Below are 130,275 nucleotides of genomic sequence, written 5' to 3'. Positions count from 1 at the left end.
TTCCCATTACATTGTTCATACTCTAATAAAGGACTTAGTGCAGGTGCTCAGTGCAGCATAATCATAAAGTCAATGATGTACCCTTCCCAAATCTTACTGTCAAAGATTCCCAGTCCTTTCATGGCCCATGACCACTCTGAACCTCTAGAAAATGGGGTAGGGTTCTGTGCTGAAGTAGCAGACCGTTCCAGCATCATGGCTTGCAGGGTTTATAAGCTAAAAATTCTGGGGCTTACACCTGTAAAGCTTATGCTTTAACAATATAAGTTAATGAAATCCAGCTTGGAAGAAACACCATTTCAGTACTTGCCAGTCAATTTTTTTTCTGCTGTCTTCAAGGGGTTTTATTATTTACAGTGCCCTCAAATACACCTTTCCAGCTAAAGACACAATCATGTGGACAGCTCTTTGTTTTGTTTTTCCTTCCAACCAATGCTTTTGTGTATTTCTGAAACTTAAGACACCTCCTCTGCTACTACAGTACTTATCTGTAACACCATCGCTTTGAGGGATTAAAGCAGGTTACTTGTTACACACTTAGATCAAGAGTTATCTGAGTAGAAAGTCTATCCTGTTAGGGTTGGCGGAATCTGTTTTTGATCTTGAGCTGTTTTGATTTTCTCTGAGAGCAAGTAACATGTTATTTTAACTTCTGAATAAGGTGTGCTACCTGACTGTGTCTCTTCTGTTTGGCAGAAAGGATTAGAAACCTCCACGGAACTTGCACTCTATTAAAGCAGAGTGCTCACCATTGAGAACCAAGGAGCTGAATTGTTTTCAGATTATATGTGTGTGTGTGTCTTTCCCACATCAAAGACTTTGATGGAAGCTGTTCACGCTATTGTCAGGAATGCAGGGATTGGCACAAAGGTGATTAGCAAAATTGCTTTTCTGCGGGAGAAGCACAAAAATTATCAAAGGATTAAAGAGGATAAAATTAAAAGGTTATGCTGAATTTGGGTGTAAATTTTCTCCTTTTTATCCCAAATTATACATACTGATTTGGTGTTACCTATAAAAGGTCTGCCAGAAGAAATCAGGATTAGAAGCTATTTGGTATGGGTTCTGTTAAAGGGCAAGGGAAAAACTTCCCTTAAAAATAATCCCAACAGACCCTGTTCTGCATGGTTCCGAACCACATCTACAAGGAGCTTTTAATGAGTACTAAGGGCACCCAGCCAGCAAGGTTCTCAGCAGCCACAGGATCGGGACCTTTAGTCATAATTATACTGAAAATTATTAAAACAAACAATTCCGTAAATCAGTTTGTCATCAGTGATGCTGTTTGTTTACTTTTCTCACTATGCTGACAAAGATACTAAACTGAGGGGATCGCTTTCATTATCCACTTGCTGGGCACATGCAATGCTTTTGTATTTTGATCAGCAACTGAGCTGCTTGAATGGTTTGGAAAAAAAAGCAATAAAAATAGATTCTCAAATATTTTAGTGTATCAAAACAAATAGCCGAGCCTTCCAGAAGCTCTCTTGCTTGGCAAAACTGCAGTGCAATAAAAAAAATGTATCACCTCCCATAGCCAGCAGAATTGTCTCATCTTGCTGGTTCAGGCTCTGTTTATTGTTCATTTTATTTTGAACAGTCCTCTATTATTTGCTAAGTACCAGCCATATACCTATTTCTTGTCTTTGCATTTTGAGTTTTGTTTGTTTTACTAATCTGTTATTTTCTGGAAGTCACACAGAATATTTTATTTGTTTTTAACCTCATTTATCAAAGTATTATCTAAAGCATCTGTTCAGAAAATGTTCATTTTAACTGTTTTCCCAACAATGACCTTCTTCCTCCCCCCCAGGCCACATCAAGTTGTCACTCACCAGACAGCTGTGGAATTTGGAATCATTCCTTTTAAATGCTTTACAATTCCAAATGGTAGATTTCTAATGGCACAATATGATTGCCACAAAGATCTTTAAATTTCCCAATCCTCCGGGCTTCAAAGGCTGGACCGTCCTTGATCTCCTGAAGGAATGCTTTTGAATCTTGTTCTTTTATAGGGGCTACCTATGAAGATATTTTAGGGGCTTTTTCCTTTCATACTTAGAGCCTGAGGAACTAAACATTCAAATACCCACTGGCTTCTTTGAGAGTAAGATCAAGACTTACAAAGTTGTTTCTAGAGATTTTCAGCTCAGTTTTCATAAATTCCATAGGTGGTTCCAAAACTTTTTGGAGTGTTTGTAAAGCAATGTAAGAGTATCCTCAGTGTAGCAGTGACTATGGTACTGTTTTATCCTGCATCTGCCTTCCACCTACATGGCTACTTCAGACAGTTCCCAGCCTGCCATGAGCAAGTCTGACAGTGTCCTGACTCATCATGTGCCCGTGGGTACAGAGGGGTCCCTTGCTCTTGGAGGATGCTCCACTGTCATAATCCTTACAAGGTAATAATTTGTTCAAGGAAAGTGAGCAAACCTAATCCTACAGGCAGTTTTAGGTCTGCCTTGACCAGGCAACCAAGACAGAGCCTAATTACCTGCAACAATTACAGATTTACAGAACTATTAGAGTTCTAGGCTTCCTTCTCTCTTCCCTACAGCCAGAGGCAACATTTCACTAGCAGTCCTTTCTTGCACAGTAGAATTTCTCAACCAGGAGGCTAACATTTTTCATTTCTTACTGGTTAGTTCTGTTTTATCTCACCACTGAAACATGGAATTCATCAGTCTGAAGTGAAGAGATTTATAGTGCAGCAACAGGAATCCAGTTGATGCTAGAAACAGCCATAAGGCAAATATTACCCTCTATTCTCTAATTAAAAAAATAGAGAGTAAGATATCCCTCTGTCCATATACTGTAGGTCCTAGTCCTGCAACAGAGCACCACGTGAGTGCAGGGTCCCACCTAGCAGATTCATCTGTAGGTTTGGGGCCTTTGGTCATAAACCTCTTGGGGAAAGCACTGCACTTTCTATGCTGCTACAGTACCTGATGTGGCATGACCTCTGCTGTGACTGCAGGCTCTCAGGTATTATTATGAGGAGCCACTAATGCTCTGTCACTGCAGTAACTGTATGTTTAGGTATCCTGTATTGCTAATACATTTGATTCTTAAATAGTCCTCAGCACAACCTCAGGTTTTGTGATGAGAACAACAAACTGAAGGAACAACTAATTACTAACCCAGTTTATGGGTCAGGGAACAGGCCTTAGATCCTCATTTACACAGGTTTCTTATGATCATGTAAGCCCTACCTCTCCAAGACTATTTTTGTTTGTTTGTTTAGATCAGTTTAAAAAAAAAAATCGCACGTCCCAAAATAGAGAATGTTTTCCTTTGGAACTGGAAGCAAACACACTTGATAGCTTTAACATCTGCTAGACAATGCATGGATGGGTGGTGGGCACCTCACACAGTTTTGTGACAAACACATGTGCGTACAGCGTGTCAGATTATAAATCCAAGAATAAAGAGTCATTAAAACCTCCCTTCTCTAGCTCACCTGCCGTGAAAATAGGCCTTTCACACTATCTATTTAAACTGAAAATGAGTATTGGAAAGGTAAATGCCAACATTCCAGGGATTCAAGTCAAAATGTCCCCCTCCAGTAAAGAAGGTCTGTCAATTGAACATAAATTGATCCATTGTCTGTCTCCCATCAGGACCCACAAGCCACCCCATGCACATATGCTTCTATTCTTGCTAGAAACCAAGACCTCACAGTCCAAGACCATCACAGTAACATTTACATCTGTCATTGGCATGATCTGAAACTCTGCGTTATTCTCAAATACCTTTTCTACTTTTGCAGCCTCTTAGTGCCTGGTGCAATTTTTGGGTGCAAATTCCAGTGAGATTAGCTTGCTACCCAGCAGAGCACGGGCCCTCTCGGCTCCACCATGAGTGCAAAGCTTTCTGCTCTTGGGAGGGAGGAAAGGAGAAAGAGCCACTTGCACTCTGGATCAGCTCTTACCAGAATTCACTTGAGTGCTGCAAGTGATAAATTTGGTCCTATTCTTTCTCTTTTCCTCCAGACTTGCGGTGGTCTTATCATTGTTAGTGTGTCTGAATTATTAGTAGTGTTATTTTGAAATGCATCTCAAAGGACAAAACAGCCAGGCTGTGCAAGATGCCCATGACCCTGCAAAGGAGAAAGGGCTTCCGACTTACAGACATCAGTTGTGACTCGAAACTAAATTTACTACTGTGTGATGACTGACAAATCACAATGCTTTTCACAGATTGTTCTCCTTACCTGTAACTGTGATTCTTGTTTAGATGTTGTGAGCCTTGTAACACACTCTGAGCCTTATAACTGCATTAGTAATGCCAGGAGGAGAATAGCTTTTTAAAAGGGGTAAAGCCCACCGCACTTTTTCCTGTTGCTTATCTCTCTTTCCATGCACACAAACATACAAATGTGCTTTTTTTTTTTTAGCACAAATCTCTGTACAAGGAATCAGTGAAGCCATCTACTTGCTTATTTCTGTTGCCCGCTCTGAAGTGCAAGGCCCATTTGCTGCGTGGGTGCCCGAGCAGGTGTTTGGATGTGCAGGTGTGTGCACAGGCAAAGTCCCGAGCGCAAGCACAGACAAAGATTCAAATACCAGGGCCTTTCAGCCTGAACCTGACACTGCCACTTTAAAACCAGAGACACGGACATCAAAGTTTTCCACTCCCCAGAAGGAATGGACTATTTTGCACCCTTCCAAATGATGTCTCTCATCTCTCTGCCTTTCCTACAGCCTTCTCTCTCTCTCACACACACGTTTTCTAATACCATCCCTCCCTCTCCACTTCAAACCATGGGAAAAACCTAGGAAAAGAAGCTTGCTGACTAAGGGACCGTTTCTCTGCATTGTGTTTTCCAGCTAGACCTGAACAGACTGAAATCAATTCAGCTCTCTCTCACTCGCTCTTTCCCTCCCTCTCCTATGTCTTTTTTTGTTTCTCTTAGGCTCTCTGCCTTAAGAAAGCCCAGTTTAGTTATATCCATCCCCATAGCAATCAAGTGACCAGTGGTTTTTTATTGCTTGTAAAAACACAGTATCTTTTTCATGGGAGTCAGGTTCTTCTTTGGTTTGAAATGCCCAGTGAGCAGTGGCAACAACCTGCAGAATCTTTGATCGATTCTCACATATCCATTTGAAGTATCTTTAGTGGACCCATCAAAAGAAAGGGGCTTGGTAATTAATATTTTAATACAGTGTACCAGGCTCTCACTGTGTTATTTGCACGGGGCCTGATTTAACAGAAGCATGCAGAAATCCTGTATCTGATCTGAATTGCTATGTGTCCTAAAAAATATACATTATTAAAGCTGAAGTCCAGCTGTTGCTATATTAATATCCTCTGTTTTTTATTTGCTCCTACCTTTTGGAAGGTTTCAGTTTTCATTCTGAAATTTTCCAGGCTTGCTCCCAATACTGAGGTTATAACTGCAGGGTAAGAACCAGAGGAGAATGCAAGAAGCTTCACTGGAAATTTGAACAGGCGAGATTCAGCACAGCAGAGCCAGCAGCCCAAAGAAGGCAAAAGTGTCACTTAAATTTTGATCGTACCACCTGTTGACAAAAGGACAGAATTAAGATGTGTGTGCAACCTGACTTTTATGCCTTCCAACCTTTGGAATAGTTAATTACACAGTTAGTGTTCCCTTAACATATTTTTTTCTTTCCCTGAGTTGTCCAGGGTCTCAGGTCCAGATGTGAGGTTGCTGTAAACAACAGTTTCACTGCATTTAACAGAATTATGCTGCTTTACATCGAAACTATCGCCCAAGGACAACACAAAAATTATCCACTTGGCCTATCCAGAACTTCCATAATAAAGGAAACCCAGCAAACAAGACTAACCACAAAACAGAAATATCCAGAGAAAGCCAACCACTGCCATTGCAAAACAGTTTAAGTAAGAAAAATAAAGGTGTTGCAAAGTTGCGGGTTATCACCGCCACCCAGCAGGCCTGAGCACCAGGGAGGATTTTATAGCTTGCCCTAAAAAACATCACCCCTCTCCCAGCAAACTGGACTTGCAAAGTCCAGCCAGTAGATAATGGCATGCCAAGAGCTTCCTTCTCATGTAGCTGCAGTTGACCACAAAATGGTGAGGTCTTGATGTACTTTAACAATAGCTAGATCAAAACCAGTACTGCAGAAACCCACTCACCACTTACAAGACGTTCAGTTCAGGTCACGTCATCCATCACCCAGTCCCAGGGGGGTACATCCCATTTAAGAACCGAATTGTCACCTTCTGTGCTACCTGCCGTTTCCAGCTGGAGGCTGGAGCAATCCTAAATAGAAGCCGTTGCACTAAAACCTGCCTTCCAGATTGACAGACTCTAAGCCAGTTGTCTGTCTGTCTGTCACTGCCTGCTGAGTATCTGTGAAAGTCAAGCAGATCTGTTGGGTGCTCGACACTACTGGAAATGTCATTTTATTTAGCTGCCTAAATACTCTTTTTCAGTGTCTAGCTTCTGACTCTTAACACTACATGTGCTGCAACTCACCTGCCTTTTGCATGTGGTACGAGCTTTAATACTACAATTCCAGATTATTTCCCAAACAGCACAAAACTGTGGGCTGTTTTTCCTCTACCACCTCAAATACGCTGGTAGTATCAAGTAATTGCCTTGCAACTTAAACTACCTGACATTTGTAACCAGTATCTCCTAAGTATCTTTATTTTGGCAGCACCCAGAATGTGGCCTAATTATTTTCAGCCAGCTGCACAGCTTTTCAGAGCTATGTTTCAGGAGGAGAGGTGATTAATTATGATCCTAATTTTGTGCAATACAGACCTTTAGGTAAAGGAATTGAAGAGCTCAGCCGTTCAGGTCAGCAACAATTTCATTTGGTTTATATGTGTCAGTATTGTGTGTTTATAAATATTCTCTGTATTTAATAAACAGTGTATTGCGTAAATACAGTTTACCAAGTATTTTTCCTGTAACTGAGTAACCTGCAGTATAACAGGTTCTATACAAAACTACAGAAAAGGGCAAATAAAATATTGTACAATGAGAAAATCTTAGATGATAATAGATGTTTGTCTTAGAGCATAAATAAAGGTGGCTAGAGTTATCTCTACTGCAAGGTACCTCCTGATTAGTGTGCTTAATCCTACAAACATAATGGTCCCCTGGAAGCATTAGCACTGGTTTTTGGTTTGGGGGTTTTTTTTGAGAAAAGCAACACTGTGATAAAAAGAGAAAAAAAAGTAAAAAAAGAACTTAAACATGGGGCAAAGCATCAGTGTATTGTCATTGCGCGTGTATTTTCAGGATCAGTTTCCTAAGAGCTCAGTCTCTTACATGCTATAATTTCTTCTGACTATTCTGACTCCCTATTTTATATAATACAAGATTAAAATCTGAATATAAGCTTTTTCAAACACTTGTAGGTGCTGAAACCGCCTGGCAGCTATGGTTGCCTGCTTCCAGGACTGCTGAACTTTTCTAGCTTGCAAATAATTGTCATGATTGTGTGTAAATGCCATCTCTTCGGACTCCTGCGATAGATACTGTAGGAATGCAGTTCCCCTGTAAGTAGCCAAAAGGGATCCACTTCTCTGCACATCCTAAAACATTCTTTGGGGAAAAACTCTTTTTCTCAATCCAGACTCTCAATTAAGTCCCTGAAAATCCTGGGAAGAGGGTTGAAAACAGAGTACACACTCCAAGAAACAAAATATATGGAAGCTAACAAGGGAATGGGGGAGAATAAAGACATTTTCCCACTCATATGGACAGATGGACAAGAATCTGAATTCTGAGCAACCTGAACTTTGTACAGGAGCATAATGGCAGCTGACAAACGTTGTATCAGAAAGGCAGAGGAGAGAACTACAGTGAGAAAGCGGAGAGATGGTGTTGAGACACTTTCGGGGCGGGGGGGGGAGATGATTCGTTGGGCCAAGTGACCTTTTCCCATCCAGCAATTTCTTCTGTCCCAGTGCAGAATGACAATGGGAACCCAATGGCAGTGCAATCTGACATCCACGTCCGTACCGAAAGAGATTCAACTCGACCGTGCTGCACTGCTGCAGCCATGGGATGCTGTGAAACAAGCCAGACCCAAGTTTCCAACTTGCCCTCTTTTCTGTTGTTGTTGTTATTGCTGTTTGTTTCCATTCACCTCCTTTTATTCTCCATTTTTTTTCTGTCTTGACTCTGATGGGGGCTCTTTTTGTGCAAAACAAGCCCTTCTGATCTCTTTGAAAGGCCAGCCCTTGTCATTCTTCCAGATCATCATTGTATGACATGTTTTTATATCAGACTGACAAAGGAGCTATTTGATCAGGGGGTATGGTGTGTGATTGTAAGAAATTCAGCTAGCCGGTGGCAACCATTGTTCCCCAAAGCGGCTCCCTGACCCCATTCTATTCAAGGAAAAACTCCCTTGGAGTGGCCTCTATTCATTGAGTAACACCAGTCCGCAGTCTCACTCCAGGAGTATGCTCAATTCAGAGGTGTGTCACCGATATTGCCCATCAACTAGCCTTTAACTCTTTCATCAGCATTAGGTTTCCAACACAACAGCTGTTATCATAGGATGAGCAGGGGAGGGGGGGGTCATGATGCATTCCAGCTCACTGGAGTTCTCCTTATCTTGGAGAAATTTAACCTTCCTTTCAAAAGTTGCCTTGGAAAATATCCGTCTGCTGCTTTCTGCAGAGTGCAGCCCGAGTTGTTTGCCTTCCCATCCCTGTGCCCTGAAACATCCCAGTTTGTTACTCAGCTTCTAAAACAAGTGTCTCTGTGGTTGCTCAGGCTAGTGAGGGGCTTTGCATTTATTTAAATGGTCCTTGGATTTGGCCTAAAATTAGCTGTGATCTTCCTGTATCCGAATCCCACAACTTTCCCTCTCAAATAATCTTGTGCCTATGTGTGCGTCCATGGCATCAGTGTGACTACTGGCTGTAAGAAAGAACGTACACTGTCTCCCTAGGAGACATTTCATCTCATGTTCTCAGCAGAGAAAACTTAAGGCATTCCAACAAGCTCCAAGAAGGCTGTTCACTAAAACTGCTCCTGCTTCTTTGAATGGACCCCTCTGTGCACTAATGCAGAGCCTCCAAAATCCAGAGAAACCAATGCAAAAGCTCCCACTAGGTTTAAGAAGCTGTGTATCAGCCCCACAGTCCTGTGCATGCAATGGTTATAGAGCATTGCTGTGCAGCCAGAATAGGATCACACTCAGGTGTGAGATGGATTTGGCTCGGCAATCCATCGATGGTTTTGAACGTTAATGGGAGAACTGTCTGGATGACAGGATTAAAACTGGCCAGCCCAGTACAATTGTAGGTACACAAGTCTCTGACCGTGCTTTGGGGAAGACTCCAAAGCAAAACCCAGTTGATCCACTTTAGCATGGCTCTAATGCATCTTTCAGTGCAAAATTTTTTCCCCATGCAATGAGCACATCCACTGGTTCTTGCAAGCCACCCATCTCTTGACATGGTTGCAGTGTCCCAGGAGTAGAGTTACTTGTCGGGCCTCCTGGCGAACCATTAGCTGGCTTCCCTGGTTGGAAACACAGCCCTGCTTTCAGCATCACCGCAAGACCCCCTCCACCTTCTGCAGCCTTCCTCCACCGGCAAGTATCCTGCCCGGGCTTTGGGACCACCTTGATAGCGGCTATCTCCGGGATCGGGGTTTGTTAATAAACTCGGGCTCCCTCTGCTGGGACAGAGCTCAAAATACGGGGGGGGGTTCTGTCTGCAGGACAGAGTTACTTCACTACTGGGCTTCTGGCTTTTTTTCCCATGACATTTCAGTAGATGTCATGATGAACCCTGCATTTTTCTCCCCTGGGTGATAACGGTGGAATAAACAGCAATGCTTTGCACTGCAGCATCCTTCACTGCATGCTCCAAAACCTCTGGGAAACTTGCATTAAACTTTCAGTGACCTGCGAAGTGATTTGGCACCATCTCCCTCTTACACAGGGGACAGGAGGAGCTCAGGTGGTCAACCAGTTGTTCCATGTCACAAGCTGAAATGTGTGGCTCTCTCCCCTGTCCACAGAGACACATGTATTCCCACACCACAGTGCTGGATTTAACCCCTCAGAGAACAGTCCTTTAAAATGTTCTGCCACAGACCTGCTCTCCACCACAGGAGACTTTTTGCATCAACCTCAGATGACCACAGAAGTTGCAGCAGATTGAGGAAACCCTCTCCTCCCCTCGCCCAGGAGTGTGCTCTGCAGCAAGACCCAGCTGCTTGCGCAGAAAACTGCTTCTTGGGGGGCTGTGTCTGCACAGCCATCTCTGCATCACAAGAAGGCGGCACTTCGCGGCTCCACCTGCACCGTGCTAAGCTGCCACCCCATGATTTAAAGCATGAGGGAAAGATTCAGGTGCAGACCTGCTAGCCAAGCATTCCCAGTGTATAGAGGTGTAACATCCCTGAGCAAAATCAGTTAGCATGGCAAAGAACCGCATTAACTGGGGCTGCTAGGATAAAGCAAGAGAAGGGGAATGTGGGTTTAATCTCAGGGAAAAGGTCCATGCAAGAGTGAAACGTGATAAGAGAAGCAAACCCAGTCCTTGAGGAGAATGGACAAAGTTGCAGAGAAGACACTTCAGGGAGACTTTCCCAGTGGGTCTAGGACTCTTCCCATCTGCTGCTTATGAATTCAGCACGCTACGTTATCTCCACGACCTTTAATCCACCCCTAGTTACTGTGCAGAATGTTACTGCATCAACGTTTTTTCCAACAAAAACTGCAGTGTAGATTGAATTAAATGCATTTCCTCAGCAAAGCTGCTGCCTTCATCGCTCACGTCTGTGCTTCCTGCTCAGAGATCACTGCTGAGAGTAAGCAGGCTGGCCTGGATGCTCTAGTTTCAAGGAAGGTCAGACATTTCTCTAGCAGCACAATACAGTCCAGATCACTCAAGGAGACCTGTTGCCTTCCATGACAGCAATGACAGCTCTCACCAGTGATTTGGGCACCCAGCTTGCAGCTAAGTCCACTGTACTGTCCTGCAGCATCCTGACATTCACCTTGCTGCCTCCAGTCTTCTCTAGGGCTGAGCCTTCTCTGTGTAGGATGTTGGCAGAGGTATAGATTCACTGTTGATGGGGAAAGATTCGCTTCCCCACAATGTGTGTCCCGGAAACAATATAGCAGCAAACAGCTTCAGAGTTCCTACCTCTATAGAGACCAGCTATAGGTTGAAATCAGAGCAAGCAGCCACACAGGAAGGCTTCTGGGATGAGGGCTTCATACTATGTTGACGACTCTTCGCTTCCCTGTCCCAAGCTCTTCTTGCCCCACCAGCACCCACCCTACCTTTTCCTGGCTGACTGCTCTTCGGGCTGCTTGTGGCTTTTTCTATCGTTGCCACTTACCAGGTGGCCTGCTTCAAACAACAGCTCCAAACCTGCTTCAGATAACGGCAATGGCAGTGTATCCCATGCATAAAAAACTGCAAGGGAGAGCACTTCAGAATAAGTCAGCACACTCAGAGCTTTCCTGCATGGACAACAACTGGGAAGGCCAGACCCATAAGTACTGATGGTTTCGGTGCACAGTACCTGTGATGCTGCCCAGACAGCGGAGCAGAGTCTGACCTTGACTTCTGACATCTCCCCTGAGAAGTCAGTGGAGCTCCTCTGGACCATGCATCAGGACAGCCTGGTCAGCTCAGCTTGCCATGCCATGGGGTGCATCCAGCTCTGGGGAGGAGCAAGCAGCAGAGGAGCAGCGAACAGTGGGTGCTACCCAGCAAACTAGCCATGAAATAGCTGCCCAAGTTACTGGGGTTTTGCCTCACTGGTATTTGTCTAAGTGAGGGTCCCCTGAAGCAGCTCATTAGGGGTTCATTTGGTCTCAGTAGCAGAGGCTGCACATTTGTCACCTCTGGATGCCCTCAAGGTGACAGTAGGACTAGAAACACATGTGCTTCACTGACTGCCTCTAGCTTCCCTCTCCTCCCCACAGACATTCATCCCCAGGGAATGTACTTTAGGGAGCACAGAGGTGGGACCCACAACTCCTCCTTCCCTCTCTACTGGTGAGCCTGGCTGCCTGGCAGAGAGGGCTCCTCTGCCTTCTTCTGCCTTTCCAGCAGGGATTTACCCACGCCCCTGTCCACTTTGTCCCCACTGATTTTATCCCTTTGTTCACACCACCAAGAGAGCCTTCCACGCCATAGGTAGCAAATACAAAAGAAATGCCACATCCTCACCGCATGTAAGGTGATCCCCACGTCCCAGCCCTGAGGGTTTGTCCAAAATCCCAGCTCACGGAGCCTCGCCATCAGGACAAAAATCTCAGCTGTGATTTTCTCTTCCCTGTAGACAAGTTTCTCATCCTCATTGATGCTTAAGGCAAGTTGGTTCCACCAGTGAGCCCCAGACTTGATTTGGGTAGCCTTGGCTGGTGACTGGAGTGCCTGGGACCATAGTGGCCTAGGGGCTGCCACACACCACCACACCAGCTAGCAGCATGGCCCGTGGGGCGGCCACCTCCACGTCACACTGCACCACCCTGGTGTTCAGCCTTGTGCCAGGAACAGTACGTCTCCTTCTAGTGAGGCGGTTGGAGGGGAGTGTCAGTGAAAGACAGGTGGCTGCTGTGGTTGAGACAGTTGTCAAGCACAAGTCATCCCCCTGCGCCGATGTCAAGTGCACAGCGAACCCACAGGTCTGTGGAGGGAGGTGGTGAAACCCTCAACTCTTCGCAGTGATCGCTCTGAGAGGGAGTAAAGTGCGGACACTTCTCTGGGCCCCACAATGGAGCTGAGAGAGCTCAGCATGTATCAGAAACCACTGCTCTCTCCTCTTGGTCCCCCCAGTCCTTTAGAGGCTGCAGATGCCCCTTTCCCATCCAGCAGCAACTAGTAGGAAAGAGCTTTTCTTATAATTAACCAGGTTGTGATAGCAGTGGGATTTGGGTCAGTGTGGCAGGTGCTGCATGTACAGCCACAAGCCATAACCATAGCCTTGGGAATTTGCAGTTTCCACAGCACCTTTCCTCTTCCTGCCCAGTCATGCCCCCTCCATCTTTCGGTCACGCCGCAGCAAGAGCTGTGGGACCGCGACCAGCTCTTGAAACAGATTCTGCCAAAACCTTTGGGTGTATGAAAGCCTCCACACTCACTGTTGTTGTTGTGCTGGCTTAGTGTAGGAGAATTGGATATATGGTCATTGAGGATAATTAGGTCAAACCAACCTCTACTCACCTGAACTTATCCAGATGATTCAAGTGAAGTCAGAGGAACAACTGTGGCTTTACCCATCACAACTGAGAGCAAAAATAGCTCAGACTTCACCAACCAAATGTTTGAATGACCAGAGATGGAGCCCTCCTGGGCCAGCATGAGACTCAGGATTTCAGGATTCATTATAAAATAAATGCTACCTTTGCTTTAGAGATGTGCTGTAGCCTTTGCAGCAGGAAACAAGGGACAGGAGACTGTAATCGTGCAGTAGCAGCACCTCCTGCGGGGACCATCCATGCCTCTCTTCTTCAAAACAGGTTGAAGTTACAGTAGACCAAATGAGGGTTACAGCTCCACAGTCAGCTTCAACTGCTCTGCAAGTCCCTGCAAGAACCTCTTGGAAAACACCATCCCTGAGCAGAGACACATCACTCCAGTGGGTGGTCACTGCATCATTTCTCCCTCCAAGATCCTGGACACAAGCAAGATAACACCAGACTCCATTGCCAGATGCTGTGGCCAAAACACTTGGCTGTGCTTCACAAGAGATAAAGACAGATGGGAATCATCTTAAAAACACCCCTGCAAGGGCTTGGAGAGACCTTGAAAACCCACTTGCAGTGTCTGCAGAAGCTTGGTCAGGTTGGATGGTACTGTAAGCTGGAAGAGTGCAAGATCAAGTGCCATAAGTTGAAATTAGACAATTTTAAACTAAAAATACCAAACAATACTGAAATGGGGAGTCTCTGCAGGATACTCTTTCTTCCTTTTCCTTAAACAAGGACTATGGCTTTCACTCAGAAGGCACTAAGCAGTATCCTTTCATCTGAGTATCGCAGAAGACTGGGACAGACATTCAGAGTAATCCCCATGACCTTGAAATCTGCTCATGTACAAAAGCAGGTTCCTTCCAGTCGGGATATGGGACAGAGTCCAACCTTCAGTCAAAGCTGGGGAATCGGACGTGAGGTTTAGAAAAAGATCAGTTTTGTGGTTTTGTACTTCATTTATATCTTGGGTTATTGCATATTTACATTGCTTCCCCCATTGGACCTCTTCCATACCTTTTCTTGGCCTCTTTCAGATTGATTCAGCTGATTCACAGCTCTGCCAGGATTTCTTTCAAATCTTAATCTTTCTGTGCAGTGATTCTCCCCCCATCCTCCTTTAAAATGGGGCTATGCCACTTGTTTTCAGCTCCAGCTGGGAGCTGCTCAGGGCTCACCCTGTGTCTGCACAGAACAGCATCGGCTGCTGTGGCACAAAGTATACGGAGGAATGAAGATGCGAGGCTTTGGCAAAATAGCCCTGGAAAGTCTGTGCTGCTTCTTTTGCTGAATTCTCTGCTGAGGGTTTGGCTCCATTTACGTTGGCTGCTGAAAGCTAAACCAGCCTGATGATGATGGAGCATTTTTGATGTCTAAAAAAAGCCCCCAACAAAACCAACCGTTTCTGTTTATAACTGACCTTCTCTGTTATACAGAAAAAGTCTGAGCAGCCAGTGCTCACCCGGCTCCAGCAGGTGAGAGGCATCACCACCTCCTGGAAGGATGCATTTAGCAACAGCTGAGGGGGAATGAGACACTCAGAAGATGCACAGAACAGGATTGCTGTATTCAGCCCAGTTAAATACACAAGCTGCAAATAAAACATCTTTTCACAGACCCGAGGAGTGGCAAAACTGGGTTGTCAGGTCTCCTGCTTACCCCAGACTTCTCATTTTTCCCTCTGTGAGAATCAGTTTCTCCTTGTATGGACCAGAAGGAGAAACCCTGACTGAACCCTGGGGCGCAGGACTCACTGCACATACACTGCCCAGCACAGGGGGACTCCCAGCTGCGACCTAGCCTCCCCAGGCTCCTCAAGAAGGATGGCAAGGTAACCCCAACATGGGAGAGAGCAGAGCTACTTTTAGTAGGTATTTGATGAAACGAGCAACTTTGTCCTGTTTGCATGGGGAATATGTAATACAGCTAATTACAGAAAACCTGTGCTGTGCTGGGGCATGTACTCATAGGAATCTGGGGCATGTACTTGTAGGAATCTGGGATGACCACACCTCCTGTGAAAGGATGGCAAAAGCATGGAACCAGGGGGGAACCAGATCTGCATTTGGAGGAACCTTGCAGGAAGATCTCTGAAACATCTACATGGGTCTTAGGTGCCCGTGTCCTGCTGAAAGGCACTGGGACCTAGCTTCAGAAACAGAGCTAAGACTGCAGTGCCAAGGGCCTGGCAGGGTCACAGGTGCCCTCAAAAGTACAAGGACCATAGTGTCGTACGCTGAGATGCTCACTCCTTTCCCTGCACCACTCTGCTACCCGACGCTGTTGGAGTTTACATTTCACAAGGTCAACCTCTGCAGCGTGTCCTCTACATTTTCAAAGTCTTTCCCTAACAGGTGGCTGTCTCCCTCCTCCCTGTACATGCTACAGCTTGAATCGGCCACTTTGATCAGGGGGAAAATATGCCAGGGGAAAAAGCCCTTGATGTAGCACCAGCAATGTGTTCGAATCAACCTAGTGCACAGCAGAGAACCAGGGCCTGAAACAGCAGACGGAAATGGATGAAATCCTGACCAGCAATCTTAAACAAAACCCTGCCTGAACCCTGGAGCTCAAAGAGTATTTTAGAGCTTTCATAGAAATACTTACATCTGTAGATGAGTTTGCACTGCCCATCAATAGACATAGGTCAGTGTCCCAGGCTGTTCTTGAGGCATCCCCCGGCTTGCATATGCTGACGGGAACTGCTCTCCCCGTACAAGTTCCCGGCTGGTTGTACAGATGAAAATAGCCCAGGTGATTTGTGGAAACATCTGAACATCCAAACTAGACAAACTAATCATTGCAGGCTTGCTGGCTGGAACAGTAACTGTGGAAGAAAGCTGGACACTGAGCAGTTCCCATGCATGGGAGCTTTGAATGCCATGATGCTCCATGAGTATGAGTGGTTTCCCTACAAACAGTGGTGGTTGCCTCCCTGGAGCATGATGTGGCAGCTGCCTACCTAGAGCATGGTGCAGTGGCAGCACTGGCCTGCTGGCTGCCAGTTCATCCTAACACACCCCAACAACCCATGCTTTAATCAAAATTGATAGAAATCCTGGTCATCACCTTGCCTGATCTACTGGTATGGGACAGCTCAAATGTTTGAGCCAGATGCGTTCACAAAGTCTTGGCTTTAATGGTGTTTTGTGAAGCAGGTTGGCTCCTCCACTGCAGCTCCAACTGCTGAGAAATCAATCATTACCAACAGTTAGCTGTTTGATGGTTAACAGCCTGAACCGAAGCCAAACTGGTTGTTAATTGGGCTAACAACTGATTTCAAGGGGTTGTTTTGCAGGGCCCAACACTCCCGGCAATTGACTTGGAGTTGTAACTAGCAGCCAAGCAGCAATTAACAGAGCCCAGGGAAATTCACAGGCCATTACCAAAGGGCCAGCTCCCAGCTGGGCATCTGCTTCTCACGGGAGATGGGGAGCACACCCACATCCCGGGGCCTGAGCAGGCAAGTACAGCCAGCACTCAAGGTCCCATTTCACATCTCAGCAGCCAAAATTTTCCTATCAATGTACAGCCTGGGTCTTGTCATCCTGCACTTCAGCTACTCCAGCAGCTTTTTTTTTTGGTTTTGGATGTTGTAATTGGAGTTTTTCTCATGTTTGCTATGAACTTCTACATGGACACCTTCCATCCCTCCTTCAAGTCCCTTCCCAGGACTCTGTTTTGCTGGGGTAGCAGCTAGACCTGTGGTTAGGTCTGTCTTGTCAGCTTATGCCACCTGCTACAGCTGACCATACAAAACAACACGACTCTGGGACAAGGGCTGCTATTTACTCTGTGAGCGGCTCATAAATGAGGAGACTGCAGCTACCAAGATGTGCTACTACAGCATAAAGAGTTGGCAAAATAATCACAGCAAGAGCAAGGCTGAATTGTTTCTTCTCCTTCTGCTATAAAAGTTTTAAGAGGAAAAAAATTTAAAATACTATTGGCCATACTGGCAGGAGAAACCAGCCAAGGAAGCAAAGACCCTATTTATAGTGCCATGATCATGGCTGAAAGGGGTTACTGCATGGCTGAACAGAGGACTTAAATGGGACCTGGGGCTCAGATCAGGCACCCACCGAACTGGGGAGGCTCTGGCAGCCCTCATCATCTTGTTTCCAGTCCACAACTATCAACAGCACAAGCTTAGCAAAGTGGTAATGGCTGGAGTGGTTCTTCCCAACACAGCCAAGTCTTCCCCAGACTCTGAGGTAGGATTTTGCAACCACAGATTATATCTTGGTCATCACATCTGTCCTGGAGGGACATTCTGGTGCTACAGCCACTATGAACATAGAAGAGATGTTACAAATCACATGAAGCCCAAGAGCATCCCCTCTGCTCCCAGTACAGCAAATCTACAGCGTGTTTCATTGCTAAGTGGCCTGGGCCATTAATCAGGTAATCTGGAGTAATAGCTGTAATCTTCAACCCATCTACACATGAGCCCTCTCTCATCCTCTAGCTGATATGGCACAGGGCCAGTGGGTGGACGAGCAGCTTTGCTAGAGCCCAGCACCAGTTTCATGCTGACTTTGACTTGGAAAGGCTGCAGGTTCCCATTAACTGAGTCCCAGATATCCCTCCAACCTCTCCCAAGAGCTCCTCTGGTGCAGCAAGCCACAGACACCACGTCTCCGCAGGCCCATGGGTTGTCAACACCAGAGGACACAGACTGCACATCCTCACTCCAAGAAGGTGGCAAACAGCAAACCTGGTCATCAAAGGTCTTCTGCAGCAAAGCCACAGCAGTCACCCTAAACTGCTTACCCCAGTCCTGGAGGGCAGCCCCCAGCCCCAAAGCAGAATGTGGCTGCAGCTCCCTGCGACCCCGCCCTGAAGGAGATTTCCAGGAGAAATGTTCGAGGTGGCCCCATTTCTAGGGGAGAGCTGTTACTGATGTAAGTGTGCATGGGGAGGGGGCAGAGATGCTGCAGATGGGAAGCGGGGTGGTAATGAGGAGCAGATGTGTAGGTGCTTGGAACATCCCAGGTGCTACAGAAGTGCTAAGTGTTATTACGGTGGCCAGGAAACCAGCTGTGAAAACCCACCATACTCCACATCCCCTTGCTCTGTGCCTTCTCCCCATTAGCCCCAGGAGAATGGAAGCCAACCCTGGAGGTGTCTTCAGCTGCAGCTGTGACAGGGACACCATGGTCAGAGGGGCTGTGAAGAAAGGAGAGGAACACAGAGAGACCAAGGCTCAAAAGGGGAGTTGGGTCTGGTCCACATGTGGCCAAGAAGACTTTGCTCCCTGTCACAGTGTGATGCAGTCCCCCAACACAGGCAATTCAGTAGCATTGTGGAAAGATGTTTCCCTACGTGAAACACCCTTTTGGTCCACCCTGCCCAAAGTTCATCTCATGAGCTCCTGGCCCTGGAGAGTCATTCCCTTGGGACGACACTGAGCTCATTTCTGCTCCACCCAGCGCTTCCCTCCAGGATGCTCCTGTAGCACTTGGGCCCACAGCCAGGACTTGCTGGCACCGAGCAGGGTGTGGGGCAGTGCTGAGCCCTCCCCGCTGGCAAGATGCAGCCCACCAGCAAGCCAGTTTGATTTGGAGTGACTGTGTGAGAGCAGAAATATGGGATCCCCCACTGAGACCCTGAGCATCCCCAGTTCTGGCTATAAACCCCCTTCCAAGGAGGGGTCTTTAGAGAGTGGGACTGAGATGATCCACAAGCCACGGCTGTCCCCCGCCCCCTCCCCGAGAGGAATTGCTCTCACACAAATGAAATGTGTGTAATTAATGGGCAGGGGGCTGGACAGGTCCGAGATGAAAGCGTTTCCTGGACTTGTCCTTCATTTGCATGGTATCAGAAGCTGTTCAGAAGGTGTGACTTTTCCCACAGGGAGCCCTCAGCTCGGTGGCACAATAAAGCCAGGACTTCTTACCCAGAATTAATTAAAGGAGGGGGAGGGGGATTGCAGGGAGATGTTTGAAAGCTGAGCCTGATGCAATAAACAAACAACCCAGTCCTCCCTCCTAAGCTGGGGCGTGCCCAAAGGGGCCCGGGTGAGCCCCAACCCTGCCACAGCATCGCACAGCCCACCCCTCTCAGTGGGCACCCTTCCCCGAGCAGACCTCACGGAAAAGTTGTAAAGTGAGAGAAAGGGTGGGAGTGGGGACAGCATGTGCCAAAAGGCTTGGAGCTTGGTGGATCAAGCCCTGGTGCAGCCCCTGCTCGGACAGCACGGACCCCTTTTCTTGCCACTTCAATTTAGTCCTGCCCATTTACTGTTTCTCTGCCATAACCACATTTAACCTGAAAACAGCTCTTCTCCCTGCCTGGTGTTGCCCTGGTGTGTTCACCCCACCCAACATTTACTTCTTATCCCGCGTGTGCTGGCTGGACTAGCCAGGCTTCCTGCGCTTGTCTTATGAGGCAGACTCTCCCAAATGTCGCTCAGCTCCAGCCTTGTTGCTGTGTCCAGATGGCACTGCGTGGCAAAGTCCTGTATGGGCAGGGACACACATGCACCACTGCCTGGAGCTCAGGACAGGGAATCATCCCTGCACCAACAGCCGGAGCAGTACAGTTCCTCTCCTGCTTCATCTGCCACCTCCCTCCGGCCACCCGGTGGCAGTGAGGGAGGGGACTGCAGGGTGACACTGGGAGCAGTGGTGCTAGGGACAGGCACATCCCTTTCACAAGGACTTTGCTACCTTGGAGCAAGGGTTTCTGCCAAGATGCCCATGCTCACAGCATGAGTTGATGGAAGCAAACACCCACCTCCAAAGCCTCCTGCCTCCAGCGCTCTCCTGGGTCCAGCCCCAGCTCAGTGTCCCACAGTCCCCAGGGCCTTTGGGTGGCTGTGATTCTCAAGCTTGGTCCATACACCTGATGATGATGAAAGAGAAGGGAAAAGTCCCAGATTCTTGGGCCCTGCACGTTCAACCAGCAGCCAGGGTTTCTGCATCCCTGGAGAAACAGCAAGTACCACCAGGGACTGTCCCCACCTCCACGCATGGGTGGTGGGAGCTACCAGCCCTGGAGAACCACACACCCAGGACCCTGCAGGGCCCAGTCATCGGGAAGAGTGTGAGCTGCTCCAGCCATGCCAGGGACTAAGTGGTATCAGTGCAGAGAGAGGGTATGAGGAACCATTAATTAATTCACTTACTCATTAACTAACTAGTGGGCTAAAGTGGGCTCTTTAATCTTCCAATCAAAGGCTAAACATTTGCTGGCTGGAAGCTGAAGTTGGACAGATTCAAGCAATAAACAAAGACCCAGGTTGCAGTGCTCCTAGGCAACATGGCCACCCAAAAATCATTTCATGAAAAGGGGCTAACTAACGACAGACAAAGCGAGCTGGGAAAGCAGAGGGTCCCTTCCCAGAAGGCAGGCCTGGGTGCTTTTCGCAAAGGCAGGCTGCAGCAGAGCAGATGGCAGGAGTTGCGGGTGGTGTGTGGTACAGAACTGTGCAAGGACACAGGGGTGTCCCTCACCGGCTCAAGCCCCCAGGGTGCTGGATGCCCCCTGCCCCAGCCCTCAGCTGCAGCCCAGGATGGCAGGGATGGGGGAACAGCCTGACTGGATGCTGAGCACCCGTGGCATGCCCTTCCCTGCCATCACTGTCCCTGGGGGACAGATAGCAAGGGAAGAGACTTCTGCTGACCTGCATGGAGCCGGTCCTGCCCCCCAGCTACCCTTACCCGGAGCAGCAACCTGGCACCAATTCACCTAGGTTCACAAAGCCATTAGGAAAAGCAATTAGACAAATTAATGAAAGAAAAGCACCCATTAAGGACTATCAAACACCATCTCTGCCTGGGGAAAGGCCAGAAGCCATTCACTTCTAGTTCCTGTAGTCTGGAAAACACAACATGGGCTTGCCCTGGCGCTGTCTGCTCCAGGCTTCTGCAGTCCTTGAGTCCCTCTTGGGACAGCCAGGCAAACACTGTCCATGCCATCCTGCAGCCCAACCATCACCCATGACCTCCGTGATGCAGCAGCAACACTCAGACATATAGTGTGGCCGAGCACTCAGCCCCTGGGTTTCCCTCCTTGAAATCAGTGATGTATATTGACAGCTCAGCCTGGCCCACTGCATCAGCCAAGGGATGACTTATCCTCACACCCCACAGACAAGGGACACCCTGAGCACTAAGCAGTGTCACAGGCACCCCATGAGGATGGCAGCACCAGCAGGGCTGACACCAGCAATGGCAAGACTCTCACCTTGCAAGGCTGCTCCATTTCTGCAATTTTTTTTTTTTTACACCTATTTAACAATTTAATTCCAGCATCTTTCTATATCTGAGACCACTCCATATCTGAATGCTCCCATCAGCTCCTGTGAGCAAGACCCAGCACCTCAGCAGGGTTGAGTATCCACCAAAGGAGGGGACCTGACAGCCCGTTTTGCAGACACCAAGCTCATCCAGACCAGAGGAACAAATACTCTCTTTTCTGTCTTGGAAAGCCTCATCCCATGCTTAAAAACAGTGGTCAAGGCTCTATTGTGCTATGTCCCCATTCAGCCTGCAATGGGCCTGCCCCCACAGGGTAAGGAGATGGCATCTGCCCATTAAACCTACAATTTGCTGCAAGGAAAACCACGATTTCCACAAGACTCATCTAGGTCCAAGATCTTGGGGCCTCCTCCCACTTCCCATGTCTGTTCCCTTGGGAAGTGTCTCATGCCAAGTGGCAGCCTCAGCCCCATCCTGCACCTCGACATCTTGCTCTGCCCCTTCCAACCTGCCTCTCCAGCCCCAGCCCCTCCCTGGAAAGCATCAGGCTCAGTTAGACTAATACAAATTTTTAATGCACATATTAAATAAATATTTCAATCATTTCATATTCAATTTGTACACAACCAAAACAAAACAAAAATCCTCAAGGAAACAGAAAAAACAAACAATCAAAAAAGATTGGATGAAAAGTCACCCCTGGTTCTGGCTCCTATCCAGTGTCTTTGTTTGCCCTCCCCGTGAAGAATAATTGCTTTAACCCTTTGGAGAGAGTTGCAGTCCCAGAGCAGCATGTGCAGAGCGGGGCTGGCTGGGGATGTTCACTCAAGAGATTTAATGTTTCCTTCGGGTTTCTTTTTCTAAATAGAAAATTGGGCTTCTGTCAACACTGAAATTTTGAAAGAAAACCTCTCCTTTCCTAGGAGGGCAAGGACAGTGGTATTTCTCATCAAAGAGCAAACCTGGAAGAGACAGTTGACAATGGAAGTGCCAACCACAATCTGAATATTATGACAAAACCAGCCCAAAATGGCTCCACAGTAATTTGTAAACTTTTTTAATTTCATGGATGAAAACTTCCATCTGATAAAAAAATAGACAGAAAAAAATATCATTTTTTGGTGAGTTCACATTTTCCACATGGAAAAAAAAAAAATACCAGTTACCAGCCCGCTCCATGGCAGCCATCGCCCACTGCCTCACCTTAGTAGTTTAAAACAAACCAAATGCCAAAGATGCTCTCATGGGTAAGAGGTACCAAGTCAGTTCAGGACTTTCTCTGGGGCATCCATCACCCCCGTCCCCTCCTGAGAAAAAATAAGTTGGGCATTGTGAAGCCAGCAGCATTTTCATAAGGATGCAAGCGGCTTCCAGCAACCCCTCACTCAGCCGAAGAAATAGGTGCATCTGAGGAAGAAAAGCATCCAGCGGTCCTCACCCCGGGCATTGCAACCAGCCCCCACAGGCAGCGCCCACACTCACCCAGGCTGCAAAACCACCTTGGAAGGCCTCCAACCACCTCTGAAATAAATCCCCTCCTCCCCTTAATTTTGTTCCAACCTCTCCATCTTCTCCGGTAAGCATTAATTCAGTTCATTTAAGTAGCACATCGTTCCCAGATTCGGATTTCCTTTTTTTTTTTTTTTTTTTGCTTGTTTGTTTTAAACAGTGATTTTTTTTTCCTCCTTTCCCCCTAGAGCTACAAAAAAAAAAAATACAAAATAATGCATGACCCCAAACAAACTAGAACATTTCTAAGTGAAGGGCTCTTCCCCCTTCACCAGTCTTTGAACGTTTCATTTCTTTTAAAGTTGGAGTACAAAAATAGAGCCTCTCTCTTCTTTTTTTCTCTTTTTGTTTCTTTTTTGTAAAAACCAAACCAACCCCCCAAAATTATCAACATCTAGAGCAGGTAACTTTTTTTTTAACCTCCCTCCCTTTTTTTTTTTTTTTTTTTTTTTTGCTTAATACCCATATGGGGAAGTCTCTACATATAGTCCACCAAACTCAGAGGAGAGTCCTCCAGGAGAGGTGCAGGCAGGGTGGGCAGAGGTAGGCCCATCAAGGGCCCACCCTGGAGCTGGAGTTTCTAGTCCTTTTACTTCTCCGGTTGAAGGGGTAGTTGAGGAACTCAAAGCGTCTGTGGGGCTCAGTGGTCTGATGTCCCTTGGGAAGCCTCTTCATGAAATGTACCTCCCGTTGGTGCTGCCGGGTCTTGGAACCCTTGCGCGGGCGGCCCTTGCGGGTGAAGGCCATGTACCAGCCCTCGTACTTGGCGTTCTGCAGCGCTGTGTAGTTGTTCTCCAGGACGATCTCCGTGAAGACACAGTCCTTGCCTTTGCCATTGCTCTGAGGAGGGGACAGAGTGGGAGATTTTAAGCAACGGGCGCTCAGTCAGAGGGCGGCCTCTCACTACCCCAAGCTGGGCTGGCTAGTGTGGCAGCAGGGTTGCAGTGCTTGTGGGCAGCCAAGGGCTCACTTTTGCCACTTCTCCTACAGGTCAGAATGGTCAAAAATCTGCTTTTCCTCAGAAAGTTGCAGAGAGCAGGCACTGTGGCATGGGCAAACACTGCTCACTGCAGCTCGTGTCCTCAGTGTGATGCCAGCACCAGGCTGCAAGCCCCAATGCAGCTTGTCCCAGCATTTCCACCACACCCATAAGGGGATTTTTGCCCGCTCCTATCCTGCCCCCATCCATGCCAGGGGCTGGATTCCCTCACTGGCATGACCATAAGCAAACTCCATCTCAGTGGCAATTCACCCATCCATCCTATCCCCCCTGAGGTCTTTAATATAAGGAGGGCCATCAAGGTGCAGGAGAGGCGATGGGGGGGGGGTCCATGGGGATGATGCCCACAGATACAGGTGGCAGGGAGCACAGGGGTAGCAGGAGGCTGACCTCCTCCCCATTATAGGCAGCAGCGGGACCAAGGAGGGGACACCCACATCAGCCAGCCCCAGGGAAGGAGCCACCATGGAAAACCCTCCCAGACAATCGCTGTTGCAGTGGGATTTTGCACATCCAGCCCCCTCCACCCCCGGGGAGGGAGCATTGAGGCTTGGAGGGAGCAACCGTGACTAACTGGCACACAGCGGGGCCTGGCCTTGGGGCCAGCCCCATGGAGCATCTTAACATTCCTGGCACTTGTACCATGTAATCGGGGAGAATAGCCCAGCAATTTGCCTATTTGTTTGGGGAGATACAATTTGCCCCACAAGGCACCCGCCCGCCTCCCTTGCTCCCCGCCTTCCTTCCCGCTGCCCGAGGCCACAGGATGGCTCATCCTCCTGCCCTCCAAAGGGGTGCCCTGGCTGAACGCCTGGGACCCCCATCCCACCTCCCCATCCCCATGGGTGGGCTCTGTATCGGGTAAGAGCTCCTCTCCCAGCAAGCCCCACTCAGCACCCACAGCGCATCCCTGGCTCTCCCATGCTCTTGACCCCAGCGTCCTACCTTGCCAATCAGCTTCCCCTTCTTGTTCATGCAGATGTAGAAACCTGTGGCTGCCCCCTTGATGCGCACACGGCTCCCGAAGGTGTCTGTCTCCACAATGAGCTTGGCTGGAGAGAGCAACGGGAGGAAATAGAGAGGGAGGTCAGAGGGGCTCTGGGATGGGCCAGACACAGGGATGGAGACTTGAGCAATGCCTGACACTGGGCACTGTGGGCACACACTGGGGAGGCAGGCGGCTGGGCCAGAGAGAGCCCTAAAATCAAGGCACAAGATTGGCTACCCTGCCACTGTGTCTCTGCGTGACCTTGGTCACATCCTTTTGCAACCCTGAGTTGTGCTGGAGGGGGAGCAGCTCTGCCTTTCCCAGCTCCATGGGACTCAGTGGTTCAGGTGCCACAGAGATGTCCCAGTAAGGAGGCAGGGCAGTGAGCAGGGCATGCACTGGCCGGTGGAGAACATGCCAGCTGCCCTACAAGCCGAGGCAGATCTGGGTGAGCCTGCAGGAAGAAACCAGGCAGGGAGCAGGCAGGCACCCTCTGGAAGTACAGGGCATGCTGCCAGCTGTCCCCAGCCCAGGGGACACTGGTCCATATCTCTCTTCCGGGCCAGGGCTGCAGGAGGAGCGGTGACTTTGCAGCTGGCAGGGGAGGCGTGAAGGGTATGGCCATCCTTTTAATGCCTTTCACCTTTGCACGAGTCGAGAGGGCGTATTGATTTGGTCTCAGTTTTTTAATGGAGGCATCGATCGACTTCCAAAGGAGCTATGCAAATCGCCAGGTCGATGGGCCGCCTATAAATAGACCTGTCACCTTCCTCCCTTGCCTCCGCCTTGGGAACCCAAGCCCCAAAGCCCATCCATCCCCAGAGAAGGGGGAGGATGGGGACAGGACATCCTTCTCCCTGGCCCTGCAGTTGCTGTCCCCAGAGCCAGCTCCCCTCCCCAGGCCAAGACCCATCAGGGATGGTGGCTACCTGTTGACACCTCAAAAAGGCTGTGCCAAGAACCAAAGATTTCCCCATGACACCGAATAGCAGCTGGGACTGTCTCATCTCACCACCATCACCTCTTGCCCAGCATCAGCCCCTGTGCCATAAGCACAATTTGGTAAGGTAAATTAGAGCGCAGCTCACAGAGCTTCCAAGTCTATAGCCTTGTTATGGGACTAAGCCCACCGATGCTTTACTTCTCTCTGATCTCTGCACAAGAGCTACTCGGTTCCTCAGGAGCGTCATGCACCCCAGCTTGCACATCTCTACCCCAGGATGTTCAGCCACTGGCAAGCCCCAGCGAGGGCAGCAATGCGGTTCTGGAGCAGGTGGCTTTGCAGGAGGATGCTTTGAATGGCAGAAGGAGGCTGTGGGCACACGCACAAAGTGAAGTGAGCCTAAATCACACTCTGGGCTGGGAGAAAACTGCTGCTTCTCTGTCTCTGCGATGCCCTGATCCAGCATCCCTCGCATGACAGGCACTACTAAGGTAAATGGCACCAAGGGTGGTAACAGCGAGTAGGCAGTGCGGGCAGCGGCTGAGTTGAACAATGGAAGGGGCATCCTAAAATTTGCTGGGGCTGACTGATTCAGTACTGCCGGGCAAGCCAGGCTTGATGCATGTGCAGGCACCCTCTCCTTGCACTCCCTCCTGACAACATCACCCTGCAGCATCTCTCATCCCCAAACTGCCCTGTGCCCACAGCCCCCTGTGATGGATGCACTCGACCCCCCGACCCCCACCTTAACCAAACTAGCAGTAGTTTGCTACAGGCTCCAAAGTAGTCTGACCGGACTCAGAGCTGAGAAATTTGGGAAGAGCCAACTCCAGGGTGTGCCACACCGGCACCAATGCCCAGAGCCTGGCACCCACGCAGCGTCCCCAAACCCAACCCACGGGAGCCACAGCACTCTGCAAATGAAGCGCTGAGACAGTGACCCCCTAGTTATCTATATTGGGGAAAGGGGGGGGGAAATTGATCTCAGAGGCAGTAAAAGGTTTGAGGAGAATTGATTTTTTCTCTGTGAGAGATAGAAAGATCGGAGAGGGAGGGAGGGACAGAGGAGGGAGGGAGGGAGGGAGGCCTCGGCCCCAGAGAGCACAAAACCCCACTTTAAAGATGCACATCACTTCTCTTGCAGCCTTTTTTTTTTTTTCTTCCAGAGGGCAGCTGTGATTTACAGCTGCCGGCCGGGTTTGTCACCCCGCACGAGCCCAGCGAGAGCGCTGCTCCAGCCATGGAGGATGACTACCACCTGTCCCTGGGGACCTGCACACCTGCACGTGACCCGTGCACCCCGCAAACTCCAGCCCCAACCAGTGGAAAACCCTGGGTACAGATGAAACCAGCAAGTCAGCAGGGAGCTGTGCCAGCATCCCCGGCCACTCGCAGGGTTTAGTCCAGGCTGCAGCCAGTGGCAGTTTGGTCGGTGGCAGGCACAGCCCAGAAGGGACGAGCCAGGCTGCACCGGCCACCCGCCTTCCCTTAGAATTAAAAAAAGTCAATCAAATATTGACAATTAAGACAGATAACTGAAAACGCCAGACTCAATGTTAAGTCGGCTGTAAAAATGTCAGCGTGGGGAAAGGGGTCATCTGCAAAAATAAATCAACCCCTTTTACACGCCCACCCCCAAAAATGAGATAAAAAAAGCGCAGAAGGGCAGGCTCGGGGAAGGAGGCTCTTTGCTGCAAAAGTGGATTTCTAAATAACATTTTGGGGGAGCCTTTTTTTTTTCCCCTTTTTTGAGGGGGGGGGGGGGAGCTTAACATTTTCAACTCTATTCTTTCACTTAAGTGACAGATTTATCCCAGTAAAATTATGTTTCATGCTCAAACTTTGAAGGGAAAGTGGCTACGTAAATGCTGAAAAAATGCAGCGAGACACACTTGATCCCCCAACTGGACTGCGAAGAGGAGAAAGTATTCAGGAAATGTTAAAAAAGGTGAAAGTAAGAAGCGTTTTAATAGTTCTTCCAGACATGGGGGCCTCCCTAGAGATTCATATAGAACAATCCTGAACCTCTATTTTAACATTTACAGACTTGCAACTCTTTTAAAACTTTACATCTGAAAAACTGCTTGTTCTCTTTCTGGTTTAGATCAGTCTTCATTTTCCTCCTTAGCTCTTCAAATGCTTAACCTTTTTTTATTACGTTTTAATAGAGTTTTTCAAGCCACCACGAGTCCCCTCCTTCTGGCCTTATTTAAACCTGGTCGTTATTTAAATATGCACTAACTGCCTTTTAAATCCAGGCATTATAGGTCTAAAACAAGACAGGTTTTTTTGCTTGGGAAATTAGCTAATGCCCTTTCAAGCCGGAGCTGCTTTAGGATGGGAATAGTTCATCTGGAAGATTAATGCTGCATGTATGGGATACCATATATACGGAATCTGTGCTTTGCTTGAATTGCTAAAGTCCAGCATGAAATTTTCAGTCAAAGCAAAAGGAATGAAAAAAAAAAAGGGGGGGAAGAAAGAAAAGTGTTTCTACTAATCTCCCCAAGCAAGAAAGGGAAATTTCATCTAATACCAAAGAAAAACACTTGTGATTCCTACCTACAACACACACAAATACAGGCACTTCCCCGATCTGGGTGCAGGATCAGGCCTTGCAGCGTCAGGGCTCACTGGCCCCGCTGACCCCTGAGCGGTGTTTGACTGCCCCGATGTGTCATTAGCGCAGGCGATCAAAGTATTTCGGCTTTGGGTGTCCCCAGCAGAGGGATCGTGCCCCAGGGCGGGGGCAGAGGTTTTGAGGAGGGGGTGCCAGGGCAATGGCAGAGGGGCTGCGGTGTAGTGCAGGCTCTCATGCATGCTGAGTCCCCCTGCTTTGTCTCCGGAGACACAGCAGCATCTTTGCCCGTGGCCAACTGTCTCGCTGACCCTCCGCTCGGGATTTGTTTTGAAAAGGGAGGGACGGGGAGTACATGGGGAAAATGCCACTTCAGACAGTTCTAGTTTAGGCAAGGTTTGTAAAGCAGCCGTTCCCCCTTCACCCCTCCCCCCGCCACCTTTTCTTTTCCAACTTTCTATTTCTTTTCCAACTTTCTATTTCTTTTCCAAAAGGAAGTCTCAGAGATTCCCAGCCCTGCAAAGAGCTGGGCTGAAATGACCGCTGCTGCTCAGCACACCACAGTCCCGAGTCCTCCGAGTCAGGTGCAAACCAAGAATGAAAAAGAAAGGAGCAGAGCCCATCCTGCAAACACCGGTCCCCTCCCTCGGCACGGGGAACCTGCCCTCACCTTGAATCACACAGCCGCTGATCGCTGACCCCTATGTTCTCCCTTTACAAGCCCCCGCAAGCCGAACGATTTTAATGATTTCTGGCTAACAAACAGGACGGAAATCATCAATCGCTGTGCTGGGCTGCAAACACCTCCCTGGCTCCCCCCCACCCGCCCCCATCGCACGTCCTTACCGTGCACATCCCCATCCTCTGCCATCGCATTGATTTTCTTGTTGTCCAAGATCTGCACATGTTTCCCGCTGGTCCGGCTGTACAGCTGGTAGGTACGGACGAGCCGTCGGCTGAGCTGATCCGTCACCAGGCTCTGCTCCCTCACATGCTGTGTAAAATTAGGTGGGGACTGAACAGTTACCTTTAGGAAATTAAAAAATATACGACACACCATTATAATCTCTACTCCTCAGCGGCGCAAATGGGCTGAGCCGAAATCGCTGGCCTCCAGCCGGGCTTTACAGGGAGGCACAGAGCCGGGACCGCAGTGGTACCTCCTGCACCAGCAAAGCCCCCCCGGGAGAAGGAGCATTAAGCTCTGGGACGCAGTGACCAGAGCCCTTTACAGAGCTGTGCCTGCTCCAGACATGCCCTAAGCAGAGGGGTGCAGGTGACTCGGGAGCACAACAGGGCTCGGTGACCCCAGAGGCCTCCCTGGGACTTGGTGGGTCTCAGCTGGCACTGGGCTACCCGAGATGAGCATCAAGGCTGGGAGCAGGAGGGAGTCTGGGGGGGTGTGCAGGATGGCACTGGGCTGCACCCCCCCAAGGGGCTGACACATTCGTCCCACACCTTTCTTGCCTCTGCAGAAACATACTGCTGCTCCGGCCACCCCGGACATGTACCCCAACCACTGCCCCATCAGTTTCCACAGCTGCCTTTCTGCTGAGTCCCAGGCTCTTTATTTGTTCCCAAACACTCCTCTTTTTGAGCTCTTTAAATACAAATTCCCCAAAGAAGGTAGAGTTATGAGGTATAAGAATTATAAGAAAACTGTGCCTCAGCCCAGGTATTTTGCGGCATAATAACCCAAGGATACTAACGTGCTACCCGTGCAAACGCATCCCTCATCCGCAGCCAGCTGTTCAGTGCCAGCAGCGGGGTTGTCCCCAGCCCCGGCACCAAACCCGTTAGCCCCAAAGCCGCAGCTGAGCCCATCCTTGCCAGACCCGACGCTGCTGCTCCTGGGTTTTAAATGATTTTCATGAGCAGTCAAACCTGCTCCCCCCTCAGCCTCGGCTCACGAGCTTGCACAGAAGTCTTTTTCCCCCCTCGTCTCAAATCCCTCTTTTAAGTCTGGAAAGTTTCGCTGCTCCCTGACATTTATAAAGATGTATTCTGAGCAAATGTTAGGAGATAGCTCCTTTCAACATCAGAAGGCTGGGACTACCCCCCGCCACCCCCACGTCAAATGGGAAGATTTCCTCCCATCTTAAACAACAACAACAGAAAAACCCAATAAAAGCAAAAGCCGCTGCTCTCCCAAAGCTGGCTTTATAGAGATATCTCCCCTTGACAATGTCATCTCTCTCCCTCTGCTTCTGCCTGTGCATGTGTGTTTCCTATAGACGGGTTTTGGATAATGCAGCAGGATTCTCTCCCCAGCTCTGATGAGGGTACCATGTGGAGGAGAGGTCATTAGCCATGCTGCTATTTGGTCTCCATCTCATACTCCAAAATATTACAGCTATGCTTTTATACAACTGCACACTCCCAGCACTCCTTTCCCTTTGCTTTTCAGCTGGAAACTAGATTTTTTTTTTTTTCCCAAGGTTCCAGGAAAATAAGTTAAAAAAAAAAAAAAGAAAAAAAGAAGTAGCTTAAAGGGCATTTTAAACAAAGCTTCTGCACCTGTGATCTCAGGGGGAAGGGGGGCTTCACCCCAGTTTGAAGGTGCAGGGCTCCCAGCGACGCGTGCCTGCTGGTATGCGGGTGTTGTACAAGCTTTGCCCAGGCTGTTTAATCTATCCATGACACTTCTGTCTCTGGCGATACAAACCAGCGATGCTGAAGTCTGACAATTTTAAGCTGAATCAAAACCTGCGCTTTTTAGTAAGGTTTGAGGTGGGGGAGAGGTTTCTCCTTTTAATTCCTGTTTACTTTTTGGATGAAGCAACGTAATCAAAAAAAAAACCCGGACAAGAGGAACGGGGGTATCCGCAGTGCCATTTAGAGGTGGGGGAACGGGACCTAAAGCTACTTAAACACAATCCTGCGCAATTCCTTGAAACCCCGTGTACTCCCCGCCTCGCAGCCCGAGTCTTCCGCACCTTATTTTGCAGCCCGGGGGGGGTCCTCCCTCGGCCGCAGCTTTTTACAGCCGGGCGACTTTTGTCTCCTGGGTTTTAAACTGTTTCTCCTCCCTCCCTCCTTCCCGAGCCCGGGGCGCTCGGCAGCGGCTGCGGGGCACCCCCCCATCCCCGAGGGGCGAACAAAGCCGGGTGGCCAAGCGGGCACTTACCTGGGCTTGCAGGCAGAGGACGAACAAGTGCATTAACCTGGGAGGGGGGAGAGAGAAAGCAGGAGAGAGGTGTGAACCGGGGCGGGGGGGTGGCTGCGGGCGCGGGGCGGGGGGGCTGGGGCTGCCGGTACTCACACGTAGCTGAAGAGCGAGGAGCAGGGGTCCATCGCGGCGCCGGTGCGGGGCCGGGAGCCCGGGACCCGGCGGCGGCGAGGGGGGAGCGCCCGGGGAGGGGGGGGGCGCGGCGCGGCGCTGCCTTCGGCTCCTCTCCTCCTCTCGCCCTGCCGACGCGTCCTCGCCCCGAGGAAAGGAGGGCACAAGCGGCTACAGAGGGGAAAGGCCCCCGCCGGCCCGCCCGCCCGCCCGCCCAGCCCCCGGGGCGCACGGCCGGCGGCCCCCCGCCGCGGGGCACCCCCCGCCCCGCTCCGCGGCCCCGCTGCTGCCCCGGGAGGCGGCGAGGCCGGCCCGCAGCCCCGACAGCGGGGGCGGGCGCGGGGAGCGGGGGGGTGGTGGCCGCCGCCGCCCCCCGGGGAAGCCCGGCCGGACCGCAGCCCCCCGCGCCCCTCCCCAGCCCGGGGGTACCTGCCGAGGCGGAGGGGGGCGGCGGCGGGCCAGGTGTCGCCGAGCTCGGGACTGGCACTAAGGACCGGGCTCCGCGGCCAGCCGCCAGCGGGACGCCTTCCCCGCCCCGTGCCTCAGTTTCCCCATCTGTAAAAGGGGGTTTAAGGGCTGGGAGGAAGGGGAGGGGGGCGTCGGGGCCGCGGTTCCCCCGCTGGGGGCTCGCCGCTCCGCGGGCGCGTTGTGGATTGGGAGCGGGCGGGCGAGCCCTCCCGGGACGTGCCAGACATTAAAAGGATTACCGGGGGGATGGAGGGGGCCGGAGTTTCGAGAAGGAGCGAGGCTGAGCAAATACCGCAGCCGGGCTGGGGAGGCAGCGGCGGGGACACCCCCCGCCCCCCCTCCTCGAGCATCCCCGCCGGGCGCTTACCTGGTGGGGCGGGCGGGCGCCCTCAGGGCCGGCGGTGCGGGGCCATGGGGCCGGGCGGCGGCAGCGGGACGGGGCTCAGCCCCGCAGCCCGGGCAGGGCCGCCGAGGGCTGCATTGTTCCGGCGAGCCCCGGCGTTCCCGGCCCCGCCACCTGTTGCGTACCGGGGCGGGGGCTGCGGCGGGCGGGCGGCCCCCGGGGCCGGTACCTGGCCGGGGCCGGGGCCGGCGCCGCCTGCTCGGCGCTGAGTGACAGCTGCTAATTTGCCGTCCGTGCCCCGCTGCCGGTCCCCGCGCTCCCCGCGCCCTCCTTTATCTTATCAGAGCCCATAATTACAATTGCTATTTTGTTTCCTCGAATCAGCAATCAGCGCTATCTGCCGCCGCTGGAGAGGCAGCTCCTGTCAGCCGGCCTCTGAGTGACAGAGCGGCGGGCCGCACCGCCGCACCCGCACACACCCTGCACCCGCACACAGCCCCGCACACGCCTGGGCAGCCCCCCTGCACACACGCGTGTGCGATCGCAGCCCACACACCCGCGCCCGTGCATGCCCTTGCGCTCCCGCACGGCTTGCACACGCGTGCGGCCTTCCTCACGCAGCCCCCCTCCTTCCCACTCATGCCCCGCACACGCAACCCTGTACACACACACGCCGCGCACCCCCCAGCACAGACACACACAGCCCTTTGCGCGCTCCTCCTGGCTTGCACCTACCTCAAAAATACACCCTCGTGCCTCACACACAGCAGCTGCAGTCCCGGGACTTTTCTCTCTCTGACACACACACACTGACATCCAGCTCACGCATTTTCCCCCTTGCTCAGACACCCAGCAACCCCGGACACACGTGCCCCCCACTCCTCTTCCTATCGCACACTCAGTGTTTCACCCCAAAACGCTGCCTACAGTCACTGCCAGGGATGGATCTCCGAGGGGTGGCAGGGGTCTCACCTCGTCTTGCCCGGCATCGTCACTGCCGGGGGGTGCTGCAGGCGGGCAGGGGAGCCTGGACACTGCCCCGTCCCCGGCCTGGCCCCACAGGGATCAAGGAGAATATCTGCCCCTGCATTGGCATCATCACACCTAGCACAGCACAGGGCAGGCAACTGCCTTGTCCTGGCCAAAATTTCCCACAAAAATCAGCCCCTTGTACATTCTCCTTCCCTTCTTCTTGGTGCAAAAGGCCAGAAGGATGTTTTGGATGGATTTTCCTAATGTAGAAAGAAGTCTTGGGTCAAGCTTGTGTTTAACTGTAAGACTTTAGGAGCACCACAGGAACAGGCAGGATGGGTACTGAGGGTGCTCGGCTGGAGCAGGAGTGGGTTTCCACAGGCAGCACACACTCACACGCTCAGCTCATCGGTACAGCACAGTCTTGGGAGATAAACCCTCTGTGTGGAGCTCAGCGAACAGCTGATGTGCCACGGCACGGGTGAGGCAGCTCCCCGTATCCACCTCTCTGGGTTGCCTAAGGAAAAGAAGGCAAAACCAGAGCATGCCGAGCTCGATATTCCCAATGCTCTAAGTTCAGACCACTTTTCTATCTATAAAAAATTAAAGGGATTTAGGCCCTGTTTCCCAGATGCTGCTCTTGCTCATCAGCAGCCACCCCTGCTTTACCTCTGGGTCGGGCTGCACATCACCCCGCACACCGTGTTCAACAGCACCATGTCCAGAACAGCCTGGGCTGCCTTAAACTGGGAGATTTATGGTGTCCCGTACAGGGTCAGAGGCAGCCGCGAGCCGACAGCCCCTCGTGCCCCCTGCCCTCGGCAAACAGGCTCAAGTGCCAGTCATGGCTGTAAAATCAAGCCGGTGCGGGATCACCCAGGGATGGCCACACTTCGCCTGACAGCAGATGACAGACGATGCTCCTGCCAGCCATCCTCGAGCTCGCAGCCCAAGCCTCCACAGCCCCCGTCTTACCCCACCTTTGGGCAGCAGAGAGATACGAGCGGGTTGGTGACAGCAGCTGGGGACAGGCAACATAACGGCTGCCGGGCTCGTCCCACCTCTGCTGCTGCCTCAGCTCCTGGCCATGATCGGCTCCTTGCAGGGAAGTCAGGTGCCTGCACAGAGACATTTGCATCCTTTCTTGGTGCTTCCCAGCCCACCACGGGGTCACCCATGTTCACATCAAGAATGACACCCTCCACCCCCCCGCATTTGTTTTTTAATTAAAAAACAAACCTTTTTGGAAAGCCTCTCTCCTGTTCAAGGCGGCACAAGGGAAATCAGCCTGCCTGTCAGCTCCTTTGCAGGCCATCTGAGCTAAGCCCCCTGGTCCACGGAGTGAGGGTCCCCTCCATCCCTAGGCACTGAGGCTAAATGACTTGTCTGGCTCTCCTGCAGAGCAGAGAAACCCCAGCCTGGCACTCCTGAGACCAGCTGGGCCTCAGGACAAGCTGCTATTGAGTTGGTGGAAGAAATCCCTTCCCAGCAGAAAGACTTGGGGACCTGCTGTGTCCCCAGCACTCCAAGCAGCCATGAGGCTGCAATCCCTGGAGGAGACTACCAGCATGGTCCCATCAGGTCCTGTCCTGATGCCCCACTGCTCCAATGCCCTGATCTGCAGAACTGGGACCATGTTAAGGCTGGACAGGCAGAGGAGTGTGCTTCCCTCAGACAGTAGCTCATGTATTTTATGTTCTTTGGGGATGTTAAATGCTGCAGATGAAGCATCAAACACCAGAGATGTGAACTGCATCCCTCTCACCCCTTTTCCCACAAAGTTGAGGGTGCCCAGGTGCAGCCGCAGGGCTGCAACACCAAGAAGCAGGAGCTGAGAGAGGAACCAGGACACAGATGGCTGGCCCAGCCTGACTGGGATCCAGGCTTGCTCCCAGACCTTCCCCACCTCTGTCTCCCCTTTGCACCCCACATAGAGCCTCCTGACAGCCAGGAACAGTGGGGGCAGCTCCTGGAGCAGCCTAGACTGCAGTCTGGCAGTGAGCAGACCGGGAGAGGATTTGAGGAGGTGGAGGGTGCAGCAGGCAAGGGACTGTGAGACCTGAGGAGGGGGCTGCCTGTGCCACTGTACAGCAGAGACTGGAGAGAGCACAGGGGATGCTGTGGGGGTCTCTCCCCATTCCCCCTGCAATCCTCATTGCTGCACCCCCCACCCAGGGCTACTCCAGCACCAGCCCTGCCCTCTCCCAGGATGTCCCTTTGCACAACTGCAGGACACAGCCAGGTCCCAGCTCCAGCTTCCAGCCTACTTATTCTAGGGCATCATCCCTGTCTGGCCTAGTCCAGGTCAGAAGCGGTCCACAGACACCCCTCCTCTCCTGCAAGGTGAGGGATGGCAGAGCAAGCCCCCACTCCCCACAAGAGGTCAAAGCCAGCAAGGTGTAGCTGTTACCAGCTCCTCCCTGAGCATCAGCCTAAAACCTCCCCACAAGCATCACTTACTTCAGAAAGGCAGAGCCAAGAAAAGCAACACCAACCATGGCTTTAGGGGCAACCAGTCCAAACTGGGGTGAGTGGAGACAAGGGCTTCCAGCAAACTGGGAGTTCACATCACAAGAGGAGTCTGCGAGAATTTGTGGTGAGGAGCAGCCAGCAAAACACCCACAGGAGGTTTGACTTGAACATCTCTTTACCAGGGCAAAGTACAAGGTAGAGAAGCAACCAGGACGTTGCTGTCACTCGCAGAGAAGGACCAACAGACACAGTTCCCTGTTCCTGCCAGGCCAGGGACATAGACAGGACCACAGCGCTAATCCCGACTGATGGAGGAGAGCAGCACCTGCAACGACACGCTGCAACAGAGCCAGCCAGAGGGAGTGGAGACCTCTCTGCAGGCACAGAGGGCTCAGGGAGGCTGCAGAGCAGTTGCCTTTGAAAGGGGACAGACAGTGTAGGCAGTGGGGTGGCTGGCATGGGGCTGAGGGTTAGCCAAAGGCTGGGGCACACAAAGACGAGGTCACAGGAGTGCAGGCAGCACTGCCCTGCACCCGAGCATCTCCCGCCCCTCCAACACCATATGACAGAGAGCCAAAATGCATGAAAACCAGGATCCTGTAACACTTTACAGCCCTGCCTGGGGGATGCTTGGCTATAAATCAGATTTGCCACCCCAAAATAAACACATGGAGGCTTCCCAGCAGAGCCAGAGGGATGCTAGCCCACTCCACCCTCACTCTTCCCAGTCCCAGTCCCAGCCCCGTGGCCCAGTGGCTCCAGCCCTGCCCGCTGATCCTTCGCAAAGGGACCGCAGCATTAATGGGGCGTTTCAGAGGCAACAGCAGCTCCTCCATGGCTGAGCAGCACGGAGCAGCCTGAGGCGATCCCACCACTCGCCATTAACCTGCCCCCCTCCCCAAAGGGAAGGAACTTGGCTGAACCCCACCGGGATGTGTTACATGGGAATGACCTTGTCTTCGCTACCCACAGCGCCAAGGCAGCCCCGGGGCAAATGAGGAGTGGGGAGGGGAGACACAGCCCTCTCACAATTAATTCTCCTCTCTATTCAATTACTAGCAGCAGGGTTGAGACATGTTTCGTGGGCGGTGGGAACGCCAGGCCAGGAGACTACCCCTGTGTTCTGATCTCAGACCCCTGGGGCCGTGCCCACCCCTGTACAGGACCAACCTGGGTGACATGGTCCCTCTTCAGCAGTCTGCTCTCACAGCTTCATTTCAGGGAACTGAGCTCCCGCCTAACCTTCATAACCTCCTGTGCCTCCTGCCCAGCAGCTTTGTAGAAACGTGGTCTTTGCTTCCATAATTTCAGGCTGTGCTCCTGGAGGTGCTGGTGTCCATAGTGGCTCCGTCATCCTCTGGTGGCCACGTGCTGATCTCCAGGCAGCGATGCTCCTGCAGATCAGAGGAGTCAAAACAATGCTCTGCTTTCCATCCAGGCTGGGTGGTTTGGAGGAGAGTTCACCACCCACATCAGCAAGGCTGCCAGTGTGGCAGGGGTGGCAAAGCAGGAGTTCATCCAGGGCAGTCCATGGATGCACAGAGGGATTTTCCATTGGTGTTAGGCATCCACCTCATGGCTACATTGGGCTCTGATAAGACCGGTGTTATTTTAATCTCTGGCATCCACACCCAGTGGCTGGTGGGGCTCAGAGGTGAGCCAGGCACACAGGTAAAGATCTGGCAGAGCTGAGCAAGGCCAGGAGCCTTGTGGAGGGCACTGAAGGGGAGATGTACTCCCAGGTCACATCCATCTGCAAGGAGAGAGAACTGGGATGGCTCTGCAGCCACCCAGCTTGGGAAGGGGTCCACACAGAGTCCCACAGCTGGGCTTGAGCCAGGCAAGCCAGAAGCAAAGACTGAAGGCTCCCAATGAGGGCAGTCCACCTGGGAGCAGCTCAGGGAGAAGGTGGCATCCCCAGCCCTACGTGATTTAAACCCAAGGTTGAGCAATTTTGTGCAAACCTGCTCTGCATCTAACAGGGGTCATTAAACCATCAGTCTGACCGGGAATGGCCATGACACACATGCATGAGGAAGGGGTGACACACATGGACATGTGGCTGAAGATGTGTGTCCTCATGGCATTGAAGCAGCTTCACTTGATTCCTGACCCCACTGCACAGACCAAACAGCACCTCAAGGACCTGGTCTCAAGACATTCCCAGCTGCCACAACTTCCCCAGCATCGTAGCCCCAGTCCAAGCAGCAGCACCCTCCTTGGGGTTTCCAGCCACACACTATCAGGCAGGGCTGGGAAGGGGGGTCAAAGCCAGTCTGGGTGGGAGGGGGCTCTACTGGCCACCCAGGGAGGTGGGAGCCATCACTCAATGCTGGGGGTCACTGTCCTCTCTGTGGGACGGGCTCAGGGGCTCCATCAGGGCCACGAGGAGCTGAGACAGAGATGCAAAATGCTGGCCCTTTGCTGACCAGCTCCAGCCTCGGCTCCCAGCCAGCTGGGCAAGGCAATTTGGCTTTGGTTTGGGTCCTCTTAGGAAGAGGACTCCTGCGCCCAGCTCATGGGGGGGTTAAGCCTAAAACTAACCGCAGTAGCTGGGGGGGGGGCTGTCCGTCGGCTGTAACTCTACCTTCATTTGTTTGCTTACAGCATCCACCCGAAATGCCCATGTGTGTCTCTGGGCCCCTGTGTCAGTGGCAGCTGAACTGCTGACCCCAGGAGTTTGCAAAACACCAGGGTTATGGCCCCTTTGACATCCCAGCCCGGCAAAGCCACAGCTCGTCCTGACCCTGGCCCCGGGGAGCTAGCCCCTTGGACACCCCACACAGCCCTGCGAGGGACAGGGAGATGGGGGGAGGCGGTGGGGCCAGTGAGAATGAACCTCAAAAAGTGGTGAGGTGGGCACACTCCCCATGGCACCTGCTGCTCCCCCAGCTTGGCTGCAGCCCCTCACCTTGCTGGCCAGCCCCAAACCTGCCCCAAACCCTCCTGCTAGCCCTTACCCAAGCCCAGGCCTCCAGCTGCTGTCAGCCCTCCAGCTGCTGTCAGCCCTACAGCCACCACCCCATGCTGGCACTGGGGCTGGCACAGGCACTGTGCCTCTCTCTGGCTCCCGTGCCCAGGGCCATGTCCGGTCTCTGTGCCACTCTGCACACCTCTGTTTTGGTAAGGTGGGGAACGTGGTCCCAGGAAAAACCACAGCCAGAGTCTAGAGACAGCTTGTAAATGTTTTCTCCCAGGCACCAGCTGTGGTAGGGGACTTCACACCATCCTGGAGCGTGGCCATAGCATGTACAAGATGCCTAAGCTCCCATCACTGTGCAGACACCATCTCCAGGGTGTGCAGGGTTGGGTCAGGGCTTCAGGGAGCCAGCCTAGGCACAGGAACAAGCACCCAGGGAGTTCAGATGGGGTTTGAGAATTCTCCAATGACTCTGCTCCCACTTTTTACCCAGGAGCCCAAATCCCATCTCTCAAGGGCCCAGCCCCACCACTAGACCATGCTGACTTCCACCATGAGCTGAGCACCAGGAGGTCTAGAGGGCAGACCCACCACAGACAAGATCCCTGTCCTCTCTACTCTCTTCATCCTCTGCTCTGCCCATCAGCACAACCCTTCTTATCCATCCCCAAAAATCTCATGCGCTGCAACTCAGGGTTCTCCACCCCTGTGAGAGCCCATTGCAGGAGCAGGGACTGGAGGCACGGAGGGGATATAGGGTGTCCCACAGTCCTTATGCAGAGCTATCACCAGCAAGGACACCACGGAGGCCAAATCCTGCCCATCCAGCCTAGGGCTCTGCCACCAGTGGGGCTGGGGACAGGGGACTACAAGACGCCTGTGCTCCCTTCAACAAAGTGCCTCCTGGGAGGATCCCTCCAGCAGATCCTAAATCCCCTTGGGGCACAGCCGAGCTGCTCTGGGCAGACCCCGTCTGGTGGCAGGGATGAGTGGCCAGCAGTGATGCTTCTGCCAGTGTCAGGGACAGCCCAGCCCAGAGCGATTAGATTCACGCCTCAGAGGGGTCGAAGGCCAGGACACCTGTGACCTCTGGGTATCTCGGCTGTGGCTGTCGAGCACAGAGCTGCTAATGCTGCCCTGACACGAGGTGGGCTGCACGGGGGATGTGGGTGGGGATGGTGCAGGGTGGCTGTGATGGAGCCTTGCCCAGACTGTCTTGCATGGGGCTCTCTACCACAGCCCAACCATGTTCATTTTTAGCACCTGCTTTATGTGTTTGTGAATTTAAACCCATCTCATGGCACAACCCCTGCTCCAGTGTCACCCTGTGCTCTTCCAGCACCTTCTGCTGTGTTGTCCCCACTGCAGACCATAAAGCCATAGCTGTCACAGCAGCACCTTCATGGAAACAGCCCCATCTTGTATTCTGTGCAGCGCTGTGGAGCAGGGGCACACATCCCCACTGCAAGCAGACACACTGAGCAGCTACTGAAGCCTGCGAATGCCCGGAGCAGAGCCTGGCCATAAGCAACCTCCTGTGCCGGGATGTGCAGCCCGAAGCAGCCCTGGTGAATTAGCCTCCAGCACCCGCTGTGGAGCTGAGAGCTGGAGGAGCCTCTTCTCCTCCTGCAGAGCAGTTGGTGGGGCAAAAACCCACATGTCCAGGCTCCCAGCCAGCTCGAGGCACACTGGGGAGGACCCAGCACATGACCAAGCACCAGCAAGCAGGAGATGACCCCAGACCTGAATTTCAGCTTCTCCAGCAGACAGAGCTGTTCCCACACAGTGCACCAGGGGCATTTCCCTCTGCAAGGTGTGTTGATGGGAAGAGGATGGGAATTACGGCAAGCCTGGCCCCTCCAGATCCTGCTGCTTCATCTCTTGGTTGCAGTGTGTCCCCAGCTCAGCTCTGCCAGGGTCAGCCCTGTGTGTTAGGGTGCCGGTGGCTCTCTGAGGTGATAGCAGAGGTATCTGTGCCCACTGCTCGACAGGACAGAAGGGGGATTGCAGAGTCAGCTAATGCTGCAGAGAACGAGACACTCATCACACCCACCAAGGGTGGTCCTGGCTGGGGGTGGCTCTGCTGACCCTTTTCCTGGCTCCTGCTGCCACCGAGGTACCACCACGCCCCACGGCTCTCCTACCCACCTCACAGAGCAGCTGCACCCTGGGATAACAGGGGATGCTGCATCTCCAGTGGTGTCCCACTACATTCCTCTGTAACCCAGCAGCCAAGCTTCAGAGAAAAGCAGCATTACCCCAGTTCAGTGTGGGAACCAGCAACAGAGAGCTCATGGAGCAGGGGACCAGCCCCACCTACAGCACGGTTACAGCTGCGCCTCTCGGCCACCCTGGGGCCGAGTTCTCAGCCGTGGAGAGTTGAAACCCAGCAAGAAAACTGTTGGGGCAGGCCCAGCTGGGGCATCAGAAGGAAAACCACTGCCCGGCCACACTCAGCAAAGCAGCTCCCCATCCTGCTGCTCCATCCCTGAAAAAGCAACTTAAACCTGACCTTTGAAACCAGAGCATCCTCTGGGAGCTGCCAGGCCGGGCCAGCGACCCGACTGGAGGCAGGCAGCCGAGTTGCAGACCAGCGGGGCTGCAGCTGGGCCAGGCTCCGCAGCGAGTAGCCCGAGCCTCTCGCCAGGCATGGCAGACCGGTTCAGGAGGGCTATGGAGAGTGTGGCAGCATGGGTGCATGGCCATGGTGCTCGAGCATGGTGACCTCCACACTGAGCTACAGCCACATTTCTCTGCTGCATGGCTCAATGAGAGTCAGGGTTCCCTGGCGCTGCGGGAGCCAGAAGGGATCCATCCCCAGCGATGTCAGCGTGCAGAGCCCTGAAATGCAGCAGACAGGAGAGGTGCTCAGAGCCAACCACCTCCCAGAGCAACCCCAGAGCCATCAGCTGGGTTGAGGCATCACCTGGTTCCCTGGGTACCGGCTCCTCCACCACCCCAGGGGAGAGCAATGGGCTCCACACCATTACATGCATGTCCAGCATGGGGAGCTGTATGTACACAGGCAACTACTTAATTTTTCCCCCCACCCTACGCAAAACAAGGCAGCCCTCACACCAGGAGCCCCATGTTTCACTCCCTGTGCACAGAGAGTCTCCCGCCCCCCCCCCACCCCTGAGAACCCCCCAGCCCGGCCATGCCCGAGCTCACCTGCTCTTAGCCCTGTTTGTTTGCCCAAGGTATTTGCAGCCGGGGGCACCTGTTTTGATACCATCAGCTCGGCGAAGGAAGCTGCTCACCTAGCGTGACCCCTGTAATCCCATCCTTTCCCATTAAGCGCTGTGTGTGAGCGCATCCCCACTCCCAGCCTCCTGCCATCTCAGCATTTATCTCCCTCTCCCCGATCTGAGCACATCAAGGTTGTGACATTGCTCAGGAGGGGGGAGAAAACCTGCCCAAGTCACTTAGAAAGGAGCCTGGTGATGCCAACACCCCCATCCCCTCCATTGCCCCCTCTGGGATTGGGGTGTTCCCTCTCCCCTGGCATCATCCTGCAGCAGTGCTGGGGACCAGACAGCACTTGCAGCAAGGCCTTGGGCTGGGTCCTGCAGCAGGGTGAACAAGCTTGGTCTCCTTAAGCCTCCTGCCACCAGCACCATGTCCCCCACGGTGCCACCTTTGCCTCCTGGCAAGACTGTCTCTCCTGCCACAGCCCATTTTCCCAGCTACCTAGACACCCCCAAGGAAACCAGCACCCTGAAACCATCTCCTTCTACCCTTTGAGAGGTCAAATGCTCCTTCTCATCAGCCCGCACTGCCTCTCCCACCCCGTGTGAAGCAGCCGTATCACCCTGCCAGCACCGAGCTGCGCCCGCTGCCTCCTCTCATCATCCGAGCCAGCTGCCTCCCCCAGCCCACCCTTCCAGAAGCACCTTGTTAAAAATGATCTACTGACTCTTATCTCCCCCGAGCCAAGCTGCTCCTCCACGGAGAGCAAGCAGGATCAAGGCCTAGCAGATAAATTAGCCCTGACCCTGTCTGCATGCACACAGCCGGGGAGATCTACGAGGCCCTGTGTGTGCCAGCCCTAGCAGGAGCTGGGCACCGCACCGGCACCGCTCCCGTCACGGCCCTGAGCTCCCCTCCTGCACCACCAGCGCAGGGCAGGTGTGCTGTGCCCCGCCAGCACCTCTCAGATGCACATCCAGCCCTCGGGGAGGGTGCTCCTGCATCTCTTCACTTGGCAAGGCTGCCAGATTTCCCCAGGGCAGTGAGATTTGCTGGGGGATGTCCCAGCGCTCCTGGGTATGGGCACAGACCATCAGCCCCGGGCACCCTATTGCCCTGGGATGGCAGTGGGAGCGATACTTCCCCGGGGGACACGACCTCTCCCAGCCCGCTCCCACCCTCCCCGCAGGGCTCCGGAGCAGGAGCAAGGTGCTGGGTGCCCTTTGCACCCCAGGGGTTGCCCAGACCCGGGGACGCTCCCGGTCCAAGCCCGCAGCGGGCCTGGCAGGGACGGGCAGCCAGGCAGGGAGAGGCAAGGAGCGAGGGCAGGGGCTGGCTGGGCCCCGGTCGTCGTCCCCCGTCCCCCCCCACCCCGCCCCGTTCCCCCGGTCCCCCCCGGCGGGAGCTGGGCCGCCGCGCTGCCCGGCTGCCATCTAGCGGCCCCCGCCGCCTCTCGCCACACCGACAGGTACCGGGGTTACCCTGCGGCTTCTCCCAGCCCCTCCGGCATCCTCCCCCCGCGCTGCTGCGGGGTGCCATGCACAAGCCAGGGGGTTCATCTCCCCCAGGCCGGCTCTTCTTTGTCCTCTGGTGCCCCCCCGGCGGACACGGTCCCACGCCATGGGGGTGAGATGCCAACAGTCCTTTCCCCTTTCCTGCAAGTGGCATTAAAACCTCCCTCCATGCTGGGCAAGGGGAGCTGATCAAGGGCTGTTTGGGGCCAGAAGGAAACAGTGGGGAGGTGAAGAGGAGCTGCACAGGCCCCAGAGGAGAGAAACAGCCCCAGTCACAAGCTAGGATGGAGCCTGAGCTGAGGATCCACCCTGAAGGATTTCCTACCAGAGTCTGTGCAACCAAGAAACTCACTGTCCCAGGGCACCAACGGGGCAAGCAGTACATGGTGCTTTTCAACAGCCAATGTCACAAACAAGGAGGGCAGTGAAAAGCATCGACCCGTGGGCCAGGGATGCAAGATTGGATGCAAGGAAACCACCAGAGAAACATTTAAGGACCAGCCCCCAGAGGTGAGAAGTGCCACTGACTGAATGGTTGGACTAGATGATCTTCAAGGTCTTTTCCAACCTAGATGATTCTGTGAAGTGCAGAAAGGATCAAACCCTGGAGCAGGTACCCAGACACGGTGCAGACACGACTGCCCAGCAAAGGTTGGAGCTCAAACCTGCCCTAGACCCTTCAGGCATTGGGGTTTCACCCCTCCACAGGATGGTGCTGGGCTGAGAGCAAGACATGAGCGAGGACCTTGCTGTGACAGCGCCCAGCACCAGGGCCAATGTGGCCCAAATCAGGGGCACCTCTGCCCACTCCCTCAGTATCCTGGATGCAGCACTGAGCTGGCTTGCGGGGCACAAGTGTGCAGAGCCCACAAGGGAGAGAGAGGAGCTCCTGGGTCCCTGCTGGGAGCTCCGCAGCATCACCAAGGGAAACCAAGTGTCAGGGACTGGATGTGGAGGAGCATCTCCCACTGAGTGCACATGGGAAGAACCTGCCAGCCTGCAGTGACCCCCCTCCAGACCTGATGCCTGAGAGATCTTTATTCAGAGTGTAAAAACCGTTCTTTACAGAGATTGACCCAGAACCTACCCCCAAATCAGAGATAGGCTGTGAGGTCCCACCCCACCATAACTGCAGTTGAGGACGCAGCCTGGGCCCCAGTTTCACACTTCTAAGTGCATAAAACCCACAGAATTGTGAGTAAAGGAAAGGAAACATGCTAGAATCAGTGAAACTGCCTGTCCCACTGCAGGCTTTATGTCCATTTGCTGGGGAAGGGGACAAGACTGGGTATTTCAGAGCCAGGGAGAGCGGGTGCACAGAGCAGAGGTCCAGGACAGCAAAAAGGCACAGGGCAAGGATCACCTCCTCCATCCCTGACTCCCAGCACAGGGATGGAGGAGAGGGAATATACCAGCAGCATCCATCCAGTTTTGGGATCGACCTCCCAGGGCTGTGGGAAAGGAGACACCCCAGTGCTGGGACCAGTCCCTGCTCCCCAAAAAGTTACCAAAAAAAACCCAAACCCAACCAAAAAAACCCAAAGCAGCAAATGTTGAGGTCCTGGCAAGAGGTGTCCGAGGTAAAAGCCGTCCAGGGAGAGAAGTCCCAGTGAGTACCTGGAGGAAGAACCAGACTGAGACCAGCAGCCTCCTGCAGCAGACAGTTCCCACCCACACTTGCCACACCAGCGTCACAGCCACCCAGACCTTTCCTCCAAGGCTGACTGGCCACTCACCTTGCATGGAGATAAGTTACTTCTTCCTCCTCTACTTCTTGGCTGGCATGATAGGAGGAAGCTCCTCCTCCTCCTCAGACAAGTCATCATCCTCCTCAAAGGAAGCATCTTCCCTGTGCACTGGGACACACAAATAACTCTGTTACTCACTAACATACATCTTTGCAAATACAACTGGCCCCCGAGACATCCCAAAGAGCAGAGCAGCCCAAGGAGCACTGGGACAGTTTTAGCAGCAGCTTGTGGGCAATAAACTGTATCCCAGCCAGAGGGAGGTCTCAGAGGGGAATGGCAACAGCCAGCCATGGGAAAAGGGGACAGTGTGGGTCATCCAGACCACTTTTCCCTTGCACGGCTTTACAGCAGGGAAGGAATCCCTGCACAGAGATGGCGCCTGGGGAACCAGCACAAAGGAGCTGGACAGCACAAAGTGCATCTCCCAGGGGCTCCCTGACCGGCGTTCACACTGGAGGGAGCCCCTCCATACCCCTCACTCCTCCCAAGCCTTTCCCCCCACACAAGTCCTTACTGATCTGGTGCCAGCCAGCGAGGTGTACTGGGCCGGAGCCCGCTGCCAGGCGGAAGGTCACCGGAGGCTGCAACTTGAAGTTGTCCAGACTCAACTGCAAAGAGACAGAGATGGAGTTGAGTTAGGGTCAGAGGCAAAAAGCAGAATGTCCTGCAGTACCCGGGCATGGCACCCAGCCCAGTTAAACATGTCCTTTTGGAGGCATCTGCGGCCAGGCCAAGGCTACCCAGGGCATTTCCCTGCAAGCTGCAGACCATGGTCAGGATCCTAGGAGAAAGGTCCACAAACATCCAGAGATGTCCAGTTCCCTGAAGCCATCCCCACCCAAGTCTTCAAAACAACCTCTTACCAAGGGCTGGCATGACAACTTCAGATTTGCCACAGGCACAGCAATCTCCTGGTTCTCATGGTTTCGCCCAATGACCTCCACCACATTGCACTCGTCCTTGGCACCGTCTGTGAGGCAGACCTGGGGGGAGCAGAGATCATGAACTCCTGCTCTCCCAGGGGACACAGCAGGGACAGCCAGGACTCTCCACAGGACAAGTGACCCACAGCAATGCTACCAGCCTGGCTACCATGCAATGTGTGAGGATGCTGCTCCACAAACCAGGGAGAGCGTGGAATCCCCCCCCGCAGCAATTGCCCCCTTAGTGCCTGCAGAGAAGATTTGTGCCTTTGTGTCAGCTGGGACAGCTGTTCCTGCAGCTGCCTCAAGAGATGGCACCTGGGCTGCATTTTCTGCTGATCTGATCCGAGCTGACAGGTCCTGTGCTCCCAGGACAGGAAGTGACCCCCAGGGAGAGCCAGGAACGAAGCCTTGCATCTACCTGGGCTTGGAGAGCAACAGGCTAGAGACCCAGCTGGTGAGGAAGGCATGTTCTAGTGGGAGGCTCCAGAAAGCTCAAATACAAGGGAAAAATGCTTTCATTCACCCCATGTCTAGAGAATTTCTGCTGAGCAGCCTCCTGCCACCACTGGCTTTGCTTAAACACCTCCATACAACAGAGAAACGTGACAGCCCCCTGCCCTGCTCCGAGAGCAGCCAGTGCTGAGATCTCAGCCAAGGGGTCCCCTGGCCCAGCCTGATTGGGGAAGGGGGAATGAGCCTGGGAAGGGGGGGTGGTGCTGCAGGCCACTATGGGAGATGACAAGCACAGTTAGCTTTCATTTCTCTTACCACAGACAGGGCCAAAATGTGGTCAGAATCATCTTCCTTGTCCACCTGAAATGTGTAGGATTTGGTGCTGGCAGTCAGCTCGCAGCCTGGAAAGAGGAGATCAGAAAAGTTGCAGCAGCCATTACGCAGCCCTAGGCACCACGGGCAAAGGGTTCCCAGGGTGAGCTCCACCTGCGCACGCACACGGCATCCCTAAACCACTTTATTTTCTTATGCTCAGGAGCAGCTTCAAGTCAGGACACCCTGGGATCCAGGATAAAATGTCCCCAAGAGCTATGCATCTGGCTCAGCACCATACAGAGACAAAACCTGGTGTCCCCAAACCGGGCTGCCCTGAAACCATGCCCAGGGGCACCCAAGGCCCCCGAGCACAGGCAGGGCAAGGGTCATCCCTTCCGGACAGCAGCACAGCCAAGGCACACGGCTGTGGACAACAGGAGAGGGAGAGGACAGAAAGGCAGCTCTGCTCTCCCCAGCGTCAGCAAAATGTTAGCTCTGGTGAGAGTGTGGCGGCAAAGACACGGAGCGTGAGACCTGCGTGACAAGGAACAACGTGAATGGAGGATGATGGGCCAGGTTGCAGGGAGCTGGAGTCCCTCAAGACAAGTCTTGAGGCAGATTTTATTAGGTACTTCTCCGAACAGCTACAAAAACAAGGGAGATGCAAAATTGCGTCCTCGGCTCTTGGGATCGGGATTCAGCTGACCATGGGAAGGAAGGACAGGCAGAGTGCCCTGGGTGTGTTGGCTTATTGCAGGATGATTCACCCATGTGAAGCAGATGGGAAAAACCCAGACCTGGGCCCTGCATATGCAAGGAAGGGAGAGGAATTCGCCTCAGCAAACACGGCCCAGGGCAGGACCTCCTCCTAACCGTGCTTATGCGTTCAACTCACCAGGGCTGAGCCGCGCCGCCGGAGCCGCTCCGGACACGTGTGTCCGCGCCTGCTCCCACGCACGTTCAGGAGCAGCGCAGGGCCACGTGTTGCGGGGTTTAACAGCCCCAGCCGAAACCCCTCCCCGAGAGGAGGGGACATGGCTCTGCCGCCCCACCAAGGGCACCCCCGGCACGCTGACGTGGGAGCGCGGAGGATTAACCGGAGGAGCGGCAGAAGCCGGCGAGACCTGGGGAGGTGCCACCCCACTCGCCCCCGTTACTCCCAGCCCCTTCCGCTGCCCTGCACCCACAGGAGTCCCAAAACCCCACGCGGCTGCCCACAAACCGCCCCAGGACCACCTCAATAACGTGCCCACTCCCTCCCAAGCCCGGCCATACGCGTGTCCCTCTGCCCCGGGCCCCACTCCCCAAACTCCAGGGCCTCGCGGGTGGCCCTCACCCCACGTCTCCCCAGTGCCCCACCCCGACAAGTCTAGTACCCCCCAGGGCTCAGTAGTGCCCTCCACGTATCTCTCCAGACCCACGTGTCTCTCTTGCCCCTCCCCGCCCCGTGTGTCTCTGCTGCCCCCAGGTCTCTCTTTTGCCCTCCCCCCCCCCCCGGTCTATTCCCCACCGACGTGTCTTTCCTGCCTCCACACCGTCCCCGTTATCCCCAAAGTCTCTTCCCCCCCCCATGTCTCTCCTGCCCTCCATCTCTCTCCTACACCCCTACGTCTCTCTCTTGCCCCCCCTCGTCGCTCTCTTGCCCCCACGTGTTCCTCCTCCCCCCATCTCTCTTACACTCCTACGTGTTTTTCCTCCCCTCCATATTACCCCCCGCCTCTCCTGCCCCCCATTTATTGCCCCCACGTGTCTCTCCCGCCCCTCATCCCTCTCTTACACCCCTACGTCTCCCCCCCCCCCCCACATATTACCCCCTCGTCTCTCTCCTGCCCCCCATCTCTTACCCCCCACGTGTTGCCCCCCGGTGCCGCTCACCGAATAGGACGCTGCCGGGGCAGCCGGGCCCGCGCGGCTCCATGAGGCGGCAGCGCGGCGCTGAGAGAGAAGGGGGGGGGGGGGGGGGGGAGGAGGAGCGTGTCGGGCCGTACCGGGCTGCCCCGCCCCGGGCCCGCCCCCGCGGGGGGGGGACCCAAAGGGCCCCGCCCCATCGTCCCGCATCCTGCGGGGGTGGGGGGGGAACGGGGGACGGGACCCTGCTGGCATCAACGAGGCCGAGGGGTCGTTTCGGGGCTGGGGGGCTTGCTGGGTGCAGGGGCTGGGGGTGGTGAAAGGCCGAATTTACAGTATTTTATTTCCTTGCAATAAAAGGGGAAGGGTTATTACCCCGGCGGGATGCTAATGACTTTTCCTGGTAACTGGCCTCTTCCATCAGATCTTTCTGGGGGGAACAGTGTGAGGAGGGTGAACAGCCCAAGAGCCACCCAGGAGATGAAAGACACCACCACCTCCTTGAACCAGGGGGGCTCCTGCCCACCCTGCGCCTTCAGCCAAAGCCAGGGGAGCAGGACAAAGCATCTCCTGACCCGCTACCAGCTGTAGCAACACCACACCAGAAAAGAGGCCCTGGTGGGCAGCTGCCCACCTCCTGCCCTTCTCCAGGGCACCAGAGCCAGGAGAGGCAGAAGGACGGGGGTGTAAAGGGAGGTAGCAGAGGGGTAGGGGGGGTAACAGGGAGCAAGGCAGGGGCACAAGGGGAGGGACCTGCTCATCTCTACCCCTCTAAGTGTGGGCAAGAGCAGCATGATCTGACACAGGGGACTGCGGCACAGGAGCTTTTGAGGACAGAAGGCAAAATCCTGCTTCAAAAATCTATGGCAGGGAGGAGAGGAGCAGACTGGCCTTTCAAAGCAGAAAGGGAAGCAGCGAGGTCTGTACTGCAGGGGTGGAGCGGGGAGCAGCCAAATTAAAACCAAGCCCCGCTAACGCTGAGCTCACACGGCGTTCTCGGTCAGGAGCTGGCTCTGCTCCCGCCGCAGCCGAGACCTCCACCAGCCGGCCATTTGCTCTGCTCCAGCTGGAGTCGGTTCAAGAAAAACACGACTGGAGAGGTTTGAAAAGCCGAACCTGGCCCCGGAAAAAGGCCAGCGCTGGCTCAGCGGTGGTTATACAAGTGCAGGCGTTTGCTTCTGCGTAGCTGCTCTCGGCAGCCCTGGGCAGGCAATGCCCTACCACCGCCCTGGAGGGACAGAGGCAGGAGCCCATCGCTGCTGCCTACTCCCTTAAAGGGAAAATCCCTGGCACAACACCCGAGTCCAGCCCTGCCTCCCGGGCTGAGATGTGTCTGACAGAGGCAAGTCAGAGTGCCATTTCTGCTGTAACTTCGCGAAACGGGCTTCAAGAAAACAAAGACGCCTCTATGCAATGCGTTTTAGGATTTGGTGAAGAAAAACTATCATTTTAACATAGCACACTTTCACAGGGTTAGGAGAAAAGTTTTAACTGCCAAACTCTCTGCTTAGTTTGCATGTCATCACGTTCTCCACAATATATGCCTTTTGCACCGCACAGCCAGTGCACCTCCACAGCAGGCGGAGGAGCTCTTGGGAGCTGACCTTAGGAAAAAGCCGCTTTTCATACCCCTGACCCACTCCTTTTGCTTGGCTGTCACTCTAAGCAGAAGGTACTTGCTTTAGGTGTTTAGCTTCCTAAATTAGATTTTGTGGATATACAACTAAGGCCAGACTGTGGAGCTATGATGTTTGCCCCTTACACACAGCGTGACATCCCTCACGTTACATCATCTCTCACCTTGTTTCTGCTGGCAGGCTCTCTGGGTTTCAGCAACTCCTAAATCCAGCAGCCAGCAAGGAGGGGGGGGAAAAAAAAAAAAAAAGAAAAATGTGATAAAGGGTGAATGAGCACTGCTGCAACACAGCTCACACTGGCTTTGCCAGACACTGAAGACCACCTTTGAAAGAAATGGTTTTGACAAAACAGGTGAAGTTCAACCGGTGCTACTCATAGGAGTGCCATCCCAAAAATTTTTGGGGCAAGTACTTCTGAAGGGTCCCTGAATACCTGCCTCTGAAAAGCATCAGCACCGGCAATAACACACTGCCACCACCAAAAAACCAGACAAGTTTCTCTGCGAGCTGATCCCAAGGGCATCCAACACCAAGTGTGATGTAACATGCGCTGCTGAACCACTTCTGGTTCTGGAACCTCACACACAAAACACACATTTCTTATTTACATTCACTTCTCAATTTTTATTCTATTTCTCGCATGGTCTTCAAATACAGTTTTACAGGTCGTTTTTTTCTGCTACAGATACTGTTGATCTAAAAACAGATTAATGAAAGTGGCATTCCAACCTTAATGAAAATTCATAACCATGAAAGATATGTCAACATATCACTTTACAATCCTAGAATGATGGTATTGGCCTGACATTCCATAGGCTTATACAATTAACTTCTATAATAATAACAGAGTCACTGGGAGAGAAAATGTGGCAACTCCTTAAAAGTCAAGAAATAAGGCCACAAGCATCCTATGCTGTCATGTTATGCATCCAGATAAAATAAGTTGACTCTGGTATCCATGAAGAAATAAAACTCTCCCACCTGATAAACCAAGGTATCAGCTACTCAACATGCACTCAAAGCTGTATAAAAACTAGTGGCATTCAGCTCTGACTTACATGAAACCCCATAGCACAACCCCGTACCTCTCTCTAAAAATGAAATGAACTTGTTTCAACTTAAATACTTCGCTACCGCATTAAAAAAATTGTTCACATTCTGCAAAGGAAAAAAAAAAACCCATCCTGCATGTGACCGCACCAGAAGGCCAAACACAGCATCTCCTTACAGGTTGCAGACAACGTTACTGCTGTCTTAATGCCATTCATTATAGGTTGCCTAACTTCTATGCAGCTAGAGGCTTGTAAAAGGAACTGAACTTCCTTTGCACACCACCGAAAAAAACCCAGGAAAAGAAAAAAGGAAGATAAAGACAGCTGATGGCAGCAAGTGAAACAAGCAAGGTATTGCAAGGTGTATACCACTGGCCAATTACGTATCTGGGACACCGGGACCTCTGTGAAATACCAATTTCATAAATGATTCAACTACCTCACTACCAGATCCCATAGCACACTGGCTCCATCCCATAGCCAAACATGTCCGTCCTGGGTAAAAACATTAAACTCTTTGAACATTTAAAAGTAGGTAACCATTTAAATAATGTGTAAAAATGTGCTTATTGTGGCATTTCATATAGAAAAGTTATTTGATACAAATGTGCAGGACTTGAAGACCCTGATATATTCAAACTAGTACGAACAGGCTTTGAAACATGGTGACTATTCCAAGGACAAATCCCAGCCGTGGGCCAGCTCTCTCCCTCTCACCATCTTTTATCCACAATCCCCTGCGAATATTACCAAAATTAACGGGTTCAGCAGACCACCCTGTGAACTGCTGTTTCAGTCCCAGAGAATGATGATAACCTCAAGCAGTGACAAACTGCCGACCAAAGGATCATGTGGGACCCGCTCTCCTTACCCGAGATGGTCGGTTTCTAGCCCTGGATACGAGGCACAATAAGAAAGGTCAGTGCTGAGGACAGATTCATTCTCCATTGTGGTTTTAGGTTATTCAAAAGTGCCATCTTGGACCTATACCATTTCACTTTTCAAAAGAAAAAGTTACAAAAACTGGTAAACAAAAAGTTAGTCAGCGTACAGCTAAGTTTATATACACTGAAATTTACAAGTTTGTCATTAAGTGACTTCTGCCACAGACCACTGCACATTTGTCCCTAACAAAGCACAAAGCTTGAACCAATGGTCATTAGAAGTGACAACGGGTCATTGCTTTATCAACAAGCATAAAGATAGTCAAAAATAGAACTGTAGCTACTTATCTTTAAATTTGCTGATTGACACAAGCAATCCCTCCCATTTCTGCAACTTCCAGTTGCACACCCTGCTCTAGGACAGAGAAAGACCCTGCATCTTGATAGATACTTCTGACAGAGAGCACTTTTCTGTTGACACATGAATGCAGAGAACTGTTGTCAACCACAGCACCGATCGAGAGGGATTCCTCTGAGAAGCTATAGCCCATGCAAGATTCCTTGGCACTTCACACAGGACCAGGAGAGGATAAAGTTTCTCTTTGTTAAAACAGTGTTTTCAGCAGCATTATCCTCTTCCAACAAATTACAGTCTGAACGTGTGATGGGTGATTTTCGCATAGCCCTTTCTACCAAGCTGGCTTATTGCTGGCTTTGTGCAGCTAGACCATATGAAGATCCCCACCACTACCTGCCCAGCTGTTAAGGGACTACAGTACTGGAACAGTTCGCTGTCAAACACTTCACAGGCTTCTTCCAAGGATAACAACATCCTTTGGAAATCCTTCCATTTTAGCAATTTCAAAACAACCCAGCTTGCTGTAGAATTCCAAGATTCTTTTATCATCTGGTCTCACTTCACAAAAAGCCCCACGGGAGCCTGAAGAAGGAAGAAAGAAACAAAACATTGTAGGAGAGTTACTGTAAAAAGCATGACATCAAATATTGCTAGAGTTCACACCTATTTTAACATTTAAAACCAGTGAAATCACTGATTCAATTCCATAGGGAGCACACTGCCCAAAAAAAGACCAAATTCATGGCAACACAGCTGACTGTTCCCTAAAGGGACTGCAGATTGCAGACGTCTTGTCGGTCTGAATGAACATACCCCCTGCACACCTTGTATTTTACATAAAAGCATCCTGAAACACTGATGTTGGCTCAGAAAATAGCGCTAGAAGAGGGCACCAAATCGTGCACAGGAACTGTGAACCTCAGGTGCACAGTAAGGCAGACAGCCAAGCACTTCCCCATATTGAAGGTTTGGCAATTACCCACCAGTGCACACTGCCACAGATAAGAAAAAAAGCATCATTATCAATGCCAGCAGGGGAAATAAACACTTGTGCGTTGTTCAAGATGTAAAAATGTGTGCTCTCATTGCCAAACTGCTCCCTCAGTTCTTCCTATTTTCTAATTTGCAGGATAATGGCTAAAGTGAAAAGCTATCTTCTACAGAAGACAGCAGCAGAAGTTAGCTATCTGAAAGCTTTTTAAATTATTTACCTAAATCTGGAGTGTCAGCTATGGTAGGAATCAAGTATCTCAGGCTGACATGCAAATACGGTATGTTAATATAACCATCTCAAGTTTGCCTTGCACCCTAGAACTAACATATGATTAGGAAACAAGGAGTTTTGAGTGCAAGAAGCTTACCATTAGCCTTTAGAGAAGAGAGCAGGCAGGCCATCATACTTTTGGCCACACTTGGATCTGTCACTTTTTTGTGGATATCAATCTTTATCAATGATGGGAAGTTGGCAAGGAACGATTCTGGCAATACTTCTTGCTCTTCATGGAAGCTTAGCATTATTTTCTGAAAAGAATATGGGAAGCAGACATTTAATCATTATGCAGCTTTTAATTCATGTTTATTAAGGGAGGCTGCTTTGCTCACGGAATATACCTCCAAATCAGCATGCTTTCCAACTACACTTTTGATGGCCACTTTGTTCCTTACCTGCTGAATTGCTCTCTGTACTCCAGATAAAAGGCAGGCTAGAGAAGCTTCTCAGACCACCAAAGGAGGAACGCAAGACTCCTCGCATGGTTTGTCAGTGACCCACACTTCAAGTGGGAACACCCATAAGCCAACCCATAACCAACAGTCTGGGCACGGATACCACGTGTTCTGTGGTTCACAGCACAGAACTGGAAACATCTCCAATATCCACGCAATTATCTTAGACTACTTGCCCCCACAAAGGCAAATTCGTCTCTAGCTTGAAATAAACCTTGTCGATGATTAAAGGATTTAGTTGATCACTAAATACTATTGCCATCACCCAGGAAGATCTTTGGGAATATGACATCAGATGTTAACTTCATGCAACTCATGGGAACGGAACAAACAAGTGAGATAACATGGAAGCAGACAAAGCCAAATCTGAAATATATTCAAGTCGTTCACCCTGCTGGTTACTGAACCTTTAAGGAGCACTGGCTCAAGTAAACAAGCCACCTAACTTCATTTCATGTATAACTGAAAGGCACTGTCACAACCACCCAAACTAGGACTTCATCACACAAGGAACTGTAACATTAACAATCCCCATTTTTAAATTTTTTTTTTTTTTTCCAAGTCAGGTTTAAACACAATCCCCTAAAATCTATGAACTGCCATTTCCCAAACTCTTGCAGGGAGAGTCGCTGTTTGAAGTTACTATTTTGAACTTGTTGAGCTACTTCAGGTTCAGAACCACACCTGCTCCTCTGGGCTTTTCATTATCACAGCTGTAACAGGCACAATCCCACAGAAAGTGTTCAAAGCTAGCCACGCTGCTTTCAGGCACCAAGGCAACGGTGATACCTGTTTCTTCCAACCAAGCACTACAAGAAGTAAAGCAGGTTATCAAGGAGTAGGGTACAGGTGGAGCTAAAGAGCAGTTAGAGGCAGGATGCATTCATCTCTTGTGATCAGTAGTAACTAGTCTCAGGAAAAGCAGATACCAGAAGAACATCCCTGACAGGAATCTAGACAAAACTGCAAGACAGGCTCACGACAAGATGAAACAATAGTCAGAGGACGGGATGATTCTTTTGTGAAACAAAAGATTTTACTTGTCCTACAAAGTTTGTGGCTCAAGAGGTATTTAAGTAAACTAGAGAACAATTAAACTGTATTAGAAGTCAACAATTTGAATCAAATTATCTAAAAAGTACAGAAAGGGAGCTTTTCAAACCAAAGTGGAGACTGAGATTATCAAGAGGTAAAAAGTCTGTAAAGGAAACTGAATCAATCCTATTCTGAGAAAAAACCCCAAACTTTTCCCTACCTGATCTTCAATGACAGTGGTTTCTAAGCAGCTATTGAATATTCTCTACATTCCTTTATCATGTCAAAAGGCTAAATGGGTACAGCATCTGTCTCATAGTACCACAAGCTCTTCTGTACTCCAAGGAACATCCCTCAAGCTCCTAAGTCTTGAAAAAGACTTTTTCTAAGATATTGTACCAGCAGCAGAAACCCTGGGGTAATACACCAACAGCAAAAAATGTTCTTAAATTTCTCAATGGAAAAGCTAGTTTATCAGCACAAAATACCTTCTGCTTTCTCTCTGAAGTCTGGCTTTAAGCTTCCAGAAATCAAAGCCCCTTCTTTACCGTACCTACCACAGCTTTGCTGTGTTTAGTATCTGGTATCTTTATACATATCAGCTTTGCTTCAAAATCTGAATCTACACACACAGTTGAAAGCACAGCACTGTAAAAAAATCAAGTCATAAAACTTACAGACTGCAGAATTAGCTCCACTTCAATAGCAGTAGTGGAGCTATTAAGATACCTTCTAGTCACACCTGCCCCAGTACACTGGTGTTTGCTGCAAAGCTGGTGGTTTTTGTTTTGTTGCCCTGTCCTTACCAGCTGAGGATTCCCTTAGAAGGCCCACCAGTGTGACACCAGCATTTCTAGTCAGATGACTTGTTGGTGAATACTTTCTGGAAAGTATTCTTTCCCTCTTGAGAGGGAAGGAAAAAAGGCTATGAAGTGGTACTTCTGGCCTGCCTCTACTACAGCTTTGTCCACACCTCCTTCCACTTGCAGGTGTGGACCAGCACCTCTTAGTATTAAACACACTTCTTTCCTTGACAAGAATTCATCAGCTAAAACTTTTCACTATTTCTGACAGTTCAGTGTCATGATTTTTCTAATTTCTTACAAAAACAATTCAAGATACTGATTTTTAGCACTTGCTAAAGGTGGGATGTTGTTTTGCATCATTTACAGCTGTCACACTCCACAAATAGCTCAGATTTTAACATCAAAACGAAGTGCTCTTTAATTTGTTTTCCATACTTAAACTGATGTGACTATCAGGGGATTAAGCCTTACCTGCAGCACAGGGAAACTAATTTGTCTTTTCACAGGAGAACAAAGCAGCAGCAATCTTTATTTTCCAAATGTAATTTTCTCTAGATTAAGGTGGCTTACATTTACTGCATTGATTACTACTGAAGTATACCTCATGGGTGTATTACACCACACAGTTGTATCTGACTGGCAGTGAATAATTTTACTGTCACCTTCTAAGATGTCAGATACCGTGTTCATCAAAGAACTCAGAAAGGTACAAAAACTGAATTACATGGAAGCTCAAAATGCAAAAGAAAAACAAACACCTGCTTTGGAAAGAAAGAGTTCAGCATACAGTTCTGATCTCATGGGTTATACCAACCTCTGCCTCAGACAGCTCCTTGTCACTATTTGGTTTAGTGTATTTTTCTTGCATGAAAGGGATCCAAGACATTTTGCATTTTTTAATGAAAGGAGTCACATCAACCGTTCCCAAAGCATAGCCACATATGCCATCCTCATCTTCTAAGACGAAGCAGTAATCCAGGCTGAGGGTGAGTAGACCTCCTACTAACCTGCAGAAAGAAGTGTCCAAATTCAGTCAAAAGAAGGTCACTTTGAGCAAGCATGCTCTTCAGGTATTCTGAAGGAGACTCTACAGTCATCCAAAGAAGTGACAGAGTCCTCCAGTCACGGAATTAGTTCCTACAAAGCATTAACAGACTGATCGGCTGTCAAAACTCAGCTATGGGCAATATCTGCACCTCATGATCCCACAATTTAACTCTATACACACTGCTCTTCTGACTCACTAGAGACAACAAACTTCCTTCACCTTTTGCCCTCAGTTTCTCTGCTGACATTACCTCCTTGTTCTTCCATCTTCTCTTCTGGGTAATTTTTGATACCAGTTACAAATCCTTCCTTAACTACCTTCCTGGCACTCACAGAGCAGACTCTTTACAAAGTTCTATCTAAATTGAACATTCAAGACAAAAAAAAAATGCTCAAAGCAGCTCATTTTACAGCTCAGATTTAATGCCTTTTTTTTAAACTTTATCTCACTTGTCATTTCGTATTCTTTTTAAAAGTTGGTACAGGTAATCTATAACATGTATTTCAGAAGAAACTCAAGGCAGTTGCTGGGAGATTGGTCCTCAAAGAGATTTCAATTATCTGAAGAACTACATTAGGTTGGAAAAAAATACTAGAGACTAACTACAGACTATGAACACTCTCACAATATAGTCTCACAAAATCTGAAATAGATACTATGATGCACTGGTTTCATAATGCAGAGGTTTCAGCTAAGTCTTTTTTCTAGCAGCTCACAACAGATGACCACAGCATCAACTGAGCCACAGCTGTTAACGAACTGTATCTTTAACAAACCAAATCACCAATTTCCTGAGGCCTGCAGAGGGCAGATTTTTTTTTTTTTTAAAAAAAACCTAATGTTCTTTGCATTCTTCCTACACACACACACTTTTAAAAATTCAAATTAAATACAACGTCAGGACTTCATCCTTCAGAACCATGTCTGTAGGTCATTCATTCCCAATACATACTTGTCTCCAATTAAATCTGGTAAACTATGGAAGGGTTGATCAGCTCCATCAGCATACATTTCTCTGCAGATCTTATATACAGATGCCTAAGAGGAGGGAAGAGATGATTTCAAGTCAGTCGCATTCAAAAGCTTAAAACAAAGTTGTTGAGAGATTTCATTAACAGCTCCTCTGTAAACTAGTACAGACATGCCCTTAAGTTACACAGAACAAGAGTACCCATCTATGAGAAAGGATGTACCTTCCCCACCCACAAAGTAACTCGAAGTTGCCCATCAACATCGTGGTTAAGTTCAACGGCCGGGAAGGCAAGGCAGGAGGTCAACCTCCTGCACCTTGTAACAGCACCAGATTCATTCGGAGGGTTGGTTACCAAACACTCACTGCAGATCTTGCTACAAACTCCCTTTTCAAAATGTCTAATGTTCAAGTGCAATAATTTAACCACTGTGAAGGACAGACACACCCTGACTTTCTGCAGGTTAAAAGGCTTTCAGCTGAATCTCTTTAAAGAGTAAACTTGTATCAGTCACACTTTAAATAAGAAACTTTATGCTTTTCAATAAAAAGGCTTTGCGTTTGACATGTTTATGGCCTCCCTTTATGAAAAGGGAACTCCTGCTCAGAAGAAATATTTATGACTGCATGTTTAGCTGCATCACCAGTTGTTCAGGTGGCTCAGAAATATCAGTTCCATTGCCTGCAAAGGAACAAACCAGCTTAGGTACAGTGGTGCACTGAGGTATGGAAAAGGCTGCTTTACTGCCCACCAGAATGGCACAGGACAGACCCTAGAACTAACAGGTAAACGACATGCCCTGTCTGACTGGCTTCAAAGTCAGGATTCATTTGAGCTGCTGCAAACTCAACCTAAATAGGTATGTTTCAAAGGAAACACGTTTCATCTCAAGGTGGCTACAAATGCAAACTTCAAGCTACATTAATCCTTACATTGTTTAAAGTGCACACATAAAGAGTGTTAACTGTTGGTTGATACATTAGTTTCAAGTATTCTTCTTGCTAAGCTAATAAGAATAAGGCTACACCACAGATATTAATAAAAAAAATGAAACCCCCCTCTAATTGATAAAGATTAATACAAAATTTCTGGTTGCAAAGTATCAAACACTCCAAAACAGATTTGACAACAACCCTTTCAAAATGAGACCAAAAAGTTTACAACTGTAATTAAACCAGTAAGAATGGCTGAAATATCATCCCGTTTTACAACTACATTTTTGGACACAGTATCAACGTTCTGCCCATATAGCTCTGAGAATATCAGCAGTCACCCCAATAATTACTGAGTGAACAGGTATACGCACTCCCCCTAAGGTTAAGCCATTGCATGTGTTCCCACTGCGAAAATTCATCCTCCAGCAGCACTTGCCTTTCAGAAACAGGGAAAGCACTCATAGATTTAAAGGCCGTGGGGTGGAAGACTGGGAATCAAGATGTGGGTATGCCTGTACTGTTGCACAGCACACTGCTGAACCGTAGGCAAGTCACTTAACTTCAGTTTTCCTGGGAGACTGCATTTGTGCCTTGTGCAAGATACAGGGACATCTGTTTCATTAGGGAATGAAGGGACTCAGCAGTAACCAGTGTTGCCACAACAGGAAACGTATCACTAACAACGACAGTGACAAGTGTCAAAAGCAGTTACCTCATCTTTAGGAAAGTAGGGTCGTATGGTGTACACTTTGGAAGTGGGTGTTAACGGAGGCGGTTGAAAAAAGAGGTCATTTGCCCCATCAATAGGCAGCAAACGCTGTGAAAACAAAATACTTAATATGACTGTATGAACAACAAAACCCATCACTCTTGGGTGTGCACTGCAGACTCCCAAATTAACATTTGCTACTTGCAGGCACCCCAGAAGAAGGTGGGGTTGGTATGCTTTACAAATGCAAAGACCTTATCTGAATAGAAAATATCCAATTGGTGTTTTATAATATGCAATTGAAACAGCACATTAAGAGTCTGTTAATCTTATCTGCTTTAAAATACTTTTTACCAATCATATCTACACTGTCTCTGTATAAGAACATAGAATGTCAGGAGGAAAGGTTTGGTCTGAAGAGGGTTAACTGGCCAGAGGAGACGCTTTATCCCAAAAGCAATGCGCTGATTCAATTTGCTGCGCGCAGAGCACCTGTGAGGGGGGAAAAGTATAGCGCCTGAAAAATCCATGAACAAATCTGAACATGGTATAAACAGCGATTTAAGAATATTTGCCAATTGAAATATTTGCAACAAAGCGCATTACAGCTTTATTTAGAGAGGAACCAAAATTTGGATGACTATCTCTTTTGCTCATGGAATTCCCATCGGCAGACAAGCATGCGCGCATTGTGCAATTGCGGGCGCAGATAAAAATGCTGTGCGACCTGCAAAGAAACAATGTGAAATGTACAACTAAAGCCGCTGCGCTTCGCATGCGCGTGGGACAGGCAGCATCTCCTTGAGAAATTACTGTAGAAAGGGGAGGAAAATTATTTTAAACCAAGCTGTAAGGCTAATGGGCTTTGGACCAGAAAGCCTTCGGCAGACCAATCCTTCCAGACCTCTGATGTGCAACAAAAGGTTTCTCATAAAACAAAGAAAATGTCATTCAGTTGTGAAGTCATATTGATACCTGGAACTCTCCTGCTAGACCACCTCTAAAGGCCCAGGGTTCTTGGTCTCCACTTAAGAACTGTGCTGAAGATTGACTACGACACCCTGTTGAGATCAGATCCAAGCGGAGAATGTTACGAGAAGGGGGATTTCCTGGGTGTCTAACATGTCCAAAAAGCTAACACACACTTGTGGAAAAAGCTCTCTAACTGAGCTAGAATCCAGGGCTTGGGGGGAGGCTGTAATAATGTATGATTTATAAAGATCTTGTGCTTGTGCACCAATTGCAGTATTCCACATTTTTCATTACCTAAAACAGACCAGCCTAAGAATAGGTGAGGTGATTCAGATAACACACCTCACTCCAGACCAGAAGGCACAAGAATGGTGCCATGTGCAATTACGTAAGCTTCCCAGACATTCTGTACCTTTTTTTTTTTTGGTGTATTTGTGGCAGAAACATATATTTCATCTATGAAAAGATGACATCTTGGAAGCCACGTGGCTCAATAGCTACTATTGTAAATTTTAGATCAAACAAATGCCATTATCACAGCCCCTTGAAAAAAATGGACCTTTCTGAAGTCACATTTTAGTAATGACTGTTTCTAATCTTGTCAGAGAACTAGGACTGGCAATATATGCAAACAGTCTGGAACAGTTCAGGCAGCCAGGACAGTTGTATGAAACACTATTCTTGCAAGAGACTACACAGACTTACACAACCCAGGCCGTACCTTCACAATGCTGCTGGCACATTAAAAAGCTAAGCCGCGTTAAATGGAATTAACTCACAATTTAACTAGTACACCCTGTTGGTCAAGATAACGCTACCTTTGCTTTTTAGCATTCTGATCTTTTTCCTCCTCAAGCATATCAGGTGCACCAGGGTCCCTGCTGATAAATCAGCCCCAGCAGGCCCACTGAAGTGCTCAGCTTTAGTTTATGCCTGCTTTAGAAAAACTTCTATTAGCTGTTTGACTTTTAGTACTGTTCCGCCAGCAAGGCGCCACAGCCTTCACCAACTCACAGAAATGACAACTCTGGGGGGGGAAAAAAAAAAAAAGCATGGTATCTGGAATGGAGATTTCAATTACCCGCCTAGTTTTCTGACAAGATGAGCAGCGCAAATACTCTTTTCCTTTTGTGGACAGCAATCTACCTCCTGTTCAAGTAACAGTCTCAGATCAGTACAGACAAGTATGTTGTGCTAGTCAGAGAGTCCCAAAGTGTGCCAAGTTTGACATTCATGAGAGTTTAGGAATATATGTTAAATGCAAACTACCCTAAGTATAGTAAATTTCAGAAATGATCCAAGCATCAGAATTTGAATTTGGTTTACTCCCACATTTTAGAATTCTCATGTACAAAGATACCCTTCACAAAGAGATTTAGTCAATAACTTGGAAGACAGTATTTGTCTGTCCTTTGAGACTACAACTTAACTAGCACTTCCAATTATTACAGTAAAGAGCTGCGTGAATGAAGAGCTGTATAAATGAAAAACATAGTTAATGCCTTAGTCGCTGCGCAAATGTGACTTCAGTTCATGCCTATTGCACATCTAATCTATCTGAGCTGCCTCACAGACAAAACCTTTCCATTTTAAAAAATTAATGACGACGCGCTGCGAACATCTGGCGCTGTCCATCCAATAGCAGTAGAAACTTGTGCTGAGGATTCTCCCATCTGTACACAATGGGGAAGAAGACAATAGAAGTCATTAGTAATCCATAGTACTGTACAGCCACACTAATTTAAGGGACTGAATGCTAGCTGGACTTGGGAGGAGAGGTGAAGAAAGTGAACGTTCAGTGGACCATTGAGCACACCATTGTGAGAACTAATTTGTTTGGATTTGTAACATACTTAGCTTTATATAATGATGTATTTTATCAGAGACCTTTGCTTTATATGTATTTACACTAGTGATAAAATGCAAGCTGAAGACAAAAACATCCCCTCTCACAGAGGCACTGTTAGCCTAAGAGTATTAAACTGTATACATTAAGAACTTTTTATTTTTTCAACTATTTAATACCAGTTTGAGTGCTAGAATAGAAGAGTGCCAAAGCTCGACAGAGCTAGTATATACAAAGTTGGCTTATAACGTGAACTATTCCAAGTATTTGATGCATTTAAAGACTTGAACCCAACTTTACCAGGACATTGAAAACTGAAGACAATTTCAAGCTGAAATCTGTAGGTCATCTGATAATTCTGAAGTGCAGTCTTTAGCTGGGCCCTCAATGTTTAAGAGATTACAAGAATCACTGTTGTCTTTACAGAGTTTTGGCCTGGAGTTTTAAACAGATTAAGTTATCAAAAAAGAGAGCATTCTTGCTAGCTAAAGGTCCACATACAGCAAGAATAGTAGAGCTGGGGAAGTTGCGTTACACCAGCCTTAAAAATGCACGAACTAAAGCATTTAAACAGCATTAGGCAGAGATGTTAACGTACTACAATGCTGCCAAGTTTTCCTCTCTGCACTTTGCAGAAGGCAGCCTTAAAAGCTCTTCTTCTATATCAACCATCCATACAGGGATCAGATATTTAATAAGCACAAAACACAAGAAGTTGTTGAGCACGGACTGACTTAACAGGTCTTCTCTGTCCCTGCTTAAACCTGCCAGTGTGGAGTATCATTTCAAGACAATCCAAACACTAGGACTAGACCAAGGTTGTGTAATGGTTAACCACTGTGAGGTTTGTGACAGCTACAAAAAGTGTGACGTGAGTCCACCAGCTTTGCTGCCTGCTGTGTATGTCAAGCAAGTCCACAGCACATTCATTACAGTTGGATTGAAACCTGAAAGTGAAATGAGGTCACTAGAATTACCCAGGCCATGCTGGTGCTATCTGCCAACTTAGGATCCCTCAAAAATATTTCAGGGGAAAAAAAAAAAAAACAAAAACAAAAACACCAAAACGTCACACATTAAAAAAAAAGGAAAAAAACCCCCTGTTTCGGCAGTTTAAGTCTCAGACTAAATCTGTCTAGAGAGCTCCGTAATTTCCACCCATTACCAAAAAATAAAATTAACAAAAAAAGAATCAACAATTTGGAAAGTATTTAAAGGAAATTATTTTGCACCAGAATAGCCTTATGCTAGAGCTCGCATGCGCAAAGGGCTGGGAGGATTGGCTTCCTCTTGGCCAGGCCCATTGAAAGGTCGCTTCTGCAATTGTTCTGTTGAAGACAGCAATAATGTTATCAAGACAGAGCAAGCAGCAGACGGCTGATGTGGTCACATTTCGTAGTGTCATTTCCAATCATACCCCAGGGTACCCAAGGAGTTACAAGGCTTAGTCCAGTGTGCATTCAGTCAAGAGTAAGTTAAAGTCAACACTTACGTGTCAGATGAGATTCAAGTTTCATTAGCCCAAGAAGAAAATCAAGGTCTCCAATCTTAAGCATCCAGCAGACTTCACTTACAATACCAAAGCAAACTCACAGCAAGCATTGCTTCAAATAGCAAGACAGGAAAACCCATAAAACAGGGTCAAACCAGACCCCATGTCCAAGGAAACACATTTGCCTAATACTTTGTTTTCCCCGTGGGCTAATTAAAAACAAAAACAAAAAAAAGATACACTATCTGGGATTATAATGGCTCCCAATGCACCTACCTAACCACTGCACAAAAGATTTCACCATTGACATAATACTCTTGATATCCCAGACGTAGGAGTACATGTCATAAAGGATTGTCCTGTTGGCACAATTGGAGAGGCGAGTGAACATCCCCATCACCAAGCTGCACATCTCTTCAAACTTGGCTGCTCGGTTACGCCATTCTTCTATCTATGAACAGAGGCAAAAGATCCACAAGATCAAACACAACCTTCTAGGGAGGCGAGGTACTCTACATATGGAGGAAGAGTATCCAATTTATTACTTCACTTTACTAGCACAGACCACCCCACCACACAGGACTCACGGATATTCTCTATGGCTGTTAGATGTGAGGCCAGTACAGGGATCACCAGTCAAATGCCGACACCAGACTGCCTTCATAGCTAAATGGCACTACAGGGCTTTATTCAGCTGAAGGAATAAAAATTACTGTGATCTGTGGTTAGTTACACACTACCCTTCAGGTCCTAGGAAGTACAACGCCAGCTTTTATTACAGACAACAGATAACATTGCTCAGGATTTTGATTTAAAAGGAGAAAAAACAAGATTCACACTTACTTTTTCAGCATCCTTTCCTTTGCAATTAACACTGACAACACTGCTATTTGCTCTGAGCCACTGGAATTCTCTCAGCATCTGTGCACCTTTGGGCCCATGTTCATAAGGAAGGTAAAACAAGTCAGCAAGAAGCTGCAAGTCCTCTAAAGTCACCGGTTCTACTGTGTAGAGAGGTTTTTCATTTGGCCCGGGCACAAATTGTTCTTTGTTAATTTGCTCATCAGTCTGCATAGGGGCAATGTCACTACCAGAGTCTTCCTGCATAGACATCTCTGGGGACTTTGATTCAGCTATGCACTCCTTATCAGTATCCATTGGTTTCAACTCCTCCGCCATCTTGGCTTCGGCAATATCTGTCAGTATCTGATTAGCATTCTTGTCTGCGTCATCTTGTTTTTCCACCACCATGTCCATCGGTTCCTCATCAGATTGCTTCTTCTCCTCCTCCTTTCCCAGGGCCGGTGACTCGCTGCTCAGTGCTGCTCCCTGGCTCATGATGGGTTCTTGGTAAACGGTGGTAACCACAGTTGCTGCATTTAAAGAGGATGGTGCCACCAGAGGCCCTACATCCCCTACAGTAGTTTTAGCACCACTGTGGGCAACTTGTCTACCTGAGAATAAGAAACAAGTTTAGAGTTTTCAGTATCTGCCATCTAACATTCAAATCAGCAACTTCTGCAAATCATAAATGAATCTGTTGCCACAGCATCTGATCGGTGCAACTTCCTTTTGGTACCTTTGCCTTTTCACTTCTGTCACTGTAATTCTAACTACTGACTTTGTTTTTCACAAGTTCCCTCTCTGCATAACTGGTGCACAAAGATAGGATGGGGAAAAAAGTCAGGAAAATTAATTAATATTTACGCACTGCCAGCAACATTTCTGACTATGCCATCAGAATAAAAAGCTCTCAGAGTTAACCTTTTTCCTCTGCATCAACTGACTTGTTAAAAGTTGCATTGGGATATAGAGCACACTTCAAAATAAAAGGACCAATGCTTAAATATTTCAATTGCAAAAAAATCTTTAACCCAGGGAAAATTAAGACATTCAAAACCTGACTGGACACAGTCTGGGGAAACCTGCTTTAACTCACCCTGCTCGAGCAAGGTGGTTAGACTAGGAGATCAAGAGGTCCCGTCCAACCTAAACTATTACATGAAAATGGAGGAAGATGATGCATTAATTACTACTCCTCACCCAATATTTTTGCTGCAGTCGAGTTTTAGAAAGACCCAAAACCCTACAGCAGTTCAAAAGGATAGCTGTACCAGAGCACAGTTGGGAGGAGAAGAGGTTCTTCCATTCCCCCACCAGTTATCAGAGAAGGGTGACCACCTCAAACCCACATTTGAGAAAAACATATTTTACCTCAGATCCCAAGCCCCCATTGCTACAAGAAAGGTGTACAATGCTGAAGGAACCCAGCTGGTTTCCACAGACAGAAACTCAGAAAAATAAAGCCACCTTTAAACAACTGCAAGAACATAGACTCTTCTGGGCCAGAACTAATGTTTACAATAATTTAACACCCACTTTAAAAAAAAGACTATTCTTCCTATTCTCTCAGGTTCTGTGGAAGTCTAGTAACAACTGGACTAGCAAGACCCAGGATCTTTCCTGTCTTGTCAGATGTGCCAAAGAATCATACATCAGGGCTGCTTCTGCTGATCAGTCAGGGCACTACAGGCATGCTGCAAAATGGCAAGCACTATTCTTTCTTTATTATTGTTTCCCCAATTAGCAAGGCAGAGAATACTTCCAACTGAGAAGTATACAAATTGTCAGGATCTGTAAAATAATTTTAATATAAATGCAAGTACTGAACATTTAACCTCATTTTTTAATCAACCCCAGAACAATACTGAATCACTCACTGCTGTATTGCTGAGGCACACCAAATTCCTGTAACCATTCTGTTAAGGCCAACTTCAGGGCCATCTGTGGGCTGTAGAGAACATCTGTTTCAATATCTTCATCGCTCCCCTCATTTTCCAATTTAATCTGGATAGAAACTGTACTGTCTTCAGTATCAGCTACAGAGACAAGTTTAAAAAAGTTATCATGCAAGTTTCATTTAAAATAAATAAAAAAAGTCTCATCAGATAAGGCATTCAAGAACTCTCCAACAGCCTTACTTCACAAAGAAGGACAAAACATTACAACCTAATTAGACAAAATGGTCACCATCGACGTCAACACAGAAACAGCATGCAGAAACTAGACATTCTGGCATTCAGAATTTCTCTTTTGATCTGAACTGCTTCTACTTCAATGAAATCAAATCCATAGAAATTTATGTCAAATTTGGGCATTAAAATTGCTTGGTGAGAGTGCTTTTTATACAACCACAGATACCTCTCAAGACTAAGAAATTCTCTGATAGCATGTGCTGCAGATACTTCCTAAGAAGTCAATAAAACAATCCAGATGCTTGTTATCTTTCAGGCAACTGCTGTTTACTTATGGGATAGAAAATGTTAGGTGATCTTAAAAAAAAAAAAACAGTTGGTGAAGAAAGTCTAGAATCATTAAAAAAAAAATCAGCATGACTTACATGGTTAAGCATAGATCCCAGCAAAAAATTACACATACTTACTCATCACCACATCTTTTCTCACTCCATTCATGTTAGATTTGTACCAGGTTGCAAGAGTGTGAATAGCAACATAATTGGCTTCAAATTCACAGTTTGGATTGGTCAGAACTCCCTTTAGCCGAGGGATGAGCTCAGTTGACCGACCTTTGTAAGGCCCAAGAAAAAGCCTCTTTTGATCATAATCATTAGCATGAATGTTATCCCAGATAACTGGTGCTCTTCTGATGATCTTAGAAACTTCTTCAATGGACTCTACTGGAATGTCTTTCGATACAACTTTTGGACCTAAGAGGGAAAGAGCATATCCTTGAAGATTCAATCCCCAAGTATTTGGGCAGTTTATTTTACTAAATACTTATGAGAAATCATTTTTAACACCAACAGTGAATTAAAGAAAACCAACAAAACCAACAAAACCAAGCAAACCAACCAAGCAATTTTTACCTGTCCATAACACCTCGATGCCAGGGAGCAGCTTTTCTCCTACAGTCCGTAAATACGGTGACTGGGCAACATTTGGATAACAGAAAGTTCCACAGTACTCTGCACAGGGAAAGAGAATGTCACTGTTAGTAGAAGGGTGCATGCACGTGACAACGTACTCAACCGTCTCACAAACACACTGAGAGAATATGACCATTTGGGAAAAAGAAACACCTATAAAATTAATCAAGAAAGGCCCAAAAGTCTAAAGTATAAAATAAAAATGACATTATGAATGATACTTAGCATAAAGATTAGAAAAGGCAGAGAATTTATTTAAAATTACTAAAATGTCAAAATTAGAAAAAAACTAATAAAGACCATAAATAGAAGGGCAGGTTACAGCAGACAATATGCAAGAGAACCAGAAACCCTAAGACTGATCATGAAGTGCAAATACCTAAAGATATTAACACCAGAACATATGTATCTTTAAAGTTAAAGAGGAGGTCCGCAACAGAACCAAACTACTACAGTATAAGGGGATAAAAATATTAACAATGACATTGCTACTGAATTCAATCTTCCTTCAACAATCCACACCACTGAACATAGTGATCCTCTCTCCTTTACAATATTCTTACAGGTATTAGAGGAAGCATGTAATTTTAAAAAAAGCAATGATTGGACCTGAGTGCAAGTCATCTTATTTTTTAATAAATAAAACAACTCAGTGACTAGTAAAAGTTGGTAATCTTATTAAAAACAGGTACCAATGACAGAAGAGAGCACAGACTGTGCTGTATCTCTACCTTAAGAAAATTCTAAGAAACTAACAGTTAGACAGATCAAGAAGCAAAAAGATTTTGGTACAAGTCAAACAGAAGTCTTCTTTTAACCTAATTTTTAGTTCAAACTTCTTGAACCATTCTATCAAGCTCCCTTCTTTGGTTGGCATTGAGCCTTTCAGAGATGTGTAGATTTGGCAAAATCTCTGCATATATTTGAATTACTTGAACCTTTCTTTATAAGTCAATTTCTTCAAACAACCCCAAAAATACTCCTTAAAGTAGTGATTAAATATTAAACCAGCAAGATAGCAGGCTGAACTAAATGATTCATCTCATTTTACCTGTAGGACAGAAAAGGAATGTGTCTGGTTCTCCTAGATATTGATAAATTTCATTTGTGATTGAGACTTGAGCATGAGCAAAGGAACTGAAAACTTCTTTGTCTGCTGCACACATGTTGTGATCGATATCATCAAACAGCAGTGCAAAAGATCTGCAACCAAACTGGGAAACCTAATACAAGAGACAAGAGCAAAAGGTTTGTTTTTTTTTTTTTTTATTCTACAGTTTGAGTTAGAAAATCTAATCTATCTTAAAGGGAAAACTACAGGAATGGGGGAGAGAAGGTACAGGAGGCAAGACAGACTTTGTTATCTAGTCACAATGTCTATCTCTGACCCACTGCTCTGCTTCTCTCAAAGATTAGACCTCTAAAGACCTGCAATCTGTTCCAGTTTTAACAATCCAAAGCTGGAAAAAAGCTAACTCTGTAACAGCTTTTGGACAAAGGCAAGAAGTCAATTGGGAGAGCATAGAAGATGTGTATGTGTGTGTCACACTTACCTGGTCCAGCTTGCGTTTCAATGTGGATACCTCTTTAGGATTGGAGAAAGTGATGTCAAGTCCAGGCGAGATTGCATAGATGAACTCTATTTCATGTTCTCGTGCAGCTGATATTAGAGTCATTAGCTGCTCTGGAAATCAAATTCAAATATTGCAGAAGGATTCAACAATTTTAAAAAATAAATATCTTGGACATCATTACAAGTAAATTATAAACGCAGATGCCTCTTCTATCATAATTAAAAATAAATATAATAATTTGCCAAAATTTCTTAAAACTAACACAGCAAAGAGCACCAAATTATTTGGAAAAGTTTTCAGAAATTATGCCAAAAGGAATATAACATCTGTCCTTGTATTGAGAAGTTTTCAAATCTTTAAAAAATTTTAACATGAAAAATAACTTTATCTCAATGTTGCAAGGCAAATGCAGATAGTCTGGTTTTACAGATTGCACATCAAGAGTTCTACAACTATTACTCACTTCTTCCCCACACAGTAAGATATCACCCTGCATGACACTGACTCACATACTACTCATACGACTGAAGCTTGGGGCACATGAAAAAGGGCTTTTTTTAACATCAGTATACAAGAAGTAGTTGTTTTAAAACACAAACTTGAAATTTAATCTTCCATACAATGAATAAAGATAATCATGTTTAAAATATTTAACAATTTTTGTTATTGGCAATTATCTTGCAGTACCCTTTAGATTATATTTCTGCAGTGTGGCCTCCAAGAAGTATTATTTAATTTCGAGCAAGTATAATTTTTGCCCTCACCCAAGAAAAACGATAATACCCACAGGCCAATAAAACACTGCAGATCACATAAATGCCAGAGGTGGATAAAAAGCCCCACACTAGGCTGAACAGGTCTTTTATGTTCTGACTAAATAGTCAGGAGCTGCTTTTCTAACTGGTACTCTCTTCAGTGAGACAAGCACTTAATGAATCACAGAAAAGGGCATGCTACTCGCTCATCAATCTTTTTTCTTTTCTGAAGCAAATAATTTCTACTTCAAAATATGACCCAGATGTTCAAGAGCCAGAGGAATAATTCTGAGCAATCTTTCCCTGGAAAAAAGTAAATCTTGTAAGACAAAGCCTTAAAAGCAGTTTTAGGAATCATCTGCAGAGTTATAGTTAAAAGAAGTAAAACCAAAGCTCCACTAAATACACCTGCAGGGTATTAAGAACAGGTCTCCACTCACCTTTGGAAATGGCTACTGTGATTAAACACACAAGCATATGTAGTAACGACCAATTCATTCAAAAGTCTATTTATAGAAAACACAGAGGAGAAATAAAGGCAATTACCCGCTTCCTCCACAGAGTACATTTCTCGCCAGAACATCCTGTGCTTGTAGTCATCCTTTGGAGCATACAGGTACGTATTTAGTCCCCACTTCTGAAGTCTACAAACATAGGAAAAAAGCCTTCATCGAGAGAACAGCCTACTTTTTACTTGATCTAACTTATTCTTTTTCTTCACTGAACATTGTGTTACACTATTAAGTCATAATAACCTTATGCACAACTGATAATGGACAAATTCAGTTTAGGCAAGATGGAAAGATGAATACAAGTCCCCAAGAATATAGATTATTAGGCAAAAAATTGCTCTAGGTTAGAACAATAATTCTTTCCAGGCTTAAGTGGGAGATTATGATTATATTGCGATGGAATGTGCTGCAGTAAGAGGAAGCATGACTTGCCTTCTAAAAAGTTCTTTCCTCTGCTCCATAACCCAAGGTCTTCCATAAAATCCTACGGGAAACAAGATTAAAATTATCCAGTTAGATTATGCCTGCTCCATGAAATTTCATATTACAACCCACCATTTTCTTCCTCTTCTGCTACATTCATCAAAAATCTTCCCAAAGCAGAAAGGAAAAAAAAAAAAATCTGGTTAGACAGCATTAAGAAAGTGTAATAACCTAAAGTGATCTCAATTTAAAATGCAATTATAACTTATTTCATTTCTTATGATCTAAGGTCTTAGAATTTTGGACACTGAAGCAATTAATTTTCAGAATCCGAACTGTATTCCTGAGCATATGCCCTTGACAAGTCAAGTCAGCATTATTATAAGAGCAGACTGAACAGTCATAACCTAATTAAACTATCACTCCATACAGCTACAAAATAGATTTGACTGTAATGTGAACACTGAAGACACCTGAAAGTATCTACCAGCTCAAAAATGCTTAACCAGTGGCACAGATTAGAATGCTAAATACACACACAGGGTATATAAATACATACTGAGGTAGATGATGTGCAATTAAAAAAAATGCACAAGTGAGTCAACAAAATGCTTAGGATGTCATTCCTTTTATTCAGTTTAACTGGCTCCTTGTCAAAGTTAACTTGCAAGCTGACATCTTACAATTCCCAAATCTTTGCAACCTAAGACTATGTCTTTGAATAACCATATACAAGCATCTACACAAGTGATTTTAGAATAGTGTATACTCAAAGTAATGGAATTCCATGGAAATTTTAACTGCTTCTTAAATCTAATCCTTCCATTTTAGAAACATAATACTTTAAAAAGCAATTTCAATGCACTCTTAGTCAAGTAAATTCACTTAGACCTATGTGCAAACAGTTCAGCCACAAGTGGGCACTTCAAAACAAAGCTTCAGCTTGGCAGTCTGTGCAAAGACCAGAGACTAAAATAACACTGAAATTAGCTAAGCTCTTATTTTCAAACAGCATGGCCACTCAGTGATGAATGATGCTCCTAATACACAAAGCTCACAAGTCCACACAGAACACCAGCTCAAAAGGTAGACAGTATCTTAATTTCCAGAGATACTCACCATTGTAAATCTGTAAATATTTGGTCTCACAGAGGTCAAACACACCTTCCTACAACCTTCCAAAACTCAAAACTGATGCAACTGAAGCATTTTCCGTATATTAGCAAGTATTTCAGTTACCCGTTACATAAGCAATGCTTTTTTAAGCAGCTTAAAGCAGGCTCAAGTTTTAACAATTAGTCTCTCAAAGAGTGATCCGAGACTAACTGGCACCACGAAGTGGCAAAGCTGAATAACTACTACTCCTCACAAACTGCTAAGTGACAAACTGAGGACAGTTAAACAGAGCAACAAGCAAGAGAGCCGTTGCAAGGCATGAAAGCCTCTCAGTTTATTTCACCCAGAAGAAATTTCTCATTTTCACTAGCATTACCTAATTCTGACTGATGCTGCCCCGAGGAAGCTCAACAACCCACAAAAGGAATGAATTACTGTGATACCTAATGAATACTACCCGTGCCTCATAACTCCTTCAGAACACTTTTGCTTTACCTATGATATTACTGTTTCAGATCTACTAGCCTAAAGCAGAGCAAGGGCCTACTATTAAAAAAAAAAAAAAAAAAAATCAGGTAACAAAGACTAATTAAATAGGACTGAAAAGAACATGCTAATCCAAAGCAATAGTTTTCTATCTGTCACCACATTTCTTAGATTACTAATGTCACCAGCTGATGGCAATTCTTGGATCTTTTTGTCCAGCTAAAAATCGATCTGTTTTTTTATTACTCCCTCAAGACTGTGTGTCAGGTGAACACAAAGTCAACAGCTCATGCCAGATACCTCATCCCAGTTACCAAGCTCTCCATCACTGGAATATCCTGGAGGCAAGAGCACCAAAGCTTTGCATCCAGTACTATCTTATTACTCACCAAAACAATGAATGTGATATCCATCATAAGCTCTTCACATTCTTAGAGTGCACACCCAGTATTTAGCCAACTCCCGCTCCTGCCTTTCTACAAAAGATCCAAACTCTCCATCTCATTGCTTTAATCTCACCATACCTCCAGTCTGTGTTAACCACTGCACTATGTTTAAGTATTTATCTACACTTCTGAAGTTAATCCCTGTTTTTCACTTACCCCAATAATTCTCTTGAGTCACTAAAGAGACAGATGTTTTCACCCATTACCGTTTACCTCATTCACCACAACAGTTTGCTTTTCTCTTTGTTGGGTTTTTTGTTTTTTGTTTTTTTTTTTTTTTTGTTTTGTTTTTTTTTTTAAACACTCCCCTATTCCTTTTTTTCCTGTACACATATTAATGTTAGACTGGTCTAACTAGTGTTAGACTGCTTCACTGGACAGGGGCCATTTTCTTGCTTTGTTTTATGCACAGTGCAGTCAAGAACACCTGCACCAAAATATATACAGAGGCAATCAGCAATGAACTAAGATGATAAATGATTACGGTATACACAGTTGTTCCAATATAAACCTGGATGAACAGGTGATCTGTGGTCAAGGTGTATTGGCAGGAACATGAGACAACATGCTGTTACAATCTGTATTTCTGCTCACTATTATCTGTCTCCAAAACCTTCAATCTGGCAACTATCTTCACAGAATTAAATCTATTAAAGACAAGACATCTCTCTCCATGCTGACTGTATTTAAGCCCTAGGTAAGTGCTAAAAACTAAAGGCATTAACTGGGCATAGTGCACTTCACACAGTGACATTTGCGGAAGCCAAATGGTCTTTTCTTTTTAAGATATGAACAAAAGGCAATCTGCAAGCAAGGCAGATACTGACTTTGATAAACTGCCTGCTTCCCTCTCCATTCCATCTGTTAATAATTTTGTTCACCTACTGGAGATTCATTATAGCTAGAGAAATAATATCAGTCCACAAGAATTTAGAACAATTCCAAACCAACTATTATATTGGGAATAAACCATTTTTCTTGCTGGCTTTCAACCATCTACCTTAATTGACCTGTCAGAAATGCAGATAAATTCCGTAGTTACTGAGAAATGCAAAGACAGTCCCTTTATTCTGCAGCTTCTGCAACAATTCAAACCTTTTAATGCTGCAACTATGCCAAAAGACAGAAGAGAACTGTTCCACAGTGCAATTAAATTGGTAAGCTACAACACTTCAGAGAACAGGGAGCATTTAATATTAATTCCAGAACAGATGTCTATGGAATCACCTACTCCCTACCAAGGAAACTGAATCCGAGCCTCTGGCGCGCAGGAAGAGCATGCACAGCTGGGATAATCGCACAGTAGCTCCTCTCTCACTCCCTCCTACCTCCCCCTTTGCACACGTACTACAAGCGAGCCACGGCACTGCCTCAGCCTCCATGAGGAATCATGGGCCCGCTGGGGGTGCCAGCCCTGCCCTGGCCCCAACGAACAGCTGCCATCACAGGGCACTAGCCAACAGTTTCCAGCACAAGCCCCAGGGGCAGCAGCCCCGCCCGGGAGCCGCGGCTCCTCCCCACCCCCCAGCCCTCTCTAGCGGAGGGAGCCCTGGCCAAGAACCGCGCACCACCCTCCTCGCAGAGCGGGCTCCTCCGGGCGTCGCAACGAGCCGGGGGAGGACACGGGGAGCCGCAGCACCAGCTGGGACCAGCCCTCCCCCCGAGTCTCCTCCGGATACCGACCCCCCCCCCCCCCCCAAATACCCCCAAGTCTCCCGGGGATACCGTCGAGCTCCCCGCCACCCCAGAACACCGACCTCCATGCCCCCAGTCCCCCAGGAATATCGGACACCCCTTCCGAGAGCTCTTACCTTCGACGACGCCGCAGAGGAAGCGGCGGGAGCCCAGCGCGGTCTCCGTCTCGGTGTCGGTTTCCTCGCCTCCCGGAACCGGCCCCACGGCGGCGCCCGGCGGCTCTAAGGGAGCGCCGGGCACTCCGGCCGGGTTGGGGCTGCCTTGGGGCTCCTCCAACGCCGCCTGCCCCTCCTTCTGCACCATCCTGCCGCCCGCCGCCAGGACCCCCGCTCGCTGGGCCGGGCCGAGCCGAGCCAACCCGAGTCCCTCCTTTCCTCTCTCCACAACCCCTTTGTCTCCGCCGCTCCGGGCCGCCGCCGCTTCCTGTTTACGGGGCCCTGCGCCTGCGCGGGGAACCGGCCCCAACCGGTCCGCACCGCTCCGCCCGCAGCCGCCCCGCTCGGAGACGCGCAGAGGAACCGCCGCGGGAAGCTGCTCCCTCCGCAGGGAGGAGCGACGCGGGCCGCCACGGCCTAACGGCCCCCCCCGCCGCGCTGCCGGGACCGCGCCGCTCGAGCGGGAACAACGGACTGAGGAGAGGGAGTTACCTCAGGGAACGGGCGGGCGGGCGGAGGGGGAGCTCCCGCAGGGCGCATGCGCGAAACGCGGAAGGGCACGCGCTGCGCCTGCGCGGGAGGTCGGCGGGGGGAGGGGCGAGGCCGAGGCTGCCCAGGGCGCCTGCGCGGAGAGCGGGTGCGTGCCCGCGGCGCATGCGCGAGAGGCCCCGGGGAAGGGGGGGAGGCGGCAGGAGGGCAGCACGCAGGTGCGGGCGGGGGGATCGCGCATGCGCCATGGGCTTTGTGTAGGGAAGCGGCGCCGAACGGGGGGGGAGGTGGACGGGTGGGAAATTGTGTTTACTTCGGCTCTGCGCATGCGCCGCAGGGGACGGCGCGCGGAAGCCGCGCGGGCGGGAGCGCGAGCGCGCCTGCGCAGGAGCGCGCGGGCTCCCTTGAGCCGTGACCTACTTCTTACGGCGCCGCCGCGGCCCGGCAAGCTAAGCAGGGCCCGCGGGGGCTGGGGCGCGGATGGGAGACCGAGCTGCTGCGTCTCCGCCGCAGGGTGGAAGGGGGCCGCGGATGGGGTGCAAAGCCCCTACAGCCGCTCCCTCCCAGCACAGCCCAGCTGATGTTAGGCGTGCACATGTTTCCATACCTGGAAGGGGCTATGAAGCTGAGATCATCTCACTAAATCAGGGAAGGGGCCTGGGGTCAGACAGCATCTCTCCAGGGAGAAGCTGCAGTCATGTGGGTCCACTTGGGGCTGGGAAGCGACAGGCTCCCAGAGCGTGAGTCAGAGACCGCAGGGCCAAGAAGGTGGCCGCCCGTGAGAGAGGCCAGCAAGGTGATCCTTCCAGCCCACCCAGCCCTGGGGAGGTCACGGCAGGTACCAGCCAACATGAAACCAGTGAGCAAAAAGCTGCAGGAAACTCCAGCTTATGAGGAAGGGCTGGAGAGTGCCTGCAGACATCACAGCAGTGACACCACATTTCACCAAAACAAATAAAAACTGATTAAAAACATGCCCTGCTGATCTGGACACTGTTCACCCCTATCCAGCTCACTCAGCTTTCCCAAAATCCTCCCTTGCATTTTTGAAGTCTGTTTCTTACTCTTTGAGCTTATTTCTACTGATGATATTTTGGCACGATGAGAAACCCAAGACGGCTGCATTTCTGGCTCCAGCTATACTCGTGCTCAGGAAGCTGCAGCAAAGACCCTGGCCAAGGAGCATCTCTAGTTACCATCCCCTCCAATCTAAAGCTTTCAAAGAACAAAAATAGCAATTGTACTGCTACCCTAAATAGTAACTAACTAAATCGTATTAATATGCAACAAGACTTTACAGAAGGGTTAGAGAGGAGAAATGCACCAAATTTGGGTGGAAAAACACACAGTATTCTCATACCACCGTATACAGAGCTGGGTAGTTGGCTGCTAGGTCAGAAGGGACCCTGGAGCAGGCATCATGCTCACAGCTTTGATTGTGCTGAAATAATCCTGCAGTAACAGTACCCATTGTTGGGATCTCTTCCTTTTACAAGATCCTTGTGTTTCTAGGCAGTATTCAGGATGCTGGAGTGAATCACTGCCCCAGGCTGCATCAGCTGCCTCATCCAGTTGCTCAGCTGTTTTCCTACATAACTACTATTCTTTTTTCCTCTGAAAGCTGGCAAAAAGATGGCTTGAAACAACACAAGGCTGCCCTGCTTTAAGGGCCCAGAAGCTCTTGCCTCCTTTCTCAACCTGGACCCAACAACTTTGCTGATACCCACCCTTAAATGCCACATCCTAACAAGGGACACCTGTTCCCAAGCCCTGCCTCACACATCAACTTCTCATAACAAGCTGATGACACACATGAAGGGACTGATCCAGTCCTCCTTGTTCTCAGCCCCTTCCTCAAGAGGGGAGCTAAGCAGAGATTTTTTTTTGGCTCCCAGGGGACCAGCTGCTCCCCCTCACCATAGCTACCAGCAGCTATTCCTGCACAAACCTCTTCCCATTTGGTGTGAAAAGGCTATCGCAGCATTTGAAGGCTGAGTGAGCCCCACAGCACCCTTTTTGCCCTTGTCACTCCAGTCCCTTTCCTGCCCTTCATCTTGGGGAAAGGGTTTCAAAGCATCCTGTTGGCAGCTCACAGCATCCCTGTGTCATGAGAGGGCACATCAAGCCCACGGATGGCATCACCCAAAACAGCAACCAGCCAAGCAGAGCTCACATGAGATAGGATATACTGGGAAGGGTGGGTTAGAGGGGAAAATGCACTCAGGCCCATTCATACTGCTAGCAGGTCAGAAAAGTCCCTGGGGAGCCAGAGGCTTTGGAAAGAGCAGACTCGCAGCTTTCCCAGTCCCACAGTAGTAATTCTCCTGGTAGCCAGAGCCCATCCTTTTAAGATGTTTGGGTCTCCACGCTGCTATTAGCATTGAGATTTCAGTTTCTGGACCACAGACTGCATAATGCTGGAGGGTGTCACTGTCCCACATCAGGTCCATTATCCTGTTGTTCTGCTGGTTTCTTACTTATGTTCTTCTTTTTTCCTCTTTGTTTTGCTTCAAGCCATTTTTCCCAGTTCTCAAGGCTGCCCTTTTCCGAGGACCAGTGATTGCCCATCAATTCATGTCCCTAAGAAAAACCCCTTTCCAGTCCATAGTTACCTCTTCAAGGTGGTAGCTGACTATTTTCCTGTTAGCTCAGCCTTAAATGCCACATTCTAACAAGGGTCACCTAGTTCCAAGCTCAGGTTCACTCAGCAGCATCTCATGACAAGCTGAAAACACACCTGACAGCCCCACTCATGAGACCTGACACGTTTGGTGTAAGACCCTGTTAGCCTAACACCTACAGCCAGTTAGCAGGAGAGACTATTTATGGGGCCATTGATGGCATGGGCAGGCTGTTGGGGACCCTGGCCATCTCAGCGTGCACTCTGTCCCACATGCACCCATGCAGAGCACCCTGCAGCTGTAGCACCCCAAAAGGGCTGCCAACCCTCTGCAGGGACCCTCAGCCCCTATTTCTCCTGCCACACCCCCCCCCCACCCCGCCGAGAGCTGACAGATGCAAAGACATAACGGTGGTGTGCATAGCGATTGTGGTTAGATTTTATTGTGTTTTTTTGTTTGTTTTTTGTTTTTTTTAACCCATATTATTGTTATAATACAAAATATACAGACTGGAGATGCCAAGCAGATTGTGGGTCACTATGCCCCGGGGCAGGGGGTCACGCCATGCGACCTGCAGCGTGAGGGTGGCGGCGGCATCTGTTCTGTGTTGTGGGGGACAGTGGGTACGCCCAAGAGCCTGGGAGGAGGGAGGACAGGGAGAAGAAGACAGGAGGGGTAGGGGTCAGGATACCTGCCCTCCCACTCTTGGGAGACTGCAAGTGGGAGCTCAGCCCCACGGCAAACCCAGGAACAGGACTGTGAGATGAACAATGTGTTGAATGAGCCTAAAAAACACATCATGTCTGCAAGGGCTGGGCCAGGGATGGTCCCACTGGGGAGCAGTCCCGTAGCTTTGGCTCAGGGCCCTCAGGGGGGATTTCTCACGGCTTCAACACCAGGGGCTCAGTCTGGGTCTGGGGCCTGGCCCAGCATGGGCACTGGCCTTGCTCACCCCTTCCCCACTGATCCCAGACACCGCAGCTCTGGCCAGCCCCGATTGCCCTTGACTGCTAAGGATGCGGAGGCTGGAGCAGCTGCTGGGGCTGGGTACGTTCCCAATGCCTGTGGGATTGCACAGAGGGGCTTCTGGGGTTGGCATGGGGTCATTAGCCCATGGGCATCACAGTCCCAGCTACGTCTCGGAGGGGTATGTGAGCAGGACAGGCCTGCCTGCACACACCCAGCTCTGAGGAGCTGTGGTAGCTGGCTCCATCCCTGGGATCCCCAGGCAGGCTCTCACATGGCCATGCCAGGAGAAAGGGCTGAGCTTGCCCTGCCCCAAGGTGACCTCCAGCCCACTGTCAGCACAGCAACAACTCCTGGCCAGCCTCAACTTTCTCCCCAAGGAGCTGCCAGCTGAGCCGTATCCCCCAGCACAGGGGACACCTCTCTGCCCCATTATAGGGACAGCAGGTGGGCTGGGACAGGCCAGGTCATGGGAGCAGGGGAAGGTCAGCAGCAAACGATGCCAGGAGTGTGGCTGTGAGGCCCAAGGGTGGCTGCCGGAGCCCAGCACACTTCCTTCCTCCATGTGTCTCTGTACCCTGGCTGCCGCGTCCTCGGGGAGGGATTTGAAGGGTGTCTCTCCATTGGAGCCTCAAAGTGGGTCCCTGAGGACCCCTGTGTGCCAGCATCCCAAACTCGAGGGACAGGGGCTGAGGTTGCAGCTCTCCCAGCACAGCATCCTCCATCCTGGGGGATCAGTGCCACAAGAAGGCACCTTGGGGTCCCTTTAGTCTCCCCTCTCCCCATGCCAGGATGAGCCTCCTTGGTCTAACCGGGCCCCCTGGGATCAGGGACTGCTCCCCACAGCTCATGCAGTGATGAACCCCCAGTGCCCGTGCGGCTGCCTTCTTCAGGCATGGCCCCTCTGCCCACCCACCAGCCCAGGGACTGGGCAAGGAGGGTGGCCGGCGGCTCACAGCCAACATGCCAGACACACTCTCTGCAGCAGGGCATGGCCGGGGCAGAGGAGGAAGCCGAGGCACTGGCGCCCATTGCAAGACTTTATTGGTTTCTAGACAGCGTCGCTGGGGGGTTTGGGCTGCAGCCGGTGCTGGGGGCTCCCAGGGCTGAGGAGGGTTAGGGGTGAGAGAGCCGTGGCTGCACGGGGTGCTGTGCACGGGGGAAACCTCTATCGCAGCCCAAAGCTGCGGCTTCCCTGCCAGGAACGGGTGCAGGGAGGTCCATCCAGGCCAAATGCTCTCCCCGTGCCAGCTGTGCCCATGCTCTGATGTCCAGGAGCACCTGCTTGGGATCCCCCGAGGAAAGCAGAGCCAGCCCAGGTGGAAGGGAAGATCCCGGCACCGACCATGTCTCTGGGAAGGGAGGTCCCTTCCCGTGGGGGTGTCTGTGCAGCCGGCAGAGGGGAGGCTCGAAGGAAAAGTCGAGAGAAGCAGGTTCTGGGCCTGGTGGCAAGAGAGCTCGGCTGGAGGCAGGTCCGGGAGCTAAATCACGTTGTCAAAGAGCTGCATGGACCGCATGATGTTCTCGTCCTGCAGGGAGAAGGTGGGAAGCGGGTGGGTTCGGCACAGAACAGCAATCTGGGCAGCTCCCCCCAAACCTGACTTTACCCTCATGGCAGCTCTGACCTATGGGACAAAAGCCCCAGGGATTACAGGCAGTTTCTAAGCCCCACTGGGATGCACATCTCTCCTCATCTGCAGAGGGATGCCAGCACAGATACAGTTCCCAAGGCAGAGCTCCAGCCTTGCCCCTGGGAGCCCTGCCTTCACCCCCTCTCTGCCAGGAGGGTGATGGGGGAACAGAGGCCACAGGGAGGTGGCCCAGCCCCAGAGCAGAGCTGCTGGTGACTTTACCTTCTGGCAGGACTCCAGGAACTCCTCGATTGTCACCACGCCGTCCTTGTTTCGGTCCATTTTCTGCAGACAAGCACAGCACAGGGGGCATGGCAGGGACAGCCCAAGCCCCAGGGAGAGCCCAGCAACCCCTGCCCAGGTCCTGCAGGGACTGGACACAGCACACCCCTGCCCAAGCCACCCCCAAGTACACGGCAGGACCAGGATGGCCTTTTCTCTCCCTGGCTCCAGCACAGCCCTACTTCATCCCCAGTGTGGGGTGTTTTCTCCTGCCCCCTGCCAGCTTTTGTGCAGCCACTGGCTCTGTGCTGGAGCTCTGCTTCCCCAGGATATGCTTGGCTCACCTGGAAGAAGTTCTCCACGTGCTCCCGGGGCGCTTCCTCCCGCATGGCTGGGTAGGTGTATTTGCCCATCATGTCATAGATGGACTTCATGATGTCCAGCATTTCCTGGAGGGAAGGGGAGCAGGGTTGCGTGGGCAACAGAGGGCTCTGCCTCCGCCTGGTCCCCAACTCACACCCTTTTTGTGATGCTCCTGAAGGACCTGTGGTGTGCTCAGGTGTGTTCCTGCCAGCTCCGTACACAGTCTAGGGCCGTGTGTGTGCCTGCATGTGTGATGGAGGCGCAAAGCAGCACAACCCTCATCCACCCTCCACCCCAGAGACACACCAGTGCCAGGGGGCCAGGAGGGACCTGTTTGCAAAGCTGAGCTCAGTAAATATTGACCTCCCTGCAGTTCTCCTCCAGAGCTCAGGCAATGCCGCTGAGTTCTGCCCTTGTCCCTGCTGGGTGCAGATCCCTACCCGGGGACCAGGCTGGACCCCCCCATCCCACCTCTTTGGTGATGCAGCCATCTTTGTTCAGGTCATAGAGGTTGAAGGCCCAGTTCAGGCGATCGTCAATGGTGCCCCGCAGGATGATGGACAGCCCAGACACAAAGTCCTGCAGGGATGGACAAGGCAGACAGATGGGAGTTACAGCCACAAAGGGTCTCAGGACACAGAGGGCACAGCCCTGCTTGTCCCTCCCACAGTGGGGGAACTCAGCCCCAAAGCAGATGTGCCCTGGGACTGGGCTGACAAGGGGAATGCTGAGTATAAAAAAGAGTCTGGAGGAAATAATTGCTCGTCCCCAAATATATCCCACACTGATCCCTTGGGTCACAGCACCCAAGAGGACAACATGCATCAGGACCATGCCATGGCTGTGCTTGCCAGCCGGGGTTACCTACAGGACACCAGCCAGAAAACACAGAAAGCCCCCTTTATTGTTATTTTTCACTGTTTTTCCGCTACCTCCGGGAATTTAATAAACTCCACCAGCCCCTGCGAAGCTCTCCATCCATCTGCAACAGCAATGCTGCTCAGCCCAGCATGCAGTACCTAAAAGGATGTGCCCTCCCTGCCCCACTGCCATCCCCCCCTCAGCCACAGCTCACCTCGAAGCTGACGGAGCCATCGTGGTCGGTGTCAAAGGCATTGAAGAGGAAGGTGGCGTAGGTGCTGGAGTCTGGGGGGAGGCGCACAGTGTGAGGGCATGCTGTGTGACCCCCCCCACCCCACAGAGGCACACGTGCAGGGCATGGGGATGGGGATGGGCACTCACCTCCCTGTGGGAAGAACTGAGAGTAGATCTGCTTGAAGTTTTCTTCATTGACAATGCCACTCGGGCACTCCTGCCAGGGCAAACCGCAGCGTCACCTCCACATTGCAGAGAGGGGCTGACCACCCCCTAAATCCCTGTGGCTCCCTTGCCTTGCCCCTTGGCTCTGTACTGCCTGGTGGGGAGGCTGGTAAGGCTGCTTGGAGCATCTCCCTGATTTTGTGGGCTGCACCCCTTGGTAGAGGGGCTCTGCATCCCAGGCACTCAGGGAGGGGGCTCTCTGCACCCAAGAGACAGAGCACAGGATCAGGGCTCCCCATTGAGCTCCCTGGAGGTGGAATCAGGCTGTAGCCTGATACAAACTTCAACGCTAAGGTCCCAAAAGCCTTTGCAAAGTCCAGGCACTGCTGGGTGCAAAGCACCCTCTGAGGCTGACATGGAAGTGGAGAGGGGGCTAGCAAAGCTGGTCAAGGGGTACTCACGTTCTTGAAGCCTCGGTACAGGACCTGCAGCTCTTTGCGGGTGAACTTGGTCTGCTCTTGGAGCTGCTCCAGCCCCTCGGGGCGGTGGCAGACGGTGGAGAGCTCAAACTCATCCTCAACGCTGTCTGCAAGGAACCCAGGGGAAGAGAGGGCAGCTGAGGCCAGCACTGTCCTGCCCTGCCCTGCCATGCCAGGGGGCAGGAGAGGCACCTTGCGCAGCACACTCCTTCCTCTCACACCTGCCCAGGGTGACACATTTTTGGGGTGCCCTGCTCAGCCAGAGTCAGGTCTATGTCAGCAGGGGACACTCAGAGACACCCTGGGGGCAGACCAGTGTCTGACACTGGGCAACAGCCCCCCTCCACCTCCAGTACAGCCCAGACTGGGCAGAAAAGGGGTGTGAAACTCCCCCAGTGCCAAGACCCACCCTGCCTTCCCTTCTTCTCCCCCCTGCACAGGTGCCTGCCCTGTGGAGCTGAGACCCTGGATGTCCTGCAGGTCTGTGCTGCACCGGGGCTCCTGCCGGAGATGCCCCTCAAGAACCCCCAGCCCCAGATGCCCCCCCTGGCCTTGTCTAGACCCTGTCCTGCCTGCTATACCCCTCCTTCATCGATGGCTTCTCCCCACCATCTGGCAACCTGCACAACCCCTGCCTGCAGCGGCCAGCACCCCCAGACCCTACTGCAACCCTCTGTGGGGCAGATCAGCCCCTGCCCCTCCATACTCACCTCTTCTCCCAGGGGACATCAGCTCACGCCACGGGGCAGGGGCAGACCCCAGCCAGGGGCTTGGGCTCACCAAGGGGCCAAGCTCACCCAGTGCAGGGAGGGTAAGGGGCTCTGGGCAGCTCTGAGCTCACTCCCTGCTCAGCCCCTTTTGCCCCCCCCCATCACACCTCCATCTCCAAACCGACACTGAGCTTTGAGCAACAACCCCCCCAGCCCTTAAACCAGCACCGGGAGGGTCCTGCTGCCCCGAGCCAGCTCCAAAGCGGGTCCTGCCGCTGTGCATCCTGTGGGAGCCACTCTGGGGAGCTGGAGAGGGCGAAAACCAGCCTGGAAGCAGGTGAGGACAGAGGTGGGTTCAGAGCCCATTGGATCGGACCCCTCCAGGGCAGGACTGATCCTGACAGCCCCAAACCCAGGCAGGCATCCCCTTCCCACGGGCAGGGCCAGGCCGGAGGGCAGGCAGCAGCACCGCCGGGGACACACACACACAAAGGCAAGAAGAAGCACTTGCTTTCGCTGAGCGAGGGGATGGATTTGGGCCGGCAGCAGGGCAACAGTTTGAGGAATCGCTGCTTCAGCGCTTTTTTAGTTTGGCCCGGCGGGTTGCCTGGAAGAAAGAAGGAGTCACCAAGCAGAAGAAGAGTTAACAGAGCAGCAGCCCCCGGACACGGCAGGCAGCAGGGTAAGGGCACCCGGCGTGGGGCAAGCAGGGCTGGAGGCAGCACATGCAGTGTGAGGCCAGAGGAGCAGGAAGGCAAAGCCCAGCCCAGGCTCTGCTTGGCCTTTCGGCTTCATCCCAGGACAAACCCGGCACTGGAGTTTCCCTTCTTGGAAAGGATGGAAATGGCAAAGGGGCAACCCTGCACTTCTGCACTGCCCCATTGGAGCATTCCGGTGTGCACCGGAGACACCCAGTAGCCCAGAGATGGTGGGCCTGGTCTCTGCCCTTTAGCCTTGAGGCCAAATACCCGCTCCCTGGGGACCCTCCCCTCCCCGTGGGGATGTGCAGAGAGGGGAGAGCAGGATGGAGCCCAAGAAACAGCCTGTGGCCAAGCCAGGGCATTGCATCCTCCCCAGAGCTCCGGGCCAGGTTTGATCCTGCTGGCACCCGACAGCTGAATGCAAAACATGCACCAAACCCAGCCATGCAGCCCAGACTGTGGCATGCACCCCCGCCCCAGCACAGCTTTGGGAATCTGAGACCAGGGACCTGCTTTGGGACAGCCAGAAGGGAAACAGGGCTCAGGGCTTTGCCTCAGCCAGGCAGGGCGAGGGGCTCCCAGCATCAGCCTGGCCCATGGCCATTGCTTCCAAGTGGCCCTGCATTAATAGCAGGTCCCCTCACTGTACAGACCCCACCACCACCCCCTATTCCCCCATCCAGACCCCAATGGCTTTGCTTGGCCCCATCTCTCCCAGCTGGTTCTGCCCCATAGCCGCAGACCCGCTCCCTCCCTTCCCACAGGGCCCCACAGTGCCTCAGGCCAGCAAACAGCACAGGACTAATGCTGCAGGCGGGGAGGGGAGGAGGAGGGGATGAAGGCTGTGCTGGACTCCAGCCCCCAAAAGGAGGCAGACAGCAGCATGGGGCACCAATGGGACGAAAGGTGCAAAGTCCCTTTGGGGCTCCGCTGACCCCATGTTTGCTCCAAGCACCCTGGACATCTGCAAGCAGCAGGTCACTATGCCTACACATCCCGAGCCCTGGGTTTGGGGTTGTTTCTCTTGGGGGCTAGCAGATGGGGCTTCTCTGGCAGCTTTCTCAGCCTTGTGAGGCTGAGCTGAGCCCCAGGTGCTGGGGAAATAAGGCTGCATTGTACCCAGCTCCAGGATAGGGATGTGGGTCGGCATCCAGCAGCCCCTGCTAGGCAGGTCTGTCCCTGAATGTCCACAGGCAGGACCCAGGACCCTTTGAGCTCACGCCAAAGCAGCAGGCTGGGGCAGGCAGCTCCATCACTCTGAAGCAATGGAGAACAGCTCCAGGAGGTCATTATCCCAGCAGGACATCATACAAAGCCACTCAGAGAGGGCAGACTTGTCCCCAGGGAAGTGGCACCCACAGCAGAGTGCCATGCAAATACATAGGGATGCACAAATGCACCCCCTGGCATTTGTGACTGGGTGACAGGGGCAAGGGTGAGGGCCAGGGCCTTCCTTGGTGCTGGCAGGACAGCACAGCCTGGCTCCTGTTTGCTCTGGGGTTTGCAGACAGATGAGGAAAGAGGCTTTCTCCTTCCTAGAAATGGGCATCAGTTGTGTATAAAACATGATTTTGGCCCAGCTACTTTGCCAGGGCTTTAATTTGCAGAGGGAAAGGGAAATTGCACCTTTCAGCCTTCCAAGGATGCTCTGGGGCCAGGTCCCTCCAGCAGAGCTGAGCTGTGGGAACAGACCTGGGAAGCAGGAGCCTTTGCCCAGGGGAGAGGGACAGGGTAGGCAGAGCATCACCCAATCCCAGGGGAGGGAGCAGGGTGGGAGGGAAACCACACAGCGAGAGAGATGCAACAGAGAGTAAACTGTGGTTGGACTCACAGGGGCAGCAGGTATAGGCACGTGCAGTAGGTCAGGTCGGGTGCAAGTTACACTTTAGTTTGTTATAAAGAAGGAAAAAGAAAAAAAAAATAAAGAACATGGGCGTTTTCTTAAGGAGGAAACCGAAGAAGGCCCGATTCCAGGGGCCCCAGGGCAAGGGAGGAGACGTTCAGCACATGCAGCTTGACAACAGGAAAGGGGTGACCAGGGCTGGGGTTTTGCTGTCCTGGCTTTGGTGCACCAAAGGGCTCTGCTGGCGAGGACACACCATCCCCTTTCTGTCCCCAGCATCCAAACCGCAAGCAAGTCTGGGGGCTCCCTGGGCTCCCCCTTTTGGGAAACAGCTCTGCCAAAAATGGGGAGCAGAGCCCAGCCACGTACTGCCACAACTGCAGCACAAAGCCCTGTCCCTGCCAGCGACAGCTCCTTTTCCAGATGTCACTCTGCCCTCCACTCCTCTACAAGAGCCGTCAAGTGGCTGACACAAAACAAGCCAACAGAAACGGCTGGCAGTGTTTTATCTGCGGCAGGAGGTCTGCCGGGTTAAGTGGCTTGTCACTTCCCATGTATCACTCCATAGCCCAGCGACTTCAAAACACATGCACACACAGACTGAGACTTCATCCTTGGGCAGCACCAAAACGAGAAGGGATTTCCCATCCCCACCTCCACACGCTGTTGAAATGAATCCTGGGGGTTGCTGGACACCGGCTCTGAAGGGGCCCACCATGGTGAATCCCTGACCCCAGCAGTGACTGCCAGTGGCATGGCCATGAACCACTTTGTATTGAGCCACCAGCAGCTGATGTGACCTTGGGGGCTGGATCCAGCCAGTGTTGCCATGTCAGGAGGTTACACGCTGCTGGGCTGACACCCCCTTTCCCAGGGAGCACCCAAGCCTGGGCTGCTCCGTGGTCTCCCCAGAGAGAAAGCAGGAGCTGGGGTCAACCTGATACATAACCATGTCCCTGCCCTCTCCACAGAGCCACAGCCACCAGCACCCTCCCAGTGACAGCTGGCTGGAGAGACCAACCCACCCCTTCCACAGCACCTCCTGCTAGAAGAGACCCTACAATAACAAACCAACAGGCAGTGCCAAAACTCCCCCCTCACTCTCAGTAACCCATCAATAAATGCATCATCATGATGGGTGGAAGATGTGCATCCCATGGCAGTGAGACTCCCCCCAGTGTCCCAAACTCAGCACCCAGGCACAGCACCATTCCAGGATGGGAACAGAGCACCAGCAGCCATGGGGTGGGCCATGCAGCTCCCACAGCCCCTGCTTAGCCCAGTGGGGCAACACCGGGTCAGTTGGAAGGTCAGGAAGAGCTAGTACCCCAGGGATGATCTGCCCCAGCACCCTGCCCTAGGATGAGGGCTGGGGTGGCAGAAGGCAGTGGGTGAGGGGACCCTCTGCCTTTTCAGATAGCCTGGCTGGGAATCAGGAGGGCAAACCCCAGCCAGGGCAGGGGGATAAGCCAGAAGAAGGGACAGGGCAGGCCCAAGGGAGCATGGGGAAGGACTCAGCAGCTCCCAGAACATGCTCTTTTCCAGCAGAAGAGCCTCTATCCCCTTCCAGAGCATCACCTTTTCCTGGGAGGCCAGAGGCATGTCCCCAAGCTCCCCCTGCCAGGCCATGGCTCTGGGTCCATCCAGGCAGTGATGCTGAGCCCAGCTGCCCCTACAACATGTGGCTCACAATCATTCCTGTGCACAGCTCAGCTCTGAACAGGGTCCACCAGCCCCTGGCTCTGCTCTCTCTCCGCAGCACCCAGCCTTGGGCAGTGCTGCCTCTCAGTCAGGGGGACAGCAGCTCTCTGGGGTCTGCAATGAAGGCTGGCAGGAGGAAGAGACAGTGAGCTCCCCCAGCCACCCCAGGGAGGGGGGTCAGGATGGGTCCTGCTGGCAGCAGCTCTGCAAATGACCCTCATCAGTCAGCGGTGACAGAGCCGACTGTAACCAGGGCCAAGGTGCCTGCAGCAGCCGCTGGGGCCAGACGGTCATCCATTAGGGGAATGAAATCAGAGCTGGCATCTCCTGGGGTGTGGGACAGACGGAGAGTCCCTGTCCCGGGGATGGCACAGGGGCAGCCTCAGCCCAGACACCCAGAGTCAGCAGGGCTGAAGGAGCTGGGAGCAGAAAAGCTGCCAAGTGAGATCTGCAATTCATGGGACAGCAGAGACTCAGGGCCAGGATGTTCCCTGGTGCCAGAGAGGGGAGAGCAGCTACATGATCCTTGTGCTGAGCAGGCTGCGAAGGGAGATGGGGCATGGGCCAGAAGGGGCTGCAGAGCAGAGCAGGGCTCACAGCAGTGCTGTCCCCATTCCCATCCCCAGCCTGTGACAGTGCTCCCAGACAGCCTGGCTGTGCCCAAAGGAGACGTCGTCAGAATAATAATTTCTCAGGACACACCACAAACAAAATGTTGTGAGCAGGGAATGGGAGGGGATACAGGTGCCAAAGGAGAGTGGAACTCAGGGGCTCCCCAAATGGAGCAGGTAATGCTATGGAACTGGGACAGCCATGTGCATCACCCTGCTGCAAAACCCATGAGCAGGGTTACATCCTGCCCTGTCCCCATCACTACCTCCATAGAAGGGACATCTCTGTCAGCACAAACCAGCGCATCCAACATGCCAAAGGAACTACCCTAAAAATGCCCCAGCAGACCAGCAGCTCCTCTTGGCTGCAGGCAGCGTGTTCCGTAAGAGAGCTGGTGCTCTGCATACCCATTACCCAGATGCCATCCACACCCTCCCCAGTAAAGCACAGGGACAAAGCCTGGACATGCCTCAGTCACAGCCCAGCCAGACCCCAGGCAGCTCAGGCACATCCTCCATCACAAGGGGGTTGAAAGCACCTCCTGGGCACATCATCCTCTCCTCCCTCTGCTCAGCCATTAATTGCTCCTCTGATCACTCCTATCCGCACATTCTCCCATCACAGCTCCCATCCTGAGATCTGGCTGCCCAAGGAGATGCAATCTGCAGCCCCTTCATCTTGCAGCATCCCCAGCGCCAGCCAGGAGACAGAGGGGATGGGGGCAAACAAACCCCAAATCACAGTCATGTGAAGTCTGTTGGCAGCCCTTGTCGGAGCCAGGACTGTCTGTGGCACAGCCAGGGAAAGCAGCCAAAGGAGACAAGGCAGCAGCACTGTGCAGGTCTCCGCACTCCCACCCTCACCAGGCACAACCAACAGGTTGTGCATCCCTTGCTCTGACATGTTTTGGGTCCTTCTGTCTGGCCACATCCAGTCCTGTCCTCAGCATCCACCTGCCAATCCAGGTAGCTCAGCACCTACATCAGCCCCTTCCCTCCCCAACCCTGGTACAGCCCCACAGGGAGGGCAAAGGAGCCAGGGGCTCCAGCGTCTTTTAGCCATGCTCCCCTCATAGCCACCATTTCCTTCAGCAGTGGGGAAAGTTTTCCCCTGCATAGTGCCATACCCCACATCCATTGCTCCTTGCCCCAGCTCCCACTCACCCACCTCAGCCCCAGTCACCTGCCGCCCTTTTTCCCATCATTTGATAAAGCCCAGCCCTCTGCAACCCAATGCCCCCAGAGTCCAACATCCTAGATAGTCCCAGTCCCCCAGCACCCCACACATCACTGCACCCCAATCCCTCCAGATCCAGATATGCCCCACCCTAAAGCTCCCAGACACCCTAACTTTCTAGCATCCTGCGCCACAACACCCCACATCCCAATGTCCCACCCCAACATCCCTCATACCCCTGAACCCCAGTGCTCCCCTCAGCACCCCAACACTCCCAAACACCCTCAGACACCCTCACTTTCCCTGCTCCCTACACCCTAATGCTGCCAGACACCCCAGACACCCTCCCACACCCTACTGCCCCCCCCCCCCCCCACCATGCCCCAAAATACACTAATCCTTCCAAACCTCCCCCAAGCACCCTGCAGCCCCTGGAACAGGAGGTGAGGAGAACCTCCACCACATCATCCCCATCCCATTGCAACCCCATCCCCATCCCTGTCCCCGTCCCACCTCCCCTGGCCAGGTCGATGATGCCCAGGGCATGGAGTAGCTTGAGGCTGGAGCAGAGCAGCAGGATGATGCCCACCGTTTGCAGCCCCTGCGGGTCCCAGGGTGCCCCAGCAACCGACATCCCCTAGACGTGCAGCCCCAGCAGGCAGCTGGTCTGGCAGCAAGACCCAGCAAGGGAGGAGAAGGGAGGGCAGGGGAGGAGAGACCTGTCTTGGCCCTCCCTCTTCCCGCCCCGGCACCCTCCGGGGTCCCTCGGGGCACCCAGGCTGCAGGGGAGGGGAGAGCCCATGCATATGCTCAAGGGACTTAGAGGTCAGCTCTCACCCCTGGGCACGCCTGCACCTACACAGCCTGTCACGGGCATCCCACAGCATTGGAAGCTGCTGAGGGGTGCAGAGCTGGCACCAGTGGGTGTGTGGAGGAGGCTCGGCTGCCCCCAACTCTCACCCCAACAGCAGTGTGTGGCGGCCAACCCTGGAGACGAGCCATGCACAGGAACCCTCAAGGTCATCGCTCACTGCCCTCTGGGACACTGCTGCCACCTAGCCCAGGGACCAGCTCTGCCCAGGACAGCCCCTCTGTCCCATCCCAGACCACCAAACCTGCCCCCCAGCAGTGCCCCCACCTTGCGTGCACCCACAGCACAACACAAAGAGCTCCCTGCCTCCGAGCTCAGCCTTGTCCAATGATCACCTCCACAGACACCTGCCAGACTCACCTCTTCCCTCTTTACCTCCTGGGGGAACATCTGCACCTCTCCACACCAGCAAGTCGGTCACAGCCACGTGCACGATCTGTGGCACATGGAAGAGCCGCAGATGGAGGCTGCCAGCCCTTGGTGCCTCACTTGCTGCTGGAGGGAAACGTGCCCCACTCCACTTTGGGGTGCTGCCTGGAGGGAGGGCAGCATGGAGGGGAGGCCAGCCAGGGTGGGGGCTCCCCACAGCCCACCTCAAGCCCTGCCTTGTGGGCAGCAGGGCAGAGACCCCAGCCTGTCAGCAGTGGTTATTAGAAAGTCTCTTTGAGCCGGTTTTCTACGCATGTCTCACCTAAAAGCTGCTTCTGATCTGGCCACCCTGTGCTCCAGCAGCACAGCAAGCCCCAGGGTAGGCGCCCATGGGAACAAGACATTTCCCTGCATTCCTGGGAGGGGATGCTGCAGCCAAGCACAGACAGTGCATGGGACCTCCTGCTGCCTGTGCTCCGGGGACTACAACCCCATAAAGCCCTCGCCAGGGCACCTCTATTCCCACCTGTGCCCAGTCCTGGGGTCTAATCCTGCCCCTTGCAAGGAAGAGATGAAGGAGACACCATTGAGCTCTCACAGCACCCTGCAGCCCAACACAACCTCGTGCTAGAGAGCCCCAGGCTGGCTCCAAGCCAGCCTCTCCCATGGGCTCCAAGGTTTCATCCTTCACCAGCAAAGCAGTGCTGCAAAGAAGGGCTGTCCCAACAGGCTCCCTTGCTCTCTAGCTTTATTGCTTTTTCTCCAGCCTGCGATTTTCTCACCTCTCTCTGGCTGAGCGATCTCCCTGCCTCTCTGTCCGCTGTCTCAGAGCCCGTCTCTGGGGCAGGATGCAGCAGAGTGGGGTCCCTGCTCTGTGTCCAGATGGGTCCCCTTGCTCTCCTCTCCAGACACATCAGCAACAGAAAGAGCAAGCCAGGCCAGAGGGAATTGGGAGGGAAGCAATGTGAAGAGTGATTAACGCAAGGCCAGAGGGAGAAGAGATTCAACAAGCTAATTATGTCTGGCTGGGCTGAGCGGGACGTGACACCACACAGTGGCAGAGTCGGCGGGGTACGTGTTGCGGGCATTGCACTCCTTGGGGAGCTCGGTGCTGGGACAGCTGCCCTGCCCTGGCCACAGCCATGGGGGTCACAGCCAAGGGGACCCAGGGACAGGTCCCCTTCTCCCCCAGCTTCACCCTCTCCAGGCAGGGTGAGACAGTGCAGCCCATCCTGCGTCCACAGTGATGACCAGGGCTGATGTCCTGGCTGCAGAGCACGTGGAAGATGCTCCACAGAGGGGAGCATAGGGTCCCCAGGAGACCTTCTCCAAGACCCCAGTGCTGTCAGGATGCAGCCCAGCTACGGCATGCCTCAGAGTGTAAGGCTGTGCTGGGATCCAAACTCAGAGCCCAGCCATGGCTACCATATATCTCTGCCCCTTCCCCTCCCATTTTGCAAGCCCTCACCATAACCAAGCAGCTCTCTCCTGATTCAGCCACCAGATCCTGCCCAGCTCTACAGCCAGCTGAAAAACCTGCCAGCCCTTGGGAAAGGAAAGGCAACAGTTAAACCCACAGTGCATGGGGAAGTCTCTGGTGCACCCCAGCCAAAGGAACCCCAAACTTCAACCTGGAGCACCTGCAGCTCTCCCAGGCTGGATTTCAATGCTCCAAGATCTACCCCACCCGCAGCCAGCTCGCCTTGACCTCTCAGGTCTGTCAAATCCGCCAGGCTGGATGGTGCCCTGAGCCAGGGGCCCCCTGGCACCGTGCCCCAGAGGGCTGGTCCCTCCTGCAGCCAAGACACCATGCTCCTGCCAAAGGGGTTCCTGGAAAGCAGGAGGAAAGTAGGGCTTGGCACAGGGCTTCACCCTTGCCAGTACTGCGAGGATGCTCATTTTCTCCCTCATTTTCTGCCCTGAGCCAGGCACCAGGAGGTGGCCATGCTGCTCACTGCCACCACTTTCCTGCCTGGCATCCTTTGGGGTGTCAGTGTTAGGCTGCTGCTCCCTCCCATTTCTCCCCAGACTCTGGAAGGGTTTGGCACCCTCCCCAGACCCACTTCCACCTCTGCATCCTCAGCTCTGGGGCAAGAGAAGCAGCCCCCCCCAGGAAGGCAGGGGCCAGTGCACCCCATGACGGGGGCTCTTCAAGACAGTTCCAATCCTGCCTGCCCCACACATGGACCCTGACTCAGCCGAGGCAGGGACAGCCCTGCCAACGCCAGGCAAGCACCAGTTATCCTGCCGATAGCAATCTGTAGCTTCATCTAATATTCATCTGAGGCTGGGCTACACGGGCAGCTCTCCCGCCTTTTACCTCCCACCCACCCGTCCTCCCAGCCAGGACTGATTGCTCCGTGTTGAATTATTGATGCTGCACTTCAGGAGCCAAAATCAATAACGTTTCTCTTCGCCTGCCCCCTCCCAAGTTCTTGGCCGAAGCGGTCTCTTGGCAGGGGGCTGGCAGCCCCCTGGCCGGCTTGGCAGTGCTTGGGTGGCTCTGCTGAGAGGTGTTCGGGACTGGGGACAGGCACAGTGGCACAGGGCAGTGGTGGGGTGACATGGCCCATCAGTGATTAACCAGCTGGTAAACAATGCCAGCTCCAGCATTGATCGCTCCTGGAGCACAGTGCACCCATGGGAGATGCTCCGTCGCTGCTGCCAGACAGCAGTTCTAGCTGTGCCACCAAGGCTGCAGCAGGCTCCAAGGGGGGACAATGCCAAGGGCACAGGGCAAGGGGGTGCGGACAACCAGCGCCCCTATCCAGGCCCTTGCTCAGAGGAGGGCCCGCTCCAAATGGAGGACAGGTTGCTCAGGGACTCATCCAGCTGAATTGGGGAACCCACAAGGCCTGGAGTTCACCCACATCATCCCCCTCCCTTCCATGGTCCCCCCCAGGGGCAGACAGGGTCTCACTGCAAGATGCTCCCACTGAACCCTTCCCCAGGGCTGGGGCATTTTTCCAGTCTCCTCTGGAGATGCTCCATTCCCAGCCCATCACTCTGGTGGCACGACACCTCCCAGCACAACCCATGCTGGGGTTGCACCACCAGCACAGCCTGGACAGAGAGACAGTCGCAAGCAGGGGACCAGCAGGGATGGGGCAGGGGAAGTGTGGCAGGCAGTATTGATGGCTCTGGAGCGGGTGGCGGGGCCGTGTCCATTAGCAGACCTGAGCCATTAGTGTACGGTTTCAGGCTCTTTGTGGTCCCTGGGCTGTCACTGCTGGCCCAGGCATGGCTGGTAAACAACCTCCGGAGGGGACTCAGCATTTCCCAGCCCCAGACACTGCCTAGGATCTTCCCAGAGAGCAAACTCTCATATCTGCTGCCTCCTGAGCTAAAGGGGGTGACCCTTGCAACAGCACCTCATCTCCATCCCAACACACAGCCACTCACCCACAGGACTCCCCGCATGGTGTCCAGGGCTCCACTCAACCTCAGGCAATTTCTGCCCCTCAAGCAACATGTTTCCCTCTCCTCCAGGCACCTTTTGGTAATGGGAGCAATTGCTGCCAATCTGGGACACCTGGGTCCCACTCCCACCACCACAGCTGAGGTGAATCTCCAGCCAGGTCAGAGGGACCCTCAGCTCCCCAGTGTGGGGATGTGAAAGGAGGGGGACAGGGCAGGTTGTGCCTCCTTACACTGCACAGTGACACCATGTCCTCCTGGGAACAAGAGAGGACTGATGGCAAGGCTTGTCCTTCATGGGAGACAGGCATGCCAATGTCCATTCCAGTCCCCTCTGGAGGGGTGCCAGCTGACAGGGACAAGGCTGGACACAGGACATCCCATCTCTGACCTCCTGCCCTGGCCCAGGCCAGAGCAAAGACACTTGCAGGGGGATAAGGAGTGTGTCCCAGGGCACAGAGCAGCAGGGCTCAGGCAAGGAGCAGCCACACAGGCCAAGGGGTGGCCCCTGCCTTGACTTGTGCCCACCAGCAGGGTTGCTGCCAGGACTGGGGGTGTCTCTGCCTGGCCCCTCTCCACTGTGGCTGGAAGCCACTGTGCTGCAGAGCAGCCGCAGTCGATGCTACCGACTTTGGTCCAAAGCTTTGGGCAGCTGCATGGGGAAACAAAAGCACAGGGAGGGGGGAAAATCAGGGTCTGAGGAGGCACCCCCCAAATCACCAGCAAAACTGGAGAGAGGAGTCGAATCTGGGCACAGTCAGCCTGCCCCCCCGCCAGGACTCATAGACAGGATGCCTGGGTGTTAACTCAGCCCCTGCCTCAGTTTCCCTCCTGGCATGATCCACCTAGGAGTGCTGCTGCTAGAGCACAGGACAGAGCAAGTAGTTAAGCAGCAACGAAAGTTTTCCTGCCCTGTGAGCAGGTTCACAGGCCCAGAGGGAGAGACCCCCCCATCTGCCCCCTCCCTCCCCACCCCTAGATACGGCCAACCTCTGGGTCCAGCCCAGGGGCATCCTGGCACCGTGCATGGAGGGGAGCTGGTGTTTGCCTCAGCACCCAGCCTGTGTGAGAGCCAGCGCTGCAGAACCAAAGAGGAGCATCCCAGAGCACCAGTGGACCAGGCAAACTGCCTGTAACCTCCTCACCCTGTGAGTGCCCCCATGCCCAGGGCCAGGTAGGCTGCAGCACCCTTCAGATGGGTGTCTGCAGTCACGAGCAGGAGCTGGTCGGGGCTGGGGGGACCTTTCACACAACCATCACCCCTGGGAGTCCAGGGAGCACCTGGCCAAGTGGTCCTGACCTCCCGCCCACCATGCACAGAGTCCTCTGAGTGGATCTGGGCTCCTCCGAGCATGCCCCATGCACGCTGCTCAGCACCTTGCACAGCCCGTCATCCCCAGCTGGACAGCACCCCGTGTCCCCCCACCCTGCCCAAGGGCCACTAGGGGCCCTGGGGAGAGCCAGGAGGAGGGAGCACAGCAAGCACCCATCCTGCCGAGGTCTGGCTGCTCTGCAGGCTAGTGCTGAGTCTGACACCTCTATGTTCAGGGTGAGGTGATCACGGACCCTGAGGACACCTTGCTCTTGTAGAGGTGCTGGAAAACACCCTGGTGCCCACTCGCGTGCTCACACACAGTCCCAGCCCACAGCACCCCAGCACATATCAAAGTCACCACCGTGCAGCACACACCCTGCCAGCCCTGTCCCCTCCCCATGTCCCCTCCCCATGTCCCCAGCCACTGGGACCTTGCACAGAGCTGACAGGACACCCCGCTCCTTGCACCAGGAACCCCCTGCTTGCCCCTATGAGCAGCAGATGGACACCATGTCCCAGGACTCTCCCGTGGATGCGGCAGCCTCAGAGCATCCCTGGGGGCAGCTCTGGACACCCACCGCCTGCCCACTGTGTCCCCGGAGGAGCCAGCACCACCCGCGCCCATTACCTTCCAAGGACACGGGCTCGAAGAGGCCAAATTGCTCCAGCACCTTGACGAAGAGGACCAAGACCACCAGCACTGCGATCATCTCAAGGCCTTCCAGATTCATGGTGGGGGTGTCTCATGGCCCCACACCCCCCTCCCCCCTCCCCACCGCAGTCCTGGAGCCCCCTCACCCCAGCGCCACAGCCACCGGATGACACATCCCCAGGGACCCCCACCTCTGTCCCTGAGGGGGGATCAGCTGTCACTCCTCTACTCAGGGGCTCCCACCATCAGCTGTGGGCGAGCAAGGGGTCAGCGCAGGGCTGTGGCAGGTGGCCTGAGAAGCCACTGCCGAGAACCCAGGCGGAGCAGGGCCGTGCCTGTGAGTAAGAGCAGAGAGAGGCCAAGTGGAGGGAGGCGTGGGGGGGTGGTGAGGATGGGGGGGCCAGGAGGGGGAAGGAGGCATGCCCTCCCATTCCAATGACACCACCTCCATCGATTTGCTTAATGCAGTTGCTAAGGAAACGGGCCACAGATATTAAAAGGCACTCGGTTCCCGGGGGGGGGACACGGGGAGGGACAGGACGCTGGGCACTGGCTAAACATCCAGGATAGGGATGACTCAGACTTGTCCTCTGTGCCCCACACGAGTGCCTGCCCCATGGGGACCACCATGGTTGAGCACCCCAAGGCCTCTGCAACCCTCTCGGGGGAGAACCTGAGGCAACAGGTCCAGCTGCCCCATTTCCAAGCAGGCAGATGGATCTGGCAGTCTCACTGGGAGAGTCAAGGGGAGACAGGGAGCAGGACTGGGGGAATGGACCAGGAGCGGGGGCTGCGACACAGGATGCCTAAGGGGCTGCCAGACCCACAGGCAGCACAGAAACAGGCAGGAGAGGAGGAGACGCAGGGGCTGGGGACCCAGCAGGACCAAGGAACCCAGCCAAGGTCACACAGCAGCTGGAGGCAGAGGGTGAACCCAGGCATATGCATGCCTTGAGCATACATCCATGCACAGTCAACAGGACTATATTTACCTTCCACACTTTTTTTTAAAAGCATCCCAGCCCTTCCCTGGCTGCTCGATGACAGGCCACAGGGACCACCGGGGAGCCAGGCACCCAGTGATCCCTGCCCCATCACCAGGACTCAGCACCCCTTGGGGTGCACAACTTCCCCCAGGGATGCTGCTGGCACTGTCCGTCCCTGAGTGGACAAGTCCCATATGGGGCATGAAGCAAGGCCTGGGGTGGCAGACAGGGAGCAGGGCTGCCCCCATGCCACTGCTGTGCCCCACCCTGCCTTGTCCCCACCAGGAGCAAGGCCAGCTGCCCCAGGCACAGGTGGGGTGGCCATGCCCAGGCTATGGGGCAAATCCCCTGCCCCATAGGGTCCTCCTGCCTCCACAAAGGGCCCTGCAGATGGAACGGGTGCAGAAAGCCCCTTTTCCTCCCTGTTGTCTTTGTGCCAGGGGGGAAATATGTCACCAGGAAAAGAAACATCACCCCGGGACACCCACAGGTGGAAGGGGATGGTGGAGGTGCTCGCTGATGCTGGCAAGAGCTCCCAGCAGGGCTACCCCACACCAACACCCTCAGGCCCAGAAACCCCACTCAGACCCCCATTCCCAGCCCAGGAAGCTGCAGGTTTGTCCCCTGGCAGGGGACGGAGAGGGTTGGTGGCTCAGTCCCAGGCACGGCTGGGCTATCTAGCGGCTCCGTGCCACCAGGCTTGGCGTCTCCTGCCTGCCTGGAGCGTGCTCCCAAGGCTCTGACGCCAGCAGAAGATGCCAGCGATGCATCAGAGGCGGCTTGGGGAGAGAGATGAAAGTCCTCCCTGGGGAAACATCCCTCAGGCTGGAAGTTTTCAGACCTGACATTTCCTTTTCTTGGAAAGAGGTGAGTTTCCAGGCACTGAGCCTGGATTTCACCCAGCTGGCTCCCGGCTTTGCCCCTGCCCCAAGCCAGTCCCTTCAAGGATGGGGCAGCACAGGCCTGTTGCACTCTCGGAGGAAGTTTCCCACTGACACCAACTGCATTTTTAAAGCCATTTCTCTTGCTGAGCCCTGGTTGTAATCCATCCTCTCACTGAGCCTCCAGCTGCTCCCAGAGCCAATGCCTGTTCTGCACACCATGGGGCTATTTATGCAACGTAATTTTGGCCAGAAACAGCGATAGAGGAGCTCTTCCAGGCTGAGCTAGGACTTGTCCCAGCAAAGAGGGTTTGGAGCAGCTCCTCTTCCAAGCAAACCGGCTCAGCCCACGCGAGCGGACGGACCATCGTCGGTCCCTTGTGCGTCTCCGCTGGCATCATTGGATCCTGGGGCTGAAGAGAACAGTGGCAGGTCAGGCACCGAGCGATGGCTTCCCTGCCTGCCCTCATGCCTGTTCTGTGCCAGCCGGCCTCCCCAGCAGAGCAGCAATAAATCACACACTGGCCGCCATGTCAGGATTATTCATTTCCACGTTGAGGTCGTTAATAAAAGCCCTCCGCTGTTCATTGCTGGCATGACGCAGAATCCCACCAGGACCAGCACAGGCACCCGGTGCCGGTCTCACGTCCCAGTGCCACACACTGTGCCAGAGCCCAGCTCCCAGCATTCCCAAACTCACTAGGGTTGCTCACCCAGAGCACATCCCTTCCCAGTGAGGGCAGCTCCAGATGGGCTGGGGGGTGTTTTAGGGGATCACTCCCTCAGCTCACCCAGGTCCCCAAGGGATGCTCCTCCATCTGGAACTGCCCTGAGGATGGAGGAGACACATGGGACCACAGGTGGAGCTTCACCCATGGAGCCAGACCCGCAATCACCTGCAAAGGATGCTCAAAGGGCCATCCAAAATGTATGCACCCCACCAGAAGTGAGACATGACTTTGCCCCCCATCTCACCAAGGGGCATCGCTCCCAGGGGTGGTTCCTCACCCCTGAAGCCAGCCAGCATTTGGCCATGCTGTGGGAAGAACCATGAGGCTCTGGCTGAGCTGTGCAGTGAGAGGTCACATGGATGGATGGAGAAACGCATGCCCCGGGCAGGAGAAGTCCTGCACATCCCCAGACACACAGCACCAGTGCCACCCCTCCTGCCCTGTTCCTTGCCTTGGGGGTCTCACCCTGCAAAGCCCCTGGCACACGCATCCCACTGCAGCAGGACTTGGAGAGACCCTTCACCAGGGAAACTGGGACCCCCACCACATCCCAGAACTCCCCAACACACCAGCTGAGGACCAAAGATGTAGGTCATGCCCAGAGGGGCCGAAAACCCCAAAATGCAAGGTGAGGCCACAGCATTAGCACCAGGCACCCTCCACAGAGTGGGAGGCACTGGGGAGCCTGTCTGCATCCCCATCCCACAGTGAGGGGCAGTGGTACCTAGATGCCGGCATCACAGTGGAGCCAGATGCCCCCGGGGCAGCCCTGGGCACCACTGCGGCTCGGCCGTGACTGCTACTGGCTGTTCGCACACACACTGGAGCAGGACTAGGGCCAGTAGGAACAAATAAAGTGACTGAGGAGGAGACTGAGGTGCCCCAGAGAGGCAGAGAGTGGGGCCCCCAATCCCCCTCTCCCATACCAAGAGCCCAGCTCGCCTCACCGCCTGGCTTGTGGAAGAGGACAGGACAGACCAGTGTCACCTTGTCCCCCCATGTCCCCAACCCCGTACCTTCGATGCCGCTGATGATTTTGAAGCAGCGGGTGGTGAACCAATAGGAGATGAGGAGGAGGATGGCAATCAGGGAGGCATAGAGCAGGCTGTCGTTGTGCAGGGATGTCCTCTCCATGGCTCCATCCCCTGTGCCCGCTCACGCCCCCCACCCAGCCCCGCCGCACTATCTGGGGCAGCCCTGTCCCGGCAGTCCCCCCGCCAGAGGAGCCGGCCACCGCGGGCAGGGAGGCGGGGGGCTGCGCGGGCAAGCAAGCAGGTAATTGGGAGCGTTGTGTGAGAGCCAGGCTCCCAAACCAATTACCTTAATTGTGCTCAGGCAGCACATGGCAAACAGTTAAAAATAACCCTCCTGGCCCGGGGGGAGAGTGGCACTATCAGCCAGGAGAAGGAAGCAGGGGGCAGCAAACAGATGGGGCTCGCTACACATGTGGCTGTCTCCATGCCACAGGGTCAGCAAGGCATTGCCACAGCCCAGTGGCTGCTCTGAGTTCCCTGATGACCCCAGGATCCTCAGGGCTCAGCGCCTCGCTGCCACCCCACAGGAGGAGCTGGGAGTCCTGGAAATGGGTTCCCCAGGGAACAATGCTGCAGCCCAGCATCAGCGAACACCAGGATCTCCGCTGAGATGCCTGTGCCCGTTCTTGCTCTAGACACTGGGCCTTGAAGGAGGGTGGGTCTGCAGCCCGGAGAGCTGGGTCTGGCAGAGAGGTGCTGCCATCTTGTCCCCTGTGCCCCAGCGCAGCACCGCCCCAGGGATGCCTGGGATCAGCATCTCCTTTTCTCAGCTTGGAGTCAGAGCCAACCATCCCGGTTCCTGCTCTGCGATGCCCGGTGCACTTGGGCAGTGCCACTGTGGGATTGGGCACACTCACTCACAGACCCCAAACCCCATGGGATGAGCAGCACCCACGCCTGAGACACCTCTGGTCCCTGGACCACGCTCGGCCCCATTGGCTGCCCCATGGGACATGTGGTTGGGGAAGAGGCTAGACCCAAGTGTTTCACCCCAACACCTCTTTGCATACAAGATGTCTCATCTTCGCCCTCCGCAGCTACAGCCAGGGGATGTGGCCACCCAGGTTTGGGGTGAGGAGCCTTTCAGGGCACAGAACCCAGGCATCCAGATTTGTCCCCACTTTCCTTTCTATGTCCAAGACTGAGCATCCACAGGGGACACAGAACAGGGTGGGAAAGTGGGCTCAGCACTGGGGAGGACAGCAGACCCTGTAACACTGCCCCAGGCACATCTGTGCCAGGACGGGCAGCCCAGGCTGTCACCGAGTCCACGCCGCCTGTCCCACTTTGGGCTGTGACAATAACAGCCATGAAGTGTCCCCTGCCCAGCCACCCCCGCCCTGGCTCTGTGGCACTGCTGTCAACACAGCCCTGCCACCCAGCTAAAATTAACCAACCCGCCAGCCACACACCATGTATAAATAGAAGTGCCCCAGAGCAGAGTTTCTTGCCCGGAAAGCAGCTCCATGCACACAGCATGCCACGGGCACGCACAGGACAACACCCAGAGCTGCTGGGTAGTCAGGTGGCTGGTCCCTGTCCCCATCCTCCCAGCACTGCCAGCAGCTGGGCACAGGGGACTGTTCCCTGCTGCAGGACAGGAGCAGATGGGCAGGGACAGGGCAGTCACCCATCATCAAGGGACCTGTTTCTTTGGGAGAGGACCATGCACCTTGACCACAGCCAGGCTCTGCCCTGCCTGGGAGCCACCCCTGTGGCTGCCCCTAGGGTGCTCCTAGCCTGGTGCCACAGGGTACTAGGGTGCTACCCCCCCAAAATGTGCCATGGGACCAGCTGGGTCACAGCAGAGGTGATGGTCCCTGGACACAGCTGGGCAGCAGCTGCCCAGGTCCTTCAGGTGCTGCTGACCCTCCAGGGGGGCCAGACTGATGGATAGGGAGCCTCTCCGTTTTTTTTGGTTCTCGGGGCCATCATCCATTAGGGAGAGTTAAATTTAGGTTACAGCTGATCCCTTATTACCTCGCTGCTAATCAGAGCACGAGCAGATTATTAATAAGCACATTAAAATATTGGCGAAACGCTATTTTTGGGAGGTGAAGTCACAGTTTTAATCTGGTTAATTGATTGAGTCATTTCTCTTTCCCCCCATCGGCGACCTGTCCTTGGCTAGCTCCCCAGGGCACCCAGCCAGGAGGGCACCCCACCCCAGGTGAGCTCTGTGGGACCTCCTTTGTCTCTGTAGGGAGGGCAGAGGGGCTTGTTGCCCCTTTTGGGGGCAAGGGGCGGGGGGGGGGGGGGGCAGCATCCAGGTGACCCATGTGCCACATGGACTGGAACAGCGGCTGGGGAGGAGGGGATGCTGCAGAGGGGAGAAGGCTGTGCAAGCCCCCCATCCTGCTCCCAGCCCCAAGCTCTGAGCCTTAGGGGGTCACAGACCTTCCCAGCTCTGGGTTTCACCCCACTTTGGCTTCTCCCACAGCTTGGGAGGACACTGAGAAGAGAGTGAGCAGCGGTAGCTGGCGCCCCACTGCCAGCCCTGTCCTCCGCATCCATCCCAGTTCCACACAGCACAGCCACCCTGCACACTCCAGCAGGGCTGTGGGGACAGGACGGGACCAAACCCTTGGGGCCACTCGGCACTGCACATAGCCAGCCCAGAGACCCAGTCCCCACAGGACACCCACTACAGATGCAGTCCCATAGTCCCCAGCTGGAAAGCCCAGGACACTGGGCCAAGGACCTATAGGACATCCTTGCAAGTGGTGAGGACGGGAGCACCCCAGGGTCCCCTTCCCAATCCATCACCTGCAGCTCTGTCCCTCGCACCCAGGGCTGGACTCAGCTGACTCATCCTCTGCCCCCTCCGCTCTGGGCTGGTTGGCTGGTGCCCGATGGAGCCAACTAGCAGGAATGGATCCGGAGCTGCCTGCGGGCACACCCAGCCTCCGGAGCCTGGCATGCTGCTTAGCCAGGCCCACACTTACCCTGGCATGTCTTCCCTTATTGCCATGTTGTAGGCTGGCATGGAGCCCTGGAGGGCCCACGGGGCTGCGAAGTGATGGGAAATGCCCACAGGGAGGGTTTCCTGGGGCCATTGCAGGACTCGGATCCCCACGGGCAGGGAGGTGGCACAGCAGCTGGGCATGGCTCACAGGGTGGATACTGCTCCCATGTCCCAGTCCCCAGTGCTTCGCCAAGAGCATGCCCAGGATGCCCCCACTATCCCCTAGCCCCAGGAACGGGCGCAGGCAGGGGAGACCCAGCTCCCCCAGGTGAGGAAGGAGGGTTTTTCCAGGCAGGCTGGGTCCCAGCGAAGGCGGTGCAAGTCCCAGCCCCGCTCCAAGGCGTGACGCTGCCATGTTGGCCCAACAAGGCCTTCCCTGTGCTCCTGGCACAGCGTGTCCCTCCCCAACACTGTTGTGGCCCAGAGGGGCAGCCCCGGGGTCCCCAGCAGGGCCAGACCATGGGGAGAACAACCTGCCACCAGCACAGGGGCAAGGGGATGGGGGCAGGAGCTGGGCATCCAGGGTCCCAGAGAAAACAGGCACATGACAACCTCCTCAAGATGTGCCCATTGGGATTGGGAGGTGGCTCTGGGCTCGCACCCAGGAGAGGGGATCCTGGCCAGCTGGCTGGGCTGTGCAGGGGCTGGCAGGGGGACGTGAGTCCCACCACGGCTGTGACAGAAAACTGGGAGCACACAACACAGCTCTGTCCCCAGGACCAGGTGGCATCCCAGGATATGCAGGCATCAGGGTGTGTCCCTGCCCCAGCTCACGGGCACAGCTTCTCCGGCCAGATGGATGGAGGGCACAGCCCTGGCCCCAGAGGAGGTGGGTGTCTGGCACAGCAGGGGAGGGTCGGACCAGCTGCAATTTATTTGCACAGCAGGTTTTTCACGCTCTGCTCTGCACCAGTCCCCTCCCCAAATAAAACATTCCCATCACCCCAGGTCCACGGGAGACCTTCAGGGGCTCTCATTGCCTCCTGTAAGCACCTTCAGCTTTGCCCCACATGGAGCCCAGTGCAACTCCTCTGCCTGAGGCTGAATCGCTCAGCACCTGAACAGCATTCCCCCCCCTCCCCAAAGAACCACACAGAGCCCACCAGACAGAGAACCCCTCCCACAGAACAGACCCCCGTGCCGCCCAGGGGAGCACCTACCTTGGGAGAGGGTCCCGGTGACAAACTGGTAGAAGAAGCGGATCACCCGGCCCAGCTGCCTCTTGCAGCGCTGCTGGCAGTGGCTCATGGCTCCAGCTCACAGCGCTGGGGAGGGACCCAGTCGCACCCCCTCCCGGCCAGCAAACAGCCCCCCAGCTCCTCCGAGCAGCAGGCAGTGCCCGGGGGAAGACAGAGCCTTCCTTGCCCGGAGCGAGCCTGCGGGCATCAGCAGCAGGTCCAGCCCGGCAGTGAGGGCACAGGCAGCGCGGCAGCTGCCAGGCCCCGCTCGCAGGCAGCAGGCAGCCAGCTGGGAAGTTTTGTGCTGGGATGCTCCTGTGCAGGCTGGCTGCAATCCAGAGGGGCCGGGGGGCCGGCGGTGATGCCCCTCCCAGGGCTTAGGCTCACAAAAGCTGACCACAAGCTCGGAGAGGGAGCAGGATGCCCGGGTGAGCCCCCCCTGTGCCGTGCCAGCCCGCTGGCCCCCTCCGTACAGCAAAGTTGCAGGGAGCGGTGGGGAGTAGCGGCAGGGGAATGCTCGGGGTTGGAGAGCCCAGCGGTGCCAGCTAGCTCTCTGGGAGAGGCAGATGGATGCCTCCCTGGCTGGCAGAGTCCCGGGTTGCCCCGGCTCCTGGTCCGCCCCTTGCCACCAGCTCGACCCGGCACTTCACGCCCCGGCTGGCCGGGAACCAGAGGCAGGTTGGTATGGCAACCCGCAGACTCCACAGGTCCCGCTGACCAATGAGGCACTGCTGCATCCCAGGGCCGCCTCTCTCCAAGAGCAGGGAAGGATGCTTCTTCCGGATGGGAGCCGGCACCGAGAGCATCCTGCATCCTTGGGCATCAGCCCTTCGCTCTCACTGTCAAGCACTGTGAGCATCCTGCATCCCTGGGCATCAATCATCCACTCTGGCCAGCCAGTGCTGCGAGTGTCCTGCATCCCGGTGGCAACAGCGCTCCAGCACTTCGAGCATCCTGCATTCCTGGGCATCAGCCCTCTGGCACTGCGAGCATCCTGAATCCCCAGGCATCAGCTCTCCGGCACTTCGAGCATCCTGCATTCCTGGGCACCAGCCCTCCGGCACTGCGAGCATCCTGAATCCCCAGGCATCAGCTCTCAGGCACTGCGTGTCCTGCATCCCCGGGCATCCTCTCCCGCTGGCTCCACACAGGGGAGGAGCAAGGATCGGTGCAAGGATGGGAGGAAGAGGAGTCAGACTCTCAGACCACTCTGGCTGAGAGCTGCTCGCTCCAAAGCTCAGCCTGGCAGCAAGTTGCTAGCTTGCACAGTATGTCAGAGCCAGAAGAGAGTCTGGCGCGTGGCAGTGGTGGGATTTCCCTGCTTCCCAAGCCAGCCTCAGATGCTCTGTGAACATGCAAAACGACATCCTTCCCCAAGTCCCATTTCCCCAGCCACAGTTCCCTCTCCACATTGCATCCACACCCCACATGAGCAGGATCTCTCGTTCTGCATCCATCCTGGCTCTATTATCTCATAAGCTTCATCTCTTATTAATGGGGGAGGAAGCAAACAAAAAGGGACCTGATGGAAATTATAGCTTCTGCTCCTTCGGGGATGGAAAAGGGGGTGCAGGTGTTATCCAGCCAAGAACAGTCAGTCTGTTCAGTCCCTACCAATGACTCAACAAGAAGCCCAAGGGACAGGGCAGGAGCCCCCGAGAGGCTGGTATGGGGTAACCTCACCCCCTGCTCCCCAGAAGAAGGGTCATCCCCTCCAAACCAAGCCCTCCCTGTGTGTTATGCCGGCTATGTCCCTGCAAAGGGGAGCATCCCCCCAACAGAGAGCTGCCACACCATGGTGGACAGTGCCTCGAGGTGGGGGGGCAGGCACCAGGGGATGCTGCACTGGTCGCTGCAGGGCTGAACCAGGTTTGGGGAGACCCTACAGCAAGGCACAACACGCAGCACAGCGAGGGCCTGCAACCCTACAATAATAGACCCACAAAGCTCCAGGTCAGGGAAGGGCTGCAAAGGACATCGACCCCACAGGGGAAAGGGGACAGCCCAGGCCAGCTGAGGCAGAGTGGGCAGCTCAGTGCACACAGAGGCACAGATGTTGGGTCAGTCTGTGAATGCAACACCCTGACTGAACCTACCTCCTGCGGACAACTGGCAACAGCCAAAAGCTCAGAAATTTGGGTCACCAGCAGTGCCCAGTGCCCTCCTGCCACCCTCCGGGGACAGGAAGGGGTTTAGGACCCTTGTCCTTATGTACAGTACCCAGGAGCCCCACTCCCAGCAAAAACCCACAATGCAAACACACTGGGACAGTTTCTTGCAATGATCAGATCCCATGAGCTGTGTGATACACAGCCAAATCTTGCAAATGCAGAGCTCCCCCCACGCTGGGAGAGAGGGCTAGCTCCACAGTATCACTGCGGGGACCAGCCAGCACAACTCAGCCCAAGGTGGCCGCAGCACCCCAAAAGCCCGTGGGATGCAGGAAAGGTGGCAGAACAGCCACAGGAGGGTGCCAGAGCCCATAGGACGTGACAGCGAACAAAGTTTTCAGATCCATCCCAAATCCACCATCCAGCTCTTTGGGAGCCAGAGACCACCTGACCGGTAAAGTTGCTCCATCCCAGTGTGTCCCGGGTGGGCGGGAGGTGCAAGTGCCATCCTGTGCACCTTGGTCGCGATGGCCATGCGGGACAGGGGAGCTCATGTTTTTTCTCAAGTGCAGACCACCCCACACTAGACTGCAGGCACACAGCAGGAGAGAAAAGCCCAGCACCAATGTCACCCACCCCACTTCCAGGCTTGGCTGCCCACCAGCATCCCAGGGTGCTACAACCAGTCCAGAACTGGAGAGTGATTTCCAAAGGAGCATCACCCCTCTGGGCTGGCCCTTGGCTCTCCAGAAAAGGCCCTCATGCACTGACACCGAGACAGAAGCTCATGGGGAAAAAACCGGGCTGAGCCAAGGGGACTGTCCTTCCCCGCTGCACCCAGCAACCCACAGCGGGTATTTCGCAAGGACAATGCATCGCACAGAGACATGAGCCAGCTTGCTGCCATCCCAGGGCTCCCTCTGAGCACACGGTCCCCAGGCTGGCACCAGGGACCACGTGTCTTGCCCTTGCAGAAGGGCAGCAAAGCCACTCGGTCACTGACCCACCTCCTCCCTGGCAAGACAAGGAGAAATCCAGCAGAAATGAAAAGCAAGCCACAAAGCAGGGCTGTTGAACCCACCTTTACACACCTTTCTTGCTGAAGATGTCACCTGGATCACAGCCACCACGGGTCCCACTGCAGGATGCACCCCACCAGCCTCCCACCCCACCACCCAACCTGTGGTTCTCCCTTTCCCCGAGGAGGCCGGTGGTCCCCCAACCCCTGCCCCAGCCCCAGGGGAACTCCAGTGCCCACAGTGCCTTGCAGGGCAAAGGATGTAGTCTCCCAAAGGGATATTTTGAGCCAGCCTGTGTCCCCAGAGCATCTGCTGGGCCCTGAAGGGGGACATGGCATTGCTAGAGCCATAGCAATGGGAAGGAGGAAGACCACGGCTCCAGGCTCTGTTTACAGCTCTGCTCCCGCCACATTTTCTGGCTCTGGCAGGGGGAGCAGATGCCCCACACCTCCCAGTGCCAAGCCTGCACTGGCAACTGGCCCAGCTCCCCGCTGCGGGGTATAAATGGCAAATTCAGGGAGACTGGAGAGCAACGTTGTCCCCCTCTTCCCTGGTCCCCAATCCCTGCTGCCTGCCTGTGGGCTGTGCCAGGACACCTCCACCTGGGATGCACAGGAGTCCAGGGTGGTCAGTACAGCCCACGCGACGCCTCTGCGGTGTCACGGCCCGTGTGGTGCCACGGTCTGACCCACGGTCTGCGCGGTGCCACGGTGCCGTTGCTGCTGCCTGACGCTGAGAGGAGCCCCCGTACAGCGCAGCGGCAGGGCCACGGGGAGGTGAACCAGGGACACGGTTCATTCAGACGGCGGTGGCGGCTGGTGGCACACGGGGGACAGGAGGGGACACGTGCGGTTGTGTCGGAGTGCGCAGGCAAGTGTGGTCACCTGGGCAAGGCTTTGCATGCGTGGGCAAGGATGCACGGGAACCGTCAAGGCCACCCGTGCACGGACACACGGCCGCCACGGTCTGCTGGCAGTCCCTCGCAGGCTGAAGGGACAGTTACAGCACTGCTGGGGAGGGGGACACCACACAGCTGTCAACACTAGAGCCATTGCTTCCTTCCCTGCCCAGGTCCTCTCCTGAGATGGCTTCTTGGCAGACACATCCTTCCTAAGCCACCGTCATCTGGGCTGGTACCTGCTGTGGGAGCACTGGGGATGGGGAGCGGCCGCGGGGAATTCACGCTGGTTCCTGGTCATGAAATACTCATTAGCGCAGCCGCGAAGAGAAGGGGAAAAATAAAACAGAAACAAACACAGACATCCCCAAGGGGCTGGTGCCTGGGGGCCATTCCTGCCTGTGCCAGCCCTGAATGGTGCCCAGGCTTCAACGTGTTTCAGCCCGGGGCCACACACCGCAGGGACAGGACCAGAGCAGAGCTCCAGCCCAGGGCCACCCCGACCAGGGCATCTGGGGGCTCTTCAGAGTCATCCTGGGGCTGGCAGAGGGCAGACCCCTGTGACAGCATCTGCCAGTTTCTCCCTCAAGGAGGAAGAGCAATCAGGATGGGAAGGAGGCACATTTCCATTAACGAGGAAGGGCAATCAGGGTAGAAGGACACAGGGCACCTTGTAGCCCTGTGCCAAGCCTCAAGCCACCACTTGGGTCCACTGGGACTGGGCAGATGCTCTGTTCTCTCTGTATCTAAATCCAGCAGTCACCTTTTTGGGGGGATGGAGGGCACACACATCCCAGCAATGCCGGATCCACAGCTGCTTGAGGGGGACGGGAGAGCTCCCGGCTGGAGGGAAGGCTCAGCAAGACTCATCCCAGAGCCAGGGCACACCACGGGACGAGGAATGGGACATCCCGACAGCAGGGACTGCGGGAACCATGTGAGTCCCTGGTCCCAGACACATCATGTCGGGCGGGTGGCTCTGTGGGAGCCAAACACGGCTGTCATCTGCAGAGGAAGGCTCAACACAGACAGCCCTGCATGCGGTCCTGCTGCTGCTCCCGCCTCCTCCCAGCCCTGGGGACCCACAGCCTCCAGGACTTGGGGAGGTACTAAAAATGTGATGCCAGAGAAAATAAATAAGGCAGCTAATGAGGTAATTTGCATAGCTATTAGCAGGCAGGATTTGCAGCAGCTCTGACATGGGATGTGCTGTCACTGAGAAGTGCAGCCCGAGGGTTCTGCTGGTGCCTGCAGAGGGAAACACACCATGACCGTGCTGCAGGAGGCCACTGCAGGTGCCTGCCACCCCACCTTGCCTGCCTCCCTGGGCAGGGAAGCAATGGGGACAGGACCAAACAGGGCAAGGAAGTGGGAGAAAGGCTCTGAGTGGGGCAGTCAGCCTGGGAGGAGTGGTGTGCTCTAACCATGAGGCCACGCTACCTTCAGCCACGCACCCTGAGGCTTGGTCCTGTACAGAGCACAGGGCAGCACACGGCTCGTACCTTGCCAAGACACACAGAGACCATCCATGAAAGGGTGAGCTTGCAAAGGCCAAGGGAGAGCTGCCAGCAGCTCAGGCTGCCTCGCGGGGCAACCCCGCCGTGGCACAGCCAGCTGGCTCCATGCGCCTCCCCATCCAGAGTCTACTACAGCTCCCTGCATCCCTTATCTCCTCTTGCTCCTTTATGAACCTGGCCCAAAACACATCTCAGAACAAGCCCAAACCCTTTCCTACCTCACCCTGGCTGCCAGCAAACCCAGCTTGCTCTAACTCCCAGCAGAAGGTGCAATTTTGGGGTGTAGGGTTGTGCACAAAGCCCAACGGCAGCACCAGCTCTGCATTGTTGCTGCTCCCATCCTTAGATGCTCCGTTCAGGACCTGCTGCGTCATGCCAGGCAGAAGGGCACTGGCCATTCTGATACCCCCAGGGATGCAGGGGCAACACACCTGCTACCTGTGATGCTGCTGGATCCCCAACCGGCTCTGCTGGGATAAATGTCCCGTAAACCGGCCGTGTGATGGAGAGGGGTGGCATGCAGGGCCACCCTCCCTCTGGGCTGCCAGGGCTTGTCTGACTTTGATCACAGACCTGCGGTGACAGCTCGGCTCGTTCCCAGCTGATGGATTTTGTTAAAAAATGCATGTGGCGTGATCCGTCTGCTTGGGAAGGCTCTGCCAGGGAAGGAGCCTGGCCCAATGCTATGCACCGGTCCTGCAGTGCCAACCTGCCAGCAGCCAGCACACAGCACACAGAGGGTGATGGGGCAGCAGCCTGGCTCTGGTGGCATTGGGCTGGGGACCGGGACATGCCCCAGTTGGCATTTAGCTCCAAAGGCCCCTCTGCAATGCAGGGAAAGGAGGGGGGCACCCCCATGGTATCACAGCAGAGACAAGCAGAAGGACTCAATGGATGGGTGATCAGACGGACAGACAGACAGACACAAGCTCCACCAGCAGCTTGGGTGGTGAGTGCAGGGCAAAGACCAGGTCAGAGTGTCCCCAGGAACCACCCTGGTGCGTCCATCACCTCCATCACTCCCCACGATGGCCTCCAGTCCTCCAGGTTACGCCGAGGTCCTAACTCCTCCCAAGCTGCATTTTTAAAGTCAGTTCTGCTAAATATTTCAGGGATTTACACAGAAAAGCTCTCTGTGCTCCACAGCACGTCGGCCCCATTGGCATCATACAGGCAGTCGCAGACATCCCCCCCCCCCGCCCCCCCCCCCCCCCACCCCCGCCTGCTGGGGCATGAATAATTCATCGCCCCCACCACGGGGTAGCAGCGGCGGGGAGGAGAGGACAAGGCAGGGGGGGGACGGACTCCATCTCCTCCCACCCAGGCTCCTGGGGTGCACCCTGAGACCCTCCCTGCCCGGCAAAGGAAGGGAAAAGACCAGCACCAATATCTGCAGGGAAACCGAGGCACAAGGAAGGAAAAGAGCCAGGACCTGAGTCCAGTCCTGATTATAGGACTGACATGTCTAGACAGCAGCAGTAAGTAAGGACACCACAGCCTGCCTGGAGCATCTGGGGCCATTTCTGAGCTTGTTGGGTCTGCAAAGCACAGCAATGCCGGGGGCACCCAGGATATATGGGGCAGTGGGGCAGCACAGCCCCTGGGACCTCCAAAGAGCACAGCCTTTGCAAGTGGGGGACATCGCCGTCTGGGGGTGCACAGCTCACACTGAGGCACAACACAGCTACAGCATCTCCTTATCCTGAACCAGTACCCTTTTGCCCCTTGGATGCCCACCCTGCTCCATGATCATGGCACCCCATGGGGATCAGCTGGGGTTTCCATCCCCAGCACAGCAGCCTGTGTCCCCAGTCCTGTCCCAGCTCTCACTCCAAGCCTCAGCAGGGTCTCATGAACTGCAAAACTGGGAGAAATCTCATCCTGGTCACAGGTGATGCCAGCCCTGCTCCCAAATCTGCTCCAGGGGAGGGCATGGCCCTCAGCATCACTCCAGCCTCACCACGCTCACTGCCCCATGTCAAGCCACGGTGATGGTGACAAATGAACAAGCCCATACAATCGTGCACAGGTTGGGCTCCAATAAATGGGAGATGGCACTAGGCTCACTTCCTTGCAGTCAGTGCTCTCTCAGCCACCAACAGCTCCATCTCCCCACGGTGACAGGAGAAAGCGCAGTGGGGATGGGCTGGGATGCAACCTCGGCTCCCACGTGTACAGGCAGCATGGGGCTGCCTGTGGGCCAGGCAGCGGGGCACCCTTGATCACCCGGCCAGATGCTGCCAGGCTGAGCAGCACAGACTATTAGCACCACAGCTTATCCGGGGGTTCTGGCACACACCGGTTGCACAGCTGGGAGAGGGAGATAAGGCACCCAAGGGATTCCAGGGAGGGGAAACATACTTCAAATGGCAGGAATCTCCCCCAAAATTGACTTGGCTTGAAGGCACAGAGAGTGTTTGCTGCTAGTAATAACTCCAGTGCTGTGACAAGGTGCCTGTCCCCCGCTCCCCAGCTCAGACCCTCCTCGCACAGGAAGATGCAGCAACAAGGCAGGGAGGGAGAGCAAAGTGGTGTTGGAGATGGGGCTGAGGTCCTGACCCATGGCTCTTCACCTGTCCGCATGCTGACAGCCCTCAGCACTGGCCTGAAATCCCCGGTTGGGTGACAACCTGGTTGGAGGGACCTGAGGGGCTTAGGGCAGGAGAGACACACAAGGTCAGCACTGCCTCTCCGACAGCCCACAGCCCACCTGCACCTTTCTCCAGCCTCAACCCAAGACACTGCACAGCCCCATGGTCGGGCTGATGGCCCCACATGCCAGCACTGACCCTCTCCCCACTCACACCATGAGTGAAGGCTCAGACCTCTGGCCCCCTGCCCCACACTCCCTGCACCATGGGGCAGCAGGGCCACCCACCCAGCATCTTCAGGGTACCTGCTCAGCCCACTGCCAGCCCGAGAGAGCCCCCAGAGACTGCCTTTTTAAACTGACATTTTGGGGACAGGAAAGCTATTTTCGGTTGTTTCAGAGGCAGTGTTTCCATCATAGTCTGTCTGCCTCCGCCGGAGGGAGGAATGCTCTCCCTGGGGGTGCCATGGCAGGCAGCTTTGTGTTGGGCTGTGGTGCTAAGCACCAGCTCCACACCACTGGGTTGTTCTCACCCCCCCAGCTGTCTGCCCAGTGCCTGGAGCCAACGGGCACCAGAGTAGGTGGGAAAAAACATCCCTGGGTTCCCCACCTGGGCACAAGGGTCAGGAGCATCTCACCCAGCAGAGGGGCTGGCAAGGAGGCACAGAGCAGACCCGGGGGGCTGTGGTCCCACCCAGGACCTTCCCAGCATCAGCAAGATGTCTTTTCCACACATCTTGGTGAGACAACCCCAAAAATGAGCACACAGAGCTGTACAGCCGCCCCTCCCCTGGAGCCCCCAAGCAGACTTGATAGGAATAAATGTGCCCGGCAATTACTCGGGGGGGGGAGAGTACAGCCTCCCAGTGCAAGACCTGCTGAGAGGCTCAGAAATAAATATGTTAATAATCAAATATCCATCCTGTGCCTGAGCTCACGAGAGGACTTTCAAGTCTAATTAGCAGCAGATTTGTACTGTCGCTGCCTGGACTCGAGGGACAATTCACCGTGGTTCCCGCGAAGCGAGAGGCTCTGCTATAATTAGCCATCAGCATCCCGACTGCAAGGATTACCTCCAAATCCCCCCCACGCTTCGGGCTGGGGGGCAGGCGGGACCCAGGTAAGCCAAGATGAGAGATACCCCCAGGCTTTGATCTGTGCAAATCGACTCTCGAGCTGTAAATCCAAGGCAGGCAAGAGGACAGGCAGTGAGAACAGGCAGCACACCAGGAGGAGAGGCACCCCCAGTCTGCAGGTCATCCCATGCTCCCCTGCCTGCATGCAACCCCTAAGCAGGCAGCAAGCCCCAGAGTGCCCCCAAAACCTCTCCATCCCCAGACCAATTGTTTCCAAGCCAGGCCTCTGACACCCATGGCTGCCCACAGCTCTGGGAGGCCAGTCTACAAATGGGGGGCATTTTCCAGTCTAATCCAGCCACATGTGTTGTACATCTCATCACCAATGCAAAGAGCTGCCCCCACCCTCCACAAGACCGACACTAAGCGTAGCTGGTGATGCAATGGTGGGTGAGTGGTGCACGGGCACTCGGCACCGCAAGGGAGAGGATTGCATCTGCAAAGAGACCCAGTTCCTTGCTGCAGGCAAACACAAACCTCAGGGCTTGGCAACAATTTGGGGGTGTTCATCAATCCCCGCCCAGACTGGGCTGCCCTGCCACAGCTCGGTGCAGTGCTTTGTCTCGGGAAGATAGAAATCCCGTCAGATCAGACCTTTCCCCAATCCATCACAGCAGGACAGGCAGTGCCCGGGGGAGTGCTCCCACCACCCCTGCCCACGTGTGTTTAAACAGGGGACCATCCTGTTCCCAAGGATGCCGTAACAGACACTGTTCCCGGTGGTACGGCACCTTGCGGGATGGCTGGGATGGGGAGAAAGGGGCAGCCAGGAGAGGAAGACACGGGGGCAGCACCTGGAGGTGCACCACTGCTGGTGGCCAAACAGGGACCAGCCTCCTGGGGAAGGCACAAAGGTGGAAACACAGTGGAGGAATGAGGTAAGGGATGGACAGAAGACAGAGGAGGCCACGTCTGCGCTGAAGACCAAGAGCACAGCTGAGGATGCTCTGCTGAGTGGGGAGCGGGACCCACGAGTCCAGCCCCTCAGGGGGAGTGCCCAGCAGATACTCAGCTGGAGCTCACTGACCCAGCAGCAGCTGCCAGGGACACTCATTAGCACCAACTAATTGCAGGCAGAGGTGGCTGGTCTGCACCTTCCTCCCGTCCTGGCAGTGGGCACAGCTCCGAGCCGAGGGGAGAATTACAGACAGGGCGACGGCGGTCATGCCCAAGGCACCTCCTCAGAGATGGCCTGGAAACGTCTGTGCCAGAGATGCTGTGCCCATGAACAACAAAATCAGCACTTCAGCCCTCTCAGATGCACGCAGGTATCCCACATGCAACCATGCTCCCCAAGCCAGGGCACAGGCCTCCCCATCCAGCTCCTCTGTCAGCCTTGAGAGACCTCCCCAGCGCCACCGGGTTGTTTGTGCCAGCAAACAAGGGGTTACCAGCCCCTCACTTCCCCACAGTTATTTAATTAAGCAGTGATAAAAGGAAAGACGTATTATTGGGAGAGTGACAGCGGGTTGTAATTACAGCAGGGCTGGCTGAGAAAACAAACAGCGCAGAGGGAGGCGGCATGGCATTGGGCCTGGGGAGCCCCCGCAGGCCCTGGGCACCCACATCCCTGCCCCAGAGCTGTGGCCAAGGGCAGAGGTGGGACCCTCGGGTCTGTGGGCAACAGAGGGGGAAAGGCTCCTTTGCCCCAATGGGTGTGGGCCCAAGAGCCTCCTGCTCCAGCTCACATGGGGCTGGGGTGGCCCCGATCCCAACCCCTTCCTGGGGATGCTGAGTCTTAACCAGCCCCAGGGAGCAGCAGCAGGTGTTCAGGGAGTTGCTTTGAAATATTAAACACCATCTCCTCCCTCCCTGCGTTGTTTTGGGGCAGCCCTCTGCATTGAGGGGACTCACTACCCAGCTGGGGCAAGGGAGCAAAGTCCCCGCTGGGATGTGACACCCCAGCGGGGCTCTGCCTGCCCCCCACAGAGCTGGGCATGATTCCCACCTGCTGGGTTCCTCCAGGCTTGGGTTTGAAACGTCTGCCCCATTTCCCACATGCAGCAAGGGGCAGGGGTGGGACATGGGGCATGGCCACGCTGTGAGCAAGCAGCCCATGGCCCCCTCCCTGCCCAGCCACCCAGCAGTGGTGCTGTTCCTGGGGACAAGGAGAGCTTAACCCCCGTGTCCCCTTCAAGGAGTTGGTGGGAGACACTGGGGACCACCACAGTCATGGCTGGGACACATCAGGGTGGCGCGGTCCCGAGGGGTGCACAGCCACCTCCACCCTGCTGCCCATCCTGCACCGTCGATGCCCCTGTCCCCTGCACAGCCCCAGCCCCAGCCATCTACCTTCCCTTTGTTAAATCCTCCTGCTCTCAGCCCAGGCCTGTTTAGGCTCCCCCTCTCCCATTGCAGCATCTTTAAATTAATGCCTGGCCGAGCATGGGATAGAAGGAATTTAACCCTGGGCAGGGGGCAGCCTCCACAATGCCTTTTAATGCCTAAAGCACTCTTCCCTGCCCTTCTCCCACCTCGCCATGCAGGGGAGAGACCAGATCTGCCACAACAACAGCAAGCATCACTTGAGCAAGGGCTCCCAGCACCCACGGTCCTGAGCTGGGGTGGCTGAGGGCAGCGAGTCCTCCTCCAACCAGCCCCCTGCTTGGGGGGCTGGGAGGTCGCTGGGAGGGAGCCCCAGTCGTGCTTGTGTCTGCAACCTGTGCATGGATTTGCTATCGCCAGCAGCAACAGCCAGCTGGGACCTCACTGCCAGCAGTTCCAGAGCTGCTCTTTGGGGCTGCAGGGCCCCAAGCCATGGGGTCCCACACAGCCTGCACCTCTGTCAGGGTACCTCGGGGTCCCCAGCTCTGCAGCAAGAAGCTGGGAGGGATTTGGCTGCTGGTGGGATGCACTTGCAACCCCACAGCTTGGGGAGCCCAGAGGAGCTGGAGCAGCACATGGCAGGGACAAGGCAAGGACGCGGGGTGCCACAACACACACGCCGATTGATGCAGGGGACGCTTCTTGCCTGTGCCACCATGCAGAAGTTGAGATGAGCTCCTTTCGGAGGAGCTGTGCGAGGGTGAGCAGACACCAAGGCCACAACAAACAGATCCATCCCACACAGCCAGAGCCCAGGCGGGACTTGATATTTTTTGGGAAAATGCCTCAGGGAGCCGACTCCATTGCTGCCTGCACAGTGCAGCCGTGGGACCACAACCCCAGCAAGACCTGGAATGCTCCCAGCCAGCGATCCCACCAAGCTGCCCTCTCCCAGGACAGTGGGGAGCCAGGGCCAGGCATCACCTGCCAGAGCAGTGCTCCCGCTGATCCTCTCCGCTATGCAACAAATTATTCCACTCGCATTAATGACTTTGCGGCAAAGGGGGAAATGACATGAATGATTCCCAGTGCCTGGGAGTGACTCATTTTGCATGGCAGAGGGGAGGCGAACGGGGAGGGCGGGTGCTGGGGGAAATTTGGTTGGGTCAGCATGAACGGCACAGGGCAGGGGCTGGGCTTGGAAGATGCAACTTTTGGAAGGAAAGTCAGAGGGGAAGAAAGAGGTACTTAAGGGCAGATGCCACCATCCAGGAGAGGGCTGAGATGTCCCCGAGGGATGCTGGGATCAGTCGTAACCACAGCATATTACAGCATCCCTCACTGCGCTGCCTGAGCCCCGCACCCATTTGTCAACCTGTGTTGCAACCCCAAAACCTGGCACCAGCAGCCGTCCCTCCCCACTTCAGGGTAAGATTAGGAACTGAGACCCCATGCAGGTGCAACCAGAGGCTGGGGGTGCTGTGCCCTACCACCAGACCCCCCCAAATCCAGCATGCCCCTAGGAGCACAGCAGGATGGGCAGGGTGGGCAGCTGCCCAACATGGCCCTTGGGGCAGGAGGGGACTTGTCACTCAGGCTGCAGCACAGAGCCTGCCATCTGACTCTCTCCCTTCTCCCTCAACTCTGGGAAGCTTTGCTAAATCACACCATTAAAAATTTATCCATATTTCCTCCCAGAGTAAATCAAGAGCCGTCAAGGGCCAGCCAGCCAAGCCAGCCCAGCCAGCCACCTCCTGGGGACACCAGAGGACTTCAACAACCCACTGCCAAGTAGCCCCAGGGGGACCCTTGCAGTGACGGAGGGTCGGGTAGATTATTGCCTTTAAACCAATTCGGGGGCTTTCTGTAAGGAATACAATGTTTAAAAATTCAGTCTAGGAAGAAGCAATTAACCAAACAGGCCAGGAGCAGTGGCTAGCCTGTCTAATCTCGTTAGCAAGCAGCCTGGCTCTCGTTTCACCCCGACACAGCTGGATGGGCCACAGTAACCGGGTGAGAGCAGCCAGACAGCTCTTCCCCGGCTCCTGTTGAGTCTGAGGGTGATCCATGGATGTGTGAGTTTACCACTGCCTCCCTGCATCCCACAGGGCTGCATCTTCCCCAGCCAGACCAAAGGAAAAACCCTGGAAATCCTCTTTCCTGTGTCTCAGATCCTGGCCAGATTGTCACCAATGCTCCATCCCTAAAAAGCACTTCTTTGGTGTCCAAATGTGTGGGTTTGGTGATGGGAAGAGGGCAGGTAAGGAAGCCAGTGCATCCCAGCCCTGCTTGCTGCTGGGGTCAGTGCCTGGAGCCAGGAGAGGGGTCCCACTTTCTGCCCCACGGAGGCTCAGTGACAGGGTCCTGCTAATCTCTCACGGTAGCATCTTGCCAAGAAACCTCCCTCTGCTTCAGGAATGTCACTGCCATGGGAGGTGGCTCACGGAGGCAGCAGGACAGCCCAGAGGAGTCCTGTCCTGCCCAGTCAGTCCCTCTGTCTCCGCATGGCAGAGCTGGGCCAGCACACTGGTGCCACCAGCCCACCTGCAGAGTTAGTCACTCCATCACTGTCTCTGACCTGCTCCCGGGAGAGGGACCGCAGGTGAAGCCATCCATCTCCACTGCCAGCCTGGCACCAGCCCTTGGGGCTCCAAGCATCCCCTGCCTGTCCATGGGCACAGCTGCTGCTGTGGCACAGTCCTCGTCTGACCTCTCCGTGGGTCAGTCAGATCCCACACCACTCCCTCTCATCCAGGACGAAGCCACCTGCTTGTCCCAGGTACAGCCCAGGGCTCTCTTAAGCGGAGCATGGAGCTGGCACAGGAATCAGATGGGCACCGCAGCAGCCATGCTCAGAGATGGGGCACCTGCTTGTATGTCCCCCAGTCCTCGACATCCCCAGGTGGGGTGAGCAGGAGAGGCATGGACGGGACACCATCCCTCTTGCCGCACCCCAGAGCTCCCAGCAGCAATGCTAACACTGTCCCAGGATTGAGAGGGGTGCCAGCTGCCTGAACAGGAGGGATCCAGACCTGATAGGTTCAAAAGCCAGGTGGCTCCTGCCCAAACGGGGCTGGAGTCACCTAGAGGCAGACAGAGCTGAGCCGTGGGGCTGCTCCCAGCCACAGACAGGGGAGGCCCGATGTTGTGAGAGCATGGGCACGCACAGGCACATATACAACACCCCTGCCCACTGGCATTCATAGGTGACTCATCCTTTACAGACCACAGAGGAAATGTTTAAGAACACCCAAATTCAGAGGCAGCAAAGGTGAGAGCCCCCTCTCTCCTCATGCCCAGCAGTTCCTGTTGAGCGCAGCAGCCATTCTGCCCCCAGCTCCCCTCCTGCAGAGCTCCGTTTCCAAACAAGCCAACTACTCGCACCGCTCCCCGGGGGGCTGCACCACCCATTTTCATTTGAAGCGGAAGACAAATTTCCTTAAAAGCCAGAAGCAGCCAGATCCACAGCAGCTTGGGGACAGGAGGACCCCGGTAAGAGCCTCCCACCCAGCACAGCCCTGCTGCCACATCCCCTTTGCAAAGCCACTCAGTAGGGTATCACTGAAAGCGAAGCCACTCCGTCCCCTGCATCCCATCCCCAGCCCTGTCCCATGCACTGTCCTGCTGCTCACCCCCATGGCATTGCACCCACCCAGCCCCAGCTGCCGGCAGAGCACCCTGGCATGGACAGTGGGTTGAACAGGACCCCTGCACCCACCCCCAGCCGCTGCTCCATGGAAAGGGGCTCCTCTCCCCCTTTGCTCTCAGGGAACCCGCTTGCACCAGCCCCAGCAGTTCACTTGCTTGGCAATAACCACCCCCAGTGCTCCGCAACCCCTTAGTGGAGGATTTTGATCCCCCACCCCAAGACAGAGCCCCTCACCGTGGCGTCGGGGAGACAGCCCGCCCAGCTCAGCCCCCGGCAGGGCACGGCAGGGAGATTCATTTCACTAGAGGCTCATTCATCTGCAGCACGATTAAAGCCCAGGGCTTGGATCCATCCCGGCGGCAGGAGAGCGATTTGCCAGCAGATGGATTTATCATCTCCCAAGAACAGCAATTTGGCTTAAACAAAACCAAAGCACTTCTCCTAATGAAAACACCACTAATGAGCAGGGCCAGCAAGGAAGGGGGAGGGCAGCTCCACTAATGGGGTCTCTCCTGTCCTTTGGGGCTGGTGTGACCCCCTGATGCCCCAGCTGCAAGGCAAGGGCATGAGGCTCAGCTCCAGCTGGGACCTATGGACCCAGTATGGCCCTGGGGGAAACCAGAGCCTGCTCCAGGTACCAGCTCTGCTCACCCTCCTAATCTTCCTCCTGTTCAAGCTCCTAAAGCTCAGGGGGCAACTGGTTCCAGCACAGCACACAGCAGGAAAGCAGCATCACCAAGTCCAGACACCTCCAGTTGCAGCATGGCCAGCTGCAGGGAAAAACTCCTCTCCGTGCCCGAACACAGAGATGGTGAAAGAGCAAACCCCTCCCTGCCCGTGCATCACCAGCCCTGTGCAGCAGGAGCTGTGCACCTTGGCCGAAGTTGCGACAGTCCATGAATTATGCATCGGTATCTGCAGAAATCAGCTGTTTAACCGCCCCGACCAAACCCACGAACTTCCTGTCAATTAATCCTGTGCCACCAATTCCCCGTGGGCTCTGACCTGCCTCTGCCTGCAGGGATGCAGCAGAAGCTGCCAAAACCTCAGCTCTGGCCTTTCCACCTGCATAACCCAACCTGCCCGTGGGCAGCAGTACCCAGTGGCATCGTCCCCGTGCCCCCTGCCCCGCATGCAGCTCTGCCCCGGCGTGGGCTCAGAGCAGCATCCCACCTCCTCACTGACAGGATCTCAGCCTCTGATCAGGAGAGGCCACAACGCCCCGTGAAAGGGGATTCATCGGTATCGAAGGGCTGCAGGCAAGCCAGGACAGCAAAGAGGCAAGAGGGAGAGGGGTACAGATGCCAAAGAGAGGGAGACAGCAGACAGAGACGAGGCAGAGTCAGGCAATGCTCCCATCGCCCCAGGAAGGTGCAGCATCCATTGAGGGCAGGGCTCTTTGGCACAGAGGGGACCCCATGGGAACCCCCCGCCCCAGCACATGAGTGGGAGCCCTTTCCCCACCCTACCCCACCCTGACTGGGGGCCTCCTGAGGAGCTTGGGGACCTGGCTCGAGGGTCAGCCCAGCTTCCAGCCCAGCCTCACCACTGGGCCATGGGCAGCGGGAGCAGAAGTGGCAAGCAGAGGGGGGACGCGTGGGGCAGCAGCGGCAGTGCGGAGGAGGCAAGTTAGCGGGGGAGCAAGGGGACAGGCAGCACTCTCAGTTCTCACAGGCTGCATCCCCCAGAGGAAGGACATTGGTGTGTGTCACCCCTCCTTGGGGGCTGCTTCTAGGAGAGGATAACCCACACGCGTTGCTGGCCACAGGGATGCAGGCGGCCAGCCCTGCCAAACTCGTGTGGGCAGGGCAGAGCTAGGCAGCCGTGCACCCAGGGGTGTTCCTGTGCTGCTTGAGGAAGCAACTAGGTGAGAAAAGGAGCTTTGTTCTGGGTATGGGCGAGGTGTGCTGCCATGGTCTTGGGCACAGTCTCCATCCCCGTCCCCCTCCCCAGGATCCACCCCAGCAGGCAGCCACAGGCATGGCACACAACCTGCCACACACGCTCGCAACCCGGTGCCCAGACAGCCCCTGCCTGCCTCCTGCCCTCCCTCCCACACTGTCACAACATCCTTCAGCTGCAGATCCCAGCTCTTCCCTTACACACACTATTATTTGGGACAGGCTAGCACTGACATCCCCTCCAAATCCTGGGAAATAAATTATCCCCCTTGCAGGTGGAAATCCTACACTACGGCAAGCTCACAGAGATTTTCCATCTGCCTGGGTGATCACAGACTGCGAGCAGCCACGATGGAGCCGCTGGGTTTGCCAGCAGCAGAACAAGCCCCTGGCGCAGCCCTAGATCTGCCCATCACCTGGTACCCGCCTGCGGCAGACGCATCGCTGGGGCATGGCTCTTCGGCTTTACACCAGAGCCCGGCTCCTGCTGCCCTCCTGCCAACCCCACTGACCCGTCCTCCCTTCATCATGTCTGTGGAGGACAGCTCAGCCCCATCTCTCCTTTCTTACTGCCACCAGGAGAGATGCCTCTGAAACACCCTCCCTCCAGGTAGGGCGGAGAGCTCAGCCAGATGCTGCACTGGTACCTATGGTTTTCATCTCACTGGGTGGGCTGCTAAAAGTGCAAAGAGTTAGGGAGTCCCCATCCCTCAGCCGTGCCTTGGGAGGCAGGAGGATCCCAAAGCTCTGCAGATGGTCTCTATAGCAATTGCTCACCCACTGCAAACGCTGCGGCTGCCTTTGGGGTGGAGCAAAGGGAGGGAGAAAGCAGGGGTGAAAAGCGAGCCTCCTAACACCTTTTGGGGGACCAACAGCCCCAGAGGTGAATCCCTCATCCTTCCAAAACGCAGCTAGGGGGTTTGACCCACCCAAGGCCTGCCTGGGTGTTGACCCTGTGCTAGTCCATGCCACCCTGCTCGCAGGACACAGCACGGCTGGGACAGGCTTGTCCCGCAGAGTGAGATGGGGCCCAGGGCCACGCACCCCTGCTCCCCAGCTGGGGCTGGGGCATTCCTGCTGCCCACACACCCCTGCGGAGCAGCAGGCAGAAAGGAAAGCTGCCTCCAAGCCCCCCTCGCCTCTTGCGCTGCCAGGATTTGGGGCCAGGGACACGGTACCTGTGCTCCTCGGGGCAAAGCGGCTCTGGGCTCCCATTTCTCCCGCACGCAGGGCCATGTCCAGAGCAGTCCCAAGACACTGCTCCAGGCTCTGCTTGCACACTAATCGCTCATGTCATTAGAGGGCTGGAGGAATAATGTAATTTATGGACGGCTTTTACTTCTCGCTAGCGTCATCTAAATACCCCAGAAATGGACCAGTTTAATTTCCTAGTGGCGTAACCTAAACATTTCTCTTCTTAACACCCAGGCAGGCGCCCAGCCCCAGGCTCAGCAGCCGGGCACGGCCGGTGCCTGCCCTCGCCCCATGCCACCACACCGGGGCCAGGCGCGGGCAGAGTCCATCCCGGCTGGCCCCAGCACAGCTGGCCCGTGCTCCCCGGCACAGGGAGCCGGTGCCTGCTCTCCCCGCCGCTCACACTCAGGCCGCTTTCATTCACTCAGGCGCTCTCATCTCTCACACACACATCCACGTGCCGCACGCCTGCACAGCCCACAGCTGCTCTGGCCAGGGACCCAGGGCAGCTGGGCACTGCTGGAGATGCTGCGACGAGGGGGGCTGTCACTGCACACCCGCTTTCAGCAGCTCTTTAAATTTTAAAATCAGTGTGCTGCTGGGAAAGGTGTGGGGGGCTCCCACCCTGAGCACAGCTGGGGGTCCTGCTACCCTCCTTTGGAAGGGGGTATTGCTAACCCTTCCCTGGGCATGCATAGATGGAGGTCTCATTGCCCCCACCCCTGTTTTTGGGGAGCGATGGGGAGGCAGCAGGACTGACTGCTCTCCTCATGCACACCAGCGATCACTGGAGCTGCTGTGGGGCTCTTGCATCGCCTGACATCAAATCATCTCTCTCGGTTAACAGCTCTTGTATGGCAGATGTCCCCCTGACCCTGATGGACCCTGACAGATGGAGGTCCCCAAGGCTGCAGAAACACCCCAAACTGCCCATGCTTGTCCCCAAGCAGGGCTGAGCTATCAAACACTGCGTGCTGGCAGGGACCCTCCCAACTGCAGGGAGAGACTAAGCCCATGCTGGCACTGCCAGCTCCACCCTGGGGTTTTGCTACGGCTCCATGGGGGTCCCAGCTCCTCAACACATCCCAGAAGAAGCGAGACAGCCTGGGCCAGGTTAGCAGGCAGGGGCTTGAGCTATTAAAGCCTCCCCAGAGCTAAGGCTGCATCCCCTCTCCTCCTGCTGCATCACTTCCACACTCTTTCTGGGAGAAAAACAACTTTCCCTCCACCGGGAGGGACGGCCTCCGCGCGTTCAGCCAACACAGGGGAAATCGGTGCTGCCACGACCAGTTCCCTCCCTGGGTAGCTGGTGTTACACCGGCTCTGCCCTGGCAGGTCAGTGACCTGACAGTGATGGCAAATGAGTGACATGACCTCCCGGGGCCTCCATTTCCCACACTGAGAAATGGGGCAGATATTTCCAGCCTCATTCCCCAGAGGCTTCCCAGCAGCCCTGTCCCCGCGGGCGGGGGCTGACACAGCAGCTCCCCTCTGCCCAGGTTCCCGCTGCACTGCTGGCTCGGTGGTAAGCCCAGGCATAAAAGGTCTCAGCCTCGGAGAGACTGGAATTTATTTTTAACCTCCGTTTGATTTAAATCCATATGGACATTTTAAAGTTACCGGAGAAACCAAAAGTTGTGTGTGGGTTCCAAGTTCCTACACAGCTCAAAAATATCTTCCCTGCAGCACGTTTGGGCAGGCAGTAAGCAGCATTTCCCACGCGTGGGGCTGCTCGGCAAAGCAGAGCAGGGGTCCTGCCCTGCTACCACCACCTCCTTGAAACTCCAGAGCAAAGCCTGAAATCCACACCAGACCGCGGCAGGAAAAGCATCACCGGGACTCGGGGGAGCTGCCTCTGCACACACCCCAGTGCCTGCGGCACGAGGGCACCCAACCCTACCAGCCATGGACAGGTTTGGCTCCCTCGTGGGTCCCGGGAGGCAGACGGGAACCGCTGCCCCGTTTCACAGCTGCTGTGAGGAAGGCCCTGAAAGGGGATGGGATTTGGCCTGATCCATGGAGAGCACGTGGGGAAGGAGGGATGTTGCCAGCCCCAGCCCAGCTGCTTTGCTACCCGACAGTGGGGGATGAGGTGGGATGGATGGACGGATGTTGTGGTGGGATGAGGGATGCCAGGCAATTCTCTGCTGGGACAAAGGATGGAGGGGGATGCAATAGGGTCACAGATGGGTCATATTTGGCCTCACTGTCCTGCAGCCACCCCATCCTGGGGGCAGAGCATCTCTGGAGGTGCTCTAAGGGACACCGGGTGACAGGCAGAGAAGACACCAGGCTCTGTGGCGTTGCTGGGGTTTGCTGAGTAGGGTGAGCCTCTCCATTCCCAGGGGTAACCTGCGGCTGGGGTGCTGCCATGCCACCCCAGAGTGCAGCGGGGGGTCCACGGCATGGCAGAGAGAGTCCAGTGCCAAACCCTGGTGTCCCGAGGGGATTGGGAGCAGCGGTGGGGGAAGGTGAGCTTTGGGGTAGCCAAAAGAGATTCAAGCATCCCACCCCCCGGCGGGGGGGCCTTTTCCCTACAAACCTGCCTCAGGGCAACCTTCGCCCGGCTGGGACCGACCCTAACACCCCCACCACCCCCCGAGCAACCCCCGTCCCCGGGCCCGGGACTGTCCCCCTGCTCCAGCGCCGGAGTCGCGGCCCCGCCCCCCCCCCTTCCCCGGGCAAGGCGTGCGGCGAAGCGGGGCGGGCAGGGGGCCGGGGCTCAGCCGGGTCTGGAAGCGGGGAGGGCCGGGGTGCCCGGGGCCGGGTCGGGGTGCCCGGGGTCGCCCCCGTGCCGTGTTCCCGAGCGGCTGCTGCACCTTCCCCGGCGGGCGGCACTCACCCGTGAGCTGGTCGTAGGAGCCGTCCAGGTCGCGGGAGTCGGACAGGCTCTCCTTCCTGCCCTTGCTCCGCATCTTCCCGCCCCGCCGAGCGGCGGGGGGAACCGCGACGGGGCGCACGGGCTCCGCCGCCGGGCAGGGGGGGCCCGCGCCCGCCGCCTCCCCCCGCCCCGCCGCCCGCGGCAGCAGGAAGGGGCCGGCGGTGCCGGGGAGCTCGGCTCCGTGCGGCTCGGTACGGCAGGCAGGAGCGCGCAGCCGCCCCGTTCCCCGCCGCCGCCGCCGCCGCCGCCGCCGGGGCTGGGCACGGCCGCCCCCTCCCTCCCGTCCTTCCCCGCCTCCTCCCGGGAGCCGCCGGCCCGGCCCCGCCGCCCTGCGCCGCCGCGGGGAAACTGAGGCACGGCCGGGCGGCGGGGCGGGGGGGACGCGCTCCGGGGCAGAGGCAGCGAGGGAGCTGCTCCTGGCTGCACCGAGTGGGGGCTCCGGCTGCTTGGGGGACCCCCGGCGGTCAGGGACTGAGCGGGGACGGAGAAGGCACGGGGCAGCAGGAGGAGCGCAGACCCCCGCGGCCGGCTGCGGGGGAGCGAGGGCTCCCCAAGCCCTGCGCGTCGGTGCCCACGCTGGGCTGTGCCTTGAGAGCTACAGAGGAAGGGGGACCCCAGCCCTGCCCAGTCCAGGGTGGCTGCTGCATCCCCCCCTCGGGGAGAAGCTGGTTGGGAAATCGGTCAGGGGTGGAGGAGACGGGCAGCAGCCGAGAGACGCAGCAGAGATGTGGGGAGGGTGGCCCAGGTCCGCCGGCTTGCAAGCAAGCACAGGAGCGGGTCCCCCTGTTGCCCCCCCACCCCGAGCACAGGTTTCCCACGCAGGGTTGGAGCCTTTAGCAGGATTTTCCCCCATCTGCTGCAGCCCCAGAGTGCGGGTGAAGAACAGCACGCCTTGGGGGGGCTTCCAGGTGCTGCCAAGAGAGGAGCTGATGATGCCCACAGTTATTTGCTGCCACCTGTGCACAATGCCATCCCAGGGGATGCAAAATATCCTGGACAATCCCTCACATGGGCAAAGCCACGGGCTTTTGTCATGCCACTGCCTGCGCACTGCCAGCTCGCACCGTGCGGGGGTCCTGGGCGCATCTCGGGGGCTGCCCAGCTCCTGGCGTTTCCCACCTCTCCTCCCTTCATCCTCTGATCTATGCAGACAGACAAAGGGGATCGAGAGCCGGAGGGGAGGCAAAGTGTCGGGTCCGGGTCCCTGTGCCCAGCTTGTCCCTCCCGGCCCTTGGAGCTGCGGGGCAGAAAGGGAATCCAGAGCAGCGCGGAGGGAGGGCCACGCTCACGCGGCAGCGTGTTGTCAGCGTGCTTTGGTGTCAAGCCATGAAAGAAGCCGCCTTAGCGAGGCAGCGATGCTTAGCAACTGCCTGGATCTAAAAATAAGAGCCATTTAGCAAGGAAAACGCAGTAGAGAAATGCTCGGAGAACTAAACACATTCCCCTGGCCCTCCCTGTGGCCTGGCCACCTTCACAGAGCCCATGTGTGCAGTCCGTATGGAGAAAAACACCCGGGACAGCCCTGGAGATGCCCCCTCTGCTTAGCCAGAGTCCAGCCAGCCCAGGGACCCCCTGTGCCACTGGGCTTGTCCGTCCTGCTGCTCCTTGCCCTCCCCGTTCTCCTTCCTCCATCCTCTCCATCGCATTTTCAGCCACATCCTCTTGGCAGCCCCTGGGGACCAGCAGCGTCCAAGGGAGGTAGCCTCCGTCGGTCATCGGTTGGGGGGGCTGTGTAAGCGATGCCAGGCGAACCTGCCCCATCTCCAACATCCTGCGGGTCCATCCCACTGTGGATGTGGCAGGGCCAGCAGAGCTGCACGGGGGAAGTTTTCACCTTCTGCCATCCCCGGTCCATCGGGAGACAAACATGGCTATTTTTATCCCAGCTAAGTGCTCCTGTTCCTGCAGGCAAGTGAGAGATGCTCTGCCAGACTGGGGAGAGGGGGGAAAGTTGGGTGGGTTGGTGGGTACCATGGGGTAGGATGGGGCAGCCCCAAGGCCAGGCTGACACAGCCCATCCCCCTGCAGTGTAGAAAACGGGGGACACAGCTCACTTGCTCGCTGGTCACGGCTCCTTTCCTTAGCGGACACGAGGGCTGGGCATCCTGCCAGGATTCACAGCCTTTGAGCCTTTCTCTGCTCTGGAAAAATGCAACGTCCTCCCCTAAATGTTCCGCTGGGAGCCAGGGGTCTGCAGGATGCCAGGGTGGGAGCAGCAGCTTTCTGCTGCAGGAATGAGACTGGTCCCTGCCTGCCCACCTGCCCAAACAGGCCCTGCTGCAGGTGCACTGGGCACAGAGATACCTTGGTAAACACATCTGGCCAGGGACGGGCACGGTGGCAACGTCACACCGGAGTGCAGAAAGCACCCTTTGCGGCACGTCTGACCAGGACGTGCAGCAGATGCAGAAGGGCTGAGCCGGGCTGAGGAAGATCACCTAAGCGGCATCCAAGGCTTTAATCAATGCTCTTGTGCCCTGCACAGACCCACTGCCACCGGCCACATCAACCACAAAAGCAATCAGCACGTCTGGGGTGGGCAGGAGCCATCCACAGGTAGGGCTGCGCTGCTGCAGATGCTGGATTAACTGTTTTCAGAGGATGAGAAGAGCTCCGGCAGCTCTTGTGAGCCCAGATCCCTGTTACAAGGGGTAACTGAGAGGGAGGGCCAGGCCCCAGCTGGGAAAGAAGTGGCACAGGCTCCACAGCAAATGGGGCACAGCTCACCGTGAAGCCTGTACCCCAATTCCCGGGACCAGGGAAGTGTGGAAAAGGCAGGTGGCTGGATCCAGCCTGCTGGGGTGGGCAGGGGTCCTGTGGAAGCACCCAAGTCCCTGAGCTCATCTCTGGGAGAGCAGCAGAGAGCCACGGGAGAAACAGGGCCACATAACCCAGACCCAGGGCTTGGCACAGCCAGCAGCGGGGTGGGATGGGGAGGGAGGACAGGGTGGCAGGTGGGAGATATGAGGAGGGAGGCAATCTGGGGGCACAAGGGGTGCTGCACCCTGAAGTGCACCCTGGGCTCTCAGAGGCAGGGTGTCCCCGTGACCACCCATCCACCCTCACCGTGATGGAAATCACCCATTCGCATCAGCCCGGGCGCGAGGCACATTCCCTAAGTGGCCCATCTGTCACCCTGTCAGCAGCAGCGGCGCTTCGATAACGGACATCTGCACGGGATTAACGCTACTCCCCAGGCAGCAGAGCTGCAGCCGGCAACGGCTCTGAGCCAGGGCGAGAGGGGCCGGGAGGTGCGCGCAGGGCCACGCTGCCCAGGGGGCTTGTTTGTCCCCAGGTCAGCGTGTGGCCGGCGCAGCCTTGTCGGGAGTAGCTGGGGAAGCGGACAAGTTTGGGGATGCTCCGGTGTTGCCCAGAGCACTGAATGCAGAGCCCCGCTGCAGGCAGAGCTCTGCCTGGCTGCCACCAGCCTCGTCCAGACCCAGGCTGGACCAGGCTGAGCCCACCCACAACCATCCCTGTTCCTCTCCAGGGCACCCACCCTGCAATATGGGGCCAATCCCTTTGGCTCATCCATGCCCCCAGCTCCCCACTGGGACCCCCTGCTGTGGGGGCAGCAGCCTGCTCTCTGCTGCTGCTGACGCACGTGTCCCCTCGGAGCCCAGCTGAAAACCCCAGGCTTGACACAGAGCCCAAGACGATCCCAAACTGCTCCCATCCGCAAAAGCAAAAATAGCCTGGAAAGGAGGCAGGAGTGCTGGGGTCCGCACCCCACTGGGCTGGGGTAGAGGGGTACGGGGAGCTCTCCCCCAGGCACGGGCCCTGCAAGACCTCTGCAAACAGCCCACTGCAGCTGTTATAGGGGGACAGGGAGAGGGAAAGATGCAATTTAACACTTCATTAGGTAACCACAAGGCATCGATCTGCCCTGCCAGCCCGTGTGTTGCCTAATTGCATACCTCCATTCTTATTAATTCTATCAGAAAAGCAGAGAGCGGGACTTGGGAGCCTGATCCTATCTTTAGGAAATTCTAAACAGAGATGTAATTGCCAAGTGCTCTAAATCACGGTGCTTTATCCACTGTTAACAGTATTTTAAAGCTGTGGTCATCAATAGCAGTCCTCAGGATATGGTCTCAGCAGATGCCATTAATCTTATTTTGGCTGTTGCCTGGTGCCTCTGGGCTCAGACTTACACTCGGCAGCGAGAAACAGCTCTGCTCCCTGGGCAGAGAGGGCTCCCAAGCAGCTCCCAGGCTGGGACACGGGATGCAGCACCCAGGGGCCGGTTCTGGGAGCAGAGGGCAGAAACGGGAGGTCCCGAAGCCGGCTTCACCTCTTGCAAAAATGCCAGCAAACAGCAACCATAGCTGGAGATGAGCAGCTTAGCACCAGGGGCTATTCTCCTCCCAGGGCCCAGGCAGCCCCCACCCAGAGGAGGGATGCTCGTGGCCGTGCAGTGGCTGTGGGGGGGCTCCAGGAGGAGAAAATGGCCTCACTCAGGAATAAAGCACAGTATCTACTACAACCGCAGAGGAAATGGATCTGGAT

At 53.7% G+C, this 130,275-nt stretch overlaps 4 protein-coding genes across 14 annotated transcripts; all 4 read right to left on the bottom strand.

The window, feature by feature from the left end:
- Positions 1 to 21,956: 21,956 nt before the first annotated feature.
- Positions 21,957 to 31,700, bottom strand: FGF8 (fibroblast growth factor 8). Its single transcript, XM_074874032.1, has 5 exons — positions 31,666 to 31,700; positions 31,531 to 31,567; positions 29,250 to 29,430; positions 24,840 to 24,946; positions 21,957 to 23,734 (listed from the first exon to the last, which is right to left on the bottom strand). Exons 1-5 carry the CDS (start codon positions 31,695 to 31,697, stop codon positions 23,447 to 23,449), a joined length of 645 nt encoding a protein of 214 aa, XP_074730133.1. The 5' UTR covers positions 31,698 to 31,700; the 3' UTR covers positions 21,957 to 23,446.
- A 12,884-nt stretch (positions 31,701 to 44,584) lies between these two features.
- On the bottom strand, positions 44,585 to 48,949 carry NPM3 (nucleophosmin/nucleoplasmin 3). The gene is made up of 6 exons (XM_074875126.1): positions 48,882 to 48,949; positions 47,007 to 47,092; positions 46,176 to 46,295; positions 45,827 to 45,920; positions 45,298 to 45,417; positions 44,585 to 45,178 (listed from the first exon to the last, which is right to left on the bottom strand). Exons 1-5 carry the CDS (start codon positions 48,922 to 48,924, stop codon positions 45,329 to 45,331), a joined length of 432 nt encoding a protein of 143 aa, XP_074731227.1. The 5' UTR covers positions 48,925 to 48,949; the 3' UTR covers positions 44,585 to 45,178; positions 45,298 to 45,328.
- A 2,138-nt stretch (positions 48,950 to 51,087) lies between these two features.
- On the bottom strand, positions 51,088 to 75,950 carry OGA (O-GlcNAcase). Its single transcript, XM_074875124.1, has 16 exons — positions 75,394 to 75,950; positions 71,544 to 71,595; positions 71,146 to 71,243; positions 69,824 to 69,954; positions 69,322 to 69,493; positions 68,211 to 68,309; positions 67,767 to 68,051; positions 67,045 to 67,203; positions 65,168 to 65,778; positions 64,601 to 64,775; positions 60,990 to 61,075; positions 60,018 to 60,122; positions 58,352 to 58,437; positions 57,166 to 57,358; positions 54,147 to 54,306; positions 51,088 to 53,367 (listed from the first exon to the last, which is right to left on the bottom strand). The coding sequence occupies exons 1-16, from the start codon at positions 75,578 to 75,580 to the stop codon at positions 53,231 to 53,233; spliced, it is 2,736 nt and encodes a 911-aa protein (XP_074731225.1). The 5' UTR covers positions 75,581 to 75,950; the 3' UTR covers positions 51,088 to 53,230.
- A 3,006-nt stretch (positions 75,951 to 78,956) lies between these two features.
- Positions 78,957 to 125,986, bottom strand: KCNIP2 (potassium voltage-gated channel interacting protein 2). Of its 11 annotated transcripts, none has more exons than XM_074875138.1 (9): positions 125,728 to 125,986; positions 84,681 to 84,780; positions 83,446 to 83,566; positions 82,967 to 83,036; positions 82,800 to 82,870; positions 82,196 to 82,303; positions 81,706 to 81,810; positions 81,362 to 81,424; positions 78,957 to 81,037 (listed from the first exon to the last, which is right to left on the bottom strand). In XM_074875138.1, exons 1-9 carry the CDS (start codon positions 125,798 to 125,800, stop codon positions 80,990 to 80,992), a joined length of 759 nt encoding a protein of 252 aa, XP_074731239.1. In that variant the 5' UTR covers positions 125,801 to 125,986; the 3' UTR covers positions 78,957 to 80,989. The 11 variants fall into 11 exon arrangements, with proteins under 11 accessions (XP_074731239.1, XP_074731232.1, XP_074731231.1 ...); XM_074875131.1 differs by lacking the exon at positions 125,728 to 125,986 and adding an exon at positions 104,588 to 105,624; XM_074875130.1 differs by lacking the exon at positions 125,728 to 125,986 and adding exons at positions 98,658 to 99,110; positions 104,588 to 104,718 and having other exon boundaries at positions 82,800 to 83,036.
- Positions 125,987 to 130,275: the final 4,289 nt, after the last annotated feature.

Source organism: Strix uralensis, chromosome 7 (genome assembly GCF_047716275.1).
Source record: "Strix uralensis isolate ZFMK-TIS-50842 chromosome 7, bStrUra1, whole genome shotgun sequence".
NCBI lineage: Eukaryota > Metazoa > Chordata > Aves > Strigiformes > Strigidae > Strix > Strix uralensis.
Note: the sequence above shows the minus strand (reverse complement) of the source record. Positions and strands in the feature narration are given on the sequence as shown.

Excerpts from the sequence above, each read along its gene's own strand:
- FGF8 (XM_074874032.1), bottom strand. The coding sequence starts at position 31,697 with ATGGACCCCTGCTCCTCGCTCTTCAGCTACGT. Across the intron at positions 24,947-29,249 it reads AGAGGATGGGGATGTGCACG|CCAAGCTCATTGTGGAGACA; the intron begins GTAAGGACGTGC and ends TGCTCTCTCCAG. Across the intron at positions 23,735-24,839 it reads AGGGGAAGCTGATTGGCAAG|AGCAATGGCAAAGGCAAGGA; the intron begins GTAGGACGCTGG and ends TCCCCTCCTCAG.
- OGA (XM_074875124.1), bottom strand. The coding sequence starts at position 75,580 with ATGGTGCAGAAGGAGGGGCAGGCGGCGTTGGAGGAGCCCCAAGGCAGC. Across the intron at positions 71,596-75,393 it reads CCTCTGCGGCGTCGTCGAAG|GATTTTATGGAAGACCTTGG; the intron begins GTAAGAGCTCTC and ends TGTTTCCCGTAG. Across the intron at positions 65,779-67,044 it reads TGTGCCTCAGCAATACAGCA|GTAGACAAGTTGCCCACAGT; the intron begins GTGAGTGATTCA and ends TCTTATTCTCAG.
- NPM3 (XM_074875126.1), bottom strand. The coding sequence starts at position 48,924 with ATGGAGCCGCGCGGGCCCGGCTGCCCCGGCAGCGTCCTATTCG. Across the intron at positions 47,093-48,881 it reads CCCCGGCAGCGTCCTATTCG|GCTGCGAGCTGACTGCCAGC; the intron begins GTGAGCGGCACC and ends TCCTCTTTCCAG. Across the intron at positions 45,418-45,826 it reads CGCTGGCTGGCACCAGATCA|TGCACAGGGAAGATGCTTCC; the intron begins GTAAGGACTTGT and ends TGTGTGTCCCAG.
- KCNIP2 (XM_074875127.1), bottom strand. The coding sequence starts at position 104,675 with ATGAGCCACTGCCAGCAGCGCTGCAAGAGGCAGCTGGGCCGGGTGATC. Across the intron at positions 82,304-82,799 it reads ATGGCTCCGTCAGCTTCGAG|GACTTTGTGTCTGGGCTGTC; the intron begins GTGAGCTGTGGC and ends CCATCCCTGCAG. Across the intron at positions 81,425-81,705 it reads ACGTGGAGAACTTCTTCCAG|AAAATGGACCGAAACAAGGA; the intron begins GTGAGCCAAGCA and ends GCTTGTCTGCAG.